The 121896-nt window shown below is 36.2% G+C and overlaps 17 protein-coding genes across 22 annotated transcripts in view; 7 read left to right on the top strand and 10 right to left on the bottom strand.

Moving 5' to 3' along the window:
- The window catches only part of Marc (Mitochondrial amidoxime reducing component), a 12016-nt gene extending 11468 nt beyond the window's left edge, over window positions 1-548 (top strand). Inside the window, exon 8 of the mRNA XM_076126450.1 lies at window positions 253-548. Coding sequence (XP_075982565.1) covers window positions 253-385 — 133 coding nt within the window. The 3' untranslated portion in view covers window positions 386-548. The remainder of the gene's footprint in view (window positions 1-252) is intronic.
- On the bottom strand, window positions 539-8218 carry PolA2 (DNA polymerase alpha subunit B). Its single transcript, XM_076126449.1, has 12 exons — window positions 8060-8218; window positions 7682-7916; window positions 7449-7494; window positions 6477-6550; window positions 5754-5921; window positions 5325-5448; window positions 3145-3269; window positions 2340-2488; window positions 1773-2007; window positions 1364-1567; window positions 951-1134; window positions 539-692 (listed from the first exon to the last, which is right to left on the bottom strand). The coding sequence occupies exons 1-12, from the start codon at window positions 8133-8135 to the stop codon at window positions 564-566; spliced, it is 1749 nt and encodes a 582-aa protein (XP_075982564.1). The 5' UTR covers window positions 8136-8218; the 3' UTR covers window positions 539-563.
- Window positions 8219-9375: 1157 nt separating this feature from the next.
- Trs33 (trafficking protein particle complex subunit Trs33) lies at window positions 9376-10349 on the bottom strand. The gene is made up of 3 exons (XM_076126605.1): window positions 10056-10349; window positions 9721-9984; window positions 9376-9637 (listed from the first exon to the last, which is right to left on the bottom strand). The coding sequence occupies exons 1-3, from the start codon at window positions 10143-10145 to the stop codon at window positions 9512-9514; spliced, it is 480 nt and encodes a 159-aa protein (XP_075982720.1). The 5' UTR covers window positions 10146-10349; the 3' UTR covers window positions 9376-9511.
- A 741-nt stretch (window positions 10350-11090) lies between these two features.
- Window positions 11091-12999, top strand: Hexim (Hexamethylene bisacetamide inducible). Its single transcript, XM_076127006.1, has one exon. The coding sequence runs from the start codon at window positions 11317-11319 to the stop codon at window positions 12340-12342; it is 1026 nt and encodes a 341-aa protein (XP_075983121.1). The 5' UTR covers window positions 11091-11316; the 3' UTR covers window positions 12343-12999.
- Window positions 13000-13258: 259 nt separating this feature from the next.
- LOC142981246 (tRNA-specific adenosine deaminase 2) lies at window positions 13259-13814 on the bottom strand. The gene has a single exon (XM_076127010.1). The coding sequence runs from the start codon at window positions 13812-13814 to the stop codon at window positions 13335-13337; it is 480 nt and encodes a 159-aa protein (XP_075983125.1). The 3' UTR covers window positions 13259-13334.
- Smug (Single-strand-selective monofunctional uracil-DNA glycosylase) lies at window positions 13756-15391 on the bottom strand. 2 transcript variants are annotated; one of them, XM_076127009.1, is made up of 5 exons: window positions 15350-15391; window positions 14780-14899; window positions 14383-14526; window positions 14082-14237; window positions 13756-13998 (listed from the first exon to the last, which is right to left on the bottom strand). In XM_076127009.1, the coding sequence occupies exons 1-5, from the start codon at window positions 15374-15376 to the stop codon at window positions 13888-13890; spliced, it is 558 nt and encodes a 185-aa protein (XP_075983124.1). In that variant the 5' UTR covers window positions 15377-15391; the 3' UTR covers window positions 13756-13887. The 2 variants fall into 2 exon arrangements, with proteins under 2 accessions (XP_075983124.1, XP_075983123.1); XM_076127008.1 differs by lacking the exon at window positions 15350-15391 and adding an exon at window positions 15099-15314.
- Window positions 15392-16150: 759 nt separating this feature from the next.
- Window positions 16151-21221, top strand: HSPBAP1 (HSPB1 associated protein 1). Its single transcript, XM_076127005.1, has 6 exons — window positions 16151-16627; window positions 16711-16847; window positions 17040-17164; window positions 17395-17519; window positions 17595-17705; window positions 19530-21221. Exons 1-6 carry the CDS (start codon window positions 16304-16306, stop codon window positions 19926-19928), a joined length of 1221 nt encoding a protein of 406 aa, XP_075983120.1. The 5' UTR covers window positions 16151-16303; the 3' UTR covers window positions 19929-21221.
- Window positions 21222-21224: 3 nt separating this feature from the next.
- LOC142981281 (very long chain fatty acid elongase 5-like) lies at window positions 21225-28715 on the bottom strand. Its single transcript, XM_076127078.1, has 12 exons — window positions 27123-28715; window positions 26853-27043; window positions 26462-26596; window positions 26116-26221; window positions 25620-25756; window positions 24992-25152; window positions 23696-23757; window positions 23053-23243; window positions 22594-22728; window positions 22393-22498; window positions 21860-21996; window positions 21225-21516 (listed from the first exon to the last, which is right to left on the bottom strand). Exons 1-12 carry the CDS (start codon window positions 27181-27183, stop codon window positions 21346-21348), a joined length of 1593 nt encoding a protein of 530 aa, XP_075983193.1. The 5' UTR covers window positions 27184-28715; the 3' UTR covers window positions 21225-21345.
- A 152-nt stretch (window positions 28716-28867) lies between these two features.
- On the bottom strand, window positions 28868-36228 carry LOC142981243 (aldo-keto reductase family 1 member A1). Its single transcript, XM_076127007.1, has 6 exons — window positions 36031-36228; window positions 34662-34842; window positions 34097-34284; window positions 31351-31589; window positions 29362-29512; window positions 28868-29084 (listed from the first exon to the last, which is right to left on the bottom strand). The coding sequence occupies exons 1-6, from the start codon at window positions 36100-36102 to the stop codon at window positions 28941-28943; spliced, it is 975 nt and encodes a 324-aa protein (XP_075983122.1). The 5' UTR covers window positions 36103-36228; the 3' UTR covers window positions 28868-28940.
- A 1785-nt stretch (window positions 36229-38013) lies between these two features.
- On the top strand, window positions 38014-39436 carry LOC142981282 (homeobox protein engrailed-1-B-like). Its single transcript, XM_076127079.1, has 3 exons — window positions 38014-38176; window positions 38528-38697; window positions 39107-39436. Exons 1-3 carry the CDS (start codon window positions 38014-38016, stop codon window positions 39434-39436), a joined length of 663 nt encoding a protein of 220 aa, XP_075983194.1.
- Window positions 39437-41035: 1599 nt separating this feature from the next.
- On the bottom strand, window positions 41036-54967 carry Naa40 (N-alpha-acetyltransferase 40). The gene is made up of 5 exons (XM_076126738.1): window positions 54809-54967; window positions 54470-54726; window positions 54110-54268; window positions 42545-42703; window positions 41036-42035 (listed from the first exon to the last, which is right to left on the bottom strand). Exons 1-5 carry the CDS (start codon window positions 54812-54814, stop codon window positions 41879-41881), a joined length of 738 nt encoding a protein of 245 aa, XP_075982853.1. The 5' UTR covers window positions 54815-54967; the 3' UTR covers window positions 41036-41878.
- LOC142981066 (UDP-glucosyltransferase 2-like) lies at window positions 46452-53124 on the top strand. Its single transcript, XM_076126737.1, has 6 exons — window positions 46452-46671; window positions 49514-49984; window positions 50069-50239; window positions 51531-51762; window positions 51872-52091; window positions 52673-53124. The coding sequence occupies exons 1-6, from the start codon at window positions 46498-46500 to the stop codon at window positions 53025-53027; spliced, it is 1623 nt and encodes a 540-aa protein (XP_075982852.1). The 5' UTR covers window positions 46452-46497; the 3' UTR covers window positions 53028-53124.
- A 497-nt stretch (window positions 54968-55464) lies between the features above and the next one.
- Window positions 55465-57852, top strand: LOC142981028 (1,5-anhydro-D-fructose reductase-like). 4 transcript variants are annotated; one of them, XM_076126680.1, is made up of 7 exons: window positions 55465-55652; window positions 56127-56274; window positions 56349-56516; window positions 56600-56803; window positions 56879-57129; window positions 57202-57352; window positions 57441-57852. In XM_076126680.1, the coding sequence occupies exons 2-7, from the start codon at window positions 56209-56211 to the stop codon at window positions 57603-57605; spliced, it is 1005 nt and encodes a 334-aa protein (XP_075982795.1). In that variant the 5' UTR covers window positions 55465-55652; window positions 56127-56208; the 3' UTR covers window positions 57606-57852. The 4 variants fall into 4 exon arrangements, with proteins under 4 accessions (XP_075982795.1, XP_075982797.1, XP_075982793.1 ...); XM_076126682.1 differs by having other exon boundaries at window positions 55465-55640; XM_076126678.1 differs by lacking the exon at window positions 55465-55652 and adding an exon at window positions 55874-56007.
- Window positions 57853-62221, bottom strand: Mcm5 (Minichromosome maintenance 5). The gene is made up of 13 exons (XM_076126677.1): window positions 61922-62221; window positions 61638-61785; window positions 61331-61438; window positions 60915-61087; window positions 60627-60705; window positions 60018-60176; window positions 59656-59893; window positions 59290-59483; window positions 59067-59207; window positions 58799-58975; window positions 58473-58717; window positions 58248-58390; window positions 57853-58153 (listed from the first exon to the last, which is right to left on the bottom strand). Exons 1-13 carry the CDS (start codon window positions 62074-62076, stop codon window positions 57924-57926), a joined length of 2190 nt encoding a protein of 729 aa, XP_075982792.1. The 5' UTR covers window positions 62077-62221; the 3' UTR covers window positions 57853-57923.
- Window positions 62222-62649: 428 nt separating this feature from the next.
- Window positions 62650-103505, top strand: LOC142981136 (dynein beta chain, ciliary-like). The gene is made up of 80 exons (XM_076126827.1): window positions 62650-62787; window positions 63494-63598; window positions 63959-64129; window positions 64224-64483; window positions 64592-64695; window positions 64797-64985; window positions 65061-65234; window positions 65317-65452; window positions 65654-65882; window positions 65989-66180; window positions 66292-66426; window positions 66504-66637; window positions 66734-66923; window positions 67012-67113; window positions 67230-67383; window positions 67464-67659; window positions 67837-68177; window positions 70603-70751; window positions 70835-70955; window positions 71123-71263; window positions 71360-71454; window positions 71573-71740; window positions 71836-72005; window positions 72079-72298; window positions 72535-72699; window positions 72884-73057; window positions 73134-73282; window positions 73373-73496; window positions 74298-74428; window positions 74505-74619; window positions 74705-74929; window positions 75047-75233; window positions 75360-75538; window positions 75699-75894; window positions 76016-76226; window positions 76305-76446; window positions 76538-76694; window positions 76788-77028; window positions 77119-77320; window positions 77395-77619; window positions 77803-78141; window positions 78337-78485; window positions 78879-79097; window positions 79182-79419; window positions 79500-79692; window positions 79803-79980; window positions 80109-80237; window positions 80329-80548; window positions 81292-81453; window positions 81604-81803; window positions 81992-82158; window positions 82507-82685; window positions 82771-82848; window positions 82934-83095; window positions 83256-83504; window positions 83590-83701; window positions 83797-84059; window positions 84160-84240; window positions 84431-84646; window positions 84900-85048; window positions 85292-85451; window positions 85800-85966; window positions 92764-92965; window positions 95604-95734; window positions 96134-96418; window positions 96675-96930; window positions 97201-97382; window positions 97584-97715; window positions 98466-98598; window positions 98678-98904; window positions 99127-99250; window positions 99333-99469; window positions 99778-99973; window positions 100329-100502; window positions 100653-100721; window positions 100987-101169; window positions 101477-101650; window positions 102009-102157; window positions 102592-102786; window positions 103306-103505. The coding sequence occupies exons 1-80, from the start codon at window positions 62779-62781 to the stop codon at window positions 103403-103405; spliced, it is 13767 nt and encodes a 4588-aa protein (XP_075982942.1). The 5' UTR covers window positions 62650-62778; the 3' UTR covers window positions 103406-103505.
- A 178-nt stretch (window positions 103506-103683) lies between these two features.
- Window positions 103684-117901, bottom strand: LOC142981068 (uncharacterized). Of its 2 annotated transcripts, none has more exons than XM_076126740.1 (8): window positions 117464-117901; window positions 110522-110801; window positions 108472-108605; window positions 108219-108391; window positions 107877-108142; window positions 105045-107784; window positions 104555-104952; window positions 103684-104341 (listed from the first exon to the last, which is right to left on the bottom strand). In XM_076126740.1, exons 2-8 carry the CDS (start codon window positions 110685-110687, stop codon window positions 104040-104042), a joined length of 4179 nt encoding a protein of 1392 aa, XP_075982855.1. In that variant the 5' UTR covers window positions 110688-110801; window positions 117464-117901; the 3' UTR covers window positions 103684-104039. The 2 variants fall into 2 exon arrangements, with proteins under 2 accessions (XP_075982855.1, XP_075982854.1); XM_076126739.1 differs by lacking the exon at window positions 117464-117901 and adding an exon at window positions 112212-112586.
- Window positions 117902-118057: 156 nt separating this feature from the next.
- On the bottom strand, window positions 118058-121379 carry LOC142981069 (uncharacterized). The gene is made up of 3 exons (XM_076126741.1): window positions 121079-121379; window positions 118727-118823; window positions 118058-118479 (listed from the first exon to the last, which is right to left on the bottom strand). Exons 1-3 carry the CDS (start codon window positions 121202-121204, stop codon window positions 118109-118111), a joined length of 594 nt encoding a protein of 197 aa, XP_075982856.1. The 5' UTR covers window positions 121205-121379; the 3' UTR covers window positions 118058-118108.
- Between the last annotated feature and the right edge of the window lie 517 nt (window positions 121380-121896).

Raw genomic sequence — 121896 nt, forward strand, 5'->3', positions numbered from 1 at the left:
TTGTGGTACTTTTATGCAATTTTTACTCATAATATAAGAACACGTAAAATTAATCGAAGTTTTATCGATATACACTTTTCCCGTGACTATTATTTTGTAGGTATAAACGAAGGAATTTATTGCTTGGCGTGGGGAACACCGATTTTCAATATTACTCTGGCGGTGAAAAGGTTAAACAAATAAATAAAAAGGTATTAGGATTTTCCTAATTTACTATGTCGTAAATTATAACAGCCTCGTTTTCTATTCCAGCTACCGTTTAGTAGAAGACCCATTGGTGCGCAAGGCAACAGGTATCTCTCCGCGTATGGGTGTGCAGCTGGCACTGCGCAGTGGACCTGGCGGCCAAGTCTCGCTCAACGATCCCATTTATGTCGCTTACTAAAGACGTACATAATAAAATATATTTTTATATCTATACAATGTTTTTAAAGATATTTTTAATAGTAGTTAAGTAAAGATCTGGTTATCAGTTGTATAACGGTAAACTTTAGGGTTTATATTGCATGTTTTTAAATGTTGATGAAATAAAACGATCTTTTTAGAAATTGGTGGGTTTATTCTTATATACGTAATATTTGTGCCGCTATTTTCTTGTCGTTGTCATTTGATATTAGTAGCCGAGCGAATGTCCCACCGCTCGTGCCCTTCGTCAGATGCTCGGGGTTCACCACGACACAACCATTCGCGTCCTGGAAGATAGTATGTATTACAATAAATAGAAAAATACAATAGCAATATATCAAAAGCACAGTTCTGACTTTATATAATGTACACTTAAAATGTGCATATATATACAGGTTTTGAACTTTGGCCACTGTGAAATAAACAGAAAATGAGGGTTTACAGTCAGAAACTTTTAAATATAAAATTATTTCCTACAAAAGTGCACTACGGAGTTTGTTATGCATTACTTAATGGACTCTATTAAAACAAGTCTTGGCACAAACCTTAACAAAATATCTGAAGTTAGATGGCAGCACGAGCACGTGAGGTGTTGTGTTGAGCTGCGCATGCGATGCCCAGAGTGCTGCATCCATCGCCAGACCGGGCGCGGCCGGCCACAGCGGGTAGTACGACTGCTGCATCACCACGTGGCCCGCCAGTCTAGACAACTTGTCGCCCGCCATACCTCTATACATGTACATTGGTATAATTTATCAATACTAGTACCTAAAAATGAGACCACATAAGCTAGGCTGACAGGATCAGCACGAGTTGAGCTAATTACTTCCAGTTTTAACGTATCAAGATTGGATTTATGAGAAAAAATATTTCTTAAGATCAGAAAATCAGCACGAGTTATGTGCTTTTTACAAATAAACTTGTCAATTAGTAAAATAAGATACAGATTAATACTAACAATGAGATTTCTTCTTGACTGATGTGCATGAGGATGTCCGTGCTCGTAACACCGATGACAATGCCATTGATGTTGAGCGTGCACGGGTCAGGTACAAAGTGGAGGTTTGCGTGTTTCCGCCGACTGGAGTACGCCGGTGTCGGGTAGATGTTCACGTGGAAAGCGTCCTTATTGCTAGAGACTATGTATATCTTTGTATATGGGCTGAAAAAAGAGATAATATTATTTTTATGCTGTCTACATCGTTGTCCCATATGGTAGAGGAAAGCTACATCACAAAAAGCTGCAAATGTGATGTAAGCAAACGGCCTACCATACGATACGATAATAAGTGGTTTGACGCTATATATTGATATTCTAAAAAATTATAAAAGTGAAAATACATTAAAATCAAAATTAGTAAACTTACCTAGTATTACTTATGTCACCTAAATTATCAACTAATTTGTCAAAGAATGATTTGTATGTTTCTGCCATAGTGTTGTCCTTCACTTTTGCGTGTTCACTGTCGAGGAAAGGTCCCGTCATGATCACCACGTGCGGCCTGTGTGTGCTTATGTATGTGACTAAGTCTTTTAAAGGTTCATAGGCCATGTTGTCTGATGTTGTATACGGACCAGCCGCTACCACTAACGACATTTTACCTAAAATACACAATTTCTTAAATAATATACACAGTCTCTTCATTGATACGTCAAGTAATTAAACTTTAAAGAACTTCCCATTGTGTCCAAATGACATTAATTTCAAAATATCGAGAAATAACGGTTCCAAAAAAATACACAATATTAATGGAATCATGATGTTTACTAATAGTTAATACAAACTAAATCATGGAAATTCAGGCTGGTTACTAGGGAGCCAATAATAGATGTTCAGATACAAATAGACCTATCTAGATGACATAAAGACAAATATCTTTGGCACCATTAAATAAAATAATTGATCTAAATTATGTTACACCTTTTATACTAACCATTAGTTGTGTTCATCATGTCTGCCTTATGATCTGCTACAGGTAACGAGGCGTCACAGAACACTTCGTGCGCCACAAACTTATCGCCGCGCGGGTTTATACCTCGCATCACCACAGTCTGCCCAGGGAATAACGAATACTGCTTCACACTGTTAGAATGTTAATGCAGTTTTACATAAAAGCACTTTTGATAGCAACTTAGGCGTTAATAGTTAGTTGAAGTCAGGGGTAAGGCTCAATTTTCCTGACGAAAAAAAAAAAAAAAAAAAAAAAAGGGGTAAGGCTCAAATCACACCGCGATGGCAGCGGCGGTTTCTTAGCACAATTTATAGACCAATTAAAATATGAAACTGACTGCCTTCTTGGTGTGATTTGAGCCTAACGGTCAGCGGGTCGAGCAACCTTGATTGCGGACATTAGGTGGACGGCTGGCCGCTTAGTGGTATTAGAGCTGAACCTCTCTTGACTTATGCAGGTGCGTACAAAGTCGGCTCTATGTGAAAAAAATTATCAGCACTAGCTTAATCAGCCAGTGCTGATAAATTTATGGTTAAAACATTAACCATACGACAAATAAATTATAAGTTTAAGGTGTCAAGCAACATTGCTCGCCATCATCAATATTAGCCACAATTTTCTGTGCAGCTATGTCATTTACTATTCAAAACTAATGCATAAGGTTTCTCAACTTAAAATAATTTACGTGCGTACTACAGAAGTTTAAAAAAAGTAATCAGACAAATGTACAAGTAGACACCATTATACAATAATTCCTAAAATTACAGTATAAGTAAAATATACAAACTTGTCTAAATCTACAGGTACAGCTTGACTAAGTGAGTGTTCCCATGTTCCTTGCAGTACAACACTCTTGGCGTTGAGGCGCGCGTCTGCGTCGCACTCTATGCGACCCGCCACTGATACCTCTGCCTGTAATGTTTATTTGAACGTTTAACTTACTATTTTATGGCTAGTTTTACTTCTGAAGTAGTGTAAGAAAGCGTATCAGCCGTTTACATACATATACAGCCTTGCTCATAAGTATTAGGCACCCCCATAAAACACGTGCAACTCATTCAGTATTTAAAAATTGACGAATCCTTTTATCAATATGCTAGGCGGCGTTATCAATAGGAAATTTTAAACAAGGGATTGCAAATTCTAAGGTGTCATAAAACATCTGGTTAACATTTTGTTAATTATGTCATTTTTTGAAATAATTTTATTTTTTGAATCAGTCTTCTTTCATTACTCGTAGTGTCAAGAGGCTATTATTTGCGACTTATTTGTAAATTAGATACAGTCTATTTTACGAAATGCCTAAATTAACTCAAGTGAGTGTGGAAAATCGGATAAAAATTCTAACTCTACATGAACAAGGCAAGTCTCAGATAGAGATTTCCAGAATGGTGAAGTGTTCTCGCTGTGCAGTGCAAACTGCTATCAAAAGGTTTGCCGAGACTGGTTCTCACGCGGACAAACCGAGAACAGGTAGAAACTATAAGACAACAGCGCGACAAGACCGATTACTTATTCGTAATTCCCTCAGAAATCGCAAAAAAACTTCTTCTGAGCTCGCTGCAGATCTTTCAGAGACTATTGGAAGATCAATTAGTGCTTAAAAAGAAGATCTTAGAATGGGCTCTGAGACACCAACATTTAACTGAGGAAGATTGGTCCAATGTTGTGTGGTCCGATGAATCTAACTTTGAGGTAAGTTTTATATCATTAATGTTAAATATCAACAACCATTTCGCTTTCAACAGTTTAATTTTAGAAAAAATATGACAAATTTTAAATCAAGTTTATTTCGGTAATTTTTCAGATTTTTGGGACGCTTGGTGTAGTTTTTGTGCGACGGCGTGTCGGTGAAGAATACCACCCAAGTTGTGTGGTACCTACCGTGAAACACGGAGGCGGGAGCATTATGATCTGGGGCTGCATGTCTGCCGATGGAGTGGGCGAAATGTTCGTTTGCGAAGGTCGTATGAACAGCCAAAAGTACATAAATGTACTGGAAAGCGCGTTGATGCCTTCTATGACGCGCATTTTTGGCGACACAAACTTAGACGGTGTCAAATTCCAGCAGGATAATGCTCCCTGTCACACATCGGCAGTCACAATGCGTTGGTTCCGAGAGAACAACATTGACTTACGAGATTGGCCGGCACAGTCTCCAGATCTCAACCCATTGAGCAACTTTCGGGTATATTAAAGCGCAAGATACGTGAGCACACCATAACGTCAAAATCGGCGTTAAAAAACGCTTTAATGGAAGAGTTGGATGCCATCACTGCAGATGAATGCAAGAAGCTTGTACGAAGCCTGCCTAATAGGATTGCTGCAGTGATCAAAGCAAAGGGCAGACACACAAAATATTAGTATATTTTATAATTATTTATTAATAAATGAATATTTATTACCAAATTAGTTTAATTTTTCAACCAAATTATTCTTAAGACTCAAAATTATAGGGTGCCTAATACTTATGAGCAAGGCTGTACATACAGCTGTTTCCACCTAGTAAGACAGTCTTTGGAAGTGGGTCTGTTCTAAACGCACTTCCATTGTGAAGAAATATAGCTCAGGGTGTTAAGCTAATTGTGTGTATCATACGCAGTTCTCTGTGAAGAATGGCCTTCCGAGTCTGTCTTGGTCTAACATGACATGTCAGTTGTATATCTTACAGCGGTCTGCCATCGGAGGCGATAATGCCTAAATAAGATCCCCTCGCGGCCAAATGTGAGACCCGAGTTTCCGCCTAATGGCGCTCAGAGAGACTTCATCTGGCAGATAGGTTATCTGACACTAGTTTTAAAACTGTGAAACTGACCCTTGTCTCAAATATTTTGTCACTGCATTAGAAGTTCATTCAGTTTCAGATTAGAAGAAGATATTTAACGCAGGTAGGCAACATAATAATATGTATGTAAATGTGTGTTTCTGGTTTTGGATAAAGTAAAAAATATTAACTTGGCTTTGTACCTGTGTTTTATGTCTAACTGATGTAAGTTCAGTGATCCCAGACTTTTTACTGATACATTGTGACAGGTATCTGATATTGTTGTCGAACATACTGGCTTTCTCATGAAGCAGCTCAAATCCAAACCTAAAATTCACAATAGGAAAATAAATTTCGCATGGCCAGACCAAAGGATTCTATTCCTGAAATGGATGTCTGCTTTTCCAGTAGTAACTAGTAAGCTGTGATGCATATCACCAGGAACAAGTACAGACCAATATGGCATGAGATTAATGACTGCCATCTTCACAAGCTCTGAATAAGTATCAGGTAAGCTATCAAGAGGAATATTGACAGATTTTTTTTACACATTTGCTGTCACTTCATCTATTGTGGATACTTTTCCATAAGTCATGAAACTGGCCCTAATTTGTATTGATGAATGAACTTACATAGCTTTAGTGTATGTCTCACCATCTTCATTAGGTACTTGTGTAATTTTAAAATTTAGAATGTCAGTAGGGCCACATGGCTCTGCAATTGTCTGTAAGAACTGTTCATCTCCAAAAGAATTCACTACTGCTCCTGGGTTATTCCTTGATGCATATTTTGCTGATCCACTGTAAAAATAACAGCATACAGAAAATAGAGGGATAGGATATTATACTTGAATGTGTGCCTGACCAAACAGCTTATGTAATTGATTAAAAGACAAATCAATCTAAACACTTATGGCTCGAGAAAAGTACTATACTGTGTTGTCCAAGTCATTAAAAGTAATATATTTAGACTTGATATATTAATTATTTACTACTGAGGATACAGGTCAGTGATCAGTTTAAAGGTGACCTTGCATTAGAACTTAAATGAAAAAAGAGATCAGATGAGATTAGAACATTTCAGTGCAGTGTTCTAAATACATCTATTCCTATATTTAAATTTGAAATAAGTGAGTTTGATTACCTTTAATTTGTTATTATTATTAATAATTTTACATCTCTACCACCATGGCAAAAATATTTATTAATATCACTCAAGTTTGATCAAAATGTGAAATAGAAAAATAGCTATTCTAATGTTGATTTGAATCCCTAATCTAATATAATTTTTGAACACAATATAATAACATTTTAGCTAGATAATGTAGGTACCTATAAAATATATTTGAAACTTACACTGTTGGCGAATAAGTGGCTGGACACAAATCATTTTGCTGATTAGGTGCTGATTCAATTTCAACTTTAACCCTCTGTAAAAATTACAAAACAAGTACTGGCATTTCAGTTTATCAATGTATATAATGTGTCACATAGTTCCATACACAATACAAAGTTCAAACTTTACTCTATAAGTCGCAATTGCATGACAAGTAATAATTATAATTATATAACATATAAGCAGAATTTATACGTTTTTGAAACATATAGAACAATAGATAACTTGTAATATTATTACCTTAATATTTATGCAAATGGATAATTCTGTTAGCAATTATACATCCTAATAAAGATAACTCATTCGTTTTTTTTGGGTATACATTAAAACTCCTATAAATTTCTTAAAGATATTGTACTTATTCTGGGAAATGATTTTACTAATACATTATACAAATAATCAAGTTATAAAATTGCAATTGTTAAATTTTGCCAGTGTTACCGATAGACATTTCTTAAGATAATGACAAACTGTTAGTAAGCAATAGCAGAATATGTGCAGATTAAGTTGATGGCTGCAGACGAGTATGGATCTAGTCATGATTTAAAAAGAACATGAACCAGAAGCAAACTCGCCCACAAATATCATCAAGTTAATTGTTATGACATGTTTACTTCATGTAACTATCTTTATCTTCATGATGTTGTGCCAGCAAGTAATCAATGAGTGTAGATCTAGTCACAGATAGGATGAACTGTGTTACTAGACATATACCCATTGACCACAAACTGGCAGATCACACTTCCTTTTTTCTTTCTTCGGACTGTGTTAGCTGAAAATATCTCATGCAACCACAAATCCATGACTTTCAAAATCAGTTCCTTAACCATACTTCTAACCCTTAATATTTACAGTATTTTGACAATGATATTAGCATTACCTTGTCCTAAGTATAAAACAAAGAAAGTAACCAAAAAAAAAGTTTATAATACCTTGGGTGTTGTTGCCATATAATTAGAAAGAACTTCGTTGTCTGATCTGAAGCGTCGTTAAGAAACTTAAGACAATGTTAATAATCGGTCACAAGCCATCTTGCATCATAAAAACAAACATTCCATGATAAACAGTTAACGGTACCAACGGCAATAATCTGACAACACGGTACAAACTAAAATACAACTTTTGTAAATAATGAACACGTGGAGCATGCGCAATAAAAGGATACTGGAGTGAGGCGGGCGCCCCGTAAACCGTCAAACTTGTGCCGGTACCCGCTTGTCCGTTTTCTTTAGCGGGCGCGTTAGAACGATTCGCCGCCCGCTTGGAAAATTCCTTTCTCACAAACGTATCCAAGTTATCTAAATTCGGCGCCGAGCCGTTTAAGTTGTTTAAACTGAAGGCCATCCATTGTTCGATGAAAGATTCAGCGTCAATGTTGTATTCTTCGCATAAACTTACGCCTAAGAAAAAGAAGTGAATAATGGAACAACCTTGAACATTCATTTTGTAGCGGTCTAACTTAGATACAAAAGTTATGGCAAACTTTGGAGAACAATTATATTCAAGTGTTTAAAACTTAGCGAGAATCAATAGAAGTACTCACATTTGTTTATAACTTCTTTTGGTACATCAATACCGAAAAATTGAAATTGCTCAGTCACCAATTCTTCGGAAGCCATTTTCTGTAAATTGAAAGAGCGAATGAAAGGAAAGGAAGCAAAAGAGCGCCAACGCCAATCAAAAAGTTTGCGTGCGTTTCGTCAAACTCAAACTTTTGACCACAGATTATAACTTATTTTTTCTTCTTCTTGTAGTAGCAACACCAGCGTAGCTTCTGTTTTTTTAAATTACAAAACGTATAATGTTGTATTTTTAAATTACATACTTATTTATTATTAAGGTAAAAAATGTATCTTTGATTATACCACACTTATGTGATTTTAATGTTAATTGAAAAATGAATCATAATTTTTTGTAAGTGAAAAAAAACTTGCATGGATATGTGTGAATTACAATTTAGGTACCTAATAAAAGTTGGCCCAAACTGGCCTCTCTCTCACACATGCGATTTCCAGAAAAGGCTTATTTTTCTTTTGATATTATTTTTATTTGTAAGGAATCTAAAAATATACGTGATCTTAAAATGTTAAAAATATGTCTTAAATAAATAATAGGTACCTACTTACTTTGATGACCATGAATATTGAATGACAAACACTGACTGACTGATTACACGAATAGCGGGTTCTAATTTCCTGAAATATATATGGCCTATTTTACCACTTCTATTAAATATCTACCAGATAACTCATCAGGTGGAATATTGGCAGTTGTTCTGGTGGCTATCTACCTACCTCGTCTAGTAAAAAATGTTTCAAAAATGGGTAAAATTTATGACCTATTCTCTTCTTTGACGCAAGCTAAGCAGCGCGAGTCAGACAGTAATAATATATAACAATCAGATGTAATTAGTTGATGACTGGCAATAAGACATTTTGTTCAAGGTATGTTATATTTAATAAAAAAATCTTATGAATATAGGTTTTTATTTCATATACTTTTAATTTCCTTTCAGGCAATTTGATATACATATCAATATCAGCATGTATGGGTAAATATTTGAATACTAGGTACCTATATCAATTTAAATAAGTCCTAACTGCACAATTAATAAAATAAAAATATCGAATAAATAGACATAATAACTTGCTATTTTGAGGAGCTTTAATCAACTACAATAGTGTACAGAAGTAGAACATAAATCTATAATATAATTAGATTTTTGTTTGATTTTAATTTGTAAATATTTTTAAATTTCTTTTGATTATTAATATTTTATCAATTTGAAGGCTGTGTAAGTTTATAGCAGAGGTTGAAATTCTTGCTGAGTAAAATGTAGGCTGTAATAACATTCTCCTATAATGAAATTAGAATATTAAATCTTTTTATTTCATACAGGTTACAGTTGTATACATTAAATAAAGCTTAAATTTTAACACTTGGAATAACATTCTTGTCTTATATTAGATTATATTATTATAACAGTTGAATTAGTTTATGTTCTTTGAACATGTATATGAAATTTGCAGGATGGCATAGATTGAACCTCAGCTGTGACAACACTATTAATGCACAAGTTAGCCAGTCCACCCCTTATCAGGCCACAGGTATATGCAACATACTGAAACAAATAATTAAAACATAGTTTCCATTATTCATTTTATATACAGTTTTTAGTAACTAGAAACCAAGTAAAATACTTACTCTAGGTGCAAATTCTAAATACTGATGTCCATTTGAGAAATTGGTCAGAAACCGAAATGCATTGTCTTGCAAAACATAAACGCCCTGGTGGTTAGTGCGCAAGTTATCTATTTGCTTTTTATAGATGCATGTCCAAAAATCTGTGCATATGAACTTCATTGTATCCAGTTCATCTTTAAATCTTGGCCACTCTCTAGTCAATCGTTCCATTATTTTGTAACCTGCTGCAAATCCAATGTATTCCACCACAGATAAATCTACCTCCTACAATAGAAAAATACTAGTTAAGGAATGAAGTCTTAAGTACTTCTCTACAAAAATCGTGAACAATATACCTTTTTCTCATTGTTATCATCCTTTGTTTGTTCTAAAGCATAATTAATAATTTCAGAATGAAGTAATTCGAATACAATATCGTCAGCCATTGATAACAACTTATAGCAGGTCAGAGAAAATGTTATGACAAAGCTATTACAGCTTTTAGGAATAGTATTTTTTTGCTTTTTTCAGTATTGTGACCAAAGCACAAAAGGCGTTTTTTTTATATTTATACAAGAAGCACAATCAATCGATGGATATTTGTACCGATTTGACAAATAAACATTGACACTAAGATGACATTGACAGTGGACTGACTGGCTGCAATAAATGGTCACATTTACAAAGTCAGTTCGAAAATACATAATATTATACCTATAGCTTAGGTAAAAAGGCGTTAATGACACGATTTGCTGCTTTACTGCTTCGGTTATTTTATCGTCATTCCACTAAAAAGTTAGCTTGGGAAACATAACATTCCAAAAGAGAAGACATTTATCGCGTACCATACTATTACGTTTTTAGAAAAAATATTCAGCTTCTGAATATCAATATTATTTAGCAATAGGTATCCTATAATCGAGCAATCGCGGTCCTAATATGCCGTTTGCAAGTTTTGTTTAAATTCCGCAAATCCCGCACGCGTAATCCCGCAACAAGCGAGATTTTAAAATTATGCGAGATCGCGCAATACCGAAACCTCGAAAAATACCGAGTACCGAATAGGTATATCGAGATTGGAAGCCCATCTCTTAATTTACCTATACCCTAGTCCCAAGTATTAATACCTACCTACCTATTAAAATATATTCTTAGAATAATAAAGCAACTTTGTATTTTTAATTTACGCACATTAAGTTATGAAACAATTCTATGTTGTCTGCCTACCTTCATGGGAAAAGGCATGAATTTATGTATGTTTATGTAAACGAAATTTTAGTATTTAATCTCATTAATTATACAAGTACGTACTCAGATAATAAAATTGGTAGGTACTGACGTAAATCGTTTTTGTGGTACATACGTAATAATAATTTTATTGGATAGAGACATTGCGGCAACTCTGATAGACGACGTCGTAAAAAAATTACAACAATAAATAAATAAATAAAGATGGCGGATTTCGTCTTCGATGTTGAACTGCTCCACAGAAAAGTGTATTTCTCTATCGGTCATACATAACTTATTTGTAGCAGGAGTAATAATCAAAGTGATTCAGTGTATAACTTTCCATAAAAGTGTAATCTTGACATCTTTCTGTGTATTTTAAACTTGCAAATGGACGAAAATAACATTATCGTATTCAAAGATGGCGATCAGACGCGGCCCGCTGAAGTTGAGACGCCATCTGCAGTAGATTTACCGAACCAGAAGTTTGAAGGAAGTGTCAGAAAAAAAAGGAGGCGCGGGAAATCTAAACGAAAAATCATGAAACCATTCACTAAGATTCCCTGGCAAGACAGAAGAAAAAATGACAAAACAAAAAGGAATAACAGATTTAGAAAGATTGTGTTGGCAAAAACCCATGCTCCATTTAATAACAATCAATTTTTAATGGAAATACATAAACCTGAGCCCGAAAATACATTTCATATTTTGCGAACGCCTTCAGCGCGTACAAGAGATTCTAGCTTCAGTGTTGATTCAGAAGAAAATTATTTTTATTCCTTACCGGAAGACGAAGAAGAATATTTAACTAAAGAGTTCTCCAGCGTATATGAAGATGCACAAAGTGAACGCTTATCAAATATGTCAAAAGATGACCTTATTCAGGAATATTTGTTGCTAGAAGCTAAGTACGACAATTTGATTAAAAGAACGGAACGCTCTAAAGTTAAATGTTTAGAAGATGATAAAGACCTGACAGTCACAGATAGAGATACATCTATTACTGATAGGGAGAGTATGATAACTGACAGGGATACTTCAGGGACATCCGTAGGTTCCAGCACGGTTGAAGAAAACTCATTCAGTGACTTGTTGCAGCGAATGAAAGACCAAGAGGATCAGATACGGACATTACAGATGGACAATGAGAAGTTGAGACTTGAAAATGAACATTTACGTCAACGATCCCATGATTCATCAAGTGCTGATTCTGAAAGTGATAGTTCTTCCACATCTGACAGTGACAGCAGCTCCAATAGAAGTGTGAGCCCCATAATCAGAGTGGAACCAATAATAGAGGAGCACAATCATGTGCCTATTGAAAATCACATTCATGAAAATGGCCAAAATGAAGAGACTGAAGGTTCACAAAATAATTACCCATTGGTTAATGGTTGTCATGATTCGAATGAGTAAGCAGTTACTAAGTTGTAAGTCATACATAATCATCATCTCTCGTATTACATTAAGGACAGTGGTCAAGTTTTGAAGTATTTTATATGCTTATTCCTGTGGTACAGTGAATGTTATATTTTATGGTGGTACTATGTGTGGATTTATAAGGCATGCATTTAACTACTTGCCTATAGTACTATACTATTATAGCAACCTGCTGTACAAAGCCCTGAAACATTCTTGTGTATACACTGTGGGAATGTAAATGTGAGATCTCATTTTAGAATTAGTGAAATTTTTCTGTGATATCCTTGTGGATATTTTATCAGTAGTGATTAATTATAATAAATTGTTTTCTTTCCAAAAAGATCTCACTTTTATGTTTGAACAGTGGGATATAATATAATAACATGTTATGATAGGTGTAAGTAAAAATGTTGTAGTGTATGATCATTTATTTTGTCTAATTATATTATTTTTATGTTTGCTGTTAAACTTTTTATGTATGGTCTATGGATATCCATTTTCTGTGTTTCAAACCAAATTTAATGTGTCAAGTACTTTGTAGGTCTAAGTCTTATATTATTTATATACTAGCTAGCATACTATATTTTAACAGGGATTGTATTATTTTCTGCTGCGCCATTAAATACAGTAAAATGACAAGTTTTATAGAAATTTTATCTTGTTTATTTACCTTTTAGCTTATCTTTTTAGATACATAAAACATAGTCTTGCTGACACTGACATTATTCATAATAATAATTTATACTTGAAACTTATTTAAAATTATTGACTGAGATCAATAGACTAGTGAACACAAGATATAGTTCTTGACAACATAAAAATAAATTTCACAGTTTCAGTACTCCTAAATTATCTTCATGATAATTACCCACATCTCAATTCTGTTATGTCATATGAAAAAACACAAATATATCATAAAAAATATTTATTAAAAAAAAGTTAAAACTTATTTTAGCAATAGTCAAAACTACAAGTTTTTACTACTTTTATTTTTTAGCTTTTGATTCCGGAGCATTTGGATTAGCACCTTTATAAAACTGTTTCAAAAGAGCCATGGCTTCATCTGCCAACACATTTCCTGTTACATCATAATTATGATCATAGAACTTGCTTACATCCAGTACAGTTTTACCACCAAATCTGTCATTAGCACATCCATAAATAACTTCCTTTATATGGAGGTTGTTAAGGGCAGCTGCACACATTATGCAGGGTTCAACAGTTACATACACAACTATGTTCTTAAAATATTCCTTATAATCTATATTATTTGCCTTACAGTGATCTAATACTTGATCAATACAATTAATTTCTGCATGTCTTGTTGGGTTATGTGTTTCATTGACAGTATTTCTGGACTCTGCAACAATTTTGGTATCTATGGTGAAGACACAACCAACTGGTACTTCTTGAGCTACTAATGCTTCCCAACCCAGTTCAAGTGCTCTTTTCATGAAATCAACCATTTTTTTATAAACTGCAGGTCTGTATTATTTAATTGAAATGTCACTTTTCAACATTTAATACATCATCACAAAATTATGTTTGATAATACTGTAGCAGATTCATATTCTTAAGACATTCTACAGCTTTTTGATCCCAGTTGTTGTTATTTACTGCCCTGGGACTGGGATGTGGTATATACAAAATCTGTAATAAAATACAAGAAATTAATCATTAAAATATACAAGTCTGTAAAATGATACCTGACATTCTCTTAGTTGTTGTCATACCTGAATGGGTCTTGATGTTGAATATCGTTCAAGTGTTTTCTTTGCACGAGTTTCACAGAACTTTCCAATTGCAACAATCTTTTCAACTTTATATAGCTCAAGTACTTTACTGAATATTGGGTCACAGATTTTGTATAATTCTTCCACTTCATTGACCTGAAAATTTAAACATAGCATGAACCCAGCTGATACATAATTTGAATTTAACTTTTGATATCAAATCGGTAGTAGGGCTTAAAACACAGATTAGTCCAAAATAAAAATAAATTACCTACATGATTTATTATAATAAATACTTTACCTTAAAATCTCCAGGTGTGAGATTGCATCCTGTTTTGGTCATCCACTGTTGAGGTAAGTAGTTATACACAAAACTACTTTTGAAAAATTTATCTGGTGTCCCACACAGAGTTTTAAACAGGCCCCAAAATCTTTTTCCACTAACCTGGAACATTTATTAGATAGTTACCTACTTAACTGTTTCAGGCGTGGACATTTATTGTGGTTGTATTGAGCAAATAAGTTTGATTGAATCCTGAACAACTGTCAGGGTATTCTATATGTATAATTTAATCAAAGGTGAAATATATTCTGACCTTACAACAAAACCTATGTTAAATAAAATGGAAAGAATGTAAAGAAATATGGTACAGACAGGTAGATATGCTTAATTTCTATTTTTATGTTAATATACTCACTTCAGTCCTCTTACAATCAAAACCCTGTACAGGGCGAGCTTCTATTTCTCCAGGAGGTTTTCCTACTGGACCTTCAATACCCAACCAGTCTCGAACTGATTTAATTTCTCCAAATGGTACCTGCAATTTAAAAATTATTGTAGCTATTAGGGAGGACAAACTATATTGCCTAAAATTTTAATTTATAATTCAAGGAACATAGAATAACATGCAAAACACTTGATAAGAACAGGAAAATATTGTTTTTCATAAATAAATATATATGCTTGACAAGCATTATAAGTACTATCTACTGGTATAGGTTGTTTGTCATTCTTACTCCAGTTTGTGACATTCCCCAGGGTCCAGGATTCATTCCGAAAAACATGATAGGTTTAGCAGTACTACAATATTTTCGCACATACATTTTAAATGTATGCCTCGCATATATTGTAGCATTATAAACAATTTCTACTTTAGATGGTAATTTGAACTGGTCAAGAGAAAGATTTAGCTCATCTATCAAATTCAAAAAATCTTCACATAAAGATTCGGATTTTGATTCTGAATTATTTTGCGCAGGTCTTGTACCATTAGCGAAAAATGAAGAGACAACATCAGGTTCCATCACTATTCTTATTCTCTGACGCTTTTTTACTGATAATCTTAATTGTAACCACTCACTTCGTTTTAGTTAAATAGATAAAAACAATTACTAAGTTTTAGTTTTGCTGCTGTTATGAATAAACAAATAAGCCAAATTTTCAAACTTTGTTCAAATCAAGGTCATTCGTCAAAAAAGTACCTACCCATGGGCTTGCCAATGTTAAATAAATTCAACAAGCAACAGATCACCAATAATATATTATCGCTCAAACCAAATCAATGCCCCATCCCCATCAAAGAAGCCGACAACAACACAGTGAGTGATATTTCAAGTAACCATCACTGACCTGTATTAGATCTGGTTCGCTTGTTATTTTAGGTATTTTTTTATAATTTTACGATACCGACAGCAAACTATACAAGCATACCCTTCTAATGAAAGTAAATACTACGGCTACCTATAATATTATTATATTTTCTTCTCGGGACGTCTCGTGCCGTACCTAAGAACTAAATTTGACATATAAAAAAATGTGTTGCCGACAAAAACATTACATGCACATCTCTATTTCATTTATTTTTTTACCAGTGATGCGCATACCTAGGTATCTTACCTATACGATGCAATTATAACGAGGTAGATATTAATTACTTTATTTAAATAGAAGAATATAAAGGTACCTAGAACTTGTAATTATTATATTTATTTTATTTATTTATCTGCTTTCGGCCTGGCCGTTGGCCAACACTTTCCTGTAAATCTATCATTAGTGTCACCGGTTCATCAAATGTGACAGTGACATAACGTGTTATGTGATTGTTTTTGTGTCAATTATGTCATTCGGTAAACCAAGTCTGATCGTACTAGACTTGCAGTAAGAAATCAGGAAAAAATAAAATATAAATAATTTGAATTGCTAAGTTTAAATGTCCATCTAAATGTCTGGTTTAAACGAGGATACCATTCGCAAAATAATAACAAATCACAGTGTTCCTTTAGTGTTTAGAGGCTATGTTAAAAATTGGCCTCTATGCGATTGGAGTATTGAGAAGTGGTGTTCAGTTTTTGGAGGGAAGGAAATACCATTTAGATGTTTGAAAAAAGATTTTCTCTCAGACGAACCCTGCTGGGAGAGGCGATGTTCAGTTAAAAATATGACCTTTCGAAATTTTGTCGATTGTTCTGGTTCAAGTGATGAATGGATGTACTTTGATTACAAATATATTTATCAGTGGTTTAACGGTGATGAAGAATTATATAAGGTAATTATGAAAAATATAGTATTATGTAGGTACCTATAATACATCAAATGTGGTCTATTCAGAAAATTGAATATTGTTGTTAGGATATATCATGGAAGCAGTTTGGTTTCCCGGACAAAGGTGCAGCAGACGCGACGCTTTGGGTGGGCAACAGTGGTGCACATACCCCTGCACATCAGGACACATATGGCATTAATGTAGTGACACAATTGTATGGAAAGTAAGTCATTGAACAAAAATATTCTTAAGCTTTAGAGCTAAGATGCTATGCTACGATTTCAAGTACCTAAGAGTGGTCTTTTATAATTACAAAGACACTGAGTACATTTAATGTAGACTACTTAATTTACTTTAGTTTCAAGCTTGTTTTTTTAAATGTTCCCAATCCTTTTTAATAAATATTTTATTTCAGGAAGCGCTGGATTTTGTTTCCCCCAGAGACAGGAGGATTGAAACCCACCAGAGTTCCATATGAAGAGTCTAGTGTGTACAGTGAACTGAACTTCTATTGTCCCAATAATTTAGATGTTTTTAACAGTAAGTGATTGATTTAAACTTCTACTACTTTAACTAAACGAAAGTAAAGTAAGCTTGGAAGTACCAGAGTTCAATTTCTATTTAGTAACTAAACAAGCATGCATTTCAATCTTAAAAAGAAAAGTTTCTGGAATGACTTATGATATTTTTGGTCAGTGGAAAAAATAACATATTTCAGATTAAAGACAAGCTAGTACTTATACTATATACAAATATTACATTGGCTGCAGGTTTAACAGGAGGTCGCATGGTAGAGCTGTCAGCTGGTGATGCACTCCTAGTACCTAGAGGCTGGTGGCATTATGTACAAAACATAGACCCTCTGAACATAGCACTCAACATATGGCTACCTCATGTAAGTGACTCATTATTTATTAATATTATTATACATTTTATCCTAATGAGTACTAACAACAAAACTTGTTTACAGGAAAAAGATGGCTCAACAAGAGTTTCTGAAGCACTAATCAAAATATTTGTGGCACAAATATGTAAAGATCTACCACAGGAGACAGCCAAATTGATTGTCAATCCTAATGAAGTAAGTTTTTGAATAATATAAGTAGTAGTAAGTATGTCCATAATTATATAAATACAATAATTTTAAATAAACTGATTTCTATGAGTAGACAGCTAATGATAAAATATACAGACACATGACAGACATTTTGTTAATAATGATGAGCAAGGAGTACTATATGAATAAGCATTGCATTCCTGACCTCCAGCCACCTGCTTGTATAATATCTAATATTACACTGTTAATAATAAGTGATTAGCTTGCAACATCAATGAGATCATCTTATGACACACACAATATAACAGGAATACAGCATAGACATTATGTTTAATGTTTTCTTAGTGAGTAAGAGCCATTTTGTGACCTTTACAGTAAATGTCTGTAGTATTTCGAGTTTAAAGTTATTCTTTGTGTATTTTAAAAAGGTAAAACCAAAATCATACTTTATTTATGACTTAATGTACTTAAATCAACTTTGTTTTTTTTACGAAAAACTGACCAGTTTTAACAAAAAAAATCACGTAATTTTAAACATTTAAATGTCTAAACACACCTTAAACACACTTGTTTGAAAAGTTATTACGTTTATCGTAATGATATATAATAATATCTTAAGGGTGGATTTCCAGATTCGCAGGTTTGATCCCGTGCGAAACGAAAAATGACTGATATTGTCAAACGATTCATATTAAATTGTTTCGAATAACGTTCTCCGCGACATTGCTTAAGATTAGAAAAAAAATCTTGTGAGACATCAGACATAACTTACTATAATATAAATTGTTTACTGACTATTATTTGTAATTATAAGAATTATGACGTCTTGTTAATGAATTGCAATATAAAAGGTATTTATTAAGAATTTAAAATAAAGTATCAAGTGTGTCTCAGTAATAAGTGATCACTTGTGCTCTTGTAATAATATATTTAATTACTGCAGAACATTATTAGAGTCATAATCGGTGCAATGTGATTCATTGAAGTATCACATGCTAGGATTATGTTATGAATTGAAATGATTTTTGATAACTAAGCAATAATATGAATAATGTTTTTATGCTCGATTGCATTTTATTATCTGCGTTACGAACGTAAATGTAGGTTTAGAATAAAATCATAAAACAGTTCATTGGCGATATTATCTTTTACCATGAATGTATTTATAACATCACGCTTGTTATATCCGAAGGTATAGACGCATTTCGCTACTTACAAAATAAGTCTCATATAATAAGGTACTAGCTTATTGCAATACATAGGCACTTTACTAATAGAATTTGAGAATAATTTTATATAAATTAGAAAAGATCAATAGTACTTGGCCCGGGAATAAATCCCGAGACTTCGTAATCAGCAGTCGAGTACCCTCTCGTCCAGACTACGGGGTCAGTCAAGCCTTGAATTTGTGTAATAAGAATAGTTACGTGACTCTCTAAGTGACTCGGTGTCCTACTCACGACACGAACCTATTAACGTAGCATTATGTCATTCACTTAGGTATTTAGGTACTGTTGGTAAATCTAGATCGGAGATGTAGAATATTACACGTGAGATGCACTTCGTACCTATGACAATATAATATGTTTGAGAGAGATGTGTGACTGAAATAATATACTAAAATTGCTCAGAATTTCCACGTCTAGTGGTCATGGAGGATTTGGAAACAATTTTAATTTCCTTTTTCATGAGTTAGAAATAAAGTTTACAGTTTTTTGACACGGTTGAATTTAGCCGAAAACAGTTATTTAATTTGGTTACTCGTAACCTTGTACGGACTTTGTCAGGGTCGCATCATAATTACTTATTATTTAAACAGTTATTTAATTTAATTTAATTATATTTCAGGATGATATATCTGACACGCCATTGTCGGTACTGTTTTTACAATTAGAAACAGTTGCCAACGCGTATTTAGACAACAGGCGTAAGCTTCGAAGGGCGAAACGACAGAGGACCCGCGAAGACGATCCGGGGCCCGTTACTACTGAAGATATCGACGTAAAACCTTTTATAGAGGATAAAGCTAATAATTTAGAGAATGCTCGTAGTATAACCAGTGAGGAACTAGTCAAGTTGATTAAGCAGAATCTCGAAGAGTTTGCGAATAAGGACCGACCGCTGTGCGATGACGAAATTGACGGTTCCACTACGGGACTGTGTTTGACTAAAGCGGTCATTGATGCCTTCAGCGAAGCCAATGTTATAGATCTTGTTAAACAAAATCTTTTGGCTCGTTTGAGTTGATGTAGTGGTTATAGGTAAATAGCGCTGTGCATCAAGATTGATTAGTTACGATATTTAATTTTATAATTGTGCTATACTTATTATGAGATTAAGTATAAAATTGAGTATTTTCATATGAGTATTTTACGTATTTAGTTTATAAGTAAAGTTGTTTCTTATTCAGAAATGTAAGACTGCTCTATTTGCGGGGCGAAGAGAAAAGCAGGTAGTATGCATGTATCGTAACAATGTTTACAAAGATCTATTGCAATAATGTTGAACATACTGAACTGACTTCCTGTAGTTTATTTTAGTTGAGTGAATTGTATAAGATGTTGCGGAGATATTAATATTGTTTTGTTTTAAACATATATTTGAACATTTCCTTATCGTAATAGAGTCACCCAATTTGTGCTGTATAGAAAATAAATAAAGTTATTTTGATATAGTTTATTTGTTAATACAAGAGTGTGTGTACATACGTAGATATTATCTTATTATCTCGCTGTGTGCGCACTTTAGAAACTATGCAATTGGCCGCAGTCACGGTACGATAACGTTTGAATTATCAGCGCATAAAAAACTGCAATATACTATGGTCGTAACGTATGTTATTAACTTATTACATACGTCACAATGACTTACTTTTATAACAAAGCAAAACGGCTCTATACTAGTGTTAGTGCAATTTAATTGTCTGAATATTCTCACAGAACCTGTATAGTGGTATTTGTAGTTGTTCTTTTCGTACTTAGTTGTTTTAGACCTCGGCAGTCTGACTGCAAGCAAGGGTCGAAGTGAAATGACCTTATTATGGTGTTAAATATAATTTATATAGTTATTTACAAATATCTGGAGTTTTAGACTACCCTTACTGCTACGCTGATAAGTAACAATGAAATTTCGTAAAATATTGAAAGTGTTCGTTTATGACCGTTCCCTACGTTATTTTGACATCGAGTAGACAGTATCGGATAAGCACCTAATATTCTTGTAACATAGTTTCTATATCCTAACCGCAAATTATCTGGCGAGTAGTTTAGTCTCGGGGAAAGAAGAGACCTAGCTTTTGTCTAGTTTGTTAGTAGGTAGGTACCGTTTCTTAATCATATCATTATGACGTCACGATACATGTTTTATTTGTCATAAAACCTATATTGTAGTAGTACTTTTTGTCATTCTAGAACCCGTGTTTTTTCTTAAACTACTCTTTCTATGCATACTCTCGAAAGAACTGCTTTAAATTGTGATATATTCGATTTGTAAAAGGTAGAGTCTACCAGGTAGCAATTAAATAAATGATTTACTATTTTATGTTAAAGTATTTTTAATTCAACACTCCATCATTCTGTTATCTGGTTTATAAATTATAACACGATACCCTTCGGTAAGACTGGTTGTCAGACGGCCATAAATATTATATTCGTTTGTTCACCGGCTACTGTTTCTTGCTCTTGGTTTTAATATAGGAGCGATAGTAAAAGTCCATGAACATGATCAACATGAACAGATGCTGTGGTATCAGGATGAAGGCGGGAGGGCGAGGGTAAGGACAATCCTCCGTCGTCAACAGCAACGAGAAGTGAACCACCATAATTGTGAACTGCACCTGTAATATTATTTAATAATTATTACTATAAATAATAAAAACACCTATACTAGTTAGTAGCCAATAATATATTCTTTAACGCAAATATCACTGAACCGATGACGTTGGAATTTGTTATATAGGTAGCTGAAGACCCAGAATGACACATAGGCTACTTTTTATCCCAGAGTACCCGAGGGATAGGGATTTACAAGGGAAGGATTTCCAAGCGGACATATTCGCGGGCGGCCTCTAGTTATAAATAATTAAGAAACTGTCAATGATGCAGTCAATGCAACGTATTATCTCTATTGCACTAAAAGTGCCTGCTTAAAACAAATAGCAACACAACTAGTGAACTTACCATCTGCATCAGAGTGATGTATTTCTTCCACCAAATCGACTGTCTGATAGTGTTGTCCCACACGGTGAGCTGGTAGTAAGAGTACATGACGGCGTGCACCAAACAGTTTATTGTCATCAGCAGCGTGCAGTGACCACCTGCATATTACAATAATACAACAGTTTATTCATTGACCGATTGATTCAAGACTGGTTTGCTTTTCAATAAATTGATTATTTCTAGCTTTGCTGGTCATAAGTTCCTGACATGTTATGTATTGCGGGCGGCATTCCATATGATTCATTGATTGTACATATTTCGCAAGTGACATTATTTAACATAATATATACTTAAGCAAAATAATTTAAAAATGCAAGTTGTTTTTCATAAATTATGCAGGTTAATAGGTTTATAAGCTTGGACTGCGCCCTCCCAAACCGGAGGCCCGGCGTGGGTAACACCATTCTCTCCAGAGTCCCACCAGTGTCTCTAACACTGCTAGGATGTTACAAATTAAATTGACAAAAAAATTGCATAGTATAATGTGCCTTTACCTGGTGCCCATTTGACATAGCCCCAGGCAAGTGCTACCATGCCGGCATGATGGTAGACGTGCAAGAACGTTACTTGATTGTACTTTTTCCTTAGAATGAAGAATATCTGAAAAACAAAATAACCATTGTTATAAGTTAAACGTAGTATACAAATGTTATTGTATGTTTTACTGCAGTTTCTTACTTTGATAATTTGCTTACCGTGTCTAAAAGATCGACCAGTTTCATCGTGAAGTATCCGTAGCAGACGTACCATGCGAACTCAACACCGTAAGGGCCTTCATCTATGGGCTGACACACGAGGGAGTAATGGCTTAACCATCCTAGCGTCAAACTCTGCGGAACATAACGTACGACTTAACGGGAGCAAGCTTTTTTAATCCCACTTTAAAAACCATTGGCCTGGACAAATTTTAGACGAATGTAACTCCAACAACTTAATAGAGAACCTTCCATGCAAGGTATTATACATAATAAAGAAAACAGAACATTAGTGACCCGTAGGTGCAAGCAGCAGCAGCTGTCAGTCGGCTGTTTGATACAGCTACTATAATTCGGAAATACACAGAATTCTTCTAAAAATCTAGATAAGTCACGCGTGCGAAGGCTCGTTACGAAGTTGTCAGACTATAGTATAACTCTACTCTAGGTTTTACTTACTTTATAAAAGATGAACATGCAACCGAGTATCTGAGCTGCATTATATACAGTTATAACTGTCCGTAGGTCATAGGCAGGTCGGTTCTTCATGTAGTCAGGTAACCATCGCAACACCGCCATCAAGTACACACCCAGTATCGCTAGCCCTGGCCATGGCGTTCTCATCAAGAACCAGTCTTCCGTTCTACGATCTGGTAGATATTAAGATGTTAATGATAAATATTTTTCTTGTTTAATTTTGATAAACAAATAAATTGAAATAAATTTAACCCAAGCAAGGGTCTCCTCCCGTAATGAGGGAGCTCTCAAATTTTGATAGCCGATCAAAATTTGAGAGCCGAGCAGTGGGGTCTAGCCGAGTGGTTTAAGTTGGCACCTCTCACGACTTTTCGAAGTAACGTGTGTATTAGAAATAATTATCACTTGCTCCAACGGTGAAGGAAAACATCGTGAGGAAATCTTGCATACCTAAAATTTTAGTTTAATACATTTATTGAGTCCCCAACCCGCACTTGGCCTGCATGGTGGACTCAAGACCTAACCCCTCCCCCTCGTTTGGGAGGAGACCCTTGCCCTGCAGTGGGACAGTGATGGGTTATAAAAAAAAATAACGGAAAAGTAAATGCATTTTTTAAATATTTACCATGAATCTCATCGTTTAAATACGTGTATAATCTCACTGCACCTCCTATAATCACAGACATAATTTCGTTTAGATATAAATTATATAATGATTAAATTATTATTATGTCACACAACACATGTAGATGCTTTCCCACTCGAATACTTTATGAGGACCTACGAATTAGGTAATTACAAATTCGATTGTTAATTATTTCCGTATTTTTGATAATGAGTAGATAGATGAATACGAAAGTTATAGTATTGGCGTCATTAGTAAACATTAACCAACAAAAAAAAACTCAGTACCTACATCATATTGTCGGGAACTTTACATTTTTTCAAGATTCATTAACATTTTCAGTTGTTTTCATATTGTTAGTGTTGTTTTTCACTTGATAGAATGTGAAAAATACTTATTTTTAACAGTGTCAAAGAAAGACAATCTTTTCAACGTTACGTAGGTAGGTAGTTAATTAGTGGTCGGTTCATTATATCATAGTCATACCTCCCTAACTTTTTAAAATGATAAACTTTAATTTGATAAACATAATTCAATTATGAATATGATTTAAATTAATTTTCTCATTTTGAATCAACAAACAGGTATAAATACTAGCTTATTCTGTAAAACCTTTATTCATAAATTCGTTCACATTGCGTGAATTTTAATGGCGGCCAAAGATCAAGAGACGATTTACAATAATTTATATTTTACCGAAACGTTAAAGTTAAGTACTTGTTTATTTCGCGTCAATTATCTACATTGAGAATGACTTCACAAAATCAGTTAAGTAGGTAATTAGAAAACTGAGTAAGTTATAAAATAATTCTATCGTATCGTAACCTATTTAGTGTATTTTCGATGGCATTTACTAAAAAAAAGTAGCCTCGGTAGCGCAGAGGTTAAGTTGGTTACCCGCGCACTTCCGCGTTGTGATGGGTTGTATTCCCGTATATGTAGGTACATAAGACGAACGAAATGAATAAATATTGTGTAAATATTACAATTTTATGTAGTATTTATGTGGTATAAGAAGTTTAATAAAAATGTGGTTTTATTGATGTCGGGTAGAAGAGGAAAGGAATAAAATTAGGTCATGATGATCTCAAGGTAAAATAAATTAATTTGTATGGAACTTTTAAACTTCAATTGCTTGCTTATTTGTTTTATGTCTGACTCATGGGAAATGGGGATTTTATAAAAAAAGGGAAACCATTTTCGGTTTTAGGTATTTAATTAGTAACGGCAATCAATAATTACAATAAATAATGAGATTAAATAAATAACAAGTTTTGTACATTTTCAATAGGTTACTGCTTCTTGCTTTTAATATATGTGCGGTAATAGAAGTCTGAGAAGAGTAGCAACATGAAGACATTTTGTGGCAGCAGGATGTAGGCGGGGGGACGCGGGAATGCGCACACCGGAGTCATCACTAAACCAATGAAGTGGATCAGCAAGATGGAAAACTGCAACTAAAATATGAAAAAAACATATTAATACAACAAAATAATATAATTACGATAAGTAAGTATCATTTCGATTTACAAGGTAACGAATTACGTTAGACGGTAGAGGTGTCAGACTTAGCGGTCATCGTGGGCATGTATAACTCTCCTCTAGCAATTTTTTTTGGTCATCGTCATAAGACATGTGCTTTTTGACTAAGCTCTAATCGATTTTTTATTAATGTACTTAAATCCTCTAATAACTGAACGCTCACGTAAAATGGATAGAGTCAAAATAGCAGTGCTGATGAGCGAGCCCACGAGAGTCGATGATAAGTGTTATTTCAAGATCGTAAGGCTAAAAAATAGGTAAGAGCAGGTAAAACCTTCTACGTATAAGAACTAGTTTCGCCGAGAGCGACTTTCTGTTTCTCCTATCTCTTACAAGATGCCTTTTTAAACAAAAGAGCAATGTAAGTATTTATGATACTTACAATTTGCATCTGAGTGACGTATTTCTTCCACCATATAGATTGTTTGTAGGACTCATCCCATGCAGTGAGCAAGTAGTACGTGTACATGACAGTGTGAACAGCGCAGTTCAATGTTATCAGCAGAGTACAGTGACCTCCTGCAATAAAAAAGATCATCGTTATTAAGACGAACTTTTAGAAGTTATATATCTTAGAAAACTGCTTTCAATATACCTAGCTACGGCCGTTTCCGATGTCCTAAATACACACATAATTATTATAAAGTCACCTTTTTCCCATAGGGGTAGGCAGCATTGGTACGACCCTTAGAAACTTTATTTGTGTCATTCATACATCTAAAGTTTATCTAATAAATACTATTAATATGTATGTAACCTTGTAAGAATGTTGAAAATGGTGGTAAAAAGTTTGTTGTACAGGAACTAGGAGTTTTTTTTATTACCAGTAATTAACAAGAGACGTACATGCATAACGTAAAGAGATTCAGAGTACGTACCTGGTACCCACTTGACAATGCTCCACGCAACTGCCACCATGCCAAAGTGATGGTACACGTGTAAAAATGAAACCTGATTCTGTTTTTTTCTTAGAACGAAGAAGATCTGGAATGTTATAAAAGTAAGTATTTAAAAGAGTATCACGCAGAATTGAGCTTAAAGGCTGGTTTCATTTCTGAATAAGTATTGCATAAGAGTAATTCTTTTAATTTTCATTTTTTTCAATAGATTTGCTGTAACTATATCTATTTTGGATTTCCATGACTTGTCCATAACCTGTGAAACTGGCCCTTAATCGCCTAACAAAGACCTTCTTAAACATGGACAGCAAATAATTATGCTTACCGTATCGAGTAGATCGACGAGCTTCATGACAAAGTATCCGTAGCAGACATACCACGCGTACTCAACGCTGTTCGGGCCTTCATCTGGAGCTTGGCATACGAACGAGTAGTGGCTGAGCCATCCTAAAGTCAAACTCTGTAGGAAATAAACATTGAAATCTCACTTTTAATGTGGGTGAGAGAGAATTTTTTGCAAAATTCTCATAAATGTTATCAATTAGGTACTTTGCATGAATCCCTCTAAATTAGTAAAAAAATACGAAATCTCACGCTTTCAGGTTTATCTTTTTGTAAGATGGCAGTGATAGAGGTCTAATAATATACACATGATCAAAAAATGATTGTTTAAAGTTAACTTTTCCAAACTTCAAACAAATACAGTATTTACTTACTTTGTAAAATATAAATATGCAACCGAGTATCTGAGCTGCATTATAAATGGCCATCGGAGTCCGTAGTTCAAAAGCAGGTCGGTTCTTCATATAGTCAGGTAACCATTTTGTCACAGTTAACAAGTACACACACACTATCGCCAGACCTGGCCATGGTGTCCTCATCAACGGCCAGTCTTGCGATCTATGATCTATAACATATAAAATTTATGAATAAAATTCAATAGCTCCACCCGGCAGTTGAAATATTTAAAATTGTATACAATTTACCTTTAATTTCGTCATTTAAATAATAATACAATTTCACTGCACCTCCTATAATCACAGACATAATTTCGATATGTGTAACACAATACTATAAGTGTAAAATATTACCACATGAATGTCAAGCAGGTATCGCAAATAACCGTCACTGTAATGGACCGTACATTCACAATGAATTGAACTTTACGCAGCACGTTGGGTACGTTAATCAGGTAGGTAATTACAAATGCTATTGTATAAAATACTGTATTTTTATATTTAAATAAGTACATTATCCTAAAACTATTTTGGCGATGAGAAGGTGGATGGATGTTTGGAGAACTCTTTCACGGGGACGAGCTGGCCAACAGGAGAACGTGTGTTAACTGCAAGATTGAGGAAATCCTTGTTATTGGATTTTTAAAAATCCTATGTATTTATTTGCGCTCATGACCCTATCCTCATATATTATTATCTTTTAATGTTTTTTAAGCAGGCTTAGGAATCTAAAGAGCAAAATTGGGAGGAAACTTAAAATATCAAGTCCATTGTTCAATATCAACATACCTACACTCTTATTTAAAAGTCAAATCGGATTTACGCGTGTACGACACATTCTATCATCGTTCAAGCGGATGAAATCGGGTCGAATCAGGTAGAAGTAGTGGCATTTGAAGTTGGAAAATATTACAGAACCACTAGGTTTATTATTTCATATTATTATTATTAGTATCAAATTATTTTTTATATGCACATTTGTTAATATGTAGGAAAAGAAAAACACGTGATAGATGTGCATTTAAATAATGGCGCGGCGACGTGAGGTCAAATGCCAGATTACAATAAACAGCTAATGTTTTTCCTGAAATGTACAAAACACGTTTTAGTACTTAGTTGAGGGTCTGTAACCAATATTCACATTCTTTTTCATTGTTTTGTTAATTGTGTAAAACAACTGAACTTTTATCTATCGGCCATAGAGCCATATAAATCATGGCCAAGAAAGTCTATTTTTATCAAAAGGTGCTAATACGATGTATACGCAAGGTCCTAATCGTGAACTTAACCCACAGGTATCGGTCGGAAAACTAGCAACATCAAGTTCAATTTTTACTAAAGTGTTTCCTGTTACTTTTTAACTTGTGTTTTGATTATCTATTAACAATTTTGGAGGCCACATTACCAAGTCACGACACACACTGTAGAATAATAAATTTCGCATTTCGTATTAGAGTTACACCCGAGGTTTCTTTAACGAAAGTAGAATGTGCTAATTTATAATGGAAGTTACGCCCGCGTTGTTTTAAAATATGGCAAAAAGTACCATAATTATTCCTATTCCGGTACAAAAAAACTCTGGGATAATATAGGACATTGCAGCTGTTGCTTAAAAATCAATTAAATAATTGAAGCAGTTTTGAAGCCACAAAATATGAACAATATTCTCTTTTGTGTTTGTAGTCTACATTCCAAGTGAAATAAGTTCGATAGGTGCAGAGTTAACAGTTTGTGACACCGTTTAGTATAAATCAGCATATCGACGAGTGCGGCCGACGGACATGCATTGACAAAGAATAACAATTGGAATAAAAAAATAGTGAAACTGCGAAGAGCTAATGATGTGTGAGAGGCCAAAATTAATGTTATCAACATCCTTTATATTATTATTAGGTTTCTGTTCTGAACATATCTAGGAACCGACTTGTGTGTCTTAATTGTGTGCTGAAAAAGGATTACAACGTATCTATACTTTTTCGTATTAATAAACTGTATGACTGTTGTTATGTTATTTATTAAAGGAATACATCATCATGAATGAATTAAATACTGTGCGGTAAACTAAAGTTACTTTTTGAAGGGGAACTCTGGGTGTTTGTCGGCTCCTACGAAGAATGTGAAGTCACAAACTCGTCCCTTTTCGCCGCGGTCCAACGCTGCCAGCTCGCTTACCTCAGTTTCACTCAGGTTGAAGTCCCACACTGATATATTCTAAAAAAATAATACATTTATTGTGGAATAGATTCTGAAATAAAACCTTACAATGTGTGACAGTAACAGTAATCGCGCATTAATTTCTGCAAGTAATAAAGCTAAGTAGATACAGTACTGTACAGCAGTCAGCATCTATTTATGCAAATAGCTTTTAAATTCGCACTATCATGTTAAGTAAGTTTAAGTATTAAATGCAATAACGTTGAATTTATTTTCTATATGGCAGTGAATATGGCAATAAATAAGGCCTTATATACTATTTAATCGTGTGTACCTGTTTAATGCGAGCTGGGTTAGTGCTCTTAGGGATGGATGCCAATCCTCTTTGCAGATTGTATCGCAAGAGCACTTGCGCGGGAGTGCGATCATGCGCCTGCGCGATACGTTGCACCTCGGCTAACTGCAGTAGATCAGGATACGATTGCCTGTAGACAAGAAAAAGTTATTTCCATGATCATTTTTAAGCTGATGTGTTATCACGTGTTATATGCGGAAATAACCTGAATGTAATAATCAATCGAAAGGAACTAAGATCGTCTTCTCTCGATTTTTGCTAAACGTATTTTGGTCAAGAAACTAGCGGGTTTATATCAACTGCTTTCTTTTTCTTTCATGGGTAGGCATAATTTATAATAGTATCTACTTAATTATAATTACACGTACAGTAGGGGAACCTGTTGTACCTTGGCACTATGTGTACCTAGGCCACTGGGCTCGTTTTCATATATTCGCGCGATACTAAATTCTACTGTTTATGGTATTCGATACGTCACTACAGACTATTCAATGTGTAGTTAGTCGCATACCGCCATTAAGCCGGTGTTTGGTGTTATCGACGCTGAAACTTTTTTGTGCGAAAAAGTAAGTATTTCTAATATATTTTGAAGTCTAATAGTTTTAAAAGTTTTCAAATAGTCACTTAACTGTTATATGCTATCGGTTCTTTGATTTTACAAGTCTCAACACAATAAAAAACTTACGAGATACTTAACTCTAAACTATATAAAATCCGCCGTTTTAGTGAAGTTGGGGTAGTGTTGTACCTCGGTCACTGTCGATCAGTTGTACCTTGGCCAGTGGCCAAGGTACAACCTGGATGTTGTACTTTGGCCAGGAGAATATTTTATTAAATTATTTCACATTTACGTAATAATATTCCTAATTAAATATCTTTATTATTGCAGAAATCGATGCAAAAATCACTTAAAAACTGGAAATGCCCTGAAAAAGAGGATTTAAATCTGTACCCGATGAGTGACATTGTCGAAAAAATTAAAACCCCGCAAAAAGTTAACAAGAACAGAGAAATTTATTATGTTCCAGAGATACAGAAGTACTGGGATTTCTACTAAATGCTTACGGTTGAATAATATATCTACATTATTGATAGTGTTTTTATAATAGCTAGACCAAATGACTGATTAAAATTTAAGAGAGAAATAATAATTTATATATAGGTAAAGATAATTGTTTCAATATTTTGTTTTCCATTTGCTATGCTATATAGGTATATTGATTTGCTATATTATATTATGTGATATCGTTGCTGCGCCTGCCAAGTTCCACATGTGTCTTTTGTGAGATTTTGGAAAACTTTTTCTTTTATTTGGGACACAAGATTCATTTTTTTTAACATCAAAATACACATAATGGAGTTTAGCAGGCGCAGCGATGTGATGTAACGAAACGGTGGCAAAAAGTTAGTTGTTTTTATTTAAATATTTTGTTTGAAAAGCATAAAAATAGCTATGAATATAATTTTAATTTGATCATTTCTAAATGTTGATCATTTGAGAATTTTTAAAATGTTTTGTTAAATACTGTATACTGTAATAATACTGTGTACTGTAATAAATCAAATAAAATTATTTTAGTTAACAAAACTTGATAATTTGCTTAAATTACCCCCAAATTTCAATGTGGCCTAGGTACAACGTACTACTGGCCTAGGTACATAGGGTATGTTGTACCTTGGCCACATTTCCCATTTTTTTCTAAATTTAAAAATATTATGTAAGTATTAAATATACATTTCTGATATTTTTTTGATGAGTACCCAAATAATTGACATTTCAAAATATGCAAATATGATTTGTGTGCTGCACGTCAAATCACAATAAAAAATATATTTCTAAAAAACCGGCCTAGGTACAACAGGTTCCCTTACATAACAAAAATAAAGACTATTTCAGTTGGACCGGAACAATCTTCAAATTTCAAAACATTGACGGAGTACAGCGTTCGCCTATAAGTCAAAACTTACCCTGTTTGGGCTGCTTTAGCGTCAGCTAGGGCTTTGGAGCCAAGGGGCGAGTACGCAACGACAGGCACGCCCAGTTTGTTCGCAGCTGCGACCAACGAGGGCTGTTGACAGAGAACGTGCAACTCCACTTGCAAGCACGCTGGCTTGGCGACGCTGCACACTCGCGCCAGTTGCTCCTCATTCAAGTTTGAAACACCGACATGACGTACGCGCCCCGACTCCTTCAGTTTCAATACAGCCTGGAATTGATTGAGCGTCATTTAGAAATAATTTAAATATGTTAATCAAAATATACGTTTTCAAAATGTTTTTTATAAAAACCCAAGCATCACTATCTCTTCCTGTCTTTAACGGCTAGAACAAGGCTTTCAATAAATCATTAACTAATAGGCTTACAGCTTAGTTTCCTAAGTGATCCTAAAGTTATTATATAGTAAAACCAAGAACATAGTTGTACCTTCTTAATTAAGACCTCTTAAGAAGAACTTCGCCAGGCCCCCATATTTTGGTTGGTTTGACAACAATACTTGCATTACTTATTTGTACATCTAATGGTTGATCTCTAATATATAAGGGTTTTTCATTTAAATCAAACTTGGTGTTGTGGTGAGTCTTAGGCATACTGTTGATGGTTGAATTACTGCACATTTTTTTAGGAACTGGTACAATTACCACATTATTCTTCTTGTTTCTTACTGTGGTTTTAGGATAATTACTTTTAAATTTCCTAGCAAATGTGTAGATCATAACCAAAACCACATTTCGCGTTTTATCTTGTGCATGAAATTTCTGTTGCCATTTGAGGCTTGATATACTTTGAATCGATGGCTGAAGAAATAAAGAATTTGATAGCATATGAGAAGTAATTTCCAGGCTTTCGTTGGATTTTTCAGGATTCTGACAGTTAAAATTATACGTGCAGAAATTAACTACGCGTACGTCTGCCTGCGCGGGCGACAGCGGCACTTGAGTATGTTTTCCACAAAGATATCGTAATACAGGTCTTCCACCTTTAGACGAATAACGTTCAGCTCCTTTATCGTATTTTTTCCTCGAGCAACAGAAGAAAATATTTGTAAATAGTTTATTTAAAACATTTGCTGTTGTTTTCGAAGGAATTGGTTTTGAAGGAGTACAGTTTGGGTTTCTTAAGGTGTATAGGCTATTCATGGCTGGTTGAGGGTTTTGCAAATTAATACATTGTAGAATACCTATCTCTTGAATATTGTAATTAATCGCTCTGGGTTATGTGTTTACAGACATGTTCTGGGATTGAAATCTTGGTTTTGCATTGCGGTACTATTCTTGAAACTCATTATTGACTAAAGTCAGTTAAAACTCTGCCACCAATATGATAAGCAGAACAATGTTTTATCGGCAGTTTTTCTAAAACTTTTCTGTAAATACATTATTGCTGAGGTTTATATCATCGTTAATGTTCACGTAATAGAATTTTCCAACTGCTATGTCCATATTCGTATTATGTACTGCAATAATCAACACTCCAATATTTTTATTATGAAAGAATGTTTATAAATATCATCTGTCATTTTTGACAAGAGGGAATAAATTTATGTTGTTGTTTTTTTTTCAAACTAAGAAAAGAGGAAATTTACAAAAATATCGTTTCTTTTGTATTCAGATTTTCGGCTAATCAGCTAAATGAATCACTTACTTTCTTTGTTATTGGAAAAAAACTTGTAATTTGTATGTTACTTATGAGTGCGTATTAAGTACAATAGATTTTTGTAGGTGTTGCTAAAAACGCATCGCAAGATCTTTGCATAATGCATCGAGGTTCTTCTCGTATTTATGTTCTGGTGCAACAGGATTATGCTCATGACAGATGCATCTAAATCCAACGAGTGTAGACCGTGGCTAGTAGTATTGAGTTCGATGCTCTCAAATGAAGCCGCTGCACTAGGGGAATACGGCTTAGTATCGCTATCGTCACCTCCACAAATGCACGGACATAAGGTCCTTGGTATAATGAGGTTGCACCACGATTTTACTTGTGCACTCAAGCATTTCTTCGACTTAGGAAAATTGTTCGATGCTATGTTGTCAATTTCATGCTGATTCGGTTCTAAATCCTTACTATTGGTTATTTTCTCAGAAATGTCAATAATATCTAGAACTGCATGTTCGTGTTCATCTTGTTTCAAATTTGAAAAGTCACAACACTCATTTTCTTGGACCTGAGTATTGGGTTGTCTTTCAATGAGCGGAGAGTTATATACTTTAGACCAAGAGCACTGGTTTGATAGATAATGTTTATTCATTGATGGCTCCTTTTCTTTTCTACGGTTGCAAATAATTTTTGTCTTTTTTCTTTTATTTTTGAACAGATGTGTCGTGGGTATCTGATAGCTACACGCTGTATAAACTGAGTCGCTCCGATATATCGTATTGATGTAGTTGTCTTTTACAATCTTATTATTGCTTTTTTCACTTTTATTTCGGTCACTGATAGAATTATCAAAATGCAAAATCCCCATTTCGTACCGGTAATTTGAACGTGAAGACTGCAGTTTATAATTTTAAAGGGCGTAATATAATATTTACACGAATAATTTTGACTTAAAATATATGTTATAAATAGATTTACGGATAAATTAGCGGCAGGCTTATGACTACGGCAGGTGGCAATATTTCGTAGTGATTACTTTTTGGCATTCATGTCAGTTTTGAAAGAACGCGTCAGTGATATCAACTTTTTGTTTAATTTAGAAAAAGTTTGACTCACCTTCCACAGTTCAAGTAGGTTGGTTGAGTGGTCCATTCGCATGCTGCCATCAGGATTCTTTGGATGCAGGTCTCCAGGAACGTGGTCGAAGGCGAATGGAGTGTGAATCAGATACAAGTCCAAGTATTCAAGGTTGAGATCTTTGAGTGAGTTATCGAAATATTCCTGAACATGCTCCGGTCTGTTGCCTGCATAATCAAAAAATAAACAACTGTAACTATGCGTACATAAAATGAGAGAGAGAAAATAATTTAAAAACCTGGCCTGAAGGCTGAATACATTTGCATGTTAAGTACCTTTTATTTAAATAATTGCTCTCTGTTAAATATTGTTCGAAAATAATAAAAATAATGCCTTCTGCAATCTTATCATTAATTTATATTTCCGTGTTCATTATCTTATACAAATAAAAAGAAAGATATTGATAAGTCTCACTGCAATTTAAGTAACACAAACAAATATCCCTTGTTAGCAGTTAGTTGTAGCTTTGTATTGTACCTTTTGTTTTGTTTAACCTTCGTTTATAATTGAAAAGGGATATAAAATGTGTTGGCAGTTTGTTTACCTCCGGGTGGCAGCTTGGTTACGACGAAAAGTTCTTTCCTCTTAGCAGGGTCGTTTCCGATCCAGCGGTTGAGTGCTCTTCCTAGAGCGGCTTCATTCTCGTAGGCGCGCGCCGAGTCGAAGTGCCGGTAGCCGGCCGCCAGTGCAGCCTCCACTGCCTGCTCTAACACCTCATCTGATGCCTGTAATAAAAAACACACATACCAACAATCCTTTTGCATTTTGCACGTTTTTTTACTTTATATGCCTACTTAACTGTAGACATTAATAAAAAAACATATTTAAATTTAGTTTCGTATCTAGACGTTCTGTGAAATAACGCGCATGCGTTTATCTACCTATAACTAAATAAATAAGATCAAATCATACTTCATCATATGCGCGAATTCAAACTCTACAATAAGTAAGTAGGTAATATTACCAAAAGCAATTCTTAATCATGAGCTAGAAAGAAAATCTAAATCTAAAACCTTTTAAGAAAAGTAATTTGTGTCTACAGGTAAATAGTGCAAACTTTTTAAGATTTCCAGTCACCAAAATAATAGCGGCAAAGACGCGGTCTGCCAAAATTGACTGCTGCTGTCGTTTACCGCCTGAAAAATTCGTTCATAAAATTGTACCTACGGATCTTGCACTGAAATTTTTCGCATTATGTTTACACCGATCTGAAGTAAATATGAGCAAATCAAATGCTTAAAAATGAAAATGGGTAAACATAATTTAAAGAGCATCGAGAAAGTGCAAGGAGAAGAGTCACCGCTAAGTGATGTCTTCCGGATCATCGGAGGCGCGTTGCGACAGTAGCCATGCAGGCTGTGCGTCCACCTCCCGGGGACTCACGCACTCTCCTGAACATTACGACGGGTATGAGAGTGACAGGTGCTCCTGTGACTCTCGACACGTCTTCATTTCACAATACTGCGAGATACCCTGCAAGATAGCCGACTCTTCCTCACATATACCTAAATCTAGATGGGAAATTTTCAAAGAATATCTAACATTCCGAAAAAAAGGAAAAGGAAAGAATAAGAAACACAGTGACAAAAATAAGGCGAATAAAAAAAAAGCTAAACTTGAATTTTCGCCAGTATCGATCCCTAGCTGCTTTGTTTATGTTCCTATCTGATTATAAGTATTATATATTTTGTAATAATTAGCTCGTCTTTTTACAAAAAATGTAGTGTAGAGTCCCTCTAAATATTTAAGTAAGTACATTATAGGAGAGCACATATACACTTATTACTTTAGTAATCAGAGCTTTGCACTTCACATCCACTGTTATGACAAAGGAGAACATGCCGCAAAAAATCTAGATCTAAACTTAAACACAAAATCGGCAATATACCTAACTGTATATTATTAAAACTTACTTGCCAGGTTCCAAATCCGATACGCGGCATGCGGTCACCGCCCTCTAATTCAAAATATTGTGGAATAGACATATTTTTGACCTTTGTATTTTCGTAACAGAAATACTTATCACAAACTCTTAACTGAAGTACCTACTAACTCCTACAGCTAATTTAGTGTGACTGTGTCGGTCTGTGCGTCAAAACGCAATGAAGAGAGCGGCGCGGGCGCATAGGTTTGGGCCTCAAATTGACCTTGATGTTCTCATGCAATCAAGCGCAGTGGTACCGGTTTGTACTCCTTCACGTATTCGCGAAAGCAACAAAAACAATAATGTGCTATTATGTCTACTATGTTATGCAAAAACCATGTTACAGGTTGCTGACCCGCGCTATACATTCCTGTACGTGTTTACAATTACCATAAAAATCTGAAGCTCCTAGCTCTACGGCTCTACTGTCTTATTTATCGTTAAGACAAGTTCTATTTATCGTGAAATATTTGACTGTTATCGTAACAATACTGCTCAATTCATAACACTAATAAAAAAATATCCAGTAATAGACGCTGTTAGGTACTTAGGTAAAACACGTATTATGAACATAAAATAATAACAATATAATATTTCCTGTTCAATAAGAGTTACTGTTTGTTTCGATACTATTCCTATACCTTTCACGCCGTAAACATTCAAAATTTATTAGGTTCAACACAACAACATTCAGATATCCTTTCAAATTTGTCCTTAAAACTTAATACAAAAAACATATAACAATAGTGAACAGTTGTTTCAACGAACGTTTATCTCTACCTCCTGTTTAGCTGGTTAATATAGTAGCCCAATAATTCAGCACTATATCTATGTATGTTTTTGTTTATATCCATATTATATTTGAAAGCGAAGTCATAATTTTATTATCTGATATCGGGTTTAATGCCATTTGAAGCTCTTCTCTCTCTGTTGTCCAAATAGTCGTCACAAATCTGAGTATATCTCTACTACTTAGGTGCCTCTGTAAAATAAAAAAAACATATCCACATGCCCAATAGTTTGATTTTCCAGGTAAACAACAATTTTCTAAATATGGAACAAAATTGATCATTTTGAAAGTTGCTTAACGGTATTATTTGCCATGAGTTATTTTTTTTGCTGCCCAAATCCAATAATCGAGTTTACCATCTGCGTTCAATGAATTTTATCACTTCGGTAGATCTTTGAATAATCCCTTTGTGAGGTTTAGTTGCAAGTGGCTAGATAATCGTTGTCGCAATACAATTGTGTTTCTGTTGTGATTCAATGTTACACAATAAAATAATGTGATGCTTAAGCGGTTGCGAGTGCATCATCATGAAACTGTCAACGAACTTTATCACAATGCAAATTGCAGATAATAACTGCGTTACTTAAGCAAGGCCGGCGACAGTTATTCGCCTGTAACAGCTAAAAAAAATATGTTCTATACCGGCCTAGTTCATGTAATGCCTGGGCTACATGACTTTTTAAACTGTTTATAAACTATAGAATACACATCGGGAAACGTAGAAGAAAATGTTCGTAGCATAAAATCCAATTACTTACACTGTTTTCGATTAAGAGATACTAAAACAGGAAATTCCATTTATACGTTGTTAATAAGTTATTAGGCGTTATGATATCACATTACAAATCAATTAACATTCAACAAAAGCGGTATAATAGGAATACAAATTAATGTTCCCACAAACCCTTAAAGTAATATCATCCTTTTGTGTGTAAACAGTATCTCTTTACCATTCAATTTGCGAAACGTATGAATGAACTAACGTCACAACACTCGAGGGATCATTGGTGCGTACACCCCATGATTGTGGTCACTGATAACATCTACTATTATGCCCGTCCATCCCTTATTTTGAAAGGCGTGGCGATGCTGGGCTCCTCCTTCTATTGTATGGGTCGTATTTTAAGGGTAGCGAATAAAGGAACCCATTTTATTCGTATGGAGATTCAGTGGTTGTTCGTCATGGATACGTCCCCGGTTCAGTCGACATCTAAGTGCGGGTCTGATTTCAGCATAGAGAGAATTCTGCGCAGTGACAACACACGGCACACTGGAGGTCGAAGTGACAATGTGCAAGTTCCGGATTGGTTGTGCTGCACTCGGTATCGTCCGCCGCGACTACCACGTAAGAGATTATACGTGAATTAACCTAGTTCAAATCTTCAAGTTCCGGCGATCGGCTGTGCAGATATAATGGCTGACTCCTTATTAATACTTCTAAAACATTGCGCTTTTTAAGTGGCCGTAAATCTCTTGCTCTTCTTATAAGGAATTGCACATCCAAGTAAATGGCGATTAATTAATTGTAGCGACCACAGTAGGTAATTTATTGATCAATAGAACGAAATTTACTACCTAGGAAGTAATCGATGATGGATGAGTCACTTCGCAAGCGATTTTCTGTTTAGCTTATTCTAGATTATTGTTAGTCTTAGCAGTTGTTTGGAGAAAAAATAAAACCTTGTATTTGGTGTAGGTGCAGTGAGCGGTAGCGGATGTCGCGCGCGGCGGTCAGGTCGTCACGCAAGGGTGCCTTTCACGGCTGCACAGGCCTCGGCGCTAGAGGCTGCGTACGCGCGCGCTCCGTACCTCGCGCCGCCAGCCTTGCGCGCCCTGGCGGCGGCTCTACAGCTACGAGACGATAGGGTTAGTATTAGTAACTGAAACCCTTCATACTAGTGCCGTATTTTACGCTGTTAATGCCCTAAAATTACAGACAAGCGACTATAGGTCTGTGCATGATATCACATCGTAAACAAGAGAAAAGTTTGAAAACCTTTACTGAGCAGAGTGAGCAGTGAACTACATAAAAGGCCTGAAGGGCCCGTTATTAGTTAGGGTTAATGCACTTTCCTACTTGTCTCTTCTAGGCCAACGATATTCACACCTGACGTAAAATGCTTGTATTATGTAAATTTTAATTGCAGAGCTATAATAAAATAAAACCATGAGAAACATTAATTTAAGTACTCATTGTTTTATTTGAACTTGGTTGACCTTTCTTTAAGATGCGCCATGTGATATGGGAAATACTAAGTTTGCTTCTTATTAACAGATTAAAATTTGGTTTCAAAATCGTCGCGCGAGGGAGAGACGAGAGAAGAGCGCTAACATTGCGCCTCCTCTGGCGGTGACGTTGCCGCCAACAGCAGGAGCGCAGGTGCCTTGGATGACGACCAACTGCTCTTGGAACTCAATAAGAGATGATATACCTCTCCGCCAGTTAAATTACAACCCAAATATAAAGTGTGAAGACTCTAGGGGATTTGAAAGAGTGACTGAGAATGACCGCGATGTTGCTTACAGTGAAAGATCTTCATTCAGTGAGTCCACCGACGAAGATAGATCAGACTTGCCCCTAGATATTGAAACAATCGACGACTGAAATTACTTGCACAAAGTTCATGGGAAATCTTTTAGTATATGTATAGATATTTATTTGCTGTGATACACGTGACATAAATTATTAAGTAAAAATTGTAATTGAAATAATTATAAAGATAATTAATTGCTTGAATAAGTGATTATGGTTTTAATTAGTAGTAAATAACTTATCAAACTACACAGTTTTTTTTACTTCTGTTATTTCGTATTTAAGTGAAATTGAAAAACAATAGTAGTTTTTAATACCTACTTACTATTTTAACAGTTTGAATATTTTTTACATTCGTGTTGAAGAAAAATATTCTATACCTGTGCACCTAGAGTAAATCACAAAAACAAACGTAGTGCATTTAGTTGCTATGATAAAATTAATAGTGGTTTCCACCAGGGGTGTTACGGAGCATGATGAATACCTAACAAAGTAAGTGCGACTTTTTTCATAATCCCAATTTAAGTAACTGAGCATGCTATAATTAATTCCAGAAGTGTGATCTTCAAAATATTGTACTATATTATGGTATGAGAAGGCTAGGGCCAGTAATATTTCATCAGGAGGTATTGTATTGACCATGCCGGTTTAATTATGTACTGAATCTCCACAAATATATCTAACATCTAATCCATACTAATATTATAAATGCGAAAGTAACTCTGTCTGTCTGTCTGCTACCCAATCACGCCTAAAGTACTGAACCAATTTGCATGAAATTTGGTATGGAGATATTTTGATACCCGAGAAAGGACATAGGCTACTTATCATCACGCTAAGACCAAGAGGAGCAGAGTACCAGTAATTAATGTTACAAAATCGGGAAACAATTTCACCCATTCTCTCTTATTGGACGCAAACGAAGTTGCGCGGGTCAGTTAGTTAATAATAATTGATTAGCAGTCCATTTTTTGTCAGGGTTATGTTTTCACAAGATAGATAGGGAGGTAAGTGCTTATATTTTCTGAGAAATGATAACTAATTCCTAAGGCAAGTACGAGTACAGATAAGAAAAATGATAACCTCAACCCCTAAGCACTTTATATTGTAGGTACTTTATTAATATTAATCTTGTGATCTAGGAAAAAAACACTGTTTTTGGTAGATACTTTTTTCTGCGTACGTTTTTACCAAATTACTGTTGATATGGAAAGGGTAGGCTTGATTTTTCACAATTTTGCCCATCCTGTTACAACGGACAAACCGTCAATGAGAATCGAATTCACGACACCGACGGAGTGAATGTAGTTTGGCGATCACCTAAACATATATTTTATGTATCAGGTTTGTATTGATTTACTTTTAAAAGATGACGTTTTCAATTACCTAGATTTAACAATTTACTTGTATTTTATGCTTGGATCGTGAACATCTAGTTATAACTAAATCGTATTTATTTTTATAGCCTCCACGCGCAGTCTGTAGTTGGCGTGTAGTAGCAACGTGGAAAACCTTTACTAAGAATTTCCATTGAATGATTTATTAACTACTGTTGCTCATAACATTCATATATTTATTGCAGTCTCGACACGAATGTGTAATAAAAGAGGAAAACTATAGCCTTATAGTCAATTAGTGTTTCAGTTGAATAAAACTCAGGAGTTACTTTAAAATTATTTATTTTAACGTAGTTATTAAATTCAGTATCTGATATTATTCATACGAAAGTATAAATAAGATTATTTCCCACATTTATTTGATAGGATCAAAGTTGCTTCAAAGCTGTTGTTACTAACGACTGTGTTATCATCATCGTAAAAACACGTAGAGCTCGCTACACACATATTAGGTTTGGCATTAATCGGCCCAGCCGGGCTGTAAAACCTACTAAGTGTGAATGAACATGCATGCAACATGCAACGGCGTGAAAAACATCGCCGCACCTGGCTGGCACAAACCGAATTACGATGAGTCGGTTTTATTGTTTGATAAATACTAACAAATCACACGTGCCAGCCCGAATACGTGTGTAGCAGGCCTTGTAGAGAAATTATCATACACATTATTGTAAGGGGGTTTACCGCAAACACTCATTAACTAGACTATGTTAACAAACATCTACAGTTAAATATGCCAATAATATTTAACATGTTTCTTTATTAAATGTATTTTATTTGATGTGTAAAAATATATACTTTGATTGTATAAAAATAGTGGCTAATTGATTTACATAATATATTTATATTGTAAGTTGGCAGTTATTCTTGATCATTGACTGTTTTAAAACCTGTTTAGCTCATTTTTTTTGGGCTAGGCCGTATAGACACTCGATAAAACAAATAAAAAAAAAAACCTTATTTTTAAATTAAAAAAACCTTTTTTTTTAATTAGTCTTTTACAAATGTGCCGTTGAGTCGAGAGTATTGCTTAAATCTCAAAAGACAGCTTAAAATTCTAAGTTAAGATCTTGGGTAGTTGCTTGTATTATTTTCTAAGGTGAATATCTAGCTAGTGTCATTGTGTGTTGTCGACTTGCACCGCGCGCATGCCGTCAGTCAGCGAGCACGTGTCTTGTGAGGACGACTCCTCCGGTAGACTGCCGGTCAACTTGCTCAGGATCTCGTAGTGAGCCGCCTCGTCTTTAGACGGACTCGTTTCGTCTAAACTGTACCTGGTGGCAGAAAAAAACATCAAAGCATTTTTGTATATTTTTATGGGTCCATATAAATTTGTTTACTTAGCACATTTATTGAGGGCATGCAAAGTCCCCAACCCGCACTTGGCCAGCGTGGTGGACTCAAGGCCTAGGCCCTTACACCGACAGACACACCCTACACTCTAGACAGTAATGGGTTAAATTTATTATATCCAAAAGGGACCGTATCTTAAGACTGTTATCTGTCCGCCCGTCTGTCACTGTAAGCTGTATCTCATGAATTGTGGCAGCTGAACACTTGCAAATTTTCTAAACAACAAACGTGATTTTAGTGCCATTTCTCATTGATACGTGTAATGGTAACGCTTCGTGACTATCTTTGGTACTTGGCCGGTTCTTAAATGCAAGTTGTACGCGTTCGCCCGTTAGTGTATTTTATGCTTAAATTAGTTATAGCCACGAATTCACTGACTTCTACACTCATGAGTCATTGCAATCGACAATAATGACAGTGAATAAATTACCCGCAAGCTTTGAAGAACGCTGCAGCGGAGGGGTTGTGCGTGAGCGCAGTAAGTCGTACGTAGCGCATCTTGGTCGCGTGTGCGAGTTTCTCCAACACAGACAGCACGCGCTGCCCGAGCCCTTGACGACGCCCGCCCGACTCCACCTGCACCTCGTAACTGAAACAAACAAAGAATAAACTGATGTATACAAAACATTAAAGTAATATATTTCTTCAATAGAAATATTATGTATCTAAAGCAGTGGTTCCCAACCAGTGGTCCGCGAATGATATTAAATTTTAAGTTTTCCCGATGATAATTACACTTTATTTTTAATATACTTACATAGTGGTCCCTGCTAATAATAATATAAAAGTGGTCCCGGACTAAGAAAAGGTTGGGAACCCCTGATCTAAAGTAACCAAGTCTTCTTTTTGTGCCACTCTAAATAAGGAGGAGGTTATGAATAGTACACTCAGGCCATTAAAAAAGTACAAACTTCGTCATATTACCACAGAATAATAAGTACTAATATTACTGTCATTAGTATCGAAATTTCTCGCCTGCACTGCGGAACTGCCCTATACACCACGTAACATGATCTTTTTATTAACAATCTTGAAAGCTCGAGTACTTAATTAGTATGCAGCAGGGATTTCGTACGGTGGCAAATAGGCTAACGCTGCAATATGCCTACGTTTGTGAGCAAAGTGGCTGTCCTCGCTGTATCTTTCTGATAAACCTGCTCCCTCAATACGCCGCCAAATAATTTGAACAAAATGAAAAAAAAACTGCACTTGTGTTGGCTCATGGCTCATGGGAAAACTACGCTTAGAAGCATTAATAGCAGCTTTATGATAGTAAAAGTGGTTCATTAAAATACATTTTTTTTTAAATTTTAATATACATTGGTGGCTTAGATGTGTCACGTCGATTTACGATATTGTCGAAGTACATTTTTGAGAAGAGTACTTCGAAGTGTACTGCTATCGACCTAGCATTATTGTCGAAGAAGTATGTCGTCGAAGTCGCATTGTTTCTTATTTAAGTTATGTCGAAGAAACGGTTCGTCGGTGTACAATAGTGTCTGAGACTAGATATATCGAACTCCAGTATTGTCTAAATTAAAACGCATCGGAGTGCCATTTGGTCGGAGTAAAATAGTGTCGTACAAGAATTTGTCGAAATTCACTTTTGTAGTCACCTGTCTGGTATGATTTGAGAAATGTTTACAAAAGTCACAAAGGTCAATATACTATCTAAGATCGAGAACAGAAAATAATGAACTGGATTTTTTTTCATATGTACCTATTTCAGATTACATAATGAGCAATTTAAAGATATTGTAGAGCGCTATCGGGATGAAATTGAAGCCACCCTGAACAACTTCGACTCAACATTTTCTGCGTTTTCCTTTTTCAGTGGCTAATCCAGGACATAAGGTTAGGGCTAGATAGTACTTTAAAATCCTTAAGGATTCGACCGGCTACCACGTCAAAGTAATAAATGGATACTTTAGTCATCATTCTGTTACAGTCACTCGACCAGACACAAGAGTGTTTGACAGATGGCCTGATGATCCTATGTGCGTGTGAAAGTGTTCTAAGCCGCCTTCTATCAAATTATACCAGAGGCTAACGAAAGCTACGCGATACTACAGACATTTGACTATATTTTTATTATAATTATTACCATGCAAAAAGTCAGCAGTCTACGTGCAAACTAAGATTAACAAATCTATCACGTAACCCTGTATTGACAGATAACGTCACTAAAATACTTTTTTGTAACAAACATTGTTAACATTATAGCGAACTTTTACATTTGCATTTCTTTAGCTGCGTCTGCCTGCCTACTAGTAGTGCGTAGATATTGAAAGTTACAAGTTCAAATGATAGTAAATCACTACATCGTAGAGTGATCGGATTAATTACAATATATGCACTGAACGTATCAATGGGTGAGATGTGTGACCTCACTGAGGGTTACTCAATGTCGCCATATTCCTTTATTACTTAACTTTGACTGAGATAACGATATATTGATTGGATAAACGTTAATTAAGAGTGCGCATAAAAAGTAATCACCGCTCGTAGGCGCTTTGATAAACTGTAGCTAGCCAGACATTTTGGAGGAGACTAATTGACGCTTCTCAGATCACCTGTGTCGTTGACTCTATTAATCGTAGTGTTTCGTGTGCATTCTGCGCCACAGAATTAGTATACAGACTAAGTGCATAGTAAAACGTAGGGCGGATGGAACTTGTCGTGTCAACATCAAGCATCAATTATTATGAAAATGCTAATAATGAGCATTTTCATAATAATGACCAGGCAATTATTTCGTGAGAAGCGGGAGGGTAGTCAAATGTTGCATAGAAGCTCATGTTAATTATTTGTGTGTAGCAATTACTTAGTTCTGATTGTGATGTTTAATGCACCTTTATTAAATTTTAATTTCCTTGAATGTAAGAAAGTCTTAACACTGTCCGTTTAATAATCACCAGTACAAACATTCTGTTACACGCATCAGTGCACGTGCGTGGCGAACTTAAACGAGACAGAACAATTGGTCAATATCAGATAAAAATGTTACTAACTTAATTATTACTACACTACTGTCGTTACGGCTGTGGAACTTTATTTCACAATAAAATCAAAAACATATTAAGGGAAAGCTTTTACAGCTCAAAGAGAGAACTCCAAATTTTCGTCACGGAAAAAAATCTGAAACTTTATCAATGCACGCTGGAAACACGCACCTACAAACTGAAAATTGGTCGTTATCGCCACGAGGTAATACTAAAAAACCACGAACAAATGCACTACTACTTCTCCACGTGATCCACGCAAACTTATACATCTTTATTATGTCTACACTGCAGAAACACTTCACTAAAGAAAGTGATTATCGAGTAAGAAAATTTCGGAACGTTGAACTAATAATGCCCGATGATAAAAATAATTTGAGCAGGGCCAGAGGGATTCTAGTGCAGTAGCGTCCTTTATTAAAATAAAGAAAATAGAAACACTGAGGAACAGTAAAAACCCCAATCTGAAGCGTAAATATTATCATGACTTTAACACTAAAATGGTAAAACATCAAATCGATGAACAATTTCCACCAGTTAACTTCTAAAAGATGATGATTTAACGGATTCGAAAAGTAATTAAGAAAAGATCAGTCGTTTTTTGGATAAAAGCTAAGCTAGATTCTTAAGTTTTTCAGCAATGGCGCTATTGCATCACTCACACGTTCAAGCAATTTTATATAGGGTGATTCTGTAAAAGCAACTGTTGGATAAGTCACAAAGACTATGAAAGTATCATCTATTGTAAGACTAGGATTATCTATTCTCCTGGCGATTAACTTTAACGATTTTTGATATCTTCATCATTTTTTAAAAGACGAATTATTATTGAAAATCCGAAAGACGTAGATACCAATAGGCAAATAAAAATGAACCAGATAAAAAATCTAGTAGCAACTGGATTTATTAGTCTCGACAAAACATTAGCGGATGAGGAAAATGATTACCAATATTCAACAATGTATCTCCAAATGTTCACAAATAGTTTTTATTAATGTCAAGAAAATGCTGCCACTTTGGTTCTAAATTAAACTATATCACTGGACAGGACTTGCACAAAGCACGTTGTCACTTTTACACAAAGTAAATAATTTTGATTTTTTGAACGAATTCTGGCTAGTTTCTAATGCAATACAAATGTGAGTTAGCAACGCCTGATGCGCTGGAAATCAAACAGATAATGTGACATTTCATGAGGACTAGTGAAGAAAGTTTCCTCTTGTGCAGAGCGGGGGAAAAGGGGGTGGCGGCGGATCGGATGCACCCGTAGATACTGTTATCAGTTCCCTCTCTGAGAGAGTAAGTGACGACAGAGTTTATCAATGGCAGTTCGGCGGTTTCAGGCTAGACGGCCTCGCAAACCGAGACGAGCAGCAGAGAGATGCAGGCGCGGCTTCTAGGGCTGGTTCTGTTGTGGGCGGCGGGGGCACACGCCGCTCGCTTGCTCGCCGTGTTGCCGACCAACACCAAGAGTCACCATGTCATGTACGGCCGGATCCTGGACGCGTTGGCCAAGAAGAATCATGACCTCACGATCATCACGCATTTCCCAATGGTACGTAAGCAATCACAAGTATAAAACTAAGCGTATATTTTGTTCTATCGTTTAATCTCCCTATCACGTACCTATGTCCTATACATCGGATCTAATGGGTACTATAGAAGATATTGATTAATTGGAATTGATTAATTTAAAATAATACTTTTACAAAAAATGCTGATGACATTTTAGAAAGAATAATTTAATTAATATTACCGAATGATATTTGTATATTATTTACCAAAATATATGGATACAGTATAGAACCACTTATCGATCACCTGACATTACACGTGGCGTCAGCAGCTCATAAAGACACGTGCAATATTATGATCTAAATAGATTAACACGATGAATAGTACTATGAACTTGTTAATTACTACGTAATTAAAAGCTTGGAACGTGTAGGTATAATCGTACGACCCCATACAACAATGAATTGAGATATGCAACTATGTTGACAATAGTTATGATCGTAGTATAACGTTAGCGATATTATCAGCAAATCACTAAGTGTAATACAGGATATGGGTTAGAAAGTGAATTTATATCACATTTTTAAAATTGTAAAGGGCAAATTCTAATAAAATCAAGTTTTCAAATAAAATGTTTAGTAAGGCCGGGTTATGTTACGTAGCTAAAAGGAAGCTTGCTGTTGTAAAATCAGTCAATTTAATTGGATATTAAGATGACAAAAAAAGAAACTACCCATTAATAAAATTTATAGATCCTTTAGATCACGTACTAAATATTTAAAAAAAAATTAAAATTAAGTAGGTAATTTAAAGCGAATGTAGGACTTAAAACATTTTCATGCGGTTATGAAGAAATCGCATTACCCTTATTGTATTACGCAACGGTAAAATGTACGATACGTCACGAGTTTAATTAAATAAGTGAAAATGCATCGCTATTATGTATCAACTTCCAAAAAAAAAGATTGTGCTGTGATATATGTAATATTGCATTTTTAATTAGTATCGTATTAAAAAGTAACCAGTGACAAATATGAGATAACAAGCTCACGAATTTTCGGCACATAATTATAATTAATCGCAAAAAGTTCTTTTGATTATCACTTACCTATTAGGTATGCAATATTACGCAACGCAAGTTATGTGTGGATGCTCAAAATTTTAAAAAGGGAGATTGCATTGAGGCCGGATTTCGCGAAAGTGATAATCTTACATTCATTTGAGTTTTCATTTGATTTCGGCAATTTCATAACGATTACATGCTATATCGTTTTTTGCAGTCGTTATTTTAAAACCTAAGTGTCTCAGATCGGGGCCTACTCTGGCCAGGGAGTATAGGGAACATTCCTATTTTGTCAATTCGTAGTTGCGCCACTGGATTTGCTAGTAATTACTAGTAAGCACCTTATATGTAATTGTCAATCTTGAGAGTACGTAGAGATCACCCGTTATATTGGTGGTTTATAGTTGGTATATACAACACGGATTGTAATTAAATGTAGGTGAATTCGAGGACAAAGATAAATAATGTTTACTTAAAACGAAAATTCTCGTATTCCATATCCTATTGTTAAAATCTTTGCGAGAAATCCGAACAGTTTTACAGGATATTAGAAAACAATGATGACAAAGCTAGTATTAAAATTGATATTTCATCGAAGACTGAGCGCCTGCATTTGACATTTGCATTTCTGGCCTAATAAACTCCGATCGAGTTTAGAAAGAATATATCAATATGAAAATGAACGCCGTGGCTGATGCGATTTCGTGATTGCCAAGTGGTGTGGGGATTTCTAAATCACCAGAACCAAAAAATATATAAATGGCTGCCCTCACAATCTCAATCATAACTTTGACTAGTCAGTAAACACAAGTTACCATACGGCTCTTCGATTTAAGATATCTGGTACCTTAGTCTGATAACTAGGAGAATATTATCTCTATGAGGATCTTGCAGAATAATCGCGGGTCGCGCTGTGTCAATGCTCTTAATCTCTCAGTAATCAAGGGCAAGGAGACGTGCGGTCATTCATTCATCGTAACTATTATCACAATGTTTTCATATAGTATCAAATGTTTAAAAACATAAGCCACTCGTTGCACTCGTGAGCTACTCGGTCAAAAAATACCGTTAGTCATCGGGTCACGCAATGATCCTTTAAATAAATAATTACAATATTTTGAAAAGGCAACTCCCGCGTTAGTTATGAATAATTCTTTGTCACTAGACATTACAGACTTACATAACTGTAACATGACGGACAAAACAGCCTTCAATGTGAAAATGTGAAGCCCAGGGTAGAAACACAAAATTGTTAAGTGAATGGTGTACATATGTAGTATTTAAGTAGCAAATCAACAATTTTGCCTTAATGACTACTACGCCATACAAAAGCAGAAGACCTTAGACACATTTCAAAATGACTGAAAGTTAAGTAGGGAGAGGTCACATAAAATATGGGACCGTTTAGGTGCTAAACCCATAGATTTTCAAAAGAATTTGCTGAAATAGTAGTAGCAGTACAAAAAGTTTTGTTTATTCAGACATTACGATTATCCAGACTAATTTTAAACTGAGATTATATCACGATATTACTTCAGACGCCTCAACGTAATAAAAATCATGACATGTGATATGTTCAGTTGTTATGCCTATAAGGAAGATAGGAGAAGATATACTACCGGGTCGTGTGCGGACCGTCTGGCAGTGCAGATATACGTAATTTACATCTACAGGTCACTATAAGCATTGGTTCTTGTAATGCTTCAACGATAATGATAAATATGATATGATATTTCGTTTAATTGTGTGGAAAAATTATTGATTGAGCAAATCTGTTCATGTGCTTTGAGGATAATATCATGTTTTTTGTTGTTTACAGAAAAAGCCGCTTCCAAATGTAAGAGAAATAAGCTTGGCGGGGACAAAACCCGAAATCAAGAACAATCTCAACTCCATAAAACACAATACTTTCAAACCCCATTTTGTTCGAAACTTGGAACAGATAATGAAAGAATGCGTTGATTCGTGTGACATCGTGTCCCAAGTGCCAGAAGTCAAAGCATTGTTTAATTCAACACAGACGTTCGATCTGATTATTGTAGAAGTGTTCGGAAGTGATTGTTTCCTGCCACTGGGCGTAAAGTATGGTGCACCGGTGGTCGGTCTTCTATCCAGCGTACCTCTGCCATGGGTAAACGAGCAGTTGGGCAATCCAGAAGCAACAACATACGTACCGTCTTACATGGTCGGATATGGACAGCGAATGTCTTTATGGGAACGTTTTTCAAACACAATGGCTGTAATAATCGCTAAAGTTTTGTACAAATACAAATCACAGATACCTTCACAGGTACAGTACCGATCTAATTAAAACATGATTTTATTAATCTAAGTTATTTTAGTGTGCATTATTGACCTCGAATTGTCATTACAGGTCATAGCGGATCGTCTTTTTGGACCTGGACCGCGGTTGGAATCCCTGGCACAAAACTATAGTTTGGTGCTGTCGAACAGTCATTTCAGCATAAACGAGGTCCGCCCTCTAGTGCCTGCTCTAGTAGAAGTTGGAGGGTTACATTTGGACGATTCACCGACACTTCCCAAAGTAAGTGGCATTCACTTTAAAAAAAAAAAGATTCTACTTGCTAGAAAATAAAAATTTGCCGAAACGAATATTATGTTATGAATACGAATTCATTTACGGCATGCAGTAGACGAACATATCATACGCAAGTCACTGGGTCATCCAGACTGCGTGTCCAGTCCAGTGTCCATTCAAATTATCGCAATTGTTATTGTCCGCACAATCGCGCGCTGTCATAGCAAAGTAAAATAATTAGCCTCGGCGCTTTGGCTGGGTAGAAATGCAAATATGTGATTCCTACATAATGAATTCACAAATCAGATACGTTTTAACTTGTGGTAAAACGGATATTAGCGATTTAGGATTCTTTTGGGTTAACAATAATTGCATTCCGCATTCCCTCAAACCCCCTAAATCTTACTAGGCTTAGACATATGAAATTGTTATGAGAGGATCCTTGAACATAAAAAAAGCAAATCAGAAGATAAATACGTAATGATGTCACCTTCATACACACCTTTGACACGCCTTATGAGTTAACATATTAAACGCAAATTAACAGAAAAATATAATTGCGGCGGCTAAACATTTAAAGAATACGTGTATCAATACAGATAAATAACACACGTTGCTACTAACATAACAGAGACCTACAGGGTAGTGTTGAACTTGTTTATTTAAACGCATAATTAAGAGTAAAATGACAATAATGAATCAATATCAATGCAATTAAAATCTTCAAAGAAATAATAAAATGATGTCAGAAAAACAGCGCAAACAAGTAAACAGAAAACTCTTAGATAAAGTTATTGGATATAGCACAATTCATGCGAAGGCGATATGTCTTATAGAGAGGTGTATATAGGCATGTAGTAGGACATTATTGTTTTAACAGTACCGTCTATCACGATTCATAGAACACGTCCATCACGACAAACAATTAACCTACATTACTTCATGCAATAGGGAAACTATCTGCCGACCCAGGACCTTAGAACAACAACAACAGATAGTGACAATTGATTCATTTGTGACTATGGATACTAACTATTAGGTATCTCTGGATCACACGCGATGCTAGTGATTTGTAGAATTGAGGACATTTACTGAAAGTCTGAAGGTCTGCTCTTAGAAGTTTACGAAATTACATTTTTGATTTATGACTTCTTTTGTTATTAGCATTCTGTCTACAATGTTTGGTTAGTGTTTTGCTGATTCAGACACCTATTAAAGATCTATTTTTTTAAGCCTACGTTTTCCGCCAACACGACGCTAAAGCCTCATAAAACAATATATATTTTTTCTATCTTAGGACATGAAAGAACTTCTGGACGCATCGACGGAAGGTGTCGTGTACTGGAGTTTTGGATCGATGTCAAGAATTGAGACGATACCGACGGACGTGTTGTCGAAGATCTTCGACGTAATTTCGGAGCTATCGCAGACTGTGTTCATCAAGATGGACAGACGCATGCTGGCACAGAACCTCACCGTACCAGACAATGTGTACACCATGAATTGGATCCCGCAACATGCGACCTTATGTAAGAAACAGCTTATAACATTTTATACTGGCAAATACGTACATTTTTAGGACAGTTTATAAGTTTTGGAATTTGGTCAGATTTTTTACTAATTTGTTGTTTTGAACAGGTCATCCGAACGTTAAGCTGTTTATATCACACGGTGGTCTCCTCGGAACACAAGAGGCTGTGGCTTGTGGCGTGCCTATGCTCATGGTCCCCCTGTATGCTGATCAAGCGCTCAACGCCCGCGGTATGACAGATCGAGGGGTGGCAGAAATCGTCAAACTCGAAGAAACTGACAAGGAAACATGGAGGAAACACCTTCGTAGTTTATTGACTGAACCAAAGTAAGTGTGGATATTCATATACTTTTTATTGTTAGGAACGATTCTCTTAAGAAGCTCAGATCGTATTTAAACAACAGATGATAACGTGATTAGTTACTTTTCATGGTATATGATTTTAAGGATAGACAAAATTTATGCTCTATTCTGATTTATAAGAAAATAATTATGTTCACACTATGCATTTTATATGTATAGGTGTTCAGGCCACCGAGAGTCCGAGACAATAGCAACGTCTGTGCAGATAACCTTTTCTGACATAATATTTAACTGATACCTAGATAATTGGCGACTATGTTAGTTATCATCGTATTTACATCAGGGAGAGTGAAAGAAAGTCAAATAGTGTTCGTAAACAATCTGAACACGGATTTCGATCGCTCGAACTGCATTGCACCATATTCGACCTGCATTTTCTATAGGTTCAATGACATTGCTACCGCAAGGACTGAAACTACTGTATAATAAAATTGAATCTGTGTTTTATAGATTAGTGGCAAAGCCAGAGAACGAATTGGCCGCATTGACATTGTTTTATGAAAGCTTTTTTTCCAATTCTTATCAAATATATTTTTGTTTTTCAGGTACAAAGAAAATGCGTTAAAATTAAGAGACGTGTTTCTAGATAGGCCGATGAAACCGCTAGATATGGGCGTATACTGGATCGAGTACGTGTTGAGACACAAAGGCGCCTCGCACTTGCGCTCGCCCGCACTCGACCTTACGCTCTCGCAGTACTTGCTACTCGATGTAGTAGCTCTTAGCATTACGATAGCATTACTTACAACATTTATTTTGCACAAACTATTTAGATATCTATGCACCAGGTGTATTAAATGGTGGCCCAAGGAGAGAATTGTTTTTGAAAAGAAACTCTTAAAAAGAAATATTAGTTTTTTCTTATGCATTTTATGGAAGTATAAAATAAAGGCAAATTAAGTTTAATAACATATCAGATTGTGTGTGTCTTCTCGTATTATAAATTAATTTAGGTGTAAATATTATGTTGTAAGATATTTATAAATGCTTTATTATATTTTGACTTTTTCTTCCTCCCTTACAAAATATTATATTGGTTTGATAATAATATACAGCATCTTAAAATATATTCCTATGTAGGGGTTGACTTTAGACAGGCTGCCAAAGAAAAGAGACATGTTGTGCTGACTCCATGCAAAGTATGATAAGGTTGTCCTTATTACACTTTGCATTGCAATAGAGAATTTGAAATACCATAAAGAAATACTATATGTATTAAAAATACCGTAAGTTCTAAATACATTAATAATACCTGTTATATTCTATTGTAAAAAAAAATTCTACTGCAGATTTGTGTCATCAGTAAACCTTTAGATGCAATATCACTTCCACCTTAAACCCACTTGTTTGGAAGGCTAATGATTATAAAATGTGGTATCTAGTATCTATTGCTCTCACACTAGTAACATTTAGTTGTATTAGTTAGATTAATAACGATACTATTGTATTCACTCAGAATGTTATGCATACTTAAGTCTTGCATTATAATCACACTATGTATGTGATTATAATGGTCGATATTCATGTAACATATATTATTCTAATTTCAAGTATAACATGAGACCACTATTGATATCAATCTAATACAATTCAGAAAAAGACTATCTACTAGATACTACTAGATAGCACTTTGTCTCACTTGGGAATTGAGACTGACACCCTGTATTTAATAGTTTGTTACACTAGCAACTGCTTTAGAGGTTGTCGATAGACATATTAGGTCTGGGAAAGTCTTTTCGCATTATGGTATGTATGAACTTGTAATACAATCTCTTTGGCTTCAAGAATCACAACCTAATGAACCATGTTCTCATATACACGGTTCACTAGGTTTCTTTCAGTGAGCTTGTGAGGTACCCAAATATCGAGCTTTTTTTGTGTAGACAAAAGATTTTATTACAAGTTCATACATACTATAATGTGAAAAGACTTTTTCCCCAACCTAATATAAACTACAAGTATTATTTAATCTAGATACTTACCAATAGAGGACAGGATCTCCAAAGTCCATATCAAATCTGAAATGTGAGAAGGCCAGGAGTGTTCCATTTTTCTCTCTAGCTATGAGGTACCAAGCTGCATCATCTGTCATCTCCTCAACCTTACGCTCTTTGTTCCAGCCCCATGCGCAAGTTTCATACCTTAAATTATAAAACAAAAGATAGTAAAATATACTTTTTTCATACACAATTTATAACTCCAAATGCTACATTACCAACAAGAATAGAAATATAATGAGATTTTGAATGAACTTTACAGTAAATGGTAACTGGAGATAGAGCTATGTTCAAAAAATAATAGTTATACCAATGTCTAAGGTAAACAATCAAAAATACCCTTACAATTGTTTCATATTCCTTTCGGTCAGATCTATCGCCCATTGAAGCACGGTCTTGTCAAGATCAGTACCCCGTTGAATGTACATTTCCACCTCAAGATCATTATTTCGATACACTAAAAGTTCCTTGCATAGTGCAGCTAAGTCTTTCAATTTGTTGGCAGAAGTAACGTGAGACATTCCATCAGCGATCCGGCGTTGTTCAAGCTTTCTTGCTTGGCGTTTTTCTTTGTTTTTGTTACCATTTGCTTGTGTTTTTTTCTGAAAACAAAATGTAAGCGCTGTCGTAATTATCTGAAAGAAAACCCCGCAGTTTATTGCCTAATTTATGTTATTTACTTACTCCCATTGTTTTCAATAATAGGTTATACAATGTTTTCACGTTTATAGGATTATTTATAGGTTTCTTTTAACTTTTCGGCGGGAAACAACAACAATAATTATTGTATTTGTACTTGACAGTTAAATGACAGACACTCGTCGCCGTCGGTATCAATTGTCAAGTGTCAATGTCAACCAACAATATAATATGTAGCCTGGGGAAATTATTTTCTTGCCCATTCTCGGCATATGGTTATTCTTGGTCCCATGCTGTATTACCTATGAGAGTTAGCATGGAAGGAGTATATTTATTTTGGCTAATATCAACTTTCGTTTACCTATCGATAACCGACCATTGGTGCGGTACGTGAGTGCGATAGCGCAGACTTCATACATTTCTTGTTCAGGTAGGACAAGGTAGAGCAATTTAGGGCCAGTAAATTTGAATATGTTATTAGCAATAAAATTTTAATAGAAGGATCCCCAGTAGTCATTCCTAATAGAAATTAACATATAACAATAACAAATCGATAAATGTACTGATAGCAAGAAGTGAACAATTTTTTTTTCTGGAGATAAGAGAGACACGATAAATAATAAAAATACCATTGAAAAGAATATAAAGTTTTCTTTATTGCACTATAACCGTTCTGTTCACGAAGCTTTTGTCTTTATTTTATTAGACACTCGCAGTGACTGTTTATTTTATTTTATCGTTTACTTGAACTTATTTTCCGGATTTTTTTTTAATATGTAGATATTGAACAGAAATTAGAAACATAGTGTACAGTGGAATACTCAGAAAAATTGTCTCGATTCGTGATGCTTCTTTCATGTACATGTCGAGCGTTAAAGTGAGTTGGCAGGTACTAACTAACCTTCTCTTCAGTAACTACTGCTTGTATAGCTCCTAGTTGTTCTTTTTCAAATAGATGTAATGAGATACGTTATTCATCTATACAATTATTTGTGCATTGTCATCTATGATGATGATACGTATCAGAGGTAGGTATAATAAATATATATTTTTCTAATAAAATATTTATTGGGAAATCGACTAAATAATATTTCATTCGTCGGAGTACCAGTCTGACAGGAAGTTCGATCATCTTGTAGCCGCTAAATTTAAAATTGGACACTGCCATGTCAGTGAAAAATCAATACCTATTTGAGGTTTCCATCAAAATTAAACTACATCTTTTGGTTTTAAAGTGGCATAAGGTAATAAATTATCTAAAATAGCGGAGCCTTTTTGATTTGGCTCATCAGACTCTAAAAATCTACAAATTGTTGAATGTATTGGCTGTTTGCCAAATTTAATTCTGTCAGTTTTCTTTCAGCGATTTATGAACCTACGGCTCGAGTGTACCGTTCTTAAGGATTTTATTAAATTACCACTATTTCCGTAGTAATTCAAGAAGTATGAAGCTCGTCAAACTATCGCAAACAGGAGATGCAATGCCAACAGTGGGTTTAGGAACATGGCAGGTAGGGAAAATAATGATGGTTAAATTTTTATCAAATAATTGGTAGTGAAATAATTAGGTAATATTATATTGTAGGCGCCGCCAGATGTAGTAGAATCAGCTGTTTATAAAGCTCTTGATTTGGGATACAGACATATAGATACAGCATTTAATTACAACAATGAAGAAGCAATTGGCAGAGCTGTATCAAAATGGATCAATGATGGGAAAGGTGCGAGAACTGATTTATTTATTACAACTAAGGTACGCATTTAACAAAAGGCTTGCAAAATAGAGTCATTCATATTATAAATAATAAACCTATAATTTTAATTAACATTTTTCAGCTTCCTCATGTGGGTAACAGGGCATCAGATGTGAGAAAATTTCTTGAATTGCAACTCCAACGTTTACAGTTGGACTATGTGGACTTGTATCTTATTCATGTGCCTTTTGGATTTAAATGTGATCCTGAGACTCTGACACCAGTTGTCAAGGATACTGGAGATTATGATTTGGATATGGAAACCAATCACGTGTCGACTTGGCAGGTACCGAATTAGAAGCTAGTAATTTTTATAAACTCTGCAACAGAAATGGCAAAGTAGCTATTGATTTATTTTCAGGTAATGGAAGAGTGTCAACGAGCAGGACTGATTCGCAATCTTGGACTGTCTAATTTTAATGAGAAACAGATTGAAGAAATTATGAAACATGCTCAAATAAAACCACAAGTTTTGCAAGTGGAATTACATGCATACTTTCAGCAGATAGAACTTAGAAAATATTGTCAAGACAATGATATTGTGATAACTGCATATGCTCCCCTCGGTAGCCCTGGGGCTAAGGGACATTTTGTCAGCAAATATAAATATAGGTAAAATAAACGACATTACAGACATATAATTTTCTGAGAGCTGGTAATAAATATTTTTTTTTCTTATTTCAGCCCTAGTGCCTTTCCAGATTTGTTTAGTCTTCCAGAAGTGGTTACTATTGCAAATCAATATGAGAAGACACCAGCTCAAATTTTGCTCCACTTTTTAGTAAGAGAGAAAATTGTAGTAATACCAAAGAGTACCAATGAACAGCGACTTAAGGTAATTATTTTACACTATCAATAATAATGTACCTAGTTCAATAATGTCATAGTTATCATTGTTTTAATTTCATATTTCTTACATTCAGGAAAACATGGAAATATACGACTTCAATATAACATCTGAAGAAATGGAGTGCTTACGAAAGTTGGACAAGGGTGAAAATGGTCGAATTTTCAATTTTCTGTTTTGGAAAGGAGTTGAAAATCATCCTGAATATCCTTTCAAGTTATCAGAGGCAAAAGAAGTATAAATTGATTTAAATCATATCTATTCACAACACATTACATTCAAATCAATCACTACCTCTGTTTTAAGTTAATTGCATAGTGTTAAATTATTGTCTTGCCACTTTAAAGTGCTGTAGTACACTTTGAGCTTTAAGAGTGATAATTATGATCAGTGAAACTGATGGAAATATTGGTTGTTGTTTGCTCTAAGCAGACAATGGCGTGATGTGAACTGTAAACGCTATTATTTTTAAATAAATGAAATGGTAATTTAAATCAATTCTTTTTATTAAATCAAGTAACTGGGAAATAAGGAGTACGAAAAAAAAACAATAACTCATCTATGAGAGCCTGTACAACATTTTCCTTTGAAGTCGATGTTGAAGTTCTCCACGGCGAATCATAGTATGTATCACTTTTAGGATAGCTCTTTCAGGATACTTTTGTTTAAGGAAATCATTGATAATAGTCTGTTCAGACACCTGAGAACCGACAGCGAACCTGCGCTTTAGCTGCTTTTCGACACGGGACAACATCTCATGGTCCTCTTCAGACGTAAATCCTTCAGCTCCTGAAATTCAAAGATAAGCAAAAGTTAAATTTCATTTCATGCGATATTCCATATTAGGGGATGATTTAAACATATTTGTAAATATTTAACTTACCCGCTAAACTACCCGTCATGGCAGCATCTAATGTGGAAACTTGGAACAAGCGAAGTGCTTCTGTGACATGAGATTCAGTTGCAAAAGGCTGTAGTTGCATCTTCGCAAGAGATTCTGATATTCTTATGACAGCTTCTAATTGCCTGTAAACAAACAAACTCATCAAGAAATATATTTCTTTGACTTAATACCTTGTACTTAGTGTAAGACTTTTGATAGAAGTACCTCACTGTGATGGGAATAGACAGTCTTTTATCCGCTTGTCTTTCGTGCTGTGAAGCTCCTGTTCTCATGAGCACATAACGAGCTCTGAGACGTTCTGCCGCTGCGGCTGAGAGTCGCGGTCCACACCGCGCTCTACAATAAGCAGCGTAACGGCGAAGTAATGCAAGTGGCAGCTCTCCTGCTGCCGTCTCACGTTCCACGCTATCACCGCCCATGTGAACTGATATTATGTGCTTAGCGAGGGTCTACAATACAAAAAAGGATAGTTTATTGAGACATTCTTAAAAAATTATAATATAAAATGTTCTACTGGCAGTAATACTAACTATGTCCCTGTTTTGATCATGTTCATCTTTAACTATAAAGATCATGTCGAATCTTGATAGAATAGTTGGCATGAAATCAATATTGTCGTCGGCTTTGGTGTCGTCCCATCGTCCGAATACAGAATTGGCAGCTGCAAGTACCGAGCAGCGTGAGTTCAAAGTTGTTGTTATACCGGCCTGTAAACAAATTAATTACGATCTGTTTATTAATACCTTACTGTGGTACAAATAGTTTATAAATAGTTACGAGGTAAGAGATTAATTTTACTTTGGCAATAGATATGGTTTGTTGTTCCATAGCTTCGTGGATAGCGACTCGGTCGTCTTCACGCATTTTGTCGAACTCGTCAATGCAGACAACACCACCATCGGCAAGGACCATTGCTCCACCTTCCATGACGAAGTTTCGCTGCAATAATATAATAATATATAGTAATATCCAGGTACAAAAGCTTTAAAAAGCAGATATATTTTAGATAAAAACTACTTACGCTGCCAGGGTCTCTAATGACGGAGGCAGTGAGACCAGCAGCACTGGAACCTTTGCCTGAGGTGTACACGCCAATAGGAGCCACTTTCTCCACAAATTTAAGTAGCTGAGATTTGGCAGTACCAGGGTCACCCAATAACAAGATGTTAATGTCTCCTCTTCGAGTTAGTCCATCTGGCAGTCTTTTACGAGATCCTGTAATCAACAAAAACTACTTAGCCCATTCATAATGATATGCTTAATTTACAATGTAAGCATTTATTAAGTTTTAATGTTTTTATTCAGATGCAATGATAATGTAGAAAATGCCTTCAGTAAATAAGACACATCTGTATGGTGTCTATGAAAGATGTAAGGCAACACGTACCACCAAACAAGAGTGCAGCAATGGCTTTTTTCATATCAACTGCGCCAAATACACTAGGTGCAATCGACTTTGCGATTCGCTCGTAAATGTCAGGTGAGGCTGCCAGTCTCCTGAATTGTTCCTCCTCGTCTGCAGTGAAAGGTCTCAGGCCACCAGTCACACCCTCTTCAGCAGTCAAGCCAACAGCGCGCAAGTATGATGAACGAACACCAACAGAACCCTTATCACGACCTTCTCGCTGCAATTACATTTTAAAACAACTTTTAGCATTGGTTCTATTGTCTTATCTTATTAGGATGATACTATCATGTATCATGTTAAGCCAGAAGGAATATGTCTACATAATAATGGGTTGCACTTACTCCAATCTTAGCAATTTTCTTAATGGAGTAAATGCCGAGTACAGTTACTCTAGCACCTGGCGCCACTCTCTCACACAGCACTCGTTCACAATACACAGTCAAGTGGCGAGGCATTTCGCCTTGCGGAATGCTTTCTGGTGCCTCTTGAAGTTTCAGGACCTGTTGTTAAAGAAACAAGAAACACATAATACTTTACATATTTATAATTGGTGATTAAATTAAAACCCAAAACAAAATAAGATATATTGTATATTTTGAATGAGACCTCAGTTAAGTGGCATTGTTGCTTATATTTTGCCTTCGCATGCGAGATGAAAGTAAATGGTTTGTCTCATGCCCTTTTGCCTCGCAGCAAGAGAAATCTTTTGTTTCCATTTATTAATCTACTCAGCAATAATTGAACAAACATCAATGCATCACTAAGTTCACATCTGTTTTCTACATAGTACATGCAATTTGAAGACCTTAAAACATTACAATATTTTGCAATCTTTTCTTAAAATTAAAGTTATGCAACTTTCTATTCCAACACCCTAGACTCTAATCTAGGCTGCAGGTTACTGAGTCTTTTCTGATGTAATATTTTAAGTTGTAAATGTATAGCCTTACCTGGTAATCAATGCACTTGCATTTGTCTGGAATTATGAAGTATGGATCTAAAGGACACTTTGGACGACCAGCTTGTTCTCTGAAAAAACATAATTTCTGTCATTATATTAAAAGCACACATACCTATTTTTTTGATTATCCTTGGGTAAGATCTTTCAAGGATTTCAATAGAGCATTGTGAGGCCTGAAACACACTGAATAGAATAATTTTTGCCTATTTTTCATAGTCAAAACATAGAATCTCATCTTAAAACATGAGTCAAGTTAAAAAAGATATTCATAACTTACGTGTTGCATTTCCTGGGCATGACATATCCTTCCAAACCAGGTTTGACAGGCAAGTTGGGGATAATGTTGCGACATGATCGGCACTGTATGGATATCTTGGTTGCCTTAGCTTTGATACCAGATGCAGATATTACTATTCCAGGAATCTTCACAAGTCGGGATACTGTTTCAGACTGAAAAAATGTAATATAGATATATAGTATGAGCTTTTGGGTGGTAAATTTTTTTATACTAAATGAGTTATACTTAAAGGTATGTGAAGTACACTCCTATAACAATTTCAATGTTAGTCCGATGACAGATGTAATAGGTGAACATCTGCCAGCTAATTCCAGAGTGTAGATGTGAAAAGTTCACAATTAATAATGTTCTTAATACTCATTACTAAAATAATACAATAGATAGTTTGTAATTACTTTGAGCTCCCTTAGGTTTGCAGCATGAGCATCGGAGGACAATAGAACTTGTATATCTTCCACTTTCTCTTCACCCTCAGGTCTCGGAGCAGTCAGTTCATCAGCCAGCTGTGGAGTATTTTATTAAAAGTTAGTACATGGATATGCCTTGCTAGATTTAGATTGTATAAAACATGGTAAAAGTGCATAAAATTACTTAATTTTTAGGCAAACAAGACAATTTCAATGTTAGGGTAAATCCAAGCTTTATATACAATCACAAGACAGTAAACAATATTTTACTAAAACAGTGTATAGAAGTACCTACCTCTTTGGCAGCTTCTTCTAGTATAGGCAGATGTTCGGTGGGCTTTTTATACAATTTCTCGGCCAATACTTCGTCAAAACTGGACAAATCTTCAATATTTATCTCCACCCAATAATGACTCAAGTTGTAATTTCTCTTCAGTGCATCTCTAAAATCAAAATCATCTAGACATTAGTACATGCTTGTAAATATTTTCATCTCTTAGCAAATAGGGCAAGCTATACAACGTGATGGCTTGCATAGCAATTCTGCTCTGTCGACAGTTATTCAAAATATAAACATACCTGTATTTATAATTGAAGTTCCCAGTGTGAAATTGTCGGATGAATTCTTTGAACTTCTTCTTAACTGCTTGTAGGTTAATTTGGTCTTGCGATTCATTTTCCTCTACACCGAAATTGTCGGAGAAGAAAACACCAGGATCATCGAATCCTTCCATATTCTGTGTTAGGTTTAAGTTTCTGAAGTAACTTGTTATGTATTGTAGTATTTACTAACTAATCAACAAAAGTTCCGCAGTTCACTAACTTGAGTGCAAACAACAGCCACTCGGCACTCGGTGTTTTTGGCGCGTAAAATTTGACGTTCGTGACGTCCGTTGATTTCTATTGACATATTGTGAAGCATGTTCGTTCCGTTTCTTGCAGACTGTAATTTTTTTAAAGTGAATTTCAAAAGCGGACGTTTAAACTATTATATTAACCTTTTAATTCCAACAGATTCAAATATATGTAAAAATAAAATAGATTGGTCCGGCATGACACGATGTATGGATGTGAATGAAGCAAAGGAATCGTACCAAGTGGCGTTCTCTGGTTTCTGCCTACCCTTATGGGAAAAAGGCACGATGTATGTTTTATATAAATTAGATAGAGCAAGGGTGACATTAATGGAAATACCACAACTAACTGCTGGCAGAAAATTATATCATTGAGCCGATTGACAGCAATCCTAATTCAAAAAAACATTCTCTGATGTTGCTATGGAGACATATTTTTGTTTATAGTAAACAGCAATAAACACATTATAATTGAAGTAACAAAATATCTAAATTTTATTAGAATATTTTTTATTGTAATAAAATGATCTAATAATCTTTATATTGTGAAAATCGAGCTTGTTTATTGTAAAATAGTGCAACATGGGTGATGTAAGTATTAATTTAAGAATACTTACTGCTTACTAGCCTCGAATCCATTCATATACCTAGTATGTCTAGTCATAGTATAAAAATAAGTACCTATATTTATTTTTTATCGTCTAAAATCGTATTACAATTATAGAAAACACAAAACCTCCAAAAAGTTGGTCAAAGTAAATGCAAAGAAGTTTAGCACTGTCTGACCATTCTTTTGTAATTCAGTAGTCGAAACCATCCTGGTAATTTTAAGTCCTAAAACTCCTAAATCACTCTCCAACCTTTCTCAATTACTAATTAGTACACATCCTTCTAAAAAATATACTTATTGATTACTTCTACGGTACATTACCGTGGTCACCGCTCACACTGCCACTCCGCGTGTCGTAGGTTCGAATCCCACTCATAACAGATATTAACATTTGTGCGATGTGTAAGGGTATCTGATTGTTGATGTAAATTTATATTTGTCTTTATGGCATGTGTATAGAACAATTATGAGTATTTTTATTACCTTGTTGTTCGGTTGCTATTGTATAAGCCCAGCGTAGTTTATAAACCTCAGCAGAATCCTCAGTCTGGTTGAGTGTGATTTGCCCAATAACATTTTTATTTCTTCTTAATTCTTAGTAAGTGTTAGTAAGTAGTAACTGCAGTGAGGTGTTTTACAGTTAACACTTGTTGTCTGTGTTATTAATTAATTCATCTACGTTGGCAGAAAGAAGATGTTGACGTTCGCCTTGAATTTATGAGCGAATATTTAATCAAAACGCTGAAGCAAAAGATTGAGAAATGGACTAAGTTTATTGCAAGTGATGAACGGGTATGCTCCATAAATTATCTTTGTCTTGTCAACCATAACAACCTTTGTAGGCCAGTGATCAGCCCAATCCTAATCAGATTAAAAGCTGTTCTTGGTTTTTATTTTTTATAAATAATACAGGAATTGTCTGAATTATGAAATCGAACTAACCTCCAGTTCTTTGGAATTAAAGTACCTACACGTAAGTAGGTAGGTATAGCTGTTGATCCTGGTCCTCTATTCTCAGCAGTTGGCAGCAAATGGACTCAGTCTGTCGTCCTGCTCAGGAGCTGTACACGTACAGCTGCTTCGAACAACATTTTTGCTTGATAGTTTTGTAAATGCTGCAGATCACTGTATTTTTATTTTCTATTCTTTCAGCATATCCTGTTCAGATATTTTGATTTTTCCAAGTATGAAGTGATAGTATTTCGTATGAGCACAGCGGGCTTGCTCACGTGCTCTACGACATTCCCGCCTATCAGTAGAGGAAAAATGGTTTATTTCCTTAGAAACCTTGACGATAAAATTACAGCATCGAACTTCCGTACGGTAACTACGTTGTTCATAAATTTATGCGATAGCATATAAGTCAGTATGTGTAGTTTAAAAGGAAGGATTGTATTAACTTAATCAAATTTTTCAGGCGATGACTGTGGGTGAAATGTCGGGGAATGTGTTGATGGACCTCAGTGTTATGGCTGATGAAGTAATCGGCCCTCTTCTGTGCAACCCAGAGAATCAGAGAGGATGGCCCAAAATAGTACAAAACGATATGAAGAGGCACGTCAATGAGTTGAGGAACCTGATGCTACAGTTAAAAGGAGAAATGTCCAGTCAAGTGATGCTGCCGATGCCGGCTGGAGTAGAAAATATTTATCATGCAGAATCCAGGCTTAAAGAAAGGTACTAGATATAATAACACAATAAATAAATGCACACATTTCGTTATTGTTTTTTACCATTAATATAGTACTAGTAGGCAAGCTACTGATAATATAATATTGTTACTAGTGACGGAGAAGATGTGGACCTGTACTTGAAGACGAATATCGAAGGTGCCATTATAAAATGGGCTCAACAAGTACATGATTTGTTATCGGAAGATTCCTACATTGGTAAAATCCTTTAAACAATTAATGATTTAGTTAAACAAAGTACTGAGGAGAATGTACGAAAAACTAGCAACAAAATAAAAATGTTTTCTTCTATTTTGTAGCGTTTAAGAGGACCAAATTCCCACTACCGATAGCAGATATAGATTTCTACACGCAGAGGCTGAAGAATCTAGAGGGTATTTATTCACAATTAAGGGATCCTAGGGTGAAGCGGATGGCGCACTACCTAGAGGACACGCGCAGTGTCTACCTCAGCTGCTTCAAGACTATGTTGACTAATGTCGTGGCTGGTTAGATAACCTTCGATAATTATATTAGTCTTTAATTATGTTATGGACACACTGACAAAACGGGGACATTTTCAGCAATTGTCGAATGTCGCGATATCTATGTCTATCAAAGGCCGTTGATATATCAATTTGAAGCTTTTGAAGGAACGGAATTCTCTGAAGCTAAGGCACTTATCAGACCCATGTTCCACTGTATCGGTCTGTTGTGGGGCAATTCTAGATATTACTGCAGCGTGGAAAAACTGATACGTGAGTCATTTGCAAATAAAATGTGTCATATAATGTAGGACCTAAGATTTTGTTACTTCTATAGCTTTTTTTTCATTTTCAGCCTTGCTACGAGAGGTGTGTAATTTGGTTATAATGCAGTGCACGAACAGCACTGATCCGTCTTCAATATTTCAAGGAGACGCTGATGAACAACTTATGAAGATCAGAAAGGCATTAAATATTCTGAATCATTTCATGTAAGCGTTCTTTTATTCCATGACAAATATGTTGTTTAGCGATTATAGTTGCATAGCATTTTTTTATTGAGATAACGGCGCGATACCTTATGCTGGTTTAATTACTTAAGTGTAGACTTTGAAATAAACTTAGATGTACCTTTTTTTAGAAATTCTACACATTAGGCTAATCACTTTCATTACATTGTTTTTTTATTTTAGTGATACGTATGCATTAAATCGTGATAAAGTACATACTTTCTTCCCGCCGGGTGTGATGCCAGTGCGGTGGTCGTTTGACTTCGACCGAGTGTTCATGAGGTACAATGTGTACGTGAACCGGCTCAAAATGATCGAATCTGTACTAGAGGCCACTGTTGAGATACTCAAGTTGGAGAAAGTAGAGTTTTGTGGATTGAGGGGCAAGACTTTAAGTACGGAGTGCATGAGGGTGAGACTTGAAACTTGACTTGAACTAAAAAAAACGTTAAAATAAACGTTAAAATTTGTGCTACTAAAAATTCAAGGGGTTTCTCATAAAGTTTATAATTTTGTAGGTTTTAGAAGATTATCAGCTGAAATATGCACAATTAGGTAATATCACATACGACCCAGCGGATCCTGAAAATGACGCATTCTTAAAAGATTATGCTCATATCCAAGGAGTGCTGGAAGATACGGATCGAAAACTTGCGTCGCTATTTACACAGGGACTTGATGAATGTCACAATGTGCAACACTTTTTTAAGGTATATTATATAGATAATATAAAAAGTATACTACTATATATGATTATATTTTACTCATTGGTTTTAAATAAGATGAATGCGTTAAATCATCATGCTTTTCTGTCGTTGCAGTTTTTCCAAATAATAGGAGACTTGTTTCATCGTCCGATAATAAAGGCTGAGCTGAAGCCCAAGCTCCACAGATTACTTGATTTCATGCATAGCAATTTAGATGCCGTGAAAGAAATATTCGACGAAGAAATGGCGGTTAGATTTGAATTTATGTTTTTTTGTACGTATTAAGTAGCAATGAGCCATCATATTTAAAGCATGATTTATTTTAGAAACTAGGTAAAGGTCCTGAGAGGCCGATGGTAGATCCTTATCTGCCGCCAGTCGCCGGAGTATTGTGGTGGGTATACAAATTGCGTCAAAGAATTCAAGCGCCCATGGAAGATTTTATCATGTTTGAAGATCCGTAAGTGTTTTCATTTCCAAGACTATTTAAACTTTATCATTAAACTTTACTTACACGTTATGCAGCTTAAAATCAATTTGATAAAAATATTGACAGAATAATAGAGTCGGAGTATGCATTGTATATGAAACAGAAAACGAATGAAATGCTGGGTTATTTGAACGTGGTGGAAGACAGACAGTTTAAAGCGTGGTGTGCCACCGTGGGTCCAACATGTAAACTACATCTTGCCAAGAATTTAATATACAGGGATCCTCCTTTCGTAAGAAATAATTTCAGTCCCGAGGTAAGTAAGCTAAAGATTTTGTCTCTACTATATTTCTTGTACATCCAGAGACTGGCTCAAACTTATACAAAGATCGTTTTTTACATAGCTGGTGATGTTACTGAGAGAGATTCGTTACATGAAGTATTTAGAGAAGCAGGGTATACCCGCTGAGGGACTTGAATTATATGCACGAAACGAGAAATTACAGGTAACATTTAATTAAATAAAACTAAACGTTATTTACAGTAGTACTTTGAGCAGATTTCATTAAACAGTTAAAATTCTATTTAAGTGGTCTAATATACGTTTTGATGCAACTTACAGTATGACATGAATCGTTTAAACCGTGCTATTGCGTGGTACAACGCGATCCGCGAGGGTAGCCACGAGACCGAGGTGGCACTCATCGAGAAGGAGATCTCCGCCATCGACAACCTGCTCGGTCGTGGGGTGGAAGAACTCACGTGGAACGATGATTGTGAGCATAACAAACATATTATTACCAGTCGTCATTCTTGCGCACAAGCTCTGTTCACTGATTAAAATATGATTGTTTAGTTACCGAATGGATGGCAGAAGTATACTCAGCTATTAACACCCTGCAAGAGCGTGTACTGACGGCTCAGAACAATGTGTGGGAAGGTCTCGCTGACATCGAGCGCTGGGGCAACAAGCCGCTGCACAATCGCAAGGAGAACCCCGATAAGATGGAGCTGCTTGCCATCAATGAACGGCACCCGCGATTTGTGAAAAGGCAATATTTATATTTTCTTTACAAGGAACTATCGCTTTTAAGCAACATCTATCGGTTTTTCGTTGATGCACATTTTAGTTTTGATTTATTTGCTTTTGTGACTGACATAGTAATTAGTTATTATTTAGTTTAATTACATCATGATGTTGCAATAACGCTTTATTATCTATTCTACAGACGAAATAAGATATTAGAGAGTTGGGAGGACTTTAAAGATATATTACAAGAAAATTATAAACTGTTCTTCAATATTCAAGACGAAGAAGATGAAGAGTCGGAGGAAGAACAGTTAGAGGAGGTTGATGAAGCAACATTAGACGATGATGAGAAAAATGCACGTGCTAAAAAGCTTGCAGAAATAGCGGCACATCGTGAAGAAAAACGGTTAGCAAAAGAAGAAAGAGATAGAGTAAAGGCTGAGGCTGAAGCGATCAAGTTTGAGAGACGAGAAGCTCGCAGGTTGAAGAGAGAATTGAAACAAGCTGAGAAGGATGAACGACAAGCGCGAAGAGACCAAGGTATGTTGTAACTGTTTTAAAGTCGAAATCTATACTAATGTAATAAGGGAGTTTGTTTGTTTGAACGCGCTAATCTCAGGAATTATGGGTCCGATTTGAAAAATTCTTCCAGTGTTAGATAGCCCATTTATGGAGGAAGGCTATAGGCTATATATATGTTACTGTAAAAGCCCGAACGGTGGTAAATCCTAAGATTTTCCGGTATAACCTAAGATTTACCAACTCGCAATGGTAAAAGTCCGAACAATTCTTTTAATTCGAACTTTTACCTATATTCACTTGATGATGTCGAGATGTCGCCGGAGCCCCGCTTCGCGGGGCTCCTCCTTCTGGGTGGTTAAAAAAAAATAACCACGAAGGCTAAGGTGGGAGCTTCGCTTCGCTCGCTCCCACCTTAGCCTTCTAACCTAACCTACCCATGTCGCTTTGCCCAAAACTCCTTCTTTATAACTATGTCACAGTATATAATTATACCGTGAAATAGTTATAAACATAGTTATGAAGGTTTTTTTTATATATCGTAACATAGTTTTTAAACTCTGGCTTGTTCGGACTTTTACCATTGAGAGTTGGTAAATCTTAGGTTTTACCGGAAAATCTTAGGATTTACCACAGTTCGGGCTTTTACAGTAACATATACAGGGTGTCCCATAACTCAACGATAATCCGAGACAGGATGAAAGGCCAAGTCATACCGGTTCTATGAAAAATAAAAAAAAAATTCCATATCACTTAGTTCAGCAATAATAGACACTTTTCAAAAAAGTTGAAATTTCACACCCTTGGTCGCATTTTCAAGTCCTGTGATCACCAATGTCACAATTTCGCTGTGTTTTTTTGAATTTCGTGATCTTCATTAAATATGCTATTAATCGTAAAACAAATTAATGCACAAAACATTGTTAATTTAATAAAAAAAGTTAAGTTTTAGTTAGTCATCGTTCACAAAAATATCGTTAGTTAACTTTGACGCTTCATATTGAAAAAAAAATGTACTACACTACCCTTGGCAAGTTATTTCAAAAGTTGGCGCATTTAATCAAGATTTCAAAATGGTGCAACACTTGTCACTTTTCTTGCCATTAAAAATGTTATTTTTATTTGAACGACGAGTATCCTCGAAAATGGATCGAACGCAGTCGTACAATTGTATGGCCTCCTCGTTCCCCCGATCTTAATCCAGTAGATATTTTTTACTGGGAATGTATAAAATAAAAAGTCTATTCAAAATCAATACACAATCTATCAGAACTTCGCCAGAAAATTGACACAGCGTCAGAAGAAATAAATGCAAGGAATTTTGCTTGACTGGTGCAAAGATCTTTTGTACGCCGTTGCAGAGCCTGTATTCGTGCCAGAGGAAAGCAATTATTTTTAGTAAAGATGTAATTGAGTCAGTCCATAACCAATATTTAATGTAATAAACATAATAGGTAATATTATAAACATAGTAGGATAATAAAAAAAAAAGAATGAACGAACCATCGTTCTTATTAAATTATTCTCCTTAAACTAAAGTAATTCCGAATTGTTTTCCTCTGGCACGAATACAGGCTCTGCAACGCCTTACAAAAGACCTTTGCACCAGTCAAGCAAAATTCCTTGCATTTATTACCTCTGACGCTGTGTCAATTTTCTGGCGAAGTTCTGATAGATTTTGTATTGATTTCGAATAGACTTTTTCTTTTACGCATTCCCAGTAAAAAATATCTACTGGATTTAGATCGCGGGAACGAGGACGCCATACAATTGTACCACTGCGTTCGTCCATTTTCGAGTATACTCGTCGTTCAAATAAAAATAACATTTTTAATGGCAAGAAAAGTGACAAGTGTTATACTGTTTTGAAATCTTGATTAAATGCGCCAACTTTTGAAATAACTTGCCAAGGGTAGTGTAGTACATTTTTTTTTCAATATGAAGCGTCAAAGTTAACTAACGATATTTTTGTGAACCATGACTCACTAAAACTTAACTTTTTTTATTAAATTAACAATGTTTTGTGCATTAATTTGTTTTACGATTAATAGCATATTTAATGAAGATCACGAAATTCAAAAAAACACAGCGAAATTGTGACATTGGTGATCACAGGACTTGAAAATGCGACCAAGGGTGTGAAATTTCAACTTTTTTGAAAAGTGTCTATTATTGCTGAACTAAGTGATATGGAATTTTTTTTTATTTTTCCTAGAACCGGTATGACTTGGCCTTTCATCCTGTCACGGATTATCGTTGAGTTTTGGGACACCCTGTATATCATCACGCTGCGACCAGTGGGAGCAGAGTACTAGTAATAAATGTTATAAAAGGAAAATTTTGACCCATTCTCTCTTATGTGACGCAAGCGAAGTTGCGCGGGTCAGCTAGTAAATTATAAAGGTACATAAAACTATTAATTTTTAATGCCTTTTTTCGTTGAAAGGTGAGGATGTAGATTCGCCAGCAGAAGAAGTGGAAGAAATAACAGATCCAGAGGAACTTGCTGATATTGAAGCTGAGAGACTCGAGATGGAGGAAGAAGCATTCAGAGCCGCTCGGTGGCCTGCATATGTTCAATATGTCGATTCACTCGTAAGAACAAGCTACAAATTATCTAGTTTTATACACAAGGGAATGTACTCAAATTGCTTTAAGTACTAAAAACTTGTTTACAGGTGTCTAAACAAATAATGAAAGCGGTGCAGTCAAGTTTAAATTTGTTCGAAACGCAGACCAATTTAGAAAAAGGACCGAGAGTAGCGTTTGTCGATATAGTTGCAGAGTTAATAGACCCAAGTGAGTGATGAATACGTGTTAGTAGAATTTAAAAGAGTCAAAGTAAAATACTTATAGGTACTATAAAAATGACGATTCCATAACGTCTGTAACGCAGTCGGGTTTTTCGTGTGTTTAAAAAGATAACCTACATCTTATGTTACAAGAAATTATATTATTTTTTTTAGATATATTCTTCAGCCCTTCATTGGACGTAGAGGAACCGGATGGACTATATGATACCTTGAAAGAAATGATGAAAGATATGTTCCTTCAAGCAACACTGTTCCCTAGAATAGATCCAATTGTGCCGATACCTTCCTATGAAGGTAAATACTGCATATATACTACATTAAATTGTGGAATCTTTAAATAGGAAGGTTCCAAAAAAGATGTTAAATGGTTATTAACTATATTTTTTTTAGACGATTTGGTCAACGAGGATGACATGATTGATTTGTATCACGAAATACTTAAGAGGATCGAAAATGGTATCAATGATATTGTGCAATACTCATCGGTAAGTTGTTATAATATGTGTATAATATTGATCAAATATCAGTTTTTTCAACAAAATATGTATATACATGGCAGGTATTTGTAACTCTGATGTTCGAGTTTGTGGTTTTCATTTTCAGAAATACGAAAAGTATACTCCGCTGTGGTTGGAAGACAGGCAGGAAGTGCTCGCATCATTCCTGAAATACGGCCGCATAATACCGCCAGAGGAGTTCGACAGATACAAGTATGAAAATGGACGTGACCCTCCTGAAATGAAGCCTTCGCTAGAACAGTACCAGAAAGAGGTAACACACATGTCATACACACAAAAATACTTTATTACTGATCTTCAAGCCACCTTAAAAAAAATGTTTGTAATCCATTCTGTTCGTTGTTGCAGATTGATAAATTCAATGCATTATACGATGAAGTACATGCGTTGCCTGCGGCTTATCTCTGCAACGGCTGGCTGAGATTAGATCTGAAACGTCTCAACCAAGCTATTATGAACATCATATGCAAATGGAGTAATTTGTACAAAGAAAACCTAAAGGAGCATGTACACAAAAGGTCCATTTATTTTTAAACAATGTGAAGACCAGTTTCATGAACATAAACTTACAAGTCATATTTTATTTTGCAGTCTTGATGAGCTGGAAACGTTTATTGCTTATGCAACTAAAGAGTTGAATGTGGAGTTAGGAGAGGATGATTATGAAGGTCTGCTGAAGGTGATGGGTGTACTCAACGAGGTCAAAGCCAAGCAGGATAGCGGCACCGACCAGATGTTCGAACCCTTGCGAGACATCATTGATGTTCTCAAAGAATATGGTGTGGAGTTCCCCGAAGAGACTTATGAGCAGGTCTGTAGCTATACGTTTTCTTTTGAAAATCTAACTATAATATGTACTTGATTAATTAATGTTTAATTTTTGATTGTTTATGCTTACACTATTCGGACTATTTAGGGAGAAACTGAACATAAATATTCTGTACACACTTTGGTAAGACTTTTTTATGCTCTTTTGGAAAGGCACTAACTCCTAGAAATGTTGTTGATTTTTTTTACCATTTTAAAATATCTGAAATATTGGTGTAGCTGGACGTGTTACCTGAGAGGTGGCGCAACTTGGTGAAACTGGCCACCGTGATGAAGAACAACGTGGCTCCGTTGCAGGCTGCGCAAGCCGCACTTATTGCCAAACGCGTGGCGCTCATCAATCTGCGCCTCACCATGTACAGGGAACAGTTCAAAATCAAAGAGGTAATCATTTGTCGTTAGGGTACTCGTGCTAGCTCTTACCAAAAGGACCTTAGTTGTAAACTATATTATTCAAACTGTTGCCTCACTCACAAAATTTGCTTCAGACAGTCGAAAACAATCTGAGTTGTTTTCTAGCAGTGCAGGTCGATTGCAAATCCGATTTATTATTTCTTTCTTTACACAGATATTCTTGGAATCCTGCAAAGAGCCATACAGAAATATCGACAAGGTAAACCAGGAACTGCAAGGTTTCGACCAATTATTGAAAGGCTTGAAGAAGTCTTGTGGTTTGTTCGATATCCAGCCACCTGATGAAAAGAATCTGAAACAGTGTCAACGTGAATTGAAACTGGCTAAGGTAATTTAGATAATTGAAGAAATATTTTAAAGGTCTTAATAAAATAATGCAACTTGTTATTTCTGCTCTTAATCAGCAACTGTGGGACTACTACTACTTAGTTATGGGCACTATTGAATTCTGGAAGAAGTCACCGTGGAAGAAGATAGATGCTGATGGAATGGACCAGGAGTGTAAGCGATTCACCAAGGACATTCGACAATTAGACAAGGAGATGAGAGTATGGTAATATAAAATTAACAACCCAACTAGAATACAAAATTCGCTTTAAAGTTGTTTTAAATTATTTTCACTAAACTTGTAATATTACTCAAGGGAACCGTACATAGCAATTGAATCAATCATCAAGAACTTAATGACATCACTACGAGCAGTCACTGACCTTCAAAATCCAGCAATCAAAGATAGGCATTGGCTTGAGCTGATGATGGCAACTAAGGTAAAGTGATAGATTCATGCTTTTTATTTCACCAACAAAATCCAAATATTGGAAACCTGCAAAAAAACTCACAGGTGCAATTTGTTAGAATCAACAGAACTGAGTAAAAAAAAATATTAGTTAGGTATCTAGTTACCCTTAATTATAAAATTTGAAGTGTTTTTATATTTTAAGTTCTAGTGTACAGCGCATGTCTGTTTTTATCATAAATATTTTTTTTTTATTTAGAAAGGAGTTCATTCCCACATCATGTCCATATAAACATCGCCGCATGTTCATCCTACATCGTTTGTAGCCAATCATGTAAAAAGTATAAGTTTAGATGACGTTATAGACGAGTTCAAATCATTAGAAGAATTAGATGTTGATGTAGATACCGACGATATCTGGAGAAACTGTAATGAAGGAACGAAAGAACATGGAAACGTTTATCTCCAAATACAAGACTTCAGGAGACCAAAATTGTTGGAAGGAAATAAAATAAGTACATTTAGATACAATCGATCATACACTATGCAAGAAATCAAGGAAAAGGGATTCCAATTGAAGTCGGAGAGAAATCATTCAGTTCAATTTAAGACTACGAATCATCCAATCATATTATCAGAATTCATACTGTAGATTAATAGAAGCCATGTAAATATTGTAAATAAAACTGTATATATTTTTAGAGTTAAGGTAAGAATTATTTTTTGTATAGCTAGACATATGTAGTTGTAACAAGTTGTATACCTGAAACTTGCGCTTTATCAAATTGAACTTCACTATGCAAAGATAAAAAATATTAAACTTGAATTTTAGGTGAAATTCCACATCGATGATGACACAACATTAGCAGATTTGCTCGCACTTAACCTACACAAGTATGAAGAGGAGGTGAAAACGATTGTTGACAAGTCTGTCAAAGAAGCAGCTATGGAGAAAACTCTTAAGTAAATTCATTTTAAACGTTAGTCAAGTAGTATTGTAGTTATAACACAAACATTTATGGATATATCTTACCTTTAGGGAATTGGAAATTACTTGGGCACAAATGGAGTTTGAATACACATCACATGATAGAACTGGAATCAAACTACCTAGAGCGAGTGAAGAACTTGTCGAGGTTCTGGAAGATAATCAGGTAGGCATATACCGAATTCTCGAAGGTTTAAAGATGTAATATAGTTTAAACGCAATATACTTTAACTTATAACCTAATTATGCAGAATCAAGTACAAAACATGATGTCGTCAAAGTTCATCGGCTTCTACGAAGCAGAAGTGACCGCCTGGCAAACAAAGCTAGGGACGGCAGACGCTGTGATAGCGTTGTGGTTCGAAGTGCAGCGCAAATGGCAATATTTGGAAAGCATCTTTGTGGGATCTGATGACATCAGGGCTCAGTTACCTGAAGACTCCAGAAGATTCGACAACGTTGATAAGACATTTAAGGTAAAGCTTATTAAACAATGTAAAGTGCGTTTCAAAGAAAAAAGTACCAACCAATGTCATTCTCCAGTACCAATATTGTCTGCGTCAAATAAAATGTATACTGGCATATTTTTTCAGGAACTTCTTAAAGACATAGCCAATACACCGAACGTAGTTCAAGGTACTAACAAGCCAGGACTATTAGATAAGCTCGAAGAACTAATGGCAGCATTGAACCTCTGTGAAAAGGCACTCAATGATTATCTGGAGACAAAGCGATTGGCATACCCTCGCTTCTACTTCGTGTCGTCTGCAGATTTGCTTGGTAATGTAGTGACAGTTACCTACTCATAATGTTCAAACAATAATACTAACTAATTCAAATCTATTTATTACAGTCCTAACAAAGTTTTTCAATTAGTTTATTGTATTTTGTTATTCCACTTCTCAGATATACTGTCGAATGGTAATAATCCGCCAGCTGTGTGCAGGCATTTGACCAAGTTGTACGACAATCTAGCAAAATTAGTGTTTCCTAAAGCTGGAAGTAAGCAAGCCTTCGAGATGATTTCTAAAGAAAACGAAGAACATGTGCCCTTCAAAGCGCCTTGCTGCGACTGCTCGGGAAAGGTGAGTCTCATTATTCGACTATTTATGTGTTTAGAAAGCCTCATCTAATCCTTGACTGGTGTCGAGAACTCGAAACTTCTAGAGTAAACAATCGATCTACTATAATACTATATGAAATACTCCTTATAGATAGGTATTTATAGTCTTCTGTTCTTGCAAGGTGGAATCATGGTTAAACCGCGTGACGGAATGCATGCGGTACACTCTGCGGGATATATTTGAACATAGTGTTAAGTCGTATGAAGACAAGCCTCGTGATGAGTGGGTGTTTGACTGGCCGGCGCAACCTGCTCTTGTAGGGACCCAGATTTGGTGGACTACCGAGACTAATCAGGCTTTTGAGAAGCTTGAAGAAGGTAAAGATAATGTTTATCGAAAATTGTTTTTTTCGTAGTCTAGTTCGATGATTCAGTTTTGCTATACGTGAAATTGCCCGGGGATTGCAGACTGCATAATGAATTTTAATCACAATTTAAGGTTACGAGAATGCATTGAAAGATTACCAAAAGAAGCAAATAGCTCAGTTGAATGCGTTGATCGTGTTGCTGCTGGGTGACCTCACGGTTGGTGATCGACAAAAGATTATGACCATTTGTACCATTGATGTACATTCAAGAGATGTCGTTGCTAAGCTCATTCTTTTTAAAGTTGAAACTTCTGCTGCCTTTCAGTGGCAAAGTCAATTGAGGTAAGATTACTTTTACCTACATATTAAGTGACAGTAACTTTCCAGATATTCTAGATACACTAAAGGCTCTATTTTCAGACATCGTTGGGATAATAACTTGAACAACTGCTTCGCAAATATTTGTGATGCGCAATTTTTATATGACTACGAGTATTTAGGCAATACACCACGACTTGTGATCACGCCTCTAACTGATCGCTGCTATATCACACTAACACAGGTAACTTGAAAATAATAGATACTTAATTTTACTTGAATTAAGTAATATTTCAATATGTTGTCTACTGTAATATCTGTATGTTTCTTTTCAGAGTTTACATTTAATCATGGGTGGAGCACCCGCTGGTCCTGCAGGTACTGGAAAAACTGAAACGACCAAAGATTTGGGCAGAGCCTTGGGCATTATGGTCTATGTATTTAATTGTTCTGAACAGATGGATTATAAATCTTGCGGCAATATTTATAAAGGTAAACAGATTCTTTAAAACTAAATGATGATGGTTCTTAAAATACATGACTGTGTGTTACGAGTTCTGAGTAAATATTTGATTTCCTTTGAAGGTCTCTGTCAAACCGGCGCATGGGGATGCTTCGACGAATTCAATAGAATTTCAGTGGAGGTGTTATCTGTCGTGTCGGTTCAAGTAAAAAGTGTATTGGATGCCATTAAATTCAAAAAGAAGAAGTTTGATTTCATGGGCGAATACATAAACTTGATACCAACTGTTGGCATGTTCATTACAATGAATCCCGGCTACGCCGGCAGAACTGAGTTACCAGAGAATTTGAAGGCTTTGTTTAGGTAAGACACCTATTAATAGTATTAATGATTTTGTCTAGTAAACTAATGGACTATTTTCTATACTTAAGTCAATCTCCAATATTCCGACAGGCCATGTGCTATGGTGGTACCTGATTTCGAGCTGATTTGTGAAATCATGTTGGTAGCAGAAGGTTTCCAAGACGCGCGGTTGTTAGCGCGTAAATTCATCACGCTCTACACATTGTGTCGCGAACTGCTCTCTAAACAGGACCATTATGATTGGGGTTTGAGAGCTATTAAATCTGTGCTCGTGGTTGCCGGCTCTTTGAAGGTTTGATTTACTGAATACTACTGAAACATTTGGCTCTACATGACGTATACTTAATTTTAATTCACTTTTTTCAGCGAGGCGATCGACTAAGGCCGGAAGATCAAGTACTCATGAGAGCGTTGCGAGATTTCAACATACCAAAAATTGTTACTGACGATAGGCCTGTATTTATGGGGCTGATTGGTGACTTGTTCCCTGCACTGGATGTGCCCAGGAAACGTGACTTCGACTTTGAGAAGAGTTTGGTAGATGCTGCACTGTCGCTGCGACTTCAACCTGAACCCGGTTTCATTTTAAAGGTACAAACTGTTTTGTTGCTATAAACTTTTTACGCCAAAGAATTTGTTGGTCAAGATTTTTGATCTATTTTAAAGAAGCCGCGCAATATTATTTCAAAATACACAAATCGCAAGAAAGCAGTTCTTTTTCACCTAGAAATTGGACATTCATTGGTTTACTTTATTGGTCTTATGTCATTTAAGATGGTGCAACTGGTGGAACTATTCGCTGTAAGGCACTCCGTCTTCATTAACGGGTTTGCCGGGACAGGCAAGTCCATGGTATGGCAGTGTCTCAACAGGACGTACTACATGTTAAAAATGAAGCCGTTTTACAACGACCTAGACCCAAAGGCAGTAACTAACGATGAGTTATTCGGTATCATCAATCCAGCGACGCGAGAGTGGAAAGATGGTTTGTTTTCAACTATCATGCGCGACATGGCAAACATGCCCGGAGATGGACCCAAGTGGATTGTACTGGATGGAGATATTGATCCTATGTGGATCGAAAGTCTCAACACTCTAATGGATGACAATAAAGTAAGTAGGCAAAAATCCATAATCTTGTAACCAAGTTATAATGGATAATATTATTAAACATTAAGTTGAGCGGTAGAAAAATAAGACAGTGTAAAAGATAATGATTATGATCAAGTAATATTTCGATATAAGGGTAGATAGGAATTAAACCTATGAATTAATTATTTCAACATAACGTTAATATGATTTGTGAAGGTGCTGACATTGGCGAGTAACGAACGTATCGCTCTAAATAAAACCATGCGACTGCTGTTTGAGATCTCGAATTTGAGAACTGCCACACCTGCCACAGTGTCCCGAGCCGGTATTTTATACATTAATCCTCAAGACTTGGGATGGAATCCGTGAGTAGATATTTTTTTTTAATAAATGATTGAAGAGTATTGATAGCCGAGTGGTATAAGTTGACACCTCCCACGCAAGTGGTCGGAAGTTCGAACCCGAAGCAACACCAATGTCTTTTCGAAGTTATGTGTGTATTAGAAATAATTATCAGTAATTATCACATGCTCTAACGGTAAAGGGAAAAAACATCGTGAGGAAACCTTGCATGCCTAAAATTTGTTTAATACATTTATTGAGGGCATGCAAAGTCCCCAACCCGCACTTGGCCAGCCACTTGGCGGAATCAAGGCCTAACTCCTCCCTCATTACGGGAGGAGACCCTTGCCCAGCAGTGGGACATTAATAGGTTACATTTATTTATTTAAGATCTAATGCTACGTTTTTCTGCTCAGGTTCGTAGCGTCATGGATAGACACGTCGCGCGATGATGAGTCTGAAAAGGCAATGTTGACAGTCATGTTCGATAAATACATACCATCACTGCTGGAGTCTTGCAAGAAATACAAGCGCGTCACTCCTCTCACAGAACTGCAGCAAATACAGCTAACTTGCTACCTGCTGGAGTGTTTCTTAAATAAGTCTTTGTTACCATCCGATTGTCCTAAAGAATGGTAAGTCACGTGTAAAATTAACACTACGCCAATAATTATAACATACTTTGTCAAACTACAATAAATCCTTTTCGTCTGTTGTAGGTACGAAACGTATTTCGTATTTTGTGTGGTGTGGGGCTTCGGATCTGCTTTGTTCCAAGATCAGCTAGTGGACTGGCGTAATGAATTCAGCAAGTGGTTCTGCAACGAGTTCAAACAAATAAAGTTTCCATCTACCGGCAATGTGTTTAGTTTCTTCATAGATCCTGACACAAAGAAGTGGTTGCCGTGGTCTGAAAAAGTCGAGACTTTCGAATTAGACCCTGATTTACCTCTTCAGGTTGGATGGATTTACAAATAAATAGTACCTACTTACTTTAATAAAAGTTGTTATTTACATGATTCCATTTTTATTTTCAGTCATGCCTAGTATCAACGTCGGAGACGACTAGGACTCGGTTCTTCATGGACTTGCTGTTAGCGAAGACAAAGCCAGTAATGTTGGTGGGCAGCGCTGGGAGCGGCAAGTCTGTCAGCGTTGCGGCCAAGCTTAACTCGCTGCCGGACTCGTATGCTATTACTAACGTGCCACTCAACTTTTACACCACGTCAGGTACTGTTGCAATATACGGGTAAAAGGCTTAAGTAAAGTATTTGCAAAAACCATTCCTTGATTATATTCCGATCACTACTATTTTTTCATTTAGCATTGTACTGTTACAGAAATGATGCAGAAAGTATTAGAGAAACCTTTGGAAAAGAAATCCGGTCGCAACTTTGGACCTCCAGGAAGTAAATTCATGATTTACTTTGTGGATGACATGAACATGCCTGAAGTGGACACATACGGCACAGTGCAACCGCATACTCTAATACGACAATTCATGGACTATAAACATTGGTAAGTAAAATTTTTAACTGTTTCTAGTAAGTAGAAAGTTTAGGTACTTACATTTTATCCAGTGCGTCACTCTGCTACCAAGTAGCTCACTGCGTCGAGAAATTTGAGTAAATAAGTTAATTTTCTAGGTATGATCGACAAAAGCTGTCACTGAAGGACATATCAAACTGTATGTTCATGGCGTGCATGAACCCAACGTCCGGATCCTTCACCATAGACTCACGGTTACAGAGACATTTCTGCACATTCGCTGTCAGGTATCATCTACTTAATTGCTTACAGTATTCATCTAAATATTTATATTTTACCGATAATTGCAGTGCAATCTAACACAAATCAATATTTTAGTTTCCCAGGTCTAGACGCTTGTCATCACATTTATAAACAGATTCTGACGCAGCACCTGAATAATCCTTTGAACAAGTTCTCGATCCAAGTGCAACGGTACGCAGAAGTACTCGTGGGCACCGCCCTCGCTTTGCATAATAAACTGTCCTCTACATTCCTGCCTACTGCCATCAAGTTCCACTATATGTTTAACTTGAGGGACCTCTCAAATATATTCCAGGTATTACATGTTATTGAACAAAACTAATCTAAATGTGCATTTTTAAGACATAGTCGACACTCGTAGACGTTCGCTCTGCCAAAACGTTGTTTTTTATTTCACACAAACTGTAATATAAAAGTACTTATTATATGCAACGTGTCCCAAAACTCAACGTCAAAACGAAAACCTGAGCTTAGCCGAGTGGTGATGGCTCTCAAAAAATTTAAAAAAAAAATCTATCTCATGTAGTTTAAAAATGACAACCATTCTGACACCACCCTCTGATGAGTTTACGTCTACTGTGGCTACAAATGACTTCTTTACTAGTACTTTTTTTGTGTGGAGTATTCCTAAGTAGCGCTACTACAAATTTCTATTCATTATTTGCACACAACTTCATTGGAATTTCTGAAAATATCCCTTTTATGGCGAACTATGCCTTGAAAATATTTCATCAAAGGGATATTTTCAGAAATTCCAATGAAGTTGTGTGCAAATAATTAATAGAAATTTGTAGTAGCGTTACTTAGGAATACTCCACACAAAAAAAGTACTAGAAAAGAAGTCATTTGTAGCCACAGTAGACGTAAACTCATCAGAGGGTGGCAATTTACAAAAATAGTTGTAATTTTTAAACTACATGAGTTTTTTTTTTTTAATTTTTTGAGATCCAACACCACTCGGCCTATCTCAGGTTTTCGTTTTGACGTTGAGTTTTGGGACACGTTGTATAGTTATCATATTATATTTTATTGCAACAGGGAATATTGTTCACAACTGGTGACGCAATTAAAGGGTCTTCAGAGCTGATTAGATTGTGGATGCACGAGGCGACTCGAGTATACTCCGACAAGCTGGTAGACTCTTCAGACAATGACACTTTCGCAAAACTTATTGCTGACACCATTAAGAAGAACTGTGAGGTGAGATAAACCAACATAACAATCCACATATGTGCAAGCTCTTAGAAAAACATATTTATAAAGATTTTTCCACACCCCATATTATGTTTGTAAGACAATAATGATTTATACCTAAACATTATAAATTATTATTGTCTAATATTCTTTTAGGAATTTGATGAAAATACCGTTTTTGAGAAGCCATTAATATATTGTCACTTCGCGGAGGGAGTGGGTGATCCGAAGTACTTCCCTATAAAAGACTGGCCTCAGATCAAAAAGTTACTTGACGAATCGTTATCTGGATACAATGACCTGGTCGCCACCATGAACCTGGTGCTTTTCGAGGATGCTATGTACCATATTTGCAGGTCAGTGTAATGGTGATTAACGGTAGGACTCTTGCTTCATCAGCATTATTGCTAAGTAACTTTCATTATTATTTGCATCCAGAATGCCTACAAAAGTCTACAGTATATAGGATTTTGTATTAAGTTTAGCTAATAAAGTAATATTTAGCCGCAGAAAAGCTATTAAATGCCTTTGCACATTTGTATAGAATCAACCGCATTATGGAAGCACCGCGAGGCAACGCACTGCTAGTTGGGGTCGGCGGGTCCGGCAAACAGTCTCTCTCCAGGCTATCCGCCTATATCTCCTCGCTGGAAGTGTTCCAGATACAGCTACGAAAAGGATACGGCATTGCTGATTTGAAAGTAGATTTAGGTAAGAACATACGTAAGACATAATCGCAACGGTTATACCCAAAGGTAGGCAGAATTGTAATACATGAATATATATACGTTTTGTCATTGACATTGTTAGTCCCATGTAATAGGGGGCGAGATAATATTCGGTTATATCCTTTGAAATTCTGTTTAAACTGTTTTGGAATTACTAAATATTATGGGGGCTATCACGTATTCAAGTTGACAACTATTTGAAAGCCAAAAGTAATTTATCCGTTACGGCAAAGCAGCAATAAACTGAATAGAGATTATCCTTTTGACGTAAACCAGTAGTCAACTGAGATATGTGAGAAGCCCTATTAAAATAATTTATTTCAATTTCCAGCCGGTTTAAATATAAAGGCAGGTATGAAGAACATCGGTTGCATGTTCTTGATGACGGACGGCCAAGTAGCTGAGGAACGGTTCCTGGTGCTCATCAATGACTTATTAGCCTCGGGCGAAATTCCAGAGTTGTTCGCTGATGATGAACTTGAAAACATCATCAATGCTGTTAGAGCAGAGGTTTGATTTATTTATACAAGCTTTTTGTACTAGTAAAGATTGGCTTGTTGAGCATTTTATTGATTGTTTTATACTTACATTTTAGACGAAAGCAACTGGTGTGCCAGATACACGGGAGAATTGCTGGAGATTCTTCGTCAATCGCGTTAGATCAATGCTCAAGGTAACTCGTTAAATACTATATTTCTTTTTACTTAGTCTTAAGTTTAGTTCTTAAGTTAATGTATGCATGTCTGGTTTTCATCTAGGTGGTGTTGTGTTTCTCCCCGGTGGGTGCAACGTTGCGTGTGCGAGCCCGCAAGTTCCCATCCATAGTGAATTGCACTGCTATCAATTGGTTCCATCAATGGCCCCAAGAAGCGCTGCGCTCTGTGTCCAAGCGGTTCCTTGCGGAAGTTGAATCATTGCCGGTTAGTATACTTATAATTAATGAATATAACTTTTTTAAACTTTAAAATGCTATGATTATTACGGCATTTATGTATGCACATTAAAACAAGTATTTCAGTTTTACTTTATGGCTTTATAAGTATCTTTTCGTAACTTTTAAAATACAAATTCACTTTTTAGGTGCATTTAGTGGAACCCGTATCTATGTTCATGTCTCATGTGCATCTGAGTGTAAATACAATGTCAGAGGTATACTTCCAAAATGAGAAGCGGTACAATTATACGACACCGAAGACTTTCCTTGAACAGATTGCTTTATACAGCAAACTACTTAACGAGAAAACTAGCAATCTTAAAATGATGATCACGAGGTTGGAGAATGGACTGGAGAAGTTGGCATCTTGTGCTGGTGATGTAGCGGTGCTCAAGGTAATTACTATCACACTAGAAAGCACAAATTAATTATAACAATGTCTTAATTAGTTAAATATTAATATTACTCGGTATTAATTAGGTGACCCTCGCCGAACAAGAAATCATTCTGAAAGAAAAGAACAGGGCTGCTGAGGCACTTATTGAAGTGGTCGGTGCTGAGAGCGACAAAGTGTCGAAGGAGAAGGCCTTTGGTAACCAATCATTATTTTGTAGCTTTAATCTTTAATTGCACGTTTTTATGCAAATTGGAAAGTTTAAGTTACATATTTATTACGTCCCTAAACAGCCGCTGAGGAAGAGAAGAAAGTCAAAGTAATTGAAGAAGACGTAACGATAAAAGCTAAGATTTGCGCGGATGACTTGGCCAAAGCTGAGCCTGCGCTGATCGCAGCCCAAGAAGCGTTGAACACACTCAACAAGAACAACTTGACTGAGTTGAAGTCTTTCGGTTCGCCTCCCGACGCTGTCGTCAACGTCACCGCCGCCGTGCTTGTACTGTTCTCCAAGAAGGGCAAGATTCCTAAAGACAGATCTTGGAAGGCGTGTAAAGTGGGTTCACAATCTTTTTCATACCTGTATTAAAAATTTTAGCCATATAAAACGTCGCTACAAAGTATTGTTCCATTCTAAAGTTCTATCATGTTTTCAGTTGATGATGGCCAAAGTGGATCAGTTCTTATACGACTTAGTGTACTACGACAAAGAGAATATTCATCCTGATGTCATTAAGGTGAGACAAACTATCACTAATGCAACAAGCTATTTGCTTCTCACTTATTAAAGAGAAATGCTTTCCTGCATGTTTAAAACCATTTTTGATATGCGAAACAATATTTAAAGGACGTATTGGGCACATTTAGCTAGTTAAAATCTTTGTTTTATATATTACTCACATTTATGTTTATAATCTTCCCAAATAGGCTGTGCAACCTTACATAAAAAATCCAGAGTTCAATCAAGAATTTATTCAAGCTAAGTCAGCGGCTGCGGCCGGTCTGTGCGCGTGGGTGGTGAACATAGTGAAGTTCTACGACGTGTACGTGGTGGTCGAGCCCAAGCGACGGGCACTCAACGCCGCTAACGCCGAGCTGCAAGCCGCCAGGGACAAGCTGGCCTTCCTTACTGATCAAATCCATGTAAATACCTCATTATTCTTAAGTTAGCTAGTACATTCTGTATTCTATTGCCATGATTCTAGATAGTTTAACTCAAAAAGGTGAATTGCTATTGGTCGTCAAAAGCTGGTCGATCGAACATACGAGTAATTTTGTACCTAAATGAATATGGAGTTTATGGAGCATTAAGTTTAACATTAACAGAGACTAGACTAGTTTTTTTGCTACGTACTTTTTTATTCCAATTAGTTAACTACTTATATCTGTTCGACAGGAACTAGAAGAAAAATTAGAAGTGTTGCTCAAAGCTTTCCAAGAGGCAGTGAATGAAAAGATGAAATGCCAAGCTGAAGCCGATGCAACTAATGCCACTATTGATTTGGCCAACAGGCTCGTCAATGGACTTGCTTCAGAAAAAATCAGGTGAAAATTAACATACTCATTAACGTTTTTTATTTGCTGTGGAACAAGCTGAGTGTAACTTGCATAGTTACACTTGGACTCTTAAGATAGGGCAAAGACGACTTGTACCTACGATTGATAAATCAGTGGTTTAGTAGTAGAAAAAAAAATATTGCTTTTATATACAAGCTTTATGTGTCAAATATTATACTATAGTTTTTATTGGAGTATCTGCATACTTGATCGTTAACTTTATGATATTAGATGGTCAGCGACGGTGGTGAACTTGAAGGAGTCTGGAGTGATGTTGCCTGGTGACGTGTTGCTGGTGACCGCGTTTATCTCGTACGTGGGTTGTTTCATGCGTCGCTACCGGCTGCAGCTCATTGACGAGGACTGGGTGCCTTCACTCGCTAAGACCGATGTAAGTGATCCGTACAACTTGACATTATCGACAGGACAACAATGCCAAACTGTTACTGTCTAATAAGTCCTTTGAAATGAACATCCTTCAAATTAAATGTGTATCCTTCTTGGGCATAATCCGCGTATATCATTTGAGGACTAAGTACTATAAAAATAATGTAAATATCATCAATAATACATAACATAAACAATAATAAACATACATACATATGTAGACTTAGGTACGTAATATACGAGTATATTTTAATGAACATGTACTGTATTTATGTTAAAAGTACCTACAAATAGATAAAATTCTTTCGTCTACTAAGTACTATTTCCTAACATGATTGAGTGTATGTTGCAGCCTAAAATCGAGACAACAGAAGGTCTGGACCCACTGTCCATGTTGACAGACGATGCTCAGGTGGCATCATGGAACAACGAGGGGCTGCCCACCGACACTATGAGTACGGAGAACGCCACCATACTTACAAATTCAGCGCGTTGGCCGCTCATGATCGACCCGCAATTGTTAGTATACACATATTTAGTAAATAATTAGTTACTGCGGTACCTAACAATAGTAGTATAATGTGGTACCTAAAAGGTTTGCTGTTCCTATTTCGGGATAAACAATTCTCAAACTACGACATGGCGTGGGACGTTTGCCTAAAATGTGTATTTATTCATTACCTATTTGTTTTTAGGCAACGCCTGTGCCTCCAATTATTTTCAATTCGATAAAATCTTAAATCTGAATTGAATGCCTAATCTAAAACTAAACCTTCCCCATAAAAATGTGAGAAGAAACATAAATCAGGTTTAGTTGTTGGCAATGTTGCCTGCAGCCACACAATGACATTGCTGTCGAAATGTTGTTTGTTTAGCCATAAATACAAGGCTATTAAGAGGGTGTATTTCTCTTGACCTAAAACTTATTTTATTACCTTATGTTTACTTGTACCTACTGTTGATGACTGGGTAGGTTAACCTAAACTTCTCATATCAAATCAAGAACCTACTATAATAATAAAACAATTACACATTAACAGTTTAATGTAAATCGTAAGATAAGATAAATACTTAAACAGCTACATAAACATTTTGCAGGTTAATTCATCACAAAAAATATCATAATATTTGTGGCCTACTCGATTTATGACAAGCGTTGTCTTCATGCTATTATAATAATACTTGTGAAAGTATATTGTCATATTATCTTTTACCAAGGTATATTAATTATTTTTGCAAGCCAACGCTTTTCTCCATGGCCAAAATCCTCACATAATCTTTTTTTTATAGTCAACTAGGTATAAATAATTTGACAAAATATAGGTACAATTTAAACGTTAAGGTGTTATGCGTGAAACAAAACGCTCAGTCAACATCACGATTTTACGCTAACAAATAAAATACGTAGGGTTTTAAAAATAGCGCACGTGAAAAATATTTTAATATATTATGCATATATATTTAGTATTTGAAATAACCATTCAAAAAAGTAACAATTCACAAATACAAGTTTTCATCAAAATATTGTGTTTGCGATATTTAACTTGGCAACACAATGGTACAAGCTGCCAACGTGAAGTGTTGTCAGATCTAATTATTATTCAGTATTTATAATGAATGTGAGAGAGTATTTTTCCAATTACGATGTAGTCACTTGTGTTATATTTTATACCATTTATTTGGCTTCATGAAGAGACATTTCTTCCTGAAAATTAAACATTCTTTAAAAATAATATACATATTACTATTTTCGTATAAAAAAATATTAGAGAAAAGTATTATTAATTAAACAACCTATTGTTATGTAGAGTGTAAGTACTTTTTTTTCATATTTTTGTTGCTTATTATGCTAATAATTTGAAACATTTTAATATGTTGTAAGTATGTAACTGTAATGTATGTCATTAGAGGTTATAAATACCTGATATTAATAATATACTTGAAATTTATAGTTATGGAATGCGTTCAAATCACATTTTACGCTTTTGCTGATCATAGTATTGATAAATCGGTCGAAATTGTTCAAAATTTAAACAATTTTGTACCGATTACACAATTAATTTTGGTTGACCCCAACACTGTTTTGAGTGAGTGAGTATTGTATTTGACGTATAACCAGACGTATCATAGCAACCATTTTGTAGAAAATGTCATTCTTGTTAGAAGTTGCTTCGAGTGAACTGTGTTGACTGATCTCGAGTTCTGTTTATATTGTTTGATAATTATTTCGTTTCACAGTTGTGTTTCTAGTGCTTTTGTTTTTTCGAAACAATGAATCAAGAACCTGGCAGTTCATCCATATATTTAAATATAAAAAAAGAACCCGAATCTTTACCAATAGTAAAAATGGAGCCAACTTTATCGACTGAAGAAAATATCGAGGGAGACAGAGGTCCATTTTCCGTACGTGAAAAAATCGAAATAAAATGTGAGACACTGTCTCCATCAAGTGAACACGTTGAAAATGAAAAACCTACATTTTCCCCAATCGTTAAAGTTAAATGTGAACCAGTATCTCCGTCTAGCGCTAAAACAGATTCTGGAACTTCAACAGATGAAATGCCCTCATCAGATGAAACAGCTTCATCAGAAAACGAAGATCTGTTGGTTGAAAGAACTGACTCCAAATCTAAGAGGAAGACTAAAAAAAAGTTCGTGATATCGAGGGTACATGTAAAACGTCGTGCATTTTCTTCCAATGAGAAAGCTATGGTCATTAACGCTTATAAATATGTAGAAGAAACTGAAGGTGATTATCCCTACAAGGTAGACCTTGCAGAGAAAACGGCGAAAATACTTGCTATTAGCGCAGCATCAGTTTATAGAATTATAAAAGAATACGATAGAACCGGGAGAGCTGCTTCTCCAAAACAAGTCAGAAAACGACCAAATATTTCTGAAAAACTAAGTGATACCGAAAAGGCATCTATAAAACAAAAAATCAGCGCATTTTTGTTAAAAGGTGAACTACCCACACTCAAGAAAATTCTAAAAGAAATCAATGAGGACGACACATTACCGAACATGAAGCGTAGTACCCTACAAGCGTTGCTAAAAGGATTTCTAATAGAAAATAACTATAAATATGTGGCCACTTCCAGTCCCCAATCTAGAGAAACGTATTGGAAAAATATAATTAAAATTAACGAAAACCCTTGTTAATATATCTAAAAGTAAGTAATAAAAATTTAAAACACAAATTGTTATTTTCTTATGTATTGCCATGTCCGATAAAGTGATGTCGATATATTAAAATCTCATAATCGACCTTTGATCTCAATTTTTTTTCAAAACCAAGACATATCGAGTCCAATAACTGTTTCTTTGCTCAAAGTTACATGAAACACCGGGGTGATTTCTGGCGTAAAGTCCTCTGAACTTAACGAATATAAACGCTCACGACTTGTACACATACTTATAATGCAACGGGTTTTAAACGCGCTTAAAAATTATAGGTCATGATTCATGATACCTTATTTGTTTACCCGACGTTTCGATCGAATTGCATCGACATTCGTGGTTTACGGGCTGACTCGTCCTTGAAACTTAGTGATCGCTAGGTGAATTTACAATATTTTTTGCTGTAGCTTTAAGAATGAATAATGTTTGCTATGATTAAGGACGCCTTTTTTGAACATTTAATAAAAATAATCTCCGAATTAATTCTTCCACAATTTACGCTATTTTTCTTGCTGTGCGCCTATCAACGCGAATTATCGTGTACATTTTTAATACGGGTAGCGGACACAGGACAGGAAAGTACAGTTGTACGAGTATTACAAACTATTAAGATAGTAAACTTTGTAAAATTTCGTACAAATACATTATTTACATAAAAAGGCCCATATTAAATTGATCCTTTTGAAGGAAAAGAATAATTATTTGAATTGCTAAAACGATTTTAAACTAACACGACGTTTACACCTTACACTATTATGGACGGGTCTTTTAAGTGATTAATATTTAAAGGTTTTACGGTACCCTATTTGAACCCGACGTTTTGACCGAGTAATACCGGTCTAGGTCACAGGCGGATTAGCACGATCCATGTCCGTCTATTGTTATTATTCCCTTGTCTAAGTATCTCCATTTGACTGATATCTTTTTATTTTTGGGTACATTTGGTATGATTTAGAATTACTTAGTTGTTGACTAGTATTTTGATGATAATATAATAATATTATTATGTATGCGGCAAAACAACGTTTGCTATGTCAGTTTGTACACACGCATTATGAAAACAATATTGTTACGTTAAAAAATCTTACCACATACCAAATTTGTATGTACCTGTATGCCGAACGTCCATTAAAAAGACAATACTCTTTAAACCTTGTAATGAATTATTTTTTTGCTAAAGTACCTACCTATTTAACTATTTTGTTGACCCACGTAGATATACACTTTGTAAATTTAAGGAACGCTGTAAATAATATAAATCGGTTTTGACTGCTTTTGACACTTAGAAATTATAAAATATTTATATACATTTCAGGTACCAAAATGGGTTCCACTTCTGGCTCAATATTTAGTTTAAATTCCCTCAAAGTTGTCCGATTATTAGAATTTATAATAATAAAACGAATTTTATATGCAATGAAATGTAAAAGGCTACGAAACCTTGTTATTACTTGACGTTTTGGCCTACTTACTTTGGCCTTGGTAGCGCGGGGCGCTGGCGAAAGTACATTAACCTTTCAATTTTTATCGCGTTTAAGAGCTGTTTGCATTGTATTATTAAAATTTCATGTACAAGTCTTTGGGTTCGTATGGCCATCAATGTATATATAAACGGTCTATAAACGTTATTTGATTGAAGTAGGTATCTTGTTTTCAATATGTATTGTGTCTGTAAAACTAAATCGGCTGGGAGTAGCTTGTTTTATAAAAAGGAATTATAAAATATAAAACGGTCGATAATCTGCTATACGCCATAATATTATGCAATATTATTGATCGTCTGGGGACGGTAAACGGAGCTCAGTGGCGCGGGCGGCCAGAATATTTAATAACTAGCTGACCCGTGCGGCTCCGCTCGCGTGAATGATTTTTTTTTACAAAGCTTAATTATTCCTTAACAACAAAATATGCTTTTTTTTCACGAAAAATATTCTCAAAATTATTTATATCTCATATAACTCGCGCTAAAGCATATCGGCCATTAAAACTGTTGCCATGACAACGGAATTTTGTTAATTCAATGTCATTATAATATTGATTATTCGCGACTTCGGTGGCGAAACCTGAATTTTCCCGGGAAATGCGTCATTTTCCCGGGGTAAAAAGTAGCCTATGTCCTTTCTCGGGTATCAAACTATCTCCATACCAAATTTCATGCAAATTGGTTCAGTAGTTTAGGCGTGATTGAGTAGCAGACAGACAGACAGACAGACAGACAGACAGAGTTACTTTCGCATTTATAATATTAGTATGGATATGTCACGCTTCTTTAAAATCAGTTTCCATAATGAAGATTGAAAGCAAGTTCTTATCGTTATTTCGCAACTCTTGTAATTTTACATTCAAGTAGGTAATCAATTAACAAGGCAGTTTGTGAGACTATACCTACTCTCAGACTTTTTGAGTAAATTAATTTCTTTTTAATTACCATTGCTTGATTGAACGAGTATAATTCTAATCAAGATAAAAATAGAAACGGTTTTATATTCACAGTTTAAGCTTCGAACCAATTGATTATTAAAAAGACATTTTTTTTAAACAAGCTTGGTTGTATTGATTGTTATTATGGACATTAAGCTGCAGACACCTCAACAGGTTTTTATAACTATAGTAAGGCCGGTTTAGTAGATAAAGGACTTATTCGCAAAATGACTAGCAGTCGTTTTTGGGCCTATTCGTGAGATACCCTATTCGTAAAACACCCTTTTCGTGAAATACCATGTTCGTAAAATACTCTATTCGTAAAATACCCTATTCGTGAAATATCCTATTCGTGAAATACCCTATTCGTGAAATACCCTATTCGTAAAATTCCCTATTCCCGAACATGAAACATAATTTCAGGATGTAGGCATAATCCATAGTCTAAGTATGTATAAAGAGTAAATATTTAAAGAAATGGAATACATAATCATATTTATTATTTATTAAAAAGGTCAAAAATATCAAAATATGAATGATAATCAAAAACCTACTGCTTTTCCTCTATTTTAACAATAATTAAATAAAATCACAATAAAAACAAGAAAGAAGAAGTTATTTTAAGAATAACATAATTTAAAAAAAAAATAAAAATAGGCAACTGGTAAAAAGAGGTCATTTCGCGAATAGGTCTTTTTAAGAATAGGTCATTTTGCGAATTAGTCTTTATAAGAATAAGCCATTTTGCGAATAGGTCTTTTTAAGAATAGGTCATTTTGCGAATTAGCCTTTATAAGAATAAGCCATTGGACGATTAGGTCCTCTTTTTAGGGGTAAGGCGTTTTGCGAATAAGTCCTTTATCTACTAAACCGTAAGGCCAACCAGACGAGATAAAGAATGTAAACAAAGTTTCAGGGGTTCAAAACATTTTTATTTGAATCAATTATTATAAAGTTCGAATTTTAAACAAAAAACCAAGTAAATACGAAGACGAAAAGATATGTGTCACTTCGAACGCAATTCAAACAGGGATTCCCTGTTTGGAATCCCTGACAGGGAATGAACTTGTTCGCAAAATGGCGGGCCAAATGTTGGCAACTATGGTACTGGCTGCTTTCGTGAACCACGAAACACACAACGACATCTGCCGTCGCCATTACTGCGCGTACGAGTGATGAGGACAGAGATAATAATCGCTCGCTATCGCAATGTAACCTATACAGTAACGGTCCGCTTGTTTACGTTTTTTATCTCGTTTGGTTGGCCTTACTTTAGTTTATGTACTAAAATAACACAGGCTATAGAAATACTATTCTTTTGCCAATGATTATACTTACTACGCGTACGAAGTTGCGAACAACAGCTAGACGTTTAAAACTTGTATTAACTAATAGGAATACGTATACACGCAGAAAAATCAAATAACAGCAAGGTTAGAAAGGTTTGAGCATAGAAAGATGTCTAAGAGAATTATGCAAATTGATAAAATACAATGATGCCTTAAAAATATCATAGTGTTGTAACCTGGTTCTGAGTTTAGGTAGAACAATGTTTCCTAGGTCAAATAGAAAAAATACTACATGTATAAAGACATTAAATTCTATTTATTGGCGGCCTATTACCATGACAATAATTATTTTTAATGCACAATTATAACTGTCCATTTTTTTAAGCAAAGATGTCAATAATACTTTTTTATTTGTATTCTAAACAGGCAAGGTATAAAGTGGATAAAATCTAAATACGGCGATGCGCTAGTGGTGATTCGGTTGACGCAGCGAAATTACCTGGACCGAATTGAACGTGGCGTCAACAATGGGAATGTGGTGCTGCTCGAGAACATTGGCGAGACTGTGGACGCCGTACTTGATCCACTGCTCGGCAGAGTTCTCATACGCAAAGGAAAAGTGCTCAAGGTAAGTTGCACACAACGCACACGTAGAATATCTTTGTATCGCATGCCAGTCATCTGATACTAAACTTAGCAGTTACTTATACATATACTAGATTGAGCATATCTAAACAGAACAGTCACCTACTTGTGTCTATGACACAAATATCTATACTTATAATAAATCTGTAGAGAGGTCAATTCTGTACATTGAATATATTTAAAAAAAAACCAATGGGGGATGTTTAGTAACGGATACTGATACCGAATCTGCAATTTATAATTTTCTTTTCTGTCTGTCTGTCTGTCTGTCCTCCGTCTGTATGTGTCGCTATCACGTAAAAACTACCGGATAGAACGCACTGAAATTTGCTATATGCATAGAATAAGTAGTGGAGCAGTCTCTAGGATACTTTTTATCGCATAATTTTTCATAGATTTTTAGAAAATTGAAAAAAATACGTAGAAATCTTTCGAACCTGCGTTTCCCTAGAGATACCATAGATGGCATTGCTAATCCATTTCACAACATTCGCAATATAGTTCGAGGCGCCTGCCGTATCGATACCTGTTGTTCGCACCAACCAATAGATGGCGTTATTGTCCGCAACAAAGCATGTTTTTCCTAATTAATTTATTTTGATTGCTTTATTGTAAAAAAAATACCTTTGAAACAGGCTATACATTTATAAGATTTTCAAACATAAATGTTGTATGATTAATACACATAAATGTTGACTGGTTTACGTGGGTCCGGTGCGGTCGAGATATCCTAGGTGGCAAACCGAATAATTTCGTTTGTTGTCGTTGTTCGCCGCTACTAACAGATGGCGTTGTAGTTCGTAACATATTTAATAACCAAATTAATTGGTTGCATTAAGGAAATAAATTGGATAGCTATGCAACAGACTATAGGTAAGTTTTAAAAAATAAACAACGGATGATATATAAAAAATAATTACGGGTTACGCGGTTCCGGACGTATCATCGCAAGTACCTATACATTATTAAGCATAAAATGTGTTTAGGCATCATTAGTTCAGAAAAATACCTCAGATATAAAATTCAAGGGCGTACAAAACTCATACCGGAAGGTCGACCAACAATGTTTCAATTTAAATACGAATCATTTAAAACTGAGTACGAACTCAGTGACCATACATGGTTTGAACACAAAAGATATACCTACTCTTTGAGTATGGTAATACAGTGATGTTGTGAAATATGCGTCAAATTTATACTTTCACGGATAATTTTCCTGTATCAGCGCCTTCTACACTCCAGCAGAGTCCGGCAGTCTTGCCCCCACCCCAGTTCCAAATTTCCATATTGCATAGTACTCATCATCGCTCTAATTTCCCCTCTAAATTTCCTATTGAATTTTTAAGAAGAGCCAAGGTCAGGCAAGCGGTCCTAAAAATGCCTAGCCAAATCTATGGCAACCCTAATCAATGTAGGATAATATGTATTTTGGAATTAAAATCTAAGTAGTTCTATGTTTTGCTTTTTATTTTCAGGAGAACGACCCAGTAACCCAAGTGTTATCACGTTCCAAATAATTCCATTTTAAATACTTAATTCTAAAACTAGGTCAATGGCCTTACATTAAAAAAAATTGTAACGTTATTCACAAAAAAACATACTTAGTACAAAAAGGATATCTTTTTGTACTAAGAATGTTTTTTTTATCTGATTAACATTTAGGATATTTATAATATTTAAAAAAAAATCGCATCGCCTTTTTGGAATAAACGTATAATTTTATCTGACACATTAATAGCGTTCGTGGTCGAAGTAGTTACATATCAAGGATGAACTTTTGTTTTGTCATGAGAGAGTAAGTTCAAATCCTAACGAGTGACATTTCATTTTTGTACAATTTATTAATTTTTTTAAATTTTGTGTTAATTTTTTTAGGTGATTTAATTCAATATTATAATTTTTTTGACATATTTTTTTATTTAAATAACATTTTTATCACAATATTGAGTGAGCGAATATTTTTGTTGTCATAAATTCCGCAGTCTTTTGAAAGTATAAGTAGGTACCTACTTGGTTATTCAATATTTTAAATCTTAATGAATAAGTAGTGGAGCAACTTATAGGAAACTTTTTATCTCATAAAAATTCTTAGTTTTCTAGAAAATTGCAAATATGTAGTAAAAATCGTTCACAGGTAACATAAAAATATAAGCGAAAATTTTAGCTTATATTACAAGCGACGCTGTGGCGTATTGGTTTATAGATTCGATTTTAATTTTTAATCCTTTTGGTGAGGGATCGAACCTCATCGGAGACAGTACTTTTTGTGACTGTTTTACGTTTCAAAGTACTTTTTAAACATTTTCTATGGATTTTGTTTAGATTTTTGTGGAAATTGATATAAATTTTATTTTATAGTGCATTATTTTATTTGGCATCTAACCTTGAAAGTATCTAGGTCTAAGTGAGCTGCAACTAATGCAACAGCACGACATTCACGCGAGCGGAGCCGCACGGGTCAGCTAGTTTATTAAATAATTGTCTTGGGATTCGATCACTTATAATACGGAAATAATAGTCACTACTGTAAACACCGCGCGCTTATCTAAAAAATGTGTACCTAATGTGATTAGAATCTGAATACAAATTAGGAGTAATATGAAATTATGATCGTTTTCCAGATAGGAGACAGAGAGATAGACTACCATCCCAACTTCCGTCTCATTATACAAACCAAGTTAGCCAATCCACATTACCAGCCGGAGATGCAAGCACAATGTACTCTCATCAACTTCACTGTCACAAGAGATGGGTGAGAATTTTCTTACTGTTCAATGTTCATTGTAATAAAAGTAACACGTTGATACCTGTACCTCGATTCTCTACTATTATCGACTACCGACAACCGGCTAGCTATCGAAATTTTGACATTTAGAATGTACTGCCAAAATATTTCCTACGACGTCCGTCAGAGGCGCTGATCAGATTTTCATACAAAATTTCTCGATGACAGGTCGGTTGTCGGTAGTCGATAGTAGTAGAGAATCGAGCTACTGGTCCTTGTTTATTATTTTCTTTTCTGTATTCAGGTATCTTTAAATTGATACTTAACTCAATTACATCCAACACTGAAAGCAATTACTATGCCAAATAAGAGTTAAAGTTAGGGCAGGATTTAAATACGTATTCTTATTACCTATTTATTTTACAGCCTGGAAGAACAGCTTCTAGGCGAAGTAGTAAAAGCTGAGCGACCAGATTTAGAGGCCTTGCGTTCCGGTCTAACTAAACAACAAAATGATTTCAAAATCACTTTAAAGACTCTTGAAGACGATTTGCTTAAGCGTTTGTCTTCCGCGGGTCCCGACATATTGAGCGATGCGGCACTTGTCATCAACTTAGAGACTACTAAGAAAACTGCAGCAGACATTGAAATCAAGGTAGCTGAGGGTAAAATAACGGCTGTGAAGATTGATGAAGCAAGAGAGAGATACAGGTGAGATTCGAGGCTGAACGTATATTCTTTGATGATTGACGTATGTATCTATGACGTATGTATATACGACCGCAAATCTGAATTTTATTAGTTACTGTCATAACTTGTCCATTTTATAAAATTACAATATAAATGTAGCTTTTCTGAAATCTACGGTTGCCTCAACATGCGTTTAGTTACCAAAATGAAGTAGATTTCTAGAAGATACAGTAATATATGAGAATAAAATTCTAAAACAATGATTTTATTTATCCAGACGTGCAGCAACTCGGGCGTCCTTGTTATATTTCATCTTGAACGACCTGTACAAGATCAACCCGATGTATCAGTTCTCGCTGAAGGCGTACAGCGTGGTGTTCAGAGACGCGCTGCGCGATGCCGAGCCGGCTGAAGAGCTAGAAGGACGTGTCCGCAACCTGCTCGACAGCATCACCTTCGCTGTATTCGTCTATACTAGCAGAGGACTGTTTGAAAGAGATAAACTCGTATTCCTGTTTCTTGTGACGTTGCAGGTAAGCTCACCACCTGTAGCACGATTCTGTACAGTCGGGACTTTCGAGTATCGAGAGGTTGTCATTTGAAATGTACTGCAAAAATAGTTTCTACGACGCCCGCTAGAGGCGCTGAACCGTTTGCCATACAAAAGTTTTCGACAGCTTGCCGGTTGTCGGTAGTCGATAGTGGTAGAGAATCGCGGTACCTACAGATCATTTTCTAAAAGGCAATATCAAGGCTCAGTGATCGTGGTAAACGAATTTTCAGTTTTAACTACGATTTTACAGATTCTCCAATCGGAAGGTAAAGTAGATCCGCGTGAGTTAGACTTCCTGTTGAAGTACGCAGTGGCGCCGGAGAATTCTCCGTATTCGTGGTTGACGAACAACGCATGGGGCGGCATCATCGCACTCTCTAAGTTTGAAGCGTTTGAAGACATCGATAAGGATATTGAGGGGGCTGCTAAGAGGTAAAACTATATTTACTTGTTAAAAGTTAGGTATTCCGGACTTGTATGGTTTTCCTAACAATTTTAACAGATTTTCGTTGCCTCATAAATTTCCGACTTAGCCACGCACGATTGAAAATTGACCTTACGGGTAGGTACTAAATGTATTTAAGGTTAGATTGTTATTCATTAGTGTAAGCCAATACTATAAAAATGTTTCAGATGGCAGAAATATGCGGAGGGCGAAGCTCCCGAAAGAGACAAGTTGCCAGGCGAATGGAAGAACAAGACACCGCTGCAGAGACTTTGTATCATGCGAGCGTTGCGACCCGATAGAATGTCCTACGCTTCAGGGTAAGCTTACACCAATTGACCTGTACTATTTCAATTTAATCTGAATATATATGTTACTGTAAAAGCCCGAACTGTGGTAACTCCTAAGATTTTCCGGTAAAACCTAAGATTTACCAACTCTCAATGGTAAAAGTCCGAACAAGCCAGAGTTTAAAAACTATGTTACGATATATAAAAAAATCCTCCTTCATAACTATGTTTATAACTATTTCACGGTATAATTATATACTGTGACATAGTTATAAAGGAGGAGTTTTGGGCATAGCGACATGGGTAGGTTAGGTTAGAAGGCTAAGGTGTGAGCGAGCGAAGCGAAGCTCCCACCTTAGCCTTCGTGGTTATTTTTTTTTAACCACCCAGATGGAGGAGCCCCGCGAAGCGGGGCTCCGGCGACATCTCGATATCATCAAGTGAATATAGGTAAAAGTTCGAAATAAAAGAATTGTTCGGACTTTTACCATTGCGAGTTGGTAAATCTTAGGTTATACCGGAAAATCTTAGGATTTACCACCGTTCGGGCTTTTACAGTAACATATATATTTCAAAGATGACTGACTGACTGACGTAGGTACTGATCTATCAACGGACAGCTCAAACAACTAGACGGATCGGACTGAAAGACACGAAAATGCCAAAATTCTCTCTACTCTCTACAAACCACGCGGATGCAGTCGCGGGCAAAAGCTAGCTTAGTAATAAAATGTAATTCTATTAATTATTATATAATGTTAAATAAATTGATTTTTATAGAGCGTTTTGCGAAGAAAATCTTGGTACAAAATACGTTGAGGCTCGTACTCCGCCTTTGGAGAAATCCTATCAAGAGAGCAACGCTACGACTGCCATGTTCTTTATCTTGTCGCCTGGTGTGGACCCACTTAAAGTAAGGGAAAATATTTTTTTATACAATTGAGACTATTTATTACATAGGTACATCAAATTGTATAAATTTTCTTTCGTAGGACTTGGAAAAGTTGGGTCGCAAATTAGGATTTTCTACTGATAAGAAGACCTTCCACATAGTGTCGTTGGGTCAAGGTCAGGAGGTAGTGGCCGAGGAAGCCATGAACGTCGCCTCAGCTAACGGACAATGGGTTATCCTGCAAAATATCCACTTGGTAGCCAAGTGGCTTGCAACGTTAGAGAAGAAAATGGAAGAGTGTTTCGAAAATCCTATACCAGAATATCGGTAAGCTCAAAGTATAATAAAACAAAAGTTAGTATAGTTGGGCCATTACAAACGTGCGAATTAGGACATAATAAAATAATGACAGGAAAAGGACAGTGTGTAAGTGCGAGCGGGAGAGCCAGATTATGTGGCTTGAACTTCGCACGTTTGAAGTGGTCCAACTTTATTAACTAGTAACTAGTAATCTACTAAAGGTTCTATATTATAAAATTATGTTCTTAGGTTGTTCTTAAGCGCTGAGGCAGCAGCTGACCCCGCATACCATATCATACCGCAAGGAATCTTGGAGTCCTCTATCAAAATAACCAACGAACCGCCCATCGGTATGTGGGCCAACTTGCATAAGGTAATTTACATAGATATCTTCTTTTATAAGCTTTTGTTACAAGTTTTTAATGTTGAGTTAATAATGTTGTATTTGTGTGTAGTCACTGGATAACTTCAGTCAGGAGACTCTTGAAATGTGCAGCAAGGAAGCTGAGTTTAAGGCAGTGTTGTTTTCACTGTGCTATTTCCACGCCGTCGTCGCAGAGAGACGCAAGTTCGGCCCTCAAGGATGGAACAGGTACATACATATTTTACTCATATTGCGTAAGTCCTAATCAAAAAAGACATCGTAAGTTCAAGTCACTAATTCAATAGTGTTTACAATCTAATACTACTAAATTTGTTTTCGGATTTCCAGTCTGTTGTTGCTATCACAAAAAGGGAAGTTTGTTTCTTTTTACAACGTTTACGGAACTATGAAACTCTTCACAATTACAGAACTATGTCATGCCAGAACAAAAACATTTGTTTTTAATGTAGACTAGCTAGACTTATAATTAAGACTAGCTGCTGGATATATTTATCTCCTTCGTTTTAATTTATCAGGGTATATCCATTCAACTTCGGTGATTTAACGATCTGTGTGTACGTGTTGTTCAACTACCTGGAAGCGAACCCGCGCGTGCCGTGGGAAGACTTGCGCTATTTGTTCGGAGAGATTATGTACGGAGGACACATCACAGACGACTGGGACAGACGCCTCTGTAGAACTTTCTTACTTGAATATATGCAACCGGAATTGGTTAGTATTTCTATTGTTGGTAAACGTTTTCGTAAGATTAGTTGGATACTTAATCAAACAATGGTGTGCGAATATTATGTATTTAGTTTATTATACAACGAAACGTGTAGATTGATTGTATGATTTTTGTCTTTTTACCTACGTATTACGCATTTTAAAGTTACTCGTCGGAATTTTCCGTTTATGGGGCGCTTTAGGTGGATATGAAAGGGTAGCCCTTTACTGGGCAATGGGTCACCAAAACAGGCTGAAGGGAATTATAGAAAAAATGTCACACATAATAATATTTGAAAGTACCTTTTACCACGTAGTCTACAAATTTCCTTTTTCCATATAAAATGTAATGTTTGTGAAGGTGGACGGCGAGCTGCAACTAGCTCAAGGGTTCATATCACCGCCCAACTCCGACTACGTGGGCTACCACGCTTACATCGACGACTACTTGCCCGACGAGACGCCCTACCTGTACGGACTACATCCTAATGCCGAGATCGGATACCTCACTACCGTGTCTGAGAGACTCTTCAAGGTAATTTAATTAATCTAATTAATTTAATTTATCGCTTTTCAGTCTATTTTATAAGCAGCATAAGTGAAGTAATATTTGTTGCATCAATTTCTTGTAATTGTAACTCTTAGCACTGACCTAAAGAACTAAGTAAGATTTAATAATTTCTAGGTGGTGTTTGAAATGCAACCTCGAGACACGGGCGCACAAGCTGGTGGAGGTGCAACCAAGGAAGAAATAGTAAGTCGATTTTCGGCAGTACGTTAATTAAATTTAGGTAATGTAAGAATGTGATCCTTATAATACTGAAAAAAATTACAGAGACAATTAGTTATTTAGTGTGACTTACAATTAGGTGAGCCTTTTACACATGTAGACTTATCGATTATATTACAACTTTAGCGCTGACAAACATCGGCAGTGACAAGTTGGTAAATCGTACTATATAATTTTTCATGCATTTGCACCATGTATTTGTACAGTTTTTCATATTTTCTCTTTATAGGTACGCATGTTGCTAGACGATATTCTAGACAGAGTGCCGGAGCCGTTCAACCTACAAGAGTTGATGGGCAAGGTGGAGGAGTTGACTCCGTTCACCATCGTGGCACTGCAGGAGTGCGAGCGAATGAACCGGCTCATGGGAGAGATTCGGAGGTCATTGAAAGAAACTGAGTTAGGCTTGAAGGTTTGTTTATTCTATTTAATTAAGTACCATTTACGTAAAGAATACTGTACTGTTATTTAACAGAAAGTGTTGCACGTTGGGAACGTGTCAAACTACGCCTAAAAATATTTATTTTTGGAGTAATGTTACAGTTGCTTTCGTCGATGCCGTCGTATTTTGTTTGGCTCCTATACTCTCCAGTCCCACACCATGTTTTTTTCGTTTTTAATGAAATGGAAGTAATGCGTGCGGGAAACCGCCTGTAACCGCTTAAAGCTTTCTAAAATAATTCCCTTTTATATAAAAACTTATTGTTATAACTCAACAGGGTGAGTTGACTATCAGCAGCGACATGGAGAAGTTGATGGAGTCACTATTCATGGACAAGGTACCGGACGCGTGGACCAAGCTCGCGTACCCCTCGCTCCTCGGTCTAGCCGCCTGGTTCTCTGACCTCTGTCTCCGGCTGACTGAACTGGAGAACTGGTCCGGTGACTTCAATGTACGTATTTAACTTTAAGATATTTCTTTTATATGCATGGTTCTACCCTTCGCAAAAATTTTCATAAGTCGTTCCCCGGGATAGTGTTAATTAACCGCAAATCGGTAAAAGAAGGACAAACGAACACACTTTAGTAAGTATAGCTGTTATAATAAGTATATGTTGTAACGGGTCTGCTTTGGTTAAGCTCTTTTTCAAGCTATTCGGTCCTATACAAAAAGAAGTTGTATGATCTACCAACACAGATTTTTAGGGCGTTGTTTTTTCCGTCTCTTCGACACACGGCTGATTTTTAGCGCGGGATCGACTTTAAAAATTAGAATTGTATCTAATAATTTATCTTGTTTTATAATTCTAGTTGCCGCCGGCAGTGTGGCTGGCTGGGTTCTTCAACCCGCAGTCTTTCCTGACGGCCATTATGCAGCAGACGGCTCGTAAGAACGACTGGCCGCTCGACAAGATGTGTCTCAACTGTGATGTCACTAAGAAAAATAGATCGGACTTCAAGTAAGAACAGTTATTATGCAATAACTTATCTCGTTAAATATTTATCCAATTCAACTAAAGAAAATACCGCGCAATATTTCTCTAACGGAAATATTTGATAGAGTATTTTGTAACTAAAAGTAATTTTGCATTATCTGACATTTTCTGTTAACACCGTTAGATATTTTTTCTGCTACATTGCTATATTGCTGAACATACTCAAAGATTAGCAATATAACAAATATTTGCCAATAATACATCACGGCTTTCACTAATGTCCTTTAAACAATTATTAATTATGTGGATAATCTAAAAGCTGCTCAAACTTAGTATTCCGGGTAAATAATTATTTTATATTAACATGCTAGTAGTTAAGTTATCCCTGAAACAGTCAAGGTATTGTTTAATTGAAAAGAGAATCAACATGCAGAAGTAACCTACACGTAATATCGCAGTGCTCCACCGCGCGAGGGTGCCAACATCCACGGGCTGTACATGGAGGGCGCGCGCTGGGACACCAACACGGGCGGCATCGTGGAGTCGCGCATGATGGAGCTGTTCCCCATGATGCCCGTCATCTTCATCAAGGCCGTCACGCAGGACAAGCAGGACACGCGCAACGTTTACGAGTGCCCCGTCTATAAGATTCGGTAAACTATGCATTTATGTTATTTACGTTCTACTCGTACTTATAATATACGTGCAGACGCAACGGCACAGTGTATAGTGGTCGTAATGCAGTAAAAAATCAACATAAATAATTTTTAATGTTAAGATTACCATGTATACCTACATTATACGACGGCCTCCGTGGCGCAGTGGTTGAGGTGGTTCCCACGCCACTACCAGTGCGTCGGGAGGTCGTGGGTTCGGTTCCCACACGGAATAATTATTTGTGCTATCCACAAATAGTGATCTGAATAGTTTGGTTGTACGTTGTGTCTGTTGTTTGTATGTTTGTAAAAGTCCCCGCGACACAAAGTAATTCTTAGCGCGGGAGTCGTCTTTTCCTACGTGCGTATACGTTATCACCCGAACTACTGATATTATTTGTTTACATTGAAATGTCATTGAATTACACGTTATAGTCGACGATTCGAGCTTTAAGTCGCATCAAGCAGACTTCCAATTAATATACGTACATCTTATAGTCATAATTATTTTGACAGAATGCGCGGTCCCACGTTCGTATGGACCTTCAACTTGAAGACCAAAGACAAGCCGACTCGCTGGACACTGGCCGGAGTTGCCCTGCTACTTGGTGTTTAACTTATATTACGATGTACCTGCTATTTATGTACTAGTCACGTGTCTATCATGTTATGTTTTTTTAGTTATTTATTAGGTTATTATTAAATATTTATTTCACGATAAACATGTTCTCAATTCCCATTCTTAATCTTTAGTAAATGTTACCCCCTGCACACAGCAATCGCCTTAAACATGAATCTTTTATGACTTGGGTATATTAGGCATCATACTTAACTTACGTTACAAAGCTCTCACAGAGTGTAATTTTAATGAAACACGCAAAGACTTCTCACTAATTTAATACTGTTTGAGTATTTTGACAAAATATTTGGGTGCAGACAACAGCGCGTTAATCACATTTGTCATCATTTATTTTGTGCATTAAAACGCTTTAACAGGAAGACTACACAACATTTACTTATCTTTACTTAAACAAACATCTCAGAACTCTGTCACAATATAATATCCATATCTGTTTATAAAAATAAATATGCCTTTCTTTTAATTTTAAAATGGACGGCTTCATTCAGTCTAATCACACAACAGATTCGCACAGTGCAGCAGGAACGATCTATGACCGGACGATGGGCCTCTCTGTACATACTATAATATGTTTCAAACTGGCAGTGAATACTTCATCATATCATTATAATCAGCCATTTCTTACACTCTTCGTATTGACAGTGCCACTCGGTAAAGAGTTGTCGTTATCCGATGTTGGCTCTGATCCTTTCACAGTGAATGTGACATAATATCGTTTATTCTTGTCTAGTTTCTCAGCTGGCAACGCTATTAGCTGTTTTTCTGTTCCATGGGACACCTCCAACGTGACATGCGCCTTCCCCGTTCCGGAAGGTGGCTTAGAACTAATTTTTGGTAAAAATCCTTTGGATTTTGTACTCGGACCAGCTGTTGCAGGCTTCGGCATTGTGTGGTGATCCCACTTGTAAGGAACTGTGAAAAGATATTTTTGTTCATTCCTATGATTGTTATTTTTTATATAATTATTTAAATAATTAAAATGTCGATTTTCAATCGCGTTTAAGACCCTTTTACATAATAATCTTGTGTGTACAATATTAAATTTTACATCCTTAATTTCATGTAGGTATACCTAAGCCATACGTGAATTTTAATATGTCGACCAAGTAAATAAAATAAACTTACTGTATGCCGAGCAGGGTATTCCAGTATATGCATGAACTGCATGGAAACATCTATGCGTTTTACTAGTACAGAGGCAAGGATTATCGGGAATGGCGCTCATTTTATACAATTCACTTTCTCCGTAATCGAAGTCTACTGGAGGTCTCTCTGGTAACTTATCTAAATGCTTTTTGCCACTTTTTTGTAACTTCCTAAGACTTTCATAGAGAAACTTTTCAAAGCTGCTGAAGGAGAAATCTGGTGTATTGTAAGGACCCAATCCCACGTGCGCCAAACTTGACTTGTTGTACTCTTCGATAGCTCGTTTCACGAGAACAGCCTCGTTTGCCTTGCTTGTTCGTATCTGAAGACGTTTGAGCTCTAATAAGTGTTGAAAAATCTTCCTTTCGCAGTAGTATCTGAAACAATTATTTTATACGGTTAGAATTTAAGTAGAAAAAACTACCCTGAGACGCATTTTCAATGAATAGAAAATAGGGTAAGGGAGTACCTTCTCATGTTGGTCTGGATCCTTTGAGTTACAGATTTCATATCAACAGCGTATTTATCTCCTGGCTTCCGAACAGGAATTCTGCTATCCGATTTGCCAGAATACCTTCCGCTAGCATTCCTTTGTTGATAATAGGCCGCGAGACGAGGGCTTGTGATCCGACGCTGCAAAGCTCTGGGGCTCGGTTCAAATCCAGAGTCCATGAGACCACTAGATTCGTAACCACGTTCGGAATTTTCACTTTTTGATCTTATCGTAGTGCGACTTTTTGATCGGCCTTTTTTACGAAATCGTTTTCTTCGTCCGTCGACCTCGCTATGACTGTACAGTTCGTTATCACTTATACTTGGAACTCTTCCAATATAGCTGCCATCTTTTGAAAGTTTTTCTCCAACAAACTCTCTGTCTTCCTCCAAAGAACCGTCGTCCAATCTAATGGATGTTTTCTTAAGAATGCCTGTTGTAACATCAGGCGCACTTGCAATATCAGACAAAACTTTATAGCTTTCTGTTTCGTAAATACTACTCTTTCGACTACTACCCTGACTCTCTTTAGAAGCCTTCCTTATTCTCTTCGGTGTCGTCTGCGATAGTGACAAATTCACATCGTATTCTCCAGAAACATTCTCAAGAATGACTTGTTGCACTGCGCGGTCACTGGTTTCCATATTATCGTCATCGATCACACCTACAAGACCTTTGTCAAGACTTTGAGCATTTTCAGTACTACTTCCCGTCGCAGATGCATACTCCTTTCTTTTCTCTTCTGAACTCATTGCATTACTTTCGCTACTATCCTTTTGTAAAATACTGTCTTGTATTTGTTTATCTGTTTCTGGATCCAAACTATGGTCTACAGATTCTCCCATCAAATGATCAGTTTTACTTTTAGGATCTTTACTTTCAATTATTTCATCCTTATTTGAAAACGATACAGCTGGAGAGCTAGTTTTTTCTTGTGTCTCTGTCTGCTCAATGCTGGGAGCATCTAAACTTGTCTTTAATTCTCCAGATGCGTCTTTACTTTGCATCAAAGTTTCGTCTGGTCCAGAAATTACTTGAAAAGACTTTCTGCGGACAAGTGAACTTGAAGAAGCTTTTAACTCATTGTCTGCGCCCTCACTTAAGTCTTTGCTAGATTGTTTCAAATTTTCAGCGCTTTCAGTTGCCTTTGTTTGCTCCTCTTCTCCTTGAGATTTAGCTTGTTCATCAGAAACTTTGTTTTCTTCCGGGCTTTCTTCAGCTACTGTTTTACTTGGTGTTTTGTTATCTTCACTAGAAACATCTTGTTTGTCAGCACTAGATGCATCACCCGCAGTTTTCGGTGATTCTGCTTGATCTCCACTTTTTGAAGGTTCGGATTCTTGGTCTTTAATCGATACTTTATCTGCGGCTTGCTCTTCAATATTTTCACTACCTGCTTTAGTTTCTTCAGTCATATCTTTGTGCGTTACTGACAAATTTGATGTTTCGATAGAAACATTATTTGATGAATCAACTGTTACGTTTATTTCTGAATTTCCGTGTTGACTAGACTGACGTTCCATATGAATTTGCGCTTCAGTTATAATCATATTTGTTTTTACTGAAAGTGTATCTGTTTCCGTTTCACTTTGCGCAACGCTTTTAATTATTTTATTTTCTTCTTTATCTGGTTCTAATTTGACAGCTTCAAGTTTAGCTTCTACTTCAGCAACAGCAGTATCATTTTTATCATTATCCTGAGAATTATCGGTGCATTTATATTTAATTATATTAACACTTTGTTTTTCGTCATCATTTTCAATATGAATCGAAGTTTTTTTTCCCTTACGCTTTGTACTACGTCTTTCACTCGATTCTGAACTACTACTTTCTGATGGAGAACTTGATTTTCTTTTACTTCGTTTGTGATGTCTTTTATGTTTCTTTTTTTCTGAGTAAGATTCAGAATCTGATGAACTATCGGAACGTGACTTGTAACGGCGATGATGTTTTGGACTACGTTTATGCCGTCTCGCAGGTTCACTTCTTGATCTATTCTTTTTAGAACTCCTGTATTTTCGTTCGCGTGAACTTTCTCGTTCATAACCATCGGCTTCGCTGTCGTAACCATCACTGAAGCTCTTTTGTGTATGCATTAGTCGCTTCCTACGTTCTTTATGTTTATCATGTTTATTCGACTCAGACTTTTTTCTTGTAACTTTTCTACGAGTATCTTCAGCGGATGAGTCATTTGATGATTCACTATCGTTTCTATCTTTTAACCTCCGTCTTTCTTGAACTGGACTAGATAATTCAACTACTTCTCTCTTTTCAATTCGGATTCTGTCATGAACATCAATTTTAGTACTGGTGACTCGCCGTGTTGGTAATGCGGTAATTGGGGCTCCATCAATTACGATTTCTGTATTAGCTAATTTAGAGGCAGGTAACCCGCCATGCATTTGTAGATATTTGGCTGTAGATCTGTGTCCACGTGTGGTGGCGCAATCGAGTGGCGTTAGTGGTTCGTTTTTGGATGACCTAGCAACTGGATTAACTTCAGCTCCCCTGTCAAGTAATAACCGACAAAGGTCAGCATTATCTGTGGCTGCGGCAATATGTAACGGTGTGCGACCTTCATGGTTAGTTGCGTTTACTTGCGACGGTCTACCGTCTAGCAACCATTTCACTAATTCTCGCCTGCCCGATGCTACAGCTTCATGTAGAGGTAAATCACCTTTAGAATTTCTTAACCACAGGTTTGTACCTCTAGCTCCTGGAAATCCAAAAAAATATTAAATTAGAAATATTTTTATTAATTGTAAATATTCTCATCGGCTTACCTTTATGACACAAAACGACACTCACCGAGAATTCGCACAGTTTCAATCTGCCCTTTAGCGGCTGCCGTATGTGCAGCACTTCTTCCTCGTCTATCTTGGCGATGCGCATCAGCTCCATGTTGCAACAATGCTGAGGTTGCATCTGCATGACCTAGAGCCGCCGCATAATGCAGAGGAGTGCAGCCGTGTGAATCCGATACATCAACGCGAGCTCCACATAAACCAACTAGAGTTTCTAAAGCTTCTGTATGTCCCCGGGCCGCCGCACAATGCAAAGCGGTCAATCCATCCCTGAAAATTTTATTGAGTATATAGGATTGCGGTCTTATTTTGAAGAAGAGTTCCAAAGTTATTCTTATATTTGTACCTGTCGGCATCGTCAACCTTTGATCCCGCTTGGTGCAATGCAAGAACGGCTGCTGCTGATCCTGCCGACGCTGCCCATAGAAGTGGTGTACGTCCGTCAGCATCTCTCACGTCCACTCTAGCTCCCCCTTCCTTCACTAATGCACGTAACACTTCCAATGCTGCTCCTCTGCTCTACAATGATGACGAAAAAATAAATGTAATAACGTAGTACACAATAAAGTGCCAATGTTTGATGTAAAGTTTAAAGTTACTTGATGGTCAGTGGCTGCCGGTGCTCCGCACATCTGTGCTGCGTAATGTAGGGGATAACCACCGTGCTGATCCGGAGTAGCTGCGTCTGCGCCGGCTGCCAACACTGCTCGTAAAGCACCTACCTCGCCACACACTGAAAAGAAACATTAAAGTTTTCTTCAGCAGAATTTCCAAGAAAATATAAGAATGATTATTGCGTCATTTAGATATTTGTAATCAAGAAACATACAAGATTAATAGCAATAGCTTTCAAACGACCGATTACGAACACCAGCCCTCGTCCTTAACATGTCAAGTTGACCTGCATAAAACATTAACCTGTCAGCCTCGCTCGACCTTTTCCCTCATGTTCTTTGAAAAACCTAGTCCTAGATACAAACTGCGGTCCGAGTGAGTTCAAGGCTTCGACCTTGCTAGCCGCTCAATAACATCGGAACGGACACCCCCCTGGCATCCCCCCAAAATACAGACTAGCCCTAACACCACCGTCCCCGCAACTTATTTCATATGATGACTTATAATGCGGTACTTCTGTAATCGCCATCATTTCACGAGGTGTTATTTGAACAAACTAAGTTAGTAATATCTAAATATGGTTCTCAATCGAGTTTCTTCAGAGCGGAAAGTCGAGTTGACTCATATTTATTGCATGAAAGCAGGATGGAACAAACTGTGAGTCGGAAGTCCGGTTCTATTCGTCACACAATTCATTCGGAACGGAAGGCGGCGTGGCCTCGGGCCACACATTGCATGTCGTAGTGATCTCTGCCGTACTGCATTATACACACCTGCCATCTTACATAACCTTGCGCTATGATAACACCGTTTATAGCCTTACAATGTGTGTTCTTAGTTCATAGTTTCACCTTGTCTAGGTGTAATAAAAGCCATGGGCCAGTGCGACATTAGCATTGCGTGCCTTCTTGAATATTTATAGAAGTTGAACTCAGGATTTGCAAAAAGTTAAGGTCAATTGTTACCAACGCCATTATTCTTTTTGAAATACTGTTGATAAAAATGTACAAGATAAGTATATAGATATACCACAAAAGGCAAAAAGACATCATAAAACAAAATTTAGATAGAATTGTTTTAGTAGTAAAGTTTACTGAGAACATTGTGACGAAGAACAAATGTACGTTTATTACCTAGGCATGAACATAAATTTCTGTGAAAACAAAAAGTTTACGCTAACATCAAGTAAGTGTAGAATGCTTGGAAATCCCAGGATTGCAAGTTGCGGCATCAATCACCTTCTCGATATTGTATCTATATGAAAAACAGGGAGTACTTGTAATAAACTATTTGACGTAAGTAGGTGTTCCTTATAATATATGATTGTATTTTTGTGAGCCACAATACTTCGAACCTAAGTATGGAAGTTTTCTTATTCGTTGAGAGTTAAACAAACCTATTATCTACCCATCTTATTCTTGACCACATTGTCTAAAAACATCTGAATGGTTTTTGTCGATAAATTTTAATGTCGTGGTTTTCCTTTGTACCATTTTTTTCACTGTTGACATTTTAATGGATAGGTCATACCAACGAAGAACATAACCAAAATCATCTTTATAGGATCCATAATTGACATGATTAAGGGAGAAATATGAATTGTTGGCAGGAGACACTAGAGCAGTCTTCAAAATAAGACAAATAACTTGTCAGGGTGTATATACACCCTGACAAGTTATTTGTCTTATTTTGATTGGCAGAAGCGAGAGGGTAACTAATTGGTATTGCGTGCAGGTTGGCGCCGAGCCCGACGTGATGATAACCACGAAGGTAACGCTGCGCCGCACACCACCGAGTGACACCGATTAGATAACCACTTACTCCCCATCTGTTACTGTGACGCCTTCACGAGCCGCTATTCGTGGATAAATTGCATTTAATTTACCGTGAAATGGCGGTTGCTTTCGTATTTTGAAGTTTTGTATGACACTCAGCTAACAATTATAGAATATTATTGTTTTAGTATCGCTCACTCTATCTAAATCCTATTTTTTAAGTAGACTTCTGTAAAAAAGAATAAGGAGTAGCACTCACCGGTAGCCCAGTGGACGACGGTATGATGTTCATCATCCCTCGCGTTGACATCAGCGCCGGCAGCCAGCAGGGTCTGCACGAGCGGCACGTTGCCGTGCACTACGGCGAGGTGCAGGGGGGTGAGGCCGTCTGCGTCGCGCGCGTCTGCCAGCACCGGCGCCGCCATCAGCACGCGGTCCGCGCACGCCGCGCGCGCAGCTGCGCTTGCGCCAGCGCCGCTCGATGCGCAGTAATGCAACGCGCAGCGCAAACCACGGTCACGAACGCGGACTGATGCTGGCTGGGTACAGAATAAATACAAGTAGATATATCTCATAATATCCATCGTAAATTTTAAAAGGTGTTTGGCAGATTGCAGTTTTGAAACTATAACGACTACTATTGCACCGGCAATGGATGATATATTATACACAAATACACCGCCGGGGCGGCAGGCTGGTTAAGGAACCTGGACCTCCATGTTTCGTCTCTTGAACTTTCGTCCTTACCGCGTTTGAATATGAGAGTCGTAATGGAAATACCAGTTTCAATTATTGTCTTAGAAACTTATTTGATTAAAGAATATCCCTCGAATAGCAGTTTCTGCTGGAACTGATGTTCTAGCCAAATGTAATTGTGATATCTTTAGAAGACAACAGTAAAGTTAATTAATATCTTTCACTATGAAGATCAGTTCGAAGATTGTGGGATGGTAAGATTGGCCGCATTATTAAAAAAGTCCTAATAATGCACTTAAACATGTTCTTCATAGCATATCGTGAAAAAGAAACACAAATTGTAACGAAAACTTAACTACGGCATTTTCCTAGAATATTGACAGGACCCAAAAAAGTGTTTGTTCTTGACTACAAAAAATTGTATTGTGTACATAATAGATATGACGGAATATAGGGGACCGCGTGTCTATTTAATGAGTAATGACCCCGCTGTCGAGGCGGTGTACCGTCTCGTTAACAGGTGAACAGGTTATGGCAGACACGTGTCAAGTTACTAGACAACCGTATTTGTAACCCTCACGCTCGGTGTGCATGTGAGAACGATTCCTTGCTATTGTGTGCCAGCCAATTCTAAACCTATTGATTGACTTTTACCCCCACCCCCAGTGAACCGCGTGCTTCAGGTGCATTTTCATCAAAGCCATTCGATTCGATACCACTGTCAAAGACTTTGAAAGTGTAACACCATACGAACTAAAGTTGCTATTATCTATCTTCTGTTATAATATACAACTCAGATGTCATAACCTACCATTAAAACAGGTGTTTAATAAATGATGATTAGGTTCTTAAATGGATTTAAAACACCGCGGTGTCTTGACAACTAATTGATATCAAAACACGAGGGAGACATTAGAGCGCAGTGAGCGGGCGCCGCGGCCTGTTGTTTACAGACCAAAGAGGTGTAGCGATCGACGGACGACTAGCATCGCGTGCTGTGCTCATAAATAAACCATTGAAAATATTCTTTCCTAGTTTTGTATGGTCGTTCCCCCAATTTTTATCGGTTAAAATAATTGTTCATGTCCATAAAGTATGATTATATTGCTTTACAAAAGATTTTTATTGTATTTGTATTTTTTGTCAATAACTCAATAAAGCGGCTAAGCTTAAGTTTTTGTTTGTGTACGGTGCAGGGAATATACTCGGTATATTTTCATCTCGCTCGACGGAAATGTAGTTATTGAACTCACGTCCTTGTTAAGTATATCGACGACGGCCTTGTAGTCAGCCTGCTGGCAGGCGTACATGAGGGGGGAGCAACCCTGCTGCAGCGGCGCGCTCACATCGCCGCTCTTCTTGGAGCCTTCCGCCTTCTCGCGCTTGATCTTAGTGCTCTTGTCGAGAAGGTCCCCCTTCTGACGACCCTTGGGTTTTTTGAGGATACTCGGTATGGGCTCGCCCCGGCCGCTGGTCGCGCGTTTGTCCATATCAGAGCGGGTTATTGAGGCTTGCGCGCCATGTGTGTCGTGTGTCGCGGCTTTGTGTGGTGAGCGCTGAGGAGCTCGCGAGGGCGAGCGGGCGCGGAGGGCGCGTGCCTCAGACTGGCCCTCGAGCCGCCCGCCGCTGCCCGCTCGGACAGAGGTGGCGCTGGGCGGTGGGCGCCACGCAACGCCGCCCAACACCTAATCTATTAACGTGCTCAAAGCAGGTCACCGTTTCAAAACTATATAGTCTTAGACGTATTGAATGTATTGTATATTGTACCTAGACGTTGGCTTTGATATTTAAATGTTACTAACACATTGACACCATTAGCGCAGATTGTTATCCGATGCCTAGCAATCAAATTAATACCAACTGAATTTTACATCAAAGCAATTGATGTACGGGTTATTTGCAATTCAGTTTACACCTAAAAGCGTTATTTGGGTCACATTTATATCAATGAAGGATAATAGTTAGTAACTTCACTTCAGTAATAATGACTAAAAGACAGCATTACATAAGTTGCAGATATCTTCGCCGTAAATCAACCTTGAAAACTGGCTTTATGTAAAGCAAGATTTCAATCATTTTAGTGTCCTTGAACCAAACGCAGTACCTTATTGTATTGCGTGTGCTTACGGTCATTAGTAAGTTCAATATTGTACTCTCGTAAATGTCAAAAGTTGGGATAATCACAGTCGGACCGGCAATCATAGGATTTCTAGCAAAAAAATTGTGAAGGGCATATGGTGGTTGTGACTTGTGTGTGACACGTTAGGGATCAAGTTTGATTGAACGTCGATGGAACGTGAAACATTACCGTGCTCATTATGGAGTTAGTTATAGTTTCGCGTTGGTTGGTGTGTCGAGTGGGTGTATATTGTAGTCTGTAGCGGAGTGATGCGTGACGTAAGGCCGGCACGCCACACTGCCGCCGCCAGCCCCGCCGAGCTGATTGTAATCATACTAACATAATTTACGTTGCGAGTTAAGAGATGAGTTTGCGCGTGAATCACTTTTGCCTGAACTTTACAAGGAACTCACTTTATCATAACATAGTTGGCATGCAAGTAGATAATATCTGATAAATTATGACAGTAGGCACCTTAATTACCCGTATCTATTCCTTCATCTCATTCGTAAATAAATAGCTACACGGATTTCGACAATGCTTTGGATACATATGCACTTACAAAATAAAACATTTCTACATAAATAAAGAATATTACGTATCAAGGACACAAAAAGGATAAGGTTTTAACAGAATTAAAAGTAAACAGAAAGAAATAAATTGCTTCTGTGCATGAAGAAGTGGTGAAGTAATTATCGGGTGCTAGAAAGGAACATTTTGGTTCTTGTTATATCTTTTCTAGCTGACCAGTGCGACTCTATGTATGTTAGCATACAAATGTGTAGCCCATTTTTCGTCCCACGTTTCGTCTAAATGGTAGATTTTTGAAAAACTGTCACTATACTACGTGATCACTGTCATCAAAATCTACTTAGCGCTTTTTGAACGAGCTCTTAAATAGGTACTATTAATTAGTCATATAGATTTTCACATTTATAATATTAAGTGTGGTCTTCATGACCCTAAATCCATTTAAAACTTGAATTTACGAAAGCAAAACAATCCATGAGTGAGGACTGTCGCCACAATCGATACTCCAAGAATGCGAGTTTTCACAGCTGGCTAGCCGCAAGCCTAATTGACCTCTAGTCCTAACAATGTTACAGGCAATGTATCGCGGTACTAGCCACTTTACCGGCTTATCTTGGCTTAAGTATAAACTTAGTAAATACCAGAGTTCAACAATCTTAATATTATAGGTGTATGTAGGTAAACTAAATATTAAATGGCGTTTACCTGCGCATTTAGTGTTTTGTTTTTTTTTTATTTTCGAATTAAATATAAAATGCGGACTTTGGTTAACATTCATACGTTTAGCTGTGCTTTAACTCCTTGAACAAAAAATAAGGAGGCCATGTGCACTCCAAAATAGGACTAGGCATTGATATCGTTAATCTGATTAACTTCCAAGTGATTTATTTACAAAAATGCATACGGGCGCAGTTTATAAGCGCATCTTTGTCCTCGATATAGATCTTTTATTTCATAACATATGGCGACTGCGACCGAGAATAAAAATAAATACATAAGGAGTCTAATATAATGATGATAGATAACACCAGTTGGATAGACTCCATTTATTAAACCCCTGCCTTTGAACGTTCAGCGTCTTCAGGTAAGTATTATCAGGATTTTTATACTGTTCCTCTCTCCATGTAAGTATCTACTTTTTATCTGTCTAAAATTTAGTTGTAGAACAATAATTGAGGAAAATCATCGGTAAATCATATGCCAGTCATTTGAGAATAACAATTACAAGAAATATAAAACTAGTATCTAAACAATTAAGATATCAGTCGATGATATGCATCATTTAACTACGGACTCATTAGACAATCAAAACAGGAAACTAATTTATAAGACTTGATCACTAACACATATTAAAATAACATTTAAGTAAATGATTGTTACAAGAAAACATGGTGGTTGGTGTAACAATAATGCGTTATAATGTTGTTCACAGCACACGTGTGTTTGGCGATACAAGCACATTCTTCACGCCTCTGCACCACGCAATACCAAAGTTTAGTGTAGCTACTCTACCTACCTACCTCACGCAACCTTCAAGGGCTCATTTGAAAATAAAATGATTTTCTCATGCTTTTCCGTAGTTTCCTTCAGATCTAAAGTTCAGTTGACCCACTGCCCTCAATTGTAAGCGAAAAGGGCCACTGACGATGTTGTAAAAATTTCAAATGTGCCTCGAGGTTATTATTAAGCTATGCCTACAATTTTTATTATTTTTAGTATCGCCTAGACTGGTTTACGACACGAACTTAATTAGCTTTATTGCATGCTTTCTGTGCTACGAGACCGTTGCAAAAACTTAGCGAAAATCTTTATTGAAAAATATTTATGAGAAACTAAAATGGCACGTAATAAATGTTCTAGGGACAGGTGTCTTCCCGGTATGGGAAAGTGATTAGCCCTCGAGTCCATGACATGTTCAAGTGCAAGTTGGGGACTTGGCACGCCTTCTAGAACAGTTATACGAACTTTTAGGCATGCAAGATTTCCTCACCATGCTTTCCGTTACCATTAGCTAGGGAAAATTACTACTTCTGGATTTTTATTGATTACTTGTTTAAGACTACCCGAATTCAATCACCTTACTTTTACCACGGAGTGAATTTGGGACTATCTGCTAGTTAGATCAAGTACAATAAAAGTTAATTAAGCACAGGACATATAAATCATAGAAAAGAATATATCACGCGCGACGTGCATATTTTTTTTATGCCCGGAAGTTCCCTTTAAGCTTTTCGTTTGCTAAGTCTTTTACTATAGGTTAAGGTTTTCTTTTACGATAAGTAGACCTAAGGGTTTAACATATACATACCTACTTCGTATTGTGCATACGATATTTATGTACCAAGGAAAATATATAGCAAAGTAGGCCGTGTGTCGACCTGGTTCTTCACGATATTTACTTTTCCCTTCGTGTGCGAAGTGTCAAGAATTTGACGCGTCCAGCACAAGTGCGGGTACTTACACGACTGCAGCGAACAAGTAATTTATCACGAACAAATTGCCTACGCCTACACTACACACTGTACACACTACACCACTACACAATAACATGCTATCGAGCAATTAGCCCACAGTTAACTAATATATTATAAATACACATGTCCACTTTACAAAATATGATTGGTATTCGCCACTAATCACCATATTTTAAGTCCTTTGCAGAAATGTGAAAGTCAAGGACTCGCCTTGACGCAAGCACAGCGTGCTTGTTTTCAGTTATGAAAAAAAATATTTATACTAAGCAGCTATTTTATATTCACATTGTTTTCATAGTTCCTTTTCAAGTAAACTTGAGGTAGGTTGAGTATTTTATCCTATAGGTACTTTTATAATAGGACATAATTTTCTGTCCAACTATGTAACTTAACTTTAATACATACGCCCGCCGCTGTTGTTATAATAATTATACCTTAATTGTTCATAATGCGAAAATATGAACTTACTCTGTTGTTAGTTGAATTGCAATAATTAAGTACCTGTACTTACTTATATCAAGAATATTAATCTTATAATTTCATGTGAGAGTGCATGACTAATAATTTATTACCTACTAACATTAAATTAAGTATGTTAATACAAAACAGGTATTATTAAAAAGGTTAGTTACTGCGGTGGTAACTTGACCACATACCGCTGTTGTTTTCCGAACACCCGCGATAAACTAACCTTTTACAAGTCACGACACCTGCTTTAAAATTTTAACTCTGAGTAAAAATATTTACGTGCACATTTTCTTATAAACTTAACCACATAACTCCACGGTGATGTTTCAAAAATAAATCAGTCTGACTTTAAACTCGAATTAATCGTACAATCACACCAGCTTACTAGGGTTCATAGAATATTATCATGTTCCACTTAATATTACAGCGGTTATTAAGACCCTACATTAAATACCCGTGATATTATTGTATCGGTTAGTTTTATCAGAGTATTCGACATGAATAAAGTAGGTGGCCCGCAAAATGTAGCCTGGGAGGAAATAACATTCCGGTTAGCTGCCATAACAAAATCGACGAAGGTCGTGGTACGACAGTTAATCAGAGTTAGTGGTTGTGGTGGTCAGTGGTCAGCGGTCGGGTGGAATATGGGTCAGCGATCAACCGCGATAGCAGCAAGCTTGCCACCGCTCGCGATTATATGGAAATTAAACGATCACTCTCGTACCGTGCGCAGAACCTACCACATCTATTATATATTACCTTTAATTTATTGGACATTTATATGCCTATTGGACCTAGGTTCGTTACTGAACTATAAAACCATTTTATTGTGTTATATATCACGTGAAAGCGCTTTTGATTTCCCTGTATAAATGAAAAGCTTCTGTGAACTATTAATTAAACCAAAACTTACCACATTTCAACTGCTGCATGTTTCTTTATGTGATATATTTCACAGAACTGCACTTTTCACTTGGAAAATATTGCGAACTTTCCACCGAGCCGTCAATCAAGCTCTACCTGGAGCACTCGCTTCGACTAGCACACAGCGATTGAACATGAGTTCATTATGACTTGAAGTAATATTCGGTTAGTGATGTTATCACGAGGGTCGTCGATACAGGTGCGTGCAGACAGCCACGTCGTTGTCCATTGTGGTAATTGGTAAATAAACGCCGATGACAAAGCCATGGTGTGTGGCACACGGGTCGGCGAAGTCGCCATGACTACACGAGGGACGCCCCAGCGTTGCCATAGCCTCCCGCCGGCGTCGTGCCATACTGTGCAAGGTTAGACCGCGTGTCCAACTACTTTTAGGGGATGTAACTTAATTAACATGAATATCGATTTATCATATTCATAACGCCTAACGAAATTAATTCTATAATATTCAGTCTATTGCAGTCTATTCTAGAGTTTGTAGAGTACTTTTCTAGCACATTTGGCGTGTTATGTTAGCGAATTACAAAATTATAATAATCATTATTCTAAAATTAAAGTCCACACAAAAAGCTTAAGTATTTATGAACACGTAACATTAAATCACAATTATATTTTACTATGAAGTGGAGGGAGTGCATTTTCCGTTAATACTTCTCTTGCACCCGGGTGGACACTGCACAGAGTTTAGACTAGGTTTGACGGGGTCTCCGAATCTGGACTCGAAGTTGAGTCGTTCGCAGTTGACTATTAAGCTGGTGGAGTTGACTGCCAGCGCTGCAGGGATGGGCCACAAGTGTCTGCATGGTTCTATGGTAGCCAGTTTCTCACAGCGTCCTTGGTATTGCACAAAGTTGTCAGCAGTGCAAGGATTCTTCTCACAGACGGGGATCGCTGAGTCTTTTTGAAGAACTAAGTATTGGCCCTCGTCGCAGGGACCCTTTCTGTATGCAGGCCAACACGCGTCCGATCTTGGGTGATACAAGTACGCTGAAACACATGAAATAATACCTTAAGTTATTGCGCCTCCATTAAACCGTAAAATTTAAAATCCCAAGATACTGATAGCATATCACTGTAAAGTGCGGTCTGTATGTACACTACAAAAATACCAAATGCACGGTCTCAATCAGAGTAATCGGCGAATAAATTCTTATGAGAAAAACTTGTAAGTTTTACCATACAGTTTGTGGTGTAGATCAAGAATAATGTATTTTTGAAAACCTCGTTTACATACCTGGCCTACAGTCACAGATCCAGTCGTCTTTCTGATCGCCGGGGTAGAACAACTCGTTCACAGGACACATGGCGGGGATGTACACCGGCTGACGATTCTGAAACATTACACACATTTATGAGATACTGAACATGAAGAACTACCTACTCAATCAATTCAAATTTAGAGACTCGTTTATTTCATTTTAACAATCTTAAAGTCCCCAACCCGTACTTCGCCAGCGTGGTGGACTCAAAGCCTAACCCCTCCCCCTAGCTTGGGAGGAGACCCTTGCCCTGCATAATTTTACTCGTGTAGATATAGTTTTTAGTGAAGAGTTTATTAAAAAGCTCGTTATTGAAATTGCACTGCATGGCTGCAATGCAAAAATTAATTGGAGAAAGCACGTGAAAGGATAGGCCACAAAACTTTAAACTTTATCCACTTTCGAAAAGGAAAGGAGCAGATCAAGTTTAATGAATATACAGGTATGTATCTGTTGCAAACATTTATCCTCAAAAAATAATTGTTAATATACTCCACAGCCGGTCACGGGCCATCTCATCATCTCATTAGATAGCATCAAATAGTATTTAGCATTTGTACAATTTTCTCGAAAAATATCTATTAGGTAGTCATAGAAGTATGGGTGTTACCCAAATCTACTGAATGAGTAACCTTAAAACTATTTGAGTTGTGTACCTCACGTACACAACTCAAATAGTTTTAAGGCTGAAAAAGCATATTCCGTGAAATCTTTTCACGCGAAGGAATCAAGTATCAAGTAATTACATATATTAATATCACTCCTGTCATACGCGAAGGTATAGGCACGGGTGAATGAACCACCCCATACCCACAATTAATAAATGAGAAGAAATCATAATCATATACAAACTATAGAATATTCCAAGTAGAAATGAGACGGACAAAACTATACGCGATGACAGCTGTTTACACCAATCTCGGTACCTGTTTACACTAAAACCTACTTCATTCATCAAACATGAATCATTAGACAGATTGGTGAAAACCGCAGAAAACCCATTTTTTGTATAAATACGTAAATTACAGACTGACGCGAGGAGGTTTTTGATTTACTTATTATATTCTGTGATACTATTCTAAGTTCAAAGTAACATAACGCTATAGATGACTACGTTCATTTAAGGTCATGAAGGAATCCCCGGAACTTCCTCGTGTTAAATAAACGATATAGGTTATCTTTTCAAGTGAGGGTCTTCATCAGTAAATAAACAACAATTGACTTAATTCCGCATCATTTCCGCATAAATAAAGTGAGGAATCATTCACTGAACTTTATAACTACTGCTGACTGCGCTGGAAAACCCCACATTGTTGGGAAAATTGACCAAATAAAATCATACCTCAAAACAAGTTTGCGCCACAAAAAACCTGTATTTCGACGAGGATCTCTTTAGACGAAAGAAAATCGTTCAACAGTAATAAAATTTACAGCTTTGGTTTGAACACATATTTTTTCAAGCCTAATTTAATGGCGTGAGTCATTAAAATGAAATAAACAGCCAGTAGTTGACATTTTTATTGTCAGTGATAGTAGCAATAAAGAAACCAGAAGACAAAGTGAGAGTGGTTGTAATTGACGAAGCGGTCCCAAGTACGATCCCTGGATGGGAAAATATTAATTGAATTTTCCTCTTTGCACAGTGTATACTAGGCTCGTGACCAGGCTATGTAGAAAATAAACAAAATATGTGATATCTTCATAAGTTTGAACGAGTTATTCCGTTCGGATCCCCAATACTGATACCCTAGTATTTTAAAATTATTTTCTATTCCGGTCTGATCCCCCGTATATAAACAGTCAGGGTATCCGATCGGAATGAAATATTTAAATTTATTATAATGTTTATATACGGGGGATCAGACCGGAATAGAAAATAATTTTAAAATACTAGGGTATCAGTATTGGGGATCCGAACGGAATAACTCGTTTGAACTATTTATTCAACGCGGCTATAAAGCGATTGTATGAATTAAAATTAAATGTAAACAACGAGATTACTCGAACAAATCAGTTAAAGACCCCTGACCTAACAGCACGTTGGAAGGTCACGACATAATTGACAAACAAAATGCGACGCGTCCATTGAACACACGACATAAACATTTTACTGTAAATAAAAACTTATAAACTAACAAAAACCACAATCGCAAGTTGGACAAAAACTCGCATCACTATTGTTGATGATCAAATTAAAAAAACTCGTTTGACTTAAGGAAAAATTTACTTAGATACCCCATACTTAACTAAATGAATAAACATACGGATAACACGAAGTTTGCACAATTATAATTTAAGCAAAATTTCTTCAAATATTAATAACTTACGTCTTTGTTAGATAAGTTAGCATCCTCTTCAGCCTCAGGGAAACCAATAGATTCTCTAGTATTGTTCTTAGCAATTGTCACACCGATAACTAAACACATGACTAATAAACTCCTTGAAGACAACATTTTGATACAGTTCTTGGTTTTAATTCGTTTAAATGGTCTGATTTATGGTCCCAAGTTTACTTAAGTTTAAAATAATAAATATGCACGACTGACTAGATTGTTGTTCGGTCACACATTAAGTACGAGCACTTATTAACACAGCCGGAGAGCGACTAGACTCCACTGAGATACTCTTCGGAGCTATATACAAATAATCCAACGTCATGCATACAAATTAAAACAAGTTTTTGATGATAAAAAATCGGAATTAAGTGTGAACATATTGATAGTGGATGGACCTGTACATTCTGTACAAATTAAGATACTGATTTGAACAATTTTTTTCATAATTATTAAGGAAAATACTCGGTGGACATCATTTGATTAATGTTATACGTCGAGTTAATATCTGCAAAACATCGCTTTCGCAGGATTTGGTATTGCAGATAGCAGCAACTGGTGAAACCCTGTTTCTTTTTTGGGATAATTATCTCTACCCACGTCCAGTATTTTATCTGAAGTTGTTCTTATATTCTATTTCAAAGCTTCGCTTAACGCTTAATTATTCATTTAGCATAGGCAAATTCAAAAGAGCTGAGTATTTTATTATTACGAAATGACATCAATTTTTTTTGTCATTTTTTGTAGCTTTAAATAAACTGTTATGATTATAATTGAAAACTCGTTTCTTAATAATGATTTAATGACTAAGA

The sequence above is a fragment of the Anticarsia gemmatalis genome, chromosome 19 (genome assembly GCF_050436995.1).
Source record: "Anticarsia gemmatalis isolate Benzon Research Colony breed Stoneville strain chromosome 19, ilAntGemm2 primary, whole genome shotgun sequence".
Lineage (NCBI taxonomy): Eukaryota > Metazoa > Arthropoda > Insecta > Lepidoptera > Erebidae > Anticarsia > Anticarsia gemmatalis.

Bases quoted from the DNA above. Each gene is read 5' to 3' on its own strand.
- HSPBAP1 (XM_076127005.1), top strand. From the start codon at position 16,304: ATGTCTGGTTTAAACGAGGATACCATTCGCAAAATAATAACAAATCAC. The intron at 17,520-17,594 runs GTAAGTGACTCA...ACTTGTTTACAG, and splicing joins TCAACATATGGCTACCTCAT to GAAAAAGATGGCTCAACAAG. The intron at 17,706-19,529 runs GTAAGTTTTTGA...ATTATATTTCAG, and splicing joins TGATTGTCAATCCTAATGAA to GATGATATATCTGACACGCC.
- LOC142981066 (XM_076126737.1), top strand. From the start codon at position 46,498: ATGCAGGCGCGGCTTCTAGGGCTGGTTCTGTTGTGGGCGGCGGGGGCA. The intron at 50,240-51,530 runs GTAAGTGGCATT...TTTCTATCTTAG, and splicing joins ATTCACCGACACTTCCCAAA to GACATGAAAGAACTTCTGGA. The intron at 51,763-51,871 runs GTAAGAAACAGC...TGTTTTGAACAG, and splicing joins CCCGCAACATGCGACCTTAT to GTCATCCGAACGTTAAGCTG.
- Hexim (XM_076127006.1), top strand. From the start codon at position 11,317: ATGGACGAAAATAACATTATCGTATTCAAAGATGGCGATCAGACGCGG.
- PolA2 (XM_076126449.1), bottom strand. From the start codon at position 8,135: ATGGCTTCCGAAGAATTGGTGACTGAGCAATTTCAATTTTTCGGTATT. The intron at 5,922-6,476 runs GTAAGTTTCAAA...TTATTTTTACAG, and splicing joins GCCACTTATTCGCCAACAGT to TGGATCAGCAAAATATGCAT. The intron at 2,489-3,144 runs GTTTGTATATTT...ACATTCTAACAG, and splicing joins GTACCTGTAGATTTAGACAA to TGTGAAGCAGTATTCGTTAT.
- LOC142981136 (XM_076126827.1), top strand. The intron at 63,599-63,958 runs GTATGCTCCATA...CTATTCTTTCAG, and splicing joins TTATTGCAAGTGATGAACGG to CATATCCTGTTCAGATATTT. The intron at 73,497-74,297 runs GTAAAGTGATAG...CTTGAATTTTAG, and splicing joins AGCTGATGATGGCAACTAAG to GTGAAATTCCACATCGATGA.
- LOC142981068 (XM_076126739.1), bottom strand. From the start codon at position 112,448: ATGGACAAACGCGCGACCAGCGGCCGGGGCGAGCCCATACCGAGTATC. The intron at 108,392-108,471 runs GTAACTTTAAAC...TCATCATTGTAG, and splicing joins CGGCAGCCACTGACCATCAA to AGCAGAGGAGCAGCATTGGA. The intron at 104,953-105,044 runs GTACTCCCTTAC...TAATTGTTTCAG, and splicing joins ATCCAGACCAACATGAGAAG to ATACTACTGCGAAAGGAAGA.
- Naa40 (XM_076126738.1), bottom strand. The intron at 54,269-54,469 runs GTAAGGGTATTT...TTATAATTTAAG, and splicing joins GAAAGGAATATGAAACAATT to GTATGAAACTTGCGCATGGG. The intron at 42,704-54,109 runs GTAAGTATCTAG...TGTTTGTTTCAG, and splicing joins GGAGATCCTGTCCTCTATTG to TTACGAGGTGCAGGTGGAGT.
- Mcm5 (XM_076126677.1), bottom strand. From the start codon at position 62,076: ATGGAAGGATTCGATGATCCTGGTGTTTTCTTCTCCGACAATTTCGGT. The intron at 61,786-61,921 runs GTATGTTTATAT...TTTTGATTTTAG, and splicing joins AACTTCAATTATAAATACAG to AGATGCACTGAAGAGAAATT. The intron at 58,391-58,472 runs GTACTTCTATCA...GTTTGTTTACAG, and splicing joins TCTATTCCCATCACAGTGAG to GCAATTAGAAGCTGTCATAA.
- LOC142981069 (XM_076126741.1), bottom strand. From the start codon at position 121,204: ATGTTGTCTTCAAGGAGTTTATTAGTCATGTGTTTAGTTATCGGTGTG. The intron at 118,824-121,078 runs GTAAGTTATTAA...GTAATGTTTCAG, and splicing joins CTAACTTATCTAACAAAGAC to AATCGTCAGCCGGTGTACAT. The intron at 118,480-118,726 runs GTATGTAAACGA...CATGTGTTTCAG, and splicing joins GATCTGTGACTGTAGGCCAG to CGTACTTGTATCACCCAAGA.
- LOC142981281 (XM_076127078.1), bottom strand. From the start codon at position 27,183: ATGTCTGTGATTATAGGAGGTGCAGTGAAATTGTATTATTATTTAAAT. The intron at 23,244-23,695 runs GTAAATATTTAA...AATATCTACCAG, and splicing joins TTTAAACGATGAGATTCATG to ATCGTAGAACGGAAGACTGG. The intron at 21,997-22,392 runs GTAAAGGCACAT...TGTAATATGCAG, and splicing joins CTATGTCAAATGGGCACCAG to GTGGTCACTGCACGCTGCTG.
- Smug (XM_076127008.1), bottom strand. From the start codon at position 15,185: ATGTATGTGCGAAAATATTGTAGTACTGCTAAACCTATCATGTTTTTC. The intron at 14,900-15,098 runs GTAAGAATGACA...TTTAAATTGCAG, and splicing joins GGGGAATGTCACAAACTGGA to GTACCATTTGGAGAAATTAA. The intron at 14,238-14,382 runs GTAAAGTATTTA...TTAAATTTTCAG, and splicing joins TCACACCTGGAGATTTTAAG to GTCAATGAAGTGGAAGAATT.
- LOC142981282 (XM_076127079.1), top strand. From the start codon at position 38,014: ATGGATACGTCCCCGGTTCAGTCGACATCTAAGTGCGGGTCTGATTTC. The intron at 38,177-38,527 runs GTAAGAGATTAT...TATTTGGTGTAG, and splicing joins TCGTCCGCCGCGACTACCAC to GTGCAGTGAGCGGTAGCGGA. The intron at 38,698-39,106 runs GTTAGTATTAGT...TCTTATTAACAG, and splicing joins TACAGCTACGAGACGATAGG to ATTAAAATTTGGTTTCAAAA.
- Trs33 (XM_076126605.1), bottom strand. From the start codon at position 10,145: ATGGCTGACGATATTGTATTCGAATTACTTCATTCTGAAATTATTAAT. The intron at 9,985-10,055 runs GTATATTGTTCA...TTTCTATTGTAG, and splicing joins ATGATAACAATGAGAAAAAG to GAGGTAGATTTATCTGTGGT. The intron at 9,638-9,720 runs GTAAGTATTTTA...TATTTGTTTCAG, and splicing joins ATTTAGAATTTGCACCTAGA to TATGTTGCATATACCTGTGG.
- LOC142981243 (XM_076127007.1), bottom strand. From the start codon at position 36,102: ATGTCTATTCCACAATATTTTGAATTAGAGGGCGGTGACCGCATGCCG. The intron at 34,285-34,661 runs GTAAACAAACTG...TTGATTATGCAG, and splicing joins AACCAAGCTGCCACCCGGAG to GCAACAGACCGGAGCATGTT. The intron at 29,085-29,361 runs GTACACACGATT...TTATTTTTTTAG, and splicing joins ACCCAGCTCGCATTAAACAG to AATATATCAGTGTGGGACTT.
- LOC142981246 (XM_076127010.1), bottom strand. From the start codon at position 13,814: ATGGTTGATTTCATGAAAAGAGCACTTGAACTGGGTTGGGAAGCATTA.
- LOC142981028 (XM_076126680.1), top strand. From the start codon at position 56,209: ATGAAGCTCGTCAAACTATCGCAAACAGGAGATGCAATGCCAACAGTG. The intron at 57,130-57,201 runs GTAAAATAAACG...TTCTTATTTCAG, and splicing joins GTCAGCAAATATAAATATAG to CCCTAGTGCCTTTCCAGATT. The intron at 57,353-57,440 runs GTAATTATTTTA...TCTTACATTCAG, and splicing joins CCAATGAACAGCGACTTAAG to GAAAACATGGAAATATACGA.